Source organism: Microcaecilia unicolor, chromosome 9, assembly GCF_901765095.1.
Source record: "Microcaecilia unicolor chromosome 9, aMicUni1.1, whole genome shotgun sequence".
Classification (NCBI taxonomy): domain Eukaryota; kingdom Metazoa; phylum Chordata; class Amphibia; order Gymnophiona; family Siphonopidae; genus Microcaecilia; species Microcaecilia unicolor.
Genome location: NC_044039.1, coordinates 27,163,482 through 27,307,660, shown reverse-complemented (window position 1 = coordinate 27,307,660; position 144,179 = coordinate 27,163,482). Strand labels below are relative to the sequence as shown.

Here is a 144,179-nt window from a genome sequence, read left to right as displayed (position 1 = left end):
TCAATCACAGAGTCCCTCAGTTCTGTTCCAGGTTCCAAGCCCATGACAGACTAGCATCGGAAACCTTCTGGGGACAAGTCTTCTAGATGTGTATCTTGCCATCCCTCTTGTGGGGAAGACTTTGCTGAAACTCAAGCAAGACCGAAGAACCATGATCCTGATCACTCCATATTGGCCCAGGCAGATCTGGTTCCCTCTTCTTCTGGAGCTGTCCTCCGAAGAACTTTGGAAATAGGAGTGTTTTCCGACCTTCATCATGCAGAACAAGGGATCTCTTCTGCATCCCGACCTCCAGTCTCTTGCCCTTATAGCCTGGATGTTGAGAGCTTAGAATTTGCTTTCTTGCATCTTCCTAAGGGTGTCTCCTGGGTCTTGCTGGCTTCCAGGAAAGATTCCACAAAGAGGTGTTACTCTTCTCAGTGGAGGAGGTTTGCTGTCTGGTGTGAGGTCAACGCCCAAAATCTAATTTCTTGCCCTACACAGACCCTGCTTGAATACTTTCTGTGCCTTTCTGAGTCTGGTCTCAAGACCAACTCTGCAAGGGTTCACCTTACTGCAATTACTACTACTAACTAGCATTTCTAAAGCGCTACTAGGGTTACGCAGCGCTGTACAATTTAGACATAGAAGGACGGTCCCTGCTCAAAGAGCTTACAATCTAAAAGACAAGAGAACAATCTAAAGACAAGTGAACAATCTAGAGGACGAGTGAACAGTTAATCTGATAGAGTGGATAGATAGGGGCATTCTGTCTATCTAGAGCGGTTAGGTGCTGAAGGCAGCATAGAAGAGGTGAGTTTTAAGCAGAGATTTGAAGATGGGTAGGGAGGGGGCATGGCGTATGGGTAAAGGAAGATTGTTCCAGGCATAGGGTGAAGCAAGGCAGAATGAGCGGAGCCTGGAGTTGGCAGTGGTGGAGAAGGGTACTGAGAGAAGGGCTTTGTCCTGTGAGCGGAGGTTACGGGCGGGAACATAGGGGGAGATGAGGGTGGAGAGGTAGTGAGGAGCCGCAGACTGAGTGCACTTGTAGGTAAGGAGGAGGAGCTTGAATTGTATGCGATATCTGATTGGAAGCCAATGAAGTGACTTGAGGAGAGGGGTGATATGAGTATATCGGTTTTGGCGGAATATAAGACGTGCAGCAGCGTACTGAACTGATTGAAGGGGGAATAGATGGCTGAGTGGGAGGCCGGTGAGGAGTAAGTTGCAGTAATCAAGGCGAGAGGTAATGAGAGCGTGGACGAGAGTTCTGGTGGTGTGCTCAGAGAGGAAAGGGCGAATTTTGCTGATGTTGAAGAGGAAGAAGCGACAGGTCTTGGCAGTCTGTTGGATATGCGCAGAGAAGGAGAGGGAGGAGTCAAAGATGACTCCGAGGTTGCGGGCAGATGGGACGGGGAGGATGAGGGTGTTATCAACAGAGATAGAGAGTGGAGGAAGAGGAGAAGTGGGTTTGGGAGGAAAGACGAGGAGCTCGGTCTTGGACATGTTCAGCTTCAGGTGGCGGTTGGACATCCATGCCGCGATGTCGGATAAACAGGCCGATACCTTGGCCTGGGTCACCGCGGTGATGTCAGGTGTGGAGAGGTATAGCTGAGTGTCATCGGCATAAAGATGATACTGGAAACCATGAGACGAGATCAGCGAGCCCAGGGAAGAGGTGTAGATTGAGAAGAGAAGGGGTCCAAGGACAGATCCCTGGGGAACTCCAACACATAATGGGATGGGAGTGGAGGAAGATCCATGGGAGTGTACCCTGAAGGTGCGGTGGGAGAGATAAGAGGAGAACCAGGAGAGGACAGGGCCTTGGAATCCAAAAGAGGATAACGTGGCAAGAAGTAAATCATGGTTGACAGTGTCAAACGCGGCGGAAAGATCGAGGAGGATGAGGATGGAGTAATGACCTCTGGATTTGGCCAGGAGCAGGTCATTGCAAACTTTAGAGAGTGCTGTTTCTGTCGAGTGCAGGGGGCGAAAACCGGATTGAAGTGGATCGAGGATGTCATGAGAGGAGAGAAAATCAAGGCAGCGGCTGTGAACGGCGCGCTCAAGTAATTTGGAAAGGAAGGGTAAAAGAGAGATGGGGCGGTAGTTAGAGGGGCAGGTAGGGTCAAGTGAAGGTTTTTTTAGGAGAGGTGTGACAACAGCGTGTTTGAAGGTGTCAGGGACAGTTGCCGTGGAGAGAGAGAGGTTGAGGATGCGACAGATGGCGGGGGTGACAGTATGGGAGATAGTGTTGAGTAGGTTGGTGGGGATGGGATCAGAGGAACAGGTGGTGCATTTCGAGGAGGAAAGAAGGCGGGAAGTTTCATCCTCGGTGATCTCAGGAAAGGAGGAGAAGGAGACCTGGGTAGGTTGGTTGAGGGAGAGGGTTAAAGGGTGAAGGGGAGGTGGAGGTTTGGTCGTGAACTCAAGGTTGATCTTTTGCACTTTGTCGCGGAAGTAGTCGGCCAGTGATTGAGGAGAGAGAGAAGGGGGAGTAGGAGCGGGGGGCACTTTTAGGAGGGAGTTAAGGGTGGTGAAGAGACGACGAGGGTTGGAGCTGAGAGAATTGGTCAATTGGGTGTAGTAGTCCTGTTTTGCACGGAATAGGGAGGAGTGGAGGGAGGATAGCATGAATTTGTAGTGGAGGAAGTCTGAAAGGGTACGAGATTTCCTCCAGAGGCGCTCAGCGGATCGGGTGCAGGAGCGAAGGTAACGGATGCAAGGAGTCAGCCAGGGCTGGGGATTGGTGCGCTTTGTGGGACGGGAGATGGATGGCGCGAGGGTGTCCAAAGCAGAGGAGAGAGCGGTATTGTAAGCGGAGACCGCTGTGTCGACAGTTACGAGGGACGTGATGGAGGGGAGGAGATTAGAGATAGTAGATGATAGGGTGGAGGGGTCAATAGCCTGGAGGTTCCTGGAGGTGGTGGTTAAAGTTGGACGGGGTGGGGGGGGGGGGGAGTGAAGAAGTGTGAATGTGATCAGGTGATGGTCGGAGAGAGGAAGAGCTGAGACGTGGAAATCGGAGGGTGAGCCGGAGGATGAGAGGACGAGGTCAAGACAATGTCCGTCACGGTGAGTAGGGGTGGTGGAGCACAGCTGGAGGTTGAAGGAGGATGTTAGGGTGAGGAACTTAGAAGTATGGGGGTCGGATAGGTCATCAGCATGTACGTTAAAGTCTCCGAGAATGAGGGACGGAGATGAGGGGTCAAGAAAGACAGAGAGCCAAGCATCAAAGTCGGTAAGGAAGGAAGGGAAGGATTTATCCGGGGGGCGGTAAATGACTGCCACTCTGAGTGGTAGCGGGTAAAATAGCCGGATGGAATGGACTTCGAAGGATGGGAAGCAGTGCGATTGCGGTAGGTGGAGGGGTTGGAAACTACAGGAGGGTGATAGTAGTAGCCCAACGCCTCCGCCGCGGCCGATTGGGCGGGGCGTGTGGGAGAAGAGATAGCCTCCATGGCAGAGGGCTGCAACTGAGGCAGAGTCTTCCGGGGAGATCCAGGTTTCGGTTAGGGCGAGCAATTGAAGGGAGCGAGAGATAAAGAGATCGTGGGTGAGAGGCAGTTTGTTGCAGACTGAGTGGGCATTCCACAAGGCGCATGAGAAGGGGAGGGAGGAGGGGGGAAGGAGGGGAATAGAGACGAGATTGGAAACATCGCGGGACCGTTCACAAGGATAGGATGGGGACAGGTGGGGGGGACCCGGATTAGGGTTAATGTCTCCTGCGGATAGCAGGAGGAGGAGCAAGAGAGTGCGGAGGAGGGTGGGGGAGGTCGGGCGACGAAGGCGACGAAGACGGGGTGTACTTAGGAGGAAAGGGGATGGGTTAATGGCAGGAAGGAAGTGCCGAAGGTTGAGAGCCAGGAAGGAGGAGGGGGACAAGAGGGATGGTGAGGTGAGGGATGGAGGTGAATAGGGTATTGTGGTTGCGGGCAGGGTGGGAGGGCAGCGGGTAGTTCTAATGGTAGACAGTGGGAGTGGGGGGGAAAGAAGATTAGGAAGGGACAGGGCAAGGAAGAGAACATGGACAGGGGCCATAGGTAGTGACTGAGGTGTAGCAGGTGACTATATAGTGACTGAGGTGTTGAGCAGTTAACAAGTGTTAGTGGGTGAGTCTGTAATGACTGAAGTATTAGGCAGATAGATAGGGCTTGAAGCAAGGTTTTGGGTTGGAGATTAGGTAAGTCTATGGCTGAAAATCTGGCAGGCAGGTAGGTAAGTCAATGGCTGAGCAGGCAGGTTGATTGGCTAGCAGGCAGGCGGGAACAGGTGATTGGCTAGCAGACAGGTTGATTGGCTAGTGGCTGGATCAGGCGAGTTGAAACATGGTGGGGCAGATGGACTGGAACAAGCAGGCTGGAGCATGTGGACTGGAACAGGCAGGCTGGAGCCGATGGACTGGAGCAGCCAGGGAGAAGCAGGATCGGGCAGGCTGGAGTAGATGAACAGGCAAGAAGTAGCTGGATCAGATGAACTGGGACAAGCTGGAGCCGATGGAGCAAGCTGGAGCCGAAGGACTGGAGCAGCCAGGGAGAAGCAGGATCAGGCAGGCTGGAGAAGATGAATAAGTAGGAAGAGGCTGGATCAGTTGAACTGGAACAAGCTGGAGCCGATGGGACAAGCTGGAGCCGATGGACTGGAGCAGTCAGGGAGAAGCAGGATCGGGCAGGCTGGAGTAGATGAACAGGCAGGAAGTAGCTGGATCAGTTGAACTGGAACAAGCTGGAGCCGATGGGACAAGTTGGAGCCGATGGACTGGAGCAGCCAGGGAGAAGCAGGATCGGGCAGGCTGGAGTAGATGAACAGGCAGGAATTAGTGCTTACCATCGCTGTGTAGAGGGTAGGCCCATCTCTGGACAGCCTCTAGTTCGCTTCGTGAGAGGTTTGCTTTTGACAAAGCCTCCTGTCAAACTTCCGCCTGTGTCATGAGACCAACACTGTCCTCACCCAGCTGATGAAACCTCCTTTTGAGACACTGGATTCCTGTCATCTGAAATACGTCGTTTTAGGTGGCAGTTACTTTAGCTGACAGGGTCAGAGAGCTATACTAAATGTCATCATAACAGAGTAGTTCTCACACACCCTGTTCCTGCCTAATGGTGTGCTGGTTCCATCTGATCAAGTTGATCGTTCTTCCAACCTTCTTTCCCAAACCTCATGCCCATCCTGGTGAAAGTGCACTGCACAGCTTGAACTGCAAGCAAGCATTAGCCTTTTACTTGGAGCGGACTAGGTGCTACAGACAGTCCACCCAGCTTTTTGTTTTATTTGATCCGAACAGGATGAGGGTTGCCATTGGGAAATGCACAATCTCCAATTGGCTGGCAGACTGCATTTCATTCACTTATGGCCAGGCTGGGCTGACTCTTGAGGGTCATTTCAAGGCTCATAATGTTAGACCCATGGCTGCATCGGTAGCCCACTAGAGGTCAGCTTCCACTGAAGAAATCTGCAAGGCTGCAATGTGTATCTTCAGTCCACACATTCACATCACACTACTGCTTTAAGCAGGATACCCGACGCGATAGTCAGTTTGGACAGACAGTTCTGCAGAACTTGTTTAGAGTCTAGAATGCAACTCCACCCCCCTAGGCCCATTTTGTTCTGTTCCAGACTGCACTCTCACACAGTTGTATATAGTTTCAGGTTAATTACTATTTTACCCTTGCTGTTGACCTATGGTGGTTGTTTTCGGTGAGCCTGGTAGCTAGGGATTTCCACATGTGGGAATGTGGCCTGCTTCTCAGAGATTTACCTGTGGCAGGAATTCGCTGAGGTCAGCAGGCCATTCATTCTCAGATACCCTCCCATCTCCCCTTGGAGTTGTTTTCAATGCTGTGTTATTGTACTGATGGTTCTGCGTTCTCGCGGTGGGCGGGAAGGCACTCGCGCATGCACAGTGGGGATGCTGCGTGTGCTTTTAAAGCTGTATTAGCTTGTTTAAGCTCCGCACCCACTGGGTGAAGTGGATGACATCCCACATGTGAGAATGGAATGACCTGCTGTCCTCGGAGAATACCTGCTACAGGTAAGTATCTTCACTTTCAGGATCCAACTTATTATTATACCACAGCCCCTTATCTTTTTGAGGGACTGAAAAAAAATATTCTCTTGTTTATTTATACAACTGGCAGTAAAAATGAGTCCTTGTGTAATAAACAGCTCAGAACAACTATACCGTGAAGGCAGAATTAAATACACAGCTTGATTCGTATCTTTGCTTTAAGGTGGTGAAATGCAGTATCAGGAGGTAGTGTGCTGTGTTTATACAAACCCAATACCCTTGAAATGTGTGTAGAACAAAACTGCTAAAAAAAACCCCAATAAATCTGAAAGAAAGGCCACGAAGAGCCTCCTGGCTCTGGAGGTGGCCAATCAAATGCTGAGACAACACGCAAGTAAACCATCTGCTGGCAGTCGATCTTGTGGAAGCAGCTGGAATTTACCACAGTGTTTGGAGTGAGAGAACTCTTCAGAACAGAGGGGCTTTTTCACATTTCTGTCGGGTTCATCTCTACATTATGCCATGTAGAAAAAGAACCTGATGCTGGATAATAAGCAGAAGGTCTTCCCATTTTTCCTTCCTGTTACAATACCATAGACCCTTCTTGATCTCCTGCTTTAACTTCCCTTTCTCATAGCTACAGGTAATCACTGCTTTTCTCATATTGTCTTGGATTCGGATACAAAATTGTTTGCAGCTACCCTGGGAGGCGGAGAAATATTTCTCTATAGTACTCCTAAACCTCCCCCTTTCTGGTCCTTACCACCTTCCTTTCCACCAAAGACTCTTTGCCTATAATCACAGCTTCTGGTTGCTTGTGGCACATTGTAATAAATTTGCACGTATGTACATATTAAATAATCAGATTTTGCTTTATATAGAAAGGTTATTTTCTGGCATTTTTAAAAATGTGCTCCAATACTTCATTTGACCTTTTTTTTTTGTACTGTTCACAAGCTGATTCAGGCAGACTCTTTTTTAATAATTGGCTTTGAACTTTGGTACATTTTACCATTTGCGCTGACCGTGCCAACTTTGAAGAGATCCTGCAGGGCGGTTATAGATGCTGGTTAGTTGCAAATCTGGCAGTATTATGTCCAGCACAAGCATAACGCTTGTTTAAAATTTCAAGACCGTATCTTTGGTTGCATGGAAGTTGTTGCGGTCTGAATATTGGTCCAAATATATTCCGATGAGTCGCGACCAATTTTGATGCACACTTTGAGTCAACTTGTTTGACTGGATTTTGCATCCATAATGTTAAAATGTATTTCATTGGAATTAGCATCAAAAACTGTACAGGATTTGAATGTCACATGCTCATGGACTGACAACCTTTCAGAAAAGGGGGTCTAGATCTGCAACTATTGCAGTTAGAGACCTCAAATTTTGGGAAACTTCGTTTAACACCTGACTCGCGCAACAGATAAAATTTGAACAAAATTGGAGAACACGATGGTGGGAACTTTTTTTAATTTTAGACCACTTGGCATGGAATGACCCATTACCCATACGCCATGCCCCCTCCCTACCCATCTTCAAATCTCTGCTTAAAACTCACCTCTTCAATGCTGCCTTCGGCGCCTAACCGCTCAAGATATATAGAATGCCCCAAATCTATCCACCCTATCAGACTAACTGTTCACTCATCCTCTAGATTGTTCACTTGTCTTTAGATTGTTCTCTTGTCTTTTAGATTGTAAGCTCTTTGAGCAGGGACTGTCCTATGTTAAATTGTACAGCGCTGCGTAACCCTAGTAGCGCTTTAGAAATGCTAGTTAGTAGTAGTAGTAACATCATGGCGTTACTTCCCTAGTCTTTGTACTTTTTGAAAGAGTAAATAATCGATTCATGTTTACCTATTGTATTCCACTCAGCATTTTGTACACCCCTATCATATTCCCCCTCAGTCATCTCTTCTCCAAGAAGCCTTACCTCTTCTTAAGCCTTTCCTCACAAGGGAGGAGTTCCATCCCCTTAATCATTTTAATCGCGGTTCTTTTTACCGTTTTTTAAATTCAGCTATATCTTTTTTGAGATGCAGCGACCACAGTTGCTTACATTATTCAAGATGAGGTTGCACCGTTGCGCGATACTGAGGCATTATAATATTCTTAATTTTATTTTCCATTCCTTTCCTAATAATTCCTAACATTTCTATTTGCTTTTTTAGCTGCCACCACACGTTGAGCGAAAGATTTCGACATATTGTTTTATTACATATTGAGTCTCATTTTCAAAGCATATAGACTTACAAAGTTACATACGTTACAATGTAATTCTGTAAGTATACGTGCTTTGGAAATGAGCACCATTGTATATTTTTACTAATGTAATTGTCTATTGCCTATGTTTGACTTATTTTTGCTGAATACAGCTTTGGGTGAATTGCTTCAAAAAGGCGGTAAATAAATCCTAATTAATTATAAATCAGTCAAATAAAATCATCAATCCTGGAAATTAAATTATTATTATTAGGATATATTTACCAGGACATGGGTGGCTGGAGGGGGGGCAGGGGAGAGGGGGTGGGGGTGGAAGGGGGGCCTCAAACCATAAAGGGACGGGGCACTCACTCTCTGTCTCTCACATACACTCTCTATGACACACTCTCTGTCTATCACACTCTCCATCTCTCACACACACTCTCTCTTGCTAGCACCCATTTCATTTCTAACAGAAATGGGCCTCTTTTTACTAGTAAGAAAATAATGGGCGTCTTGGCATTTACCGCCAGTTGATTTGTACCGTGAGCTAAAAACGCTGTCGCAACTTAGTAAAAGCCCCCCCAGATTAGTTAAATTTTAGCTTGCTATGTATGATGGACTTTGTCTTTGTTGTTTATTTATGTGGATATTATGTATGTTTTTTTTATTGTTCTCCACCCTGGATAAGGGCAGATTATAAACAATAAATCTAAAATCTAAACTATGCTCAGAAACTTGTGCCTTCATTTTCTATACATACTTCTGAAAATACAAAAATATGTGCATTGCTGTAATCCCTACCCTAAATCAGCCCCTGGGGAATTACACATGTACTTTTACTCTTGTACAGGATGGCCAGTTTTCAGACAGCTAATAAACATGGATAATATGCTTCTGACCTATGCAAATTTTTGTAAGAATTGCCTTTCCGTTGCATGCACACAAAATACAGAATGTTCAGTAACAGAAGCACATCTATAAAGCAGCTGTCTAGAGCATTTCTTTGCCAACTGTAATGAAAACATACTACTGTTCTTGCTCACACACATTTGCAAGGCGTTGTTGGAGACTATAAGAAAGGGCTAACACTAAGCATTTCTTATAGCCACTGCTAGGCAAGCGCTAATCACCTCTCAGCTGTTTCCAGGTATTCAGCTCTGTTTGACAAAGCACAAGTTAGCAGCAGGTTGAAGTCTACTGATCACTTTTGTTTTTAACCTACTTTCCTAAAGGCTTATGAGATCCTTATGTGCATTTCAGAATATATCAAGAAGGGTACAAAGGGTTTTTTTTTTTTTTCTGGATCCACATGTACGCATTGTCCATGGATGTGGGCATCCTGAAAAGTAAAATTCTTAATTCTAGGTGGAAATTTGTTGTGGAGGGTTGTTTTTTTTGTTTTTTTTTTTTGCCCTGTAGCTTTCTTTTTCCTTTGGCCTTCCAGCCGCAAGGTGCCAAAATGGAGCAGAAACGGCAGATCCACACAAAAGCACACGTATGCGTCCATTTATATAATAATGCTGAGTGTTTCTGTGTGGATCTGCAAAGGGGATGTAATGATGGGAGGGACATGGATGGGTCAGGGGTGTTCCCTTGAAATGCAATCAGTGTTATAGACCAGTGTGGATCCACGCCCAGCTTTCATGCTGGGATTTACACCTGGTTTCAGTTGGTGTAATTCCTTGCGCCCAAAGTGCTACGTGCTATTCCATAAGAGCGTCTATTCCAGAATGCCTGTTATAGAATAACATTCTGCGCCGATTTTGTTTTGCAACGAATTTTGAAAGCCATTTACTGAATCCAGCCGAATATGCTTAGGACATACAGTGGGGGAAATAAGTATTTGATCCCTTGCTGATTTTGTAAGTTTGCCCACTGACAAAGACATGAGCAGCCCATAATTGAAGGGTAGGTTATTGGTAACAGTGAGAGATAGCACATCACAAATTAAATCCGGAAAATCACATTGTGGAAAGTATATGAATTTATTTGCATTCTGCAGAGGGTAATAAGTATTTGATCCCCCACCAACCAGTAAGAGATCTGGCCCCTACAGACCAGGTAGATGCTCCAAATCAACTCGTTACCTGCATGACAGACAGCTGTCGGCAATGGTCACCTGTATGAAAGACACCTGTCCACAGACTCAGTGAATCAGTCAGACTCTAACCTCTACAAAATGGCCAAGAGCAAGGAGCTGTCTAAGGATGTCAGGGACAAGATCATACACCTGCACAAGGCTGGAATGGGCTACAAAACCATCAGTAAGACGCTGGGCGAGAAGGAGACAACTGTTGGTGCCATAGTAAGAAAATGGAAGAAGTACAAAATGACTGTCAATCGACAAAGATCTGGGGCTCCACGCAAAATCTCACCTCGTGGGGTATCCTTGATCATGAGGAAGGTTAGAAATCAGCCTACAACTACAAGGGGGGAACTTGTCAATGATCTCAAGGCAGCTGGGACCACTGTCACCACGAAAACCATTGGTAACACATTACGACATAACGGATTGCAATCCTGCAGTGCCCGCAAGGTCCCCCTGCTCCGGAAGGCACATGTGACGGCCCGTCTGAAGTTTGCCAGTGAACACCTGGATGATGCCGAGAGTGATTGGGAGAAGGTGCTGTGGTCAGATGAGACAAAAATTGAGCTCTTTGGCATGAACTCAACTCGCCGTGTTTGGAGGAAGAGAAATGCTGCCTATGACCCAAAGAACACCGTCCCCACTGTCAAGCATGGAGGTGGAAATGTTATGTTTTGGGGGTGTTTCTCTGCTAAGGGCACAGGACTACTTCACCGCATCAATGGGAGAATGGATGGGGCCATGTACCGTACAATTCTGAGTGACAACCTCCTTCCCTCCGCCAGGGCCTTAAAAATGGGTCGTGGCTGGGTCTTCCAGCACGACAATGACCCAAAACATACAGCCAAGGCAACAAAGGAGTGGCTCAGGAAGAAGCACATTAGGGTCATGGAGTGGCCTAGCCAGTCACCAGACCTTAATCCCATTGAAAACTTATGGAGGGAGCTGAAGCTGCGAGTTGCCAAGCGACAGCCCAGAACTCTTAATGATTTAGAGATGATCTGCAAAGAGGAGTGGACCAAAATTCCTCCTGACATGTGTGCAAACCTCATCATCAACTATAGAAGACGTCTGACCGCTGTGCTTGCCAACAAGGGTTTTGCCACCAAGTATTAGGTCTTGTTTGCCAGAGGGATTAAATACTTATTTCCCTCTGCAGAATGCAAATAAATTCATATACTTTCCACAATGTGATTTTCCGGATTTAATTTGTGATGTGCTATCTCTCACTGTTACCAATAACCTACCCTTCAATTATGGGCTGCTCATGTCTTTGTCAGTGGGCAAACTTACAAAATCAGCAAGGGATCAAATACTTATTTCCCCCACTGTAAGTGCAAGAGAGCATACATATGGACAGAGAATGGGTGGCTCCAACATTTATGCACATATCTTACAGAATACTGCAAATTACACATTATAGTGCTGCATTTATGCCGGCAAATGATACAATGTAAGTGGTATCATTTGCAGATGAGGGTGGTGGATACATGGAATGCCCAGTTTCATTAAAACGAGTGTGCACAGCGACTGAAAACAGGACAGGGCACCAGGCAATGTGAGACCAGCGCGGGGCAAACGCTTTAGCTGGCGGGAGTTGGGGACCCACGCCAGCCAAACCGGGGGCCACAGAGACTATTTGGGGGGCCCAGGCCCCCATGGTCCCCTATAGCTATGCCACTGGGCTGGAGTGTAAATTTTAAGGGGCTTTAACGTTAGCTTCAGAACTTTTAGTACAAGAACCGTGCTGGGCAGACTTCTACGGTCTGTGCCCTGAGAATGGCAAGGACAAATCAAACTCTGGTATAAAGTAACTCATACTATGTAAAATGAGTTTATCTTGTTGGGCAGACTGGATGGACCGTTCAGGTCTTTATCTGCAGTCATTTACTTTGTTACTCTTTGGGGTTCTACATGGAATGTTGCTACTAATTGGGATTCCAGAATCTTGTAACTCTTTAGGATTCCAGAATCTTCAGAACTTTTAGTACAAGAACAGTGCTGGGCAGACTTCTATGGTCTGTGCCCAGAGAATGGCAAGGAAAAATCAAACTCTGGTATACCTATAAAGTATAGTCCAACATGAATCATGTTTCACCTGCTGGTTGTATCAAGGTGTTACTCAATTCAACACTAGTAGTGTCATATTCATTTTATATATATTAAAAGAATTCTCACCAATATTTTCTCCAATCCGATCATGCTGACTGATTACCTTATTGTTGTCGAGCATATAGGGCCCTTGAACAGGATTTTCCTTTTGCTGCTTGTTATATCTGTTTTGCTCCATATGTGCCATTTATGTGCATGCCAATGCTGATGGACAACAGGTAAGAGGAAAGTGCAGAGAGGATGGGTTACCATTACTGTATTGTTCCATGCAGAAAATAAATTCTTCCAACAAGGCTAGGATAATGAACTAGCCATTTCTTCTGACAATTGTTCTCTTTTTTTTTTTACTTTATTTATTAATTTTAAACAATACAGTATTTGTAGAAACATACATCTGCATATATTATTGAAATAAGAGAAAAAACCCCAAAACATAAATGTGACAGTGGGCTGGTAAAAATAAACTAGAACAGCATATACAAACATACTTTTAAGAAGTTAATTCCCTTTTACAGGATATAGCTATCTAGCAGTGACCATGCTTTATAAAAATTGTTCTCTTTTGTCTCTTTCCTTCCCCCCCCCCCCCCCCCCCCCCAGGAGATAGTGATGGAGTGTACAGGAAATTAACGGCTTCCCTTAACAACACTCACAGATCCACATTCAATTCTTCAGTACAGAGCAGAAAGAGCATGCTCAGTCAAGGTTGAGTAGCCAGGGAGGTGTGGTTCAGTCAGCCAGGTAAAACCTTTGAGCACAGGGAGGCCCAGGGAAGACAAGTGCAGCCCTCCAGCTTATCCTTTCACCATAGCTATGCAAGCAGCAGGAGCGTAATGCATGCAGGCCAAGTTGTACTTTGGAACCCTTGTGAAATCCTGTTCCTGGAGGCCAGACGAGAGCCAGGCATGGTTTTGGGTAACCTTGAAGACAAAAGACTAATGCAAACTGAGACTGTGGGGCCCTGTCAGGCACAGGGCTGCAGGAAGATAGGAATGAAAGTCTCTTGGAATGCAGTTACAAAGTTTGACACCTGTGAAGGGAACATGCTTCAATATTCTTTGAATATAAAGTGTTTTGTTTTGCTTCCATCCCTTTGGAGTGGCTGTGTCTGTTAAGGCTCTGTGCCCACACCCTCGCTCATGCTGCTACAGATGGGTCAATCCAACTTTGGTGATTCATGATAAAAAAAAAAGTGTTTTGTGGACTAGTCAACATGATCCTGGTTTCATTCATATCAGTTCTGATTTTATTTTTTAATTTCCACCATTTCCTCTTTCTACCTAATCCTGTCTAAAGATAAATAAATAAATAAAAAGTCAAAATTATTCAGAATTGAATTGTTTATTGTAAATTTCTTGGAACTCTGGCTTGTAAAACACAAATTTTGATTGCCTTTAATTTCTAGTCTTCAACTGCAAATAAGGTGTGTAGAAACTAGAAAGCTGTCACTGCTTCATGCGAAGAGAGTGAAATTAAGTGCTTTTAGCACCCCGACTGTTTTAATGTTATTTGCTGTTGGAAAAAAACACACTGCTGGGAGGTTTTTAAGCAATAATAACCTCTGTAATGATCTTTTATGTGTACAAACCTTTAGTTGCAGTTTTTATCTTGGGCATAGTTTACAGTAGGGTGGCATTAGTTGTAGTCACCACTGCAGAGTGAAAATTCTTGGCAGAGTAGAGTTTTTTTTTGTGTGATTTTAATATAATTTGAGTTCTTGGCACAAGCCAGCAATGGCTTGTTTGCTTCCAAAGCTTTTCTGTGGTTGCCACAACCATCAGAACATCTTAATGATTCCAAGCACGTCAGGCAGCCAGCTTATGCAGTATACTGTTTTCTTTCTCCATTTCTGATTTGTTTTAACATTGTGTGGTGGTCGAGTTGGTTCACATGGATATGCAAAAATAAAAGGACAACAAATGAGTTGTGATAACTTTTTAAAAAAATTGGATTAAAGTAATATTGTAATAGACAGCTGCATGGGAACGGGGTTTGCCGGAATCCCGCAGAACCCGCGGGATTCCCGCAGGGATGGAAGCAGTTCTGCAGGGTTCCCGCGGGAACGGAAGCAGGTCCTGCCGGGTTCCCGCGGGGATGGAAGCAGTTCTGCGGGGTATCAGCCTCTCATCTACCGAGTACATTGAGTGCTGTCTCCTCCTCCTTGCTTTAACAGCACAAATGTGGAAAGTCTTCCGCTAAGGAGGTGGTAGAGACACAAATGATGGAATTCAAAAAGAATTGGGATGAACACAGAGGATCTCTAATTAGAAAATGGAAGTTATAAAAATCCTAACCTTAAATGGCTGCATGTGTGTGTGGATGTGTCAAGTGACGCTTAGATGGCGACTCTGGCTGTGATTAACTAGGGCCGATACCAGGCAGACTTGTATGGTCTGTGTCTAATATATTGAAGTCTGGTTTAGGATGGGCTGGAAAGGGCTTAGACAACAACTTCAGTGGCTGGAATATAAGGACAGTGCTGGTCAGATTTTTACGGTCTGTATCCCACAAATGAGAAGACGAATAGACTGGAGTGGGCTTCAATGAGAACTCCAGCAGTTGGAACATAAGTATAGGGCCAGATAGACTTCTATGGTCTATGTTCCAGAAACATGAAAGAAAGTATATATCACACTCGTTGATTTAATCATGAATTGATAATGAGTGTGAATATTGGGCAGACTGGATGGACCGTTCAGGTCTTTATTTGCCGTCACTTACTATGTTACAATTAATCCTCTTTGCTCCCGGGCTGATGCGCAGACCTCAGGTCTGACACCTGACCTACTGGCATGTGCATGTGGTGACCTCTCAGCACACAGTGCCAGAAATCAGAGGCAAATCTTACACGCGCACACCAGAGTGTTCTAATTTTCAGCTTCCATTCCTTCCTTGCCTACTGTGATGTGGCTCAAATCCAGAGAGAGACTGAGGGAGCTGACCAGAATTTTCTTTTATGTGCCATTAAATTCTTGCGGGGATGGGTTAAATTCTTCCGGGGACGGGTGGGGACGGGTTGTGATGGGTTAAATTTTTGCGGGGATGGGTGGGGATGGGTAAGATTCCCGTGGGGATGGGTGAGATTCTAGCAGGGACGGGCGGGGATGGGTATGATTTCTGTCCCCGTGCAACTCTCTATATTGTAACCTCTTTCTGTCTCACTAGCACATGTGATGACACATTTGGGATAGGTAGGAAAATCAGGCACCCCTTGCTCCCTGGGTTCTTCGTGAATGGGAAGAATAAAAATCTTCCAGAATCCTAGGCATTTGAGGTTGCTTGAAAGTTTGAATTGAGTAAATAAAAAAACATGCAATAGTGCAGTTTGGGGGGGGGGGGTGCTCAATAATAAAACCTCTACTGATAACTTCATGCAAGTGAAACATTTCACAAGCAGTATACTTGGTCCTGGTGCACTCCTACTGCATCCACAATGGAGGGTACACAGCCCAGAGATCAAAAATTCAAATCAACAAACACTGGCCAGATCATGGTTTCAATTTTATTGTTTTTCTTTATAATATATTATATGGTCTTGCTACATCACACCTTATGCACCATTTTGTCCTATTACAAAAACCTAGGGTTGTTAGATCATTGGCTTTGTTTACTTTTCCATCGGTACAATACTCAAAGAAGGGAACTAAACTTTTAGGCACTCTTTTCTCTTAGGCTGCTTCTTTGGATAAGTATGTCCGAAGCATACTATCTTCCACTACTAATTACATGTAGTTTCAGAAACAGATAAAAACTTATTTATTTAAGAAATTTGTGTTGAATCATATCTGATTTACAAAGTGCAATCGGTCTGTTTTAATATTAATTGTTTTTGTAATTCCTGGAAATGACCAGTCTCTTTAATGTGATCCACATTTATTGCATTTGTATCCCACATTTTCCCACCTTTTTGCGGACTCAGTGTGGCTTACAATATGAAATGAATGATGGAAATACAATTTGTTACAAATTGGTTATGGATTACATTGTGCAGAGTTATGCGAGACATTGAACCGAAAGGTAGATAGTGGAATATACATGTTATTGTTATGTTCTGTTATAATCCAGAAGCATATAAATAGGCAGAATCTGCACACAGTAGAAACTAGGGGTTTCTTCTTGGAAACACGGATCGTGTCGGTTCCTCTTGCCCAAGTAGCAAATAAAACATCTTTTAAGCACCATTTCCTGTGTTGGAGTGTCTGTTGGCCAGCCTCTGCTTTTATTTGATTGAGGTATTTCCTGTTTGCTGTGCTTGTATTTTATAAGATACACACATAGCTAGGGCTACCATATTTTGTCCTCTGAAACAGAGGACACATGCCACGCCTCCTGCCCTGCCCCGCCCACACCACACCCCTGCCCCACCCACACCTCGTCCCTTTCGGATCCTTGCCCCGCCCTTTCTCGCTCTCGCCCTGCCCCCTGTAACATATCCCCCTCCCCTCCCCTGGGTCACATAGTCACCTCCCCTCTCCCTTGTCACATATTCCCCTCCCCTCCCTTCCCCTTACTTACTATCTACTGCCCTGGTGGTCTAGTGACCTCTTCGGGGTAGGAAAGAGCCCCCTCTTTCCTGCCCGCAGCGCTGCCTTGCCCTGCATCCTTCTCGGTCTCGGCTCAGGATTCAAAATGGCCGCCAAGAGTTGAAGTCTCGTGAAGCTGCTTCAACTCTCGGCGGCTATTTTGATTCCCGAGCCGAGACTGAGAAGGACGCAGGGCAAGGACAGGCAGCGCTCTGGGCAGGAAAGAGGGGGCTCTTTCCTGCCCCAAAGAGGTCACTAGACCACCAGGGCAGATAGTAAGTAGGGGAGGTGAGACCCACGGCGCCACTCGCCTGCCCGCCCGCCTGTTTGTCCAGAAATCCGGACAAACGGGTGGGCAAAACCCACCAGACGCCCCGGACATGACCGGGGAAATCCGGACATATGGTAACCCTACACATAGCACTAGATTCTATATATCACGCCTAAAAATTTGTCACCGAAATGAAATTTGCCAAAACACATTCTATAAACTGTGTCTTAATTTAGGAGTACTTTTATAGAATAAGCCTAAATTTCCATGCGGTACATTGCCTTGAGTGAATTCCTTCAAAAAGGCGGTAAATAAATCCTAATAAAATAAAAATAAAATTGCATATGGTGAGCTGCCATGACACCACCTAACTCTAGGCGCAGCCATTTACAACAAGTAAAACTTGGCGTAAATACTGGCGTCAAAGTTAGGCACGGAGCAGGTGTATTCTATAACCCTGTGTGTAGTTTTCCTGAATGCCCATGACCCGCCCATTCCATGCCCATAGCCACGCCCCCTTTCTGGCAGCACGCATTAGACTTTATACACACCGCTTTGCAGAATATGCTTGGTGGGTAGTGTGCATAAATTCAAATTAATGCCAATTAGTGCTGATAATGGCTTAACTTTCAATTATCAGCGCTGATCAGCGCCGATTTCTTCAATATCTGTGCAGAAATCTTGGCGCGGTACATAGAATTTGGGGGATAGGGGCAGTGGTGTGCTGGAGCGGGCTCTCACGGGCTCGCGAGAGCCGTTTGTTAAGTTTTTAAGAATTTTGGGAGCCGGTTGTTAAAGTAGGCCTCCCTGTGGCTACTTTAACAACTGACACCCAAAATGTGGGCTTAGGCCCCCTCCTGAATTCTCTTTTACTTTGCTGGTAGTGATGCTGGCCCCACCAGCCAAATAAATAGACTGCTGCTGCTCCCTGCTCCTTGTTTCTGACTCTGAGCATCAGTCTGGGACTTTTCATGCAAGCGCAAGAAGGTTCCATCATGCTGCTCAGAGCCAGAAACAAGCAGCAGAGAATGGTGGCAGTCCATTTATTGGCTGGTGGGGCTCGGCAAAGGTATGCCTAACGTGCCTGCACAAGGGAGAGGAGAGAGAGGCATGTATTCCACCCCCCCCCCCCCCAAATTTCAGGGCCGGCTATGCCCCGAGAGAGAGCCCGTTGTTAAAAATTTACCAGCACACCGCTGGATAGGGGGAACTTAGTGTGGGCTACTGCTAAGACTTGTTAGTTTCTCATTAACCCCAATTATTAGCAACTAGGCCTTACTGAATAAAATGGGGCCTGTGCTAGAACTGCATGAGTTAGTCGTAAAATAATATATCTTAACAGCCATCCAAGCTGAGTACTATGCCCCATAACTACTCCACCCTTTCCCAAGGAACACCTGTGCGTATCACATGAAAATAGGAGCTATATTTTCTGAGCATCTACATTTATGCAGGCTATACTCCCGAGTAATTTTACAACCTCGTACAGTGCGTAAAATGTTGTTCTGCACGCTTAAGTTGGTTATAAAGTTACCCCAAATTTGTTCTTTTGTTTTGGGGTGTGCTTCTGTGAATCTTTGTGAGAAATTAAAAAGCTAGCAATAGGTTGAAAACAGCAATAAAACATTATCATACCTTGGTGGCGAACCTACTGAAGAGGATTCTCAGGGATGAGGGGAACAAGATCCCAGGTAAGTAAAACATTAAATATCTCTACAGAAATGGGAAAAAAAAGACAGCATTTGGAAAGCTGTGCATACTAATGGCCGTAGAATGGGAAACAAAGTACCGGATCTAGAGGCTGTGATGAAAAAGGCTGACTTGGATTTAGTGGTGGTCACTGAGAACCATGACTGCGATATAGTTATACTGGGTTTTACTAGTGCATATAAAATTTGCATCCCATTTGCTCTGGGCATTGGGGGCTAGTTTTCAGCACTGTTCTTGTGCTATGGGATGTGCACTCTTGCTTCTAACCCCGGAGTTTTGAGCATCGGGGCCCTAAGTGAAAGCCACAGGTGAAGGAACAGTGAAAAGCTATTCATATTGTGAATGAAGGAGATGTGATGAATGCTAAGAGATAAGACATTTTGCCTTGGATATTTGAATGCAATGCTGTAGGGTCAGTATAAGGAGCTTTGCATATCTAAAAAGGTTATCAATAGAAATCAAACAAAATAAAACATGGAAAAGAAAATAAGATGATACCTTTTTTATTGGACATAACGTAATACATTTCTTGATTAGCTTTCGAAGGTTGCCCTTCTTCCTCAGATCGGAAATAAGCAAATGTGCTAGCTGACAGTGTATATAAGTGAAAACATTCAAGCATTACTATGACAGTAAAATAGATACTATTGGAGATTCTACATGGAATGTTGCTACTATTGAGATTCTACATGGAATGTTGCTATTCCACTAGCAACATTCCATGTAGAAGGCTGCGCAGGCTTCTGCTTCTGTGAGTCTGACGTCCTGCACGTATGTGCAGGACGTCAGACTCACAGAAGCAGAAGCCTGCGCGGCCACATTGGTGATCTACAAGGGCCGACTTCTACATGGAATGTTGCTAGTGAAATAGCAACATTCCATGTAGAATCTATAGAAATCAAACAAAATAAAACATGGAAAAGAAAATAAGATGATACCTTTTTTATTGGACATAACTTAATACACTTCTTGATTAGCTTTCGAAGGTTGCCCTTCTTCCTCAGATCAAAAATAAGCAAATGTGCTAGCTGACAGTGTATATAAGTGAAAACATTCAAGCATTACTATGACAGTAAAATAGATACTATTGGAGATTCTACATGGAATGTTGCTACTATTGGAGATTCTACATGGAATGTTGCTATTCCACTAGCAACATTCCATGTAGAAGGCTGTGCAGGCTTCTGCTTCTGTGAGTCTGACGTCCTGCACGTACGTGCAGGACGTCAGACTCACAGAAGCAGAAGCCTGCGCGGCCACATTGGTGATCTACAAGGGCCGACTTCTACATGGAATGTTGCTAGTGGAATAGCAACATTCCATGTAGAATCTATAGAAATCAAACAAAATAAAACATGGAAAAGAAAATAAGATGATACCTTTTTTATTGGACATAACTTAATACATTTCTTGATTAGCTTTCGAAGGTTGCCCTTCTTCGTCAGATCGGAAATTATTTTCTTTTCCATGTTTTATTTTGTTTGATTTCTATTGATAACCTTAAGAGTGGACTAACACGGCTACCACACTCCTCTACATATCTAAAAAGAAATATGGAAACACATGCATGGGCAAATGTGACAGCCAATGCATTCTAGGGCCTAAAATGCTTTTTCATTTTGGGGGGGGGGGGGGGATTTAGCACCTTTTTTTGGCCTTTTCGGTCTTTCATGCTGCTTCAGTTTTGAACAGCAAATGTATTTTTTTTTGGCCAGGCTACCCAAGTTTTCCTCAACATCCTTTTCAGCTACAAAGTGGGAGAACTAACCCTTCTGTCTTTATATAGAGAGGTTTCAAGGAACTGTCTGACTTTTAAATAACACTTCATGATTATCATTGACAGTGCTGCTGTCTACTAGCATCTTTGTAAAACAATTCTCAAGCTATAATGACTTTTACCCAAGACATTTCCATGGGAGTTAATATCCAGCTGGGAGTTAACGATCCAAAGCAACACTCTTCCATCTCCTAGATAGAAATTCAGATCCATAACCTTCTGGGTCTCATTTGTACTTCACTGTGATTAACGATGCAAACTAAAAAAAAAAAAATTAAGATCTGATATTGAACTAAAGCCTATTTTCTCTGCATTTCCTGCCATTCATTGCTGATCATTACAGAGTAGCAACATATATCTCTCTCCTCCTTCCTCCTCTTTCTCTTGTGACCCTTTCCACATGTGATGTCACAGTTCAGTGATTGTAATATCACAGTCATTTCCATGGTAATCAATTGTGTTGGTATCAGAGGCACACAGGAGTAGAAGAGATGTGGCACACACACAAAAAAAGAAAGAACTGCAAAGACCACATTGTAAATGAAAGTCCTTAATCAATGAAACAAGATTTAAAAAAAAACACAGGTGGGGAGGTTTAATGAAATAACTTTGGACCCTGCTTACTAAGCCATGCTAAAGGTGCATTAGCATGTTTAGCGCGTGCCAAGGATTAGTGCGTGCTAACCTTGTAGATGCCCATCATATTCCTATGGTCATCTACACGGTTAGCACGCGCTTAAAAACGCTAGCGCACCTTAGTAAACAGGGCCTTTTATGTTTTAAAGATGGGCAGGATGCTGTGATTGTCCTTGCTGTGGGAAAGATGCAGTAATCATGAGATCCATAGTGTGCTGGTTCATTATTATGACATTACTATTTCATGTGGTTTCCTGTTGAGATCAATGGGAATCAATAGGTCCTGATTTGCAAATTCCTGGCAAATGCATTTATGGGAGAACTGCTTTCTGTTAAAGTCTGTGATCATGTCCAGCATAGAAAGAAATACCAGCATAACTATGAAATCATAGTAAAATGGGTTTTTTTTTCAGTTTGTGAAGATCTTATATTAGGCTGCAATACACTCTTTTGTCTGGCCTGGACAGGGCTATAGTGGTTGCATATACTGTACTAAGACCTGGGTTTTCTTTACTTTTGGCTGATAAATTGTTACTAAGAGTTCCTTTGTTCCATCAGATCAGACTTAAAGATTGGTAGATCAGCAATTTTTGGGGTCACTGGTGCAGTTTCATGGAACTCTCTACCTTTGGAGTTGAGAAATATCACTCCTTATTTATGTTGTAGGAAACATTTAGAACATAAGAGTAGCCATACTGGGTCAGACCAATGGTCCATCTAGTCCAGTATTATGTTTTCCACAAGTACCTGGCAGAACACCTGCAGCCATAAGGGCTATTGTAATAGTAAATACAGTTGGATACAGTAGGTTTTTGGGTTTTGGACGGCTTACCATAGGATAACAGGGGCTAACGGTGAGAAGTGTACCTGGCACCTTTTATGTGAAGTCCACTGCAGTGCCCCCTAGGGCGTCCCACTGCTCTGCTGGGATGTCTATGTGGCCTGTCTACTAAGAATGCTGTCCCCCTCCCTCCCACAATACATCCCAATGGCTTGTTTTTGTCCCAGTATGGCAATACTTACATTACCTTGGTAGTCTTGTGTCTACATATCATTAACTCCTGGAGGCTAACTTGACTGCTTACAGTATCCCACCCCAGGGAAACCCTTAGCTCTGGCTACTTCTGTTCTCTGGCACTCCCCTCAGGTACTATAGCCTCAATTGCTTCTTGACCAGGGCCTCTTCCTGGAAACCTCTCCTCTTCACTCAGGGCCGCTCCATTCTGTTCTACCTCAGGGTATTTAACCTCCTCCCTGCCTGAGCCCCACCCCTCTGACTCAGTAGACATCACTCCACCTATTCTTAAGGTGGCTCAGTCTCAGTGAGGGCATGATCCTATGAGTACTCGGCCACGTAACACTCAATGTACATGCAGTGACAAGAATGCAAGTAGTTGTACAGGACATGGGTGAGTGTGTTTGGAGTTGGGATTTGGGTCCCAGAAAACAACAGAACTGATCTGCTGGTTTGTTTTGGAGTTGGGATTTGGTCAGATACACTCAGGGCTCAAGATGCTAGGATTGTCAACTGTGTCAGGGCCCCTTTTACCAAGCTGCAGCAAAAGGGGGCCTGCACTGGCATTGGCATGTGTTTTTCATGCGTGCTGCGGCCCCCTTTTACCACAGCGGGTAAAAGGGAAGTCTCTCTTTCCTGCAGGAAATGGCCGCGCGGCAAGTAAAGCACTTGCAATGTGGCCATTTCGGGGGGGGGGGAAGAAGGGCTCCCACACTAACCCGGCGGTAACCAGGCAGCGTACAGCATTGCCTGATTGCCACTGGATACACTCCAGCACTACAAAAATAAATATAATTTTGTAGCACTGGATATGAGGGTGTGCTGGGGGGTTTAAAGTACCACTGGGCTGTTGTGGTAGCCCAGCGGTACTTCCTGTTTAGCGAGCAGTAAGCCCATGTTGGGCTTACTGCCGGTTAGTAAAACGGGCCCTCAACTTTTGGGACGACTTCCCTATGAGGAAAGGCTAAAGCGGCTAGGGCTCTTCAGCTTGGAGAAAAGGCGGCTGAGGGGAGATATGATAGAGGTCTATAAAATGAGTGGAGTTGGATGGGTAGATGTGAAGCATCTGTTTACGCTTTCCAAAAATACTAGGACTAGGGGGCATGCGATGAAGCTACAATGTAGTAAATTTAAAACGAATCGGAGAAAATGTTTCTTCACTCAAGGTGTAATTAAACTCTGGAATTCGTTGCCAAAGAATGTGGTAAAGGCGGTTAGCTTAGCAGAGTTTAAAAAAGGTTTGGACAGCTTCCTAAAGGAAAAGTCCATAGACCGTTATTGAATGGACTTGGGGAATATCCACTATTTCCGGGATAAGCACTATAAAATGTTTTGTACTTTTGGGGGATCTTGCCAGGTATATTGTGACCTGGATTGGCCACTGTTGGAAACAGGATGCTGGGCTCGATGGACCTTTGGTCTTTCCCAGTACGGCAATACTTATGTACTTTTGTCAGGATTCTACAAATTTGTAAATGAACTGTCTTGAAGCCAGAAAGATAGTTAAAGTATCTGGATATTTTTTCAGCCACTTAAACGTACCTCCATAGCTGTCTATATTTTTTCTGCATATCTTCTCAGAAAACTTTTGTCTTGAATCAAAGCTTAAATGCCACACACTGAGAGAGTCTGGTGAAAATAAAACCCGACTAAAATATTGAGTCCTGCTGCTGCTTATCTTTTATGATTGGTGACACTTCTTCTTAAGCAAATCAATCCAGCCAGATACATAACATAGAGTAAAAGTCAGCCGGGAATCGGGATACCCCGGCTATTACACGCATGCCCAGGTGGTCTCTTCATATTCAAATGGGGAGGCGTGAGACAATGTCAAATCAGGGTCAGAAGATGCATTTTATTTATTTGCATTGACCTATGGCAGGATCTCCGAGATGCTTCCTGAGAGGGGGCGGGATCCTGGGGCTCCCGGTCCTTTATTAGCCGCACGAATGTTTCTTTTAAATTGCCGCCGCTTTGAGTAGCCAATGGGGCGTGGAGAGGGTGCGAGGGGCGGGCCGCTTGTGCTGGTTTCTATGGTAACGAGGGGTAGTGGGTTGGGAGCTTTCCTGGCTCCCGGGCTCGCTGGCTGCACGAGCCTCCGCCTCCTCCCCGTCTCTTTCCCCAGCACGCCGCCGGGGGAGATGGGCTGCGGCTGCTCCACGTCCGCGTCCAGGGGTAAGTGAAGGGATCACTGGCTCACTCTCTCTCTTTCTTTCTTCCCTTTCCCCCTCCCTATATTGTCGGCTCCCGGTTTTCTTTTCCTTCGGCTGTCTCGCTAAACGTGACGGAGCTGCTTCCTGGTCCGATCTTCTGGGGATTGTAGCCGAGTTCTTTTCGGCATTGCCCGTATCGTAGGGAGTTAATTTTTGAACATGATTAAGGGCCACTAAACTGAATCCAGTACCCCTTCTGAATGCAGTGAAGGAGTTTGCTCAATATTGGGAATGACCGAGCACCCGGTGCACCTTGGCATCTCTGCCACGGAGGTTATATTCTGGGATTCCAGCTCTGGCAAATCAACTCTCCGCGATCGTTCCGGCAACCGGGGACCTTTATAGCGGAGGAGAAAGGAAATAGCCGCCTATGCCGAAGCTGATCCCTGGTATCTGTGGATGGGGGGCAGTAGCTGAAGGTTTGAAATCATAAAACTAAACAGGAATTAGGAGCTGTTCAAGTGGGAGGATCAGAAAAGTTAACTTTTTTTTTTTTTAAACCAGTCAACATACTCAATTTATAATTGCAATTTGATAGCCACTGTTAACCTACTTTATCTATCCTCCCAAGGGTATTTATTACTTTTGCCATTGAAGGAATAAATGAATTTTCAGAGCATCTGCAGTCCTTTTAAAACTGTGCTTTGCTTGCCACTTCTTGCTATTATATAGGTGAGATTGAAAAAGCTTGTTTTTCCAAAGAACAGACAAGTCTGAAAGCTTGTCTTGAAGGGTTCAATTAACCTTGGGCTGACACACTTAGCAAAACTGCAAGTGTGGGTCGCCTGGAGCGGTTCTGGGTGGGCTGTGCTTGCATAGGAGATGATGCACTTCCATGGTGGGTCAGGGGATTGGCCTCTTTAAATCTAAACTGTTTTCCCCACTGGACCTTCAGGATTCTATTGGGCAAGTGCTCTTAGGGGATGGGCTGCTGGCTGCTTAATATGCTTAGCTGGTCATGGGCTAGGATCCTGGGAGGTTGAATGGGTATCTGGCGGTGGGTGGCTAGGGTTGTCACAGTGGCGGACATCCGAGCTACAGGGGTTGTGCCTCATGGGGGATGAGTCATAAGTGACAAGATTAGATTATCAGGGTGGGTCGCAAGACCCTGTTAATGGGCATGGAGGCCCATGCCTTCATCAGGGCTCTTGGTGTCAAGGTGGAGCTGTGAGAACTGAGATTGGCGGCAATGGATCGGTGATAGACTTGCTACTTAGCTGACAAGGCAACTAGCTGTGAGGTGGGGTATTTCATAACATTTGAAGTGTAGCTTGGGGTGTTACTGTTCAGATTTAAAGTTACCAATTTAAGCATTGTGAATAAACAAAGCTGCAGCCTACTGTTTACTTCCAGTTTTTGTGTTGAATTATTTTAAGCAGGGTTGGGGCTGTTGGCATGTAAATGTTGGAAGGGGTAAAATATTAAATAAGGAATGGAAAGGGTAAAGAGATAGCAGCACCAGTCCTTATCACTCCCCCTCCTAAGGGAAGGGAAATGGGACTTGATATACCGCCTTTCTGAGGTTTTTGCAACTACATTCAAAGCGGTTTACATATATTCAGGTACTTATTTTGTACTGGGGCAATGGAGGGTTAAGTGACTTGCCCAGAGTCACAAGGAGCTGCAGTGGGAATTAAACTCAATTCCCCAGGATCAAAGTCCACTGCACTAACCACTAGGCTACTCCTCCCATGCCTAAGGTAGTCCCAGCTCCAATGGTTTAATTTCACAGGTGATAGCATTTTTATTTTAGTTTTCCCGTCCTTTTGCTGTGATATTTAGTTAGTTAGCTCCTTGTCAAAGCAGTCTTGCACGTCCTGCGGAAACCTTCTGAAATAACAGTGTGGGCAATTTCTAAAAATCAACTCTATAATAATGCAGTATGCATTCGAACTGATTAGCAAATAAAGTACCGTGGGAGCCATTAACATGCATGGCGGTACATTTGAAGAGCAAAAGGGAGATGAGCTATTAGTGCAGGAGGGTACCATAAAGCATCCAGTTACAGCAGAGGGTTAATGGTAGAGCAGTGAAATCTTGCCAGGTCTTCTCAGCGCCTGAGCACACTCCTAAGGCTGCTGTTTACCATATTTCAGCTCTCTGTTTTGGCACATCATAATGGGCTATAAAAGGCACTGGAAAAAGCAGTATTAACAGTCATCCTGCTCAGTTGTTTGGAAGTCCTATTAACACAGTTTCTGTGTTATTTTTTTTTTTAATGGGAGGGGCAATTCTGTCTTGAAGATCTTGAACTTCCGTTAAAAAGTTGAGGGGGTTTCCTAATTAATGCAATGGTCTGTGCACACAGACTGGCACAAGGCACATTTTATTTTCAGCAGAAGGGAGGTTCCCTGTCAGTTTCAAGACGACGATCGCATATTAAGGGGTCCTCTTTACTAAGGTGTGCTGAAAAATGGCCTGCGGTAGCGTAAGCGCATGTTTTGGGTGTGCGCAGATCCATTTTTCAGCGCACCTGCAAAAAAAATGCCGCCTTAAAATTTTTGCCGAAAATGGACATGTGACAAAATGAAAATGGGCGCACGTCCATTTTGGGTCTGAGACCTTATTGCCAACCATTGACCTAGCGGTAAGGTCTCGTGCGTTAACCGGGAGGTAATGACCTACGCGTGCCTAATGCCACTTGGCGTGTGTAACGGATGTGCTTCTATCTTCGACTAGCCAGAACAAAAATAAAAATTATTTTTCGGATGCATGCCAAAAATGAAGTGACTGCAAGAGCCATGTGGTAGTGTTGGGCTCATGTAGGCACCTACTCGGCTTAGTAAAGGGGCCCCTTAGATTGTAACCTTCTAGGGGAGGGAAATTCTCAATGTATTTTACTGTAACTCACCTTGAACTCTGGCTTGGAAAGGTAAATCAACATTTTTACCTTGTCCTTTTAAAAATATTGAGCTTAAAAGGACTTCAGATTGCATGCTAGGGAATTCATAGTCCCGATCTTAATACCAGTAATAAGGTTTTTCACTGACTTGGCCTTTGACATATTTTAATGACTAGCAGCTGAAAGTACTTTTTGTCAAGCTTTAATGTTTCATTATGTTTGTTCTCATTTTTAGCTTTGGCTGAGTTACTGTATCTGGCTGGATTTAGGTTGTGCTTCCAGTCATAGTTAAGGCTGACTGTTCAATCTGTCGAACATAAGAACATGAAAACTGTCCCATATTGAGTCAGACCAAAGATCCTGTTTCCAGCAGTGGCCAGTCCAGGTCACAAGTACCTGGCAGTGTCTCAAAAGGTAGATAGATTTCATGCTGTTTATCCTCAAGTCCATATTCGGATTTTTCCTCTAGGAACTTGTACAAACCTTTTTTTTTTTTTTAAACCCAGCTACACTAATAGCTTTTACTGCATCCTCTGGCAATTCATTCCAGGGCTTAATTATGTGTTGAGTGATAAAGGTTTAAACACATTAAGGGGGAATTCATCAAGGTGCAGTAAAAGTTCACCCTTTTACTGCACCTTGATACCCCACGGGATTCAGCAACCTATGGGATCCTGGTACTGCAGGTTGAATCCTGGGCCAAGAGAATAAGGCTGCTTGCGAGCCACCTCGCAAGCAGCGTTATTCCTGTGGTCTTGGAACATCGGGCCGCATAATGCTTCCAGCCTGCATCTCTGGATCCCCTCCTGACTTAAGCCCCTCAACATAAGGTCACTCCCAAGACCTCCCCACCCCTCCATAGTGGCTATCTTAAGTGGTCATTGGTGGTCAAGGGAGGGTTGGGGGGGGTTTGTCCAGGGGTCTGGGGGCTCTTTAGGCAGCAATGATGCCAAATTGCTTCTGCCCACTATGAGCATCATCATCCAAATGGCACTCCTAGTGGTAGTCTTGTGCAACAACAGCTAGGGGTCATATTTCCCTTTAAGGAAATCCTTATATGACCCCTAGCGGTAGTCGTGCCATTTGGAGGACGGCAACCAGAGTGGCCAAGAGCTGGGATTATTTTATCGTGCTTTGAAGACCCTAGTGTGACTTGCGGTGTATCTCCCCAAGTCACGTTAGCCTAATTGTATAGTAATGAGGTGCAAAACATACATTTGCATATTTTGCATTTCATTACTCACTAACCAGTGGTGACTTAACACCACAATAATTTTAGAAAAGCAGCATTAGAGTTGTTTAAGTTGCAGTAAGGGTCAATTAACAAAGCCCTAATGCCTCTTTATGAATCCCCTCTAAATATGATTATTCTTTAGAAACCTTGGATATGATTATCTTCTGACATTAGGTAGCACAAGTGGCATTTTATTTTATTTTTTTTGTTACAAAAACATTTTTCTTCCCTTTCTGTCTGTTATAATAATTCTTTTCTCAGAATCAAACCAGCCAGGAGAGCATAAGGACAGTCAGTGGAAGCTGCTAATTAGTTCAGACATGGCTTTCTAATTGTCCTCGTTTTTCCAGAGAGAAGGGGCCCTATATTATGTAGTCAGCTCATACTGTAATTTTTCTGTATTAGGGAGGAATATTTTCTTGCAAAAGGAAATTCTAAGGGCCTGATATTCAAAGGAGTTATGCTCCTAAATTGGCTTCTTTGAAAATTGACTAGGGTTCAGTGTTTAATTTGATACTCAAAATTTCACTGAACACCTAAATTTAGGAGCATAAAAAGTGGGTGGTAACAGGAGCAGGTTCAAGGCAGGGAAAATGTTAGGAACAGCACTGATTTTCAGAATTAGGTTCATAAACCCAGACAGATGAATGCTAGGCCCAGATAAGGGCGGATTATAAATAATTCTATTCTATTTGAGTATAATTTTAAGCTCCTGAATTAAGATGAAAGTTTCGGTTGAACACCTAAGACTTCTATGACTGAAAATAGGGCCACAAATTTAGGGGCCTTTTTATTACAGCTGGTTTGCATGCAGCAAATCGGTTCTACCGCTGGTCTCGCCCAGGAGCCTGTCAGCAGTTCCTGATGTGCTGTGCGCCATTTCCGGGGCTAGAAAATATTTTTTTTATTTTCTGGCGCCAGTGGGTGCGGAGTGGGCCTGCCTGGCGGTAATTAGGCAGTGCTGCCCAATTACTGCTGCAGCCCTCACCGAGGCGGTAAGGGCTCCAGTAGTAAATGGCTGCGGGTCGATTTTTGAATTACCGCACGGCCATTTACTGCTTCCTGCAAAAAAAAAAAAAAAATCCACTTTTACCCATGGTGGTAAAAGGTGGCCTTGTTGCGTGGCAATCCCATGCGCCGATGCCACCGTGGGCTACCTTTTACCTGAATATAATTGGGTCTGCCAGAACGGTTTGGGCAGCGGAAGCACTGGGATTTCTACTACCCTGAAAAGGACTGCATATCCCCATAAAATACTTAATTACTCTGACCTTGTATTTGCTCATGACTGCTTTACACAGTCTGGGCAGTGGCAAGCTCCATAATTAGGAAGAAACCCAGTAGTCAGTAGATATAATAATGTAGTTTATTAGCATCAGTATCTTACCCAAAGGCAGTACAGGCAAATTAGGCATTCATCTCTGGATCATGATGGGACAACGTTTCACACAGCAGGTGCAGTCTGATCTCTCTCTTCAGCCTTCTGCGTCAGTCTTCACCGAGGAAGATTTGGGTGGGATACCGGTGCCAAAAATGGTATTCGAAGCTGACGAGTCGGAGAAACTTAATGAATTCTCTGTAAACCTGGAGGATGTAATGGGGCAGTTCTACAAACTGAAGAGTAGCAAATCTCCTGGACTGGATGGTTTTCATCCCAGAGTATTGATAGAACTGAAAAATGAGCTTGCGGAGCTATTGTTAGAAATATGTAATTTATCCTTAAAATCGAGCGTGGTACAGGAAGATTGGAGGGTGGCCAATGTAACGCTGATTTTTAAAAAAGGTTCCAGAGGAGATCCGGGAAATTATAGACTGGTGAGTCTGACGTCGGTGCAGAGCAAAATTGTAGAGACTATTAAGAACAAAATTACAGAGCATATTCAAAAGCATGGATTAATTAGTCAACATGGATTTAGTGAAGGGAGATCTTGCCTCACCAATCTACTAAATTTCTTTGAAGGGGTGAACAAACGTGGATAAAGGTGAGCCAGTTGATATTGTGTATCTGGATTTTCAGAAGGAATTTGACAAAGTACCTCATCAAACATGTGTGGGATAAACGTAAAGGAATCCTGTGCAGAAGGAAGGGATCCTTCCTGAGCCCCTACGTCTTGCCCCATCCTTGGCCACCTCTAAATCTAGACTGAAAGCCCACCTCTTTAACATTGCTTTTGACTCGTAACCTCTCGCCTCCACCTACCCTCCTCTCTTCCTTCCCGTTCACATTAATTGATTTGATTTGCTTACTTTATTTATTTTTTGTCTATTAGATTGTAAGCTCTTTTAGCAGGGACTGTCTTTCTTCTATGTTTGTGCAGCGCTGCGTACGCCTTGTAGCGCTATAGAAATGCTAAATAGTAGTAGTAGTAGTAGTAGTAGCTTAGCCTAGAATGGGTGGCAGAGCTGGTGGTTGGGAGGCGGGGCTAGTGCTGGGCAGACTTATACAGTCTGTGCCGGGGCTGGTGGTTGGGAGGCGGGACTAGTGCTGGGCAGACTTATATGGTCTGTGCCGGGGCTGGTGGTTGGGCGGCGGGGATAGTGCTGGGCAGACTTATACGGTCTGTGCCCTGAAGAGGACAGTACAAATAAAAAAGTAGCACATATGAATTTATCTTCTTGGGCAGACTGGATGGACCGTGCATGTCTTTTTCTACTGTCATCTACTATGATACCCTTCAGACTCTATTCATTCCAATGGACCCTAGCTTTCTCACCAGAACCCTTTGGTCCTTATCAGTTGATAAGAATGACTTCACATGTTCCCAAGCCTTCCTCCAGCCCCCATTTTGGATGTTCTCATCCTACTTGCACCTGACCTACTCCTATCTTCCACTAGCCAGAACATCTTCGCTCATGACTTCTCGCAGGTGCTGGTCCCCTTATTATTTACAGAGCAGATTCCCCCATCCCTGTCAGCTTTCTGAGAACTCACTTCAGCATTTGCTGCAGTGAAATGTATTTTGTGTCAGAGATGATCTTTGATTTTTTACAGGCCTAGTTCTTAGCCTGAGCCATTGGCCTGTATTGCACTGCATATTTCTACATACCACTGGTTGGTAAAAGGGCCCCTTAGGAGCTGAGCTTTTTTTTTTTTGTTTGTTTGTTTTTTAATATCTATATAAATAATTCTCACCTCCAACGTTCTGAACCTCACTGTGTGGCAGGGAAACACTGAAGCCCTGTAGTCTTCTAGGCTGTCATCACCACTCACTCTCACTCATAGACCCGCCCTCAGCCACGCCCCATCCACACATAATTCACAACCCCAACATTCTAAACATAAATTTGTAGTTGCAAGATCCCATGAGTGTCTGCCCCGTGTCTGTGATGACGTGGAGGGCGGGGCTATGACACTCAGCCAATCGGCAGTTACACCGCCCTCCGACGCTCCCCCCCCCCGACGCACAGCCAGAAACAGCAACCTACGCAGGGCCTCCACCCCTCCCCGACGCACAGCGACAAACACCGCTACGCAGGGGGAGGAATGCCGTCTGAGCACCTGATCTGCAGGGACCCCGAAGCTGCCGCCCTCCACAAAAAAACTACCCACCTGCACCCTCCTGACGCTGCCCTCCAAACACCTCATGACACTGCCGCAGGAAAACCTTGCTAGCGCCCGTTTCATTGCTCACAGAAACGGGCCTTTTTTACTAGTTTACTTATAAAGGGAGTCTTTTACTAAAGTGGGCTAGCGTTTTTAGCTTGCGCTAAACACCGAGGCACCCATAGGAATCGGTGTTTAGCACCAAGCTTGGTAAAATGTCCCCAGAGCATTTACATCCCATTTCAAACCTCTTCTAAATAAGAGGGGAAGCCAATAACTCCTGGTTTAACAAGATTCATGGACACTAATTATCTTTATTATCATCTACATATTGTTAATTAAATGATGGCTATATGTTCACTATCTTAATTTTACATTGTTTAATTGTACTTTTCTGTACTGTACTGTACTCTTTCCTGCAGTTTTGTGTAAGCCACATTGAGCCTGCAACTAGCGGGAAAATGTGGGGTATAAATAAAGTGAATTTAAACACAGCATCAAAATTGTTAGAATTAACTTATTTACTCTCCTTTCTGTTATAATCCATTGGCTACCTAGGAAAATACATTTTGTTATTTTTAGAAATGTAACTACAGTATCTGTTTCCTATTTATAGGGGGCTCCCATGATAATAAGCCTCATTAATTTAACGTGAAGGGGCATAATCGAACGGAAACGTCTATCTCCATGGGCATTTATCTCCGAGAACGGGTCCGTGAAGGGGCGGACCGAACTGTATTTTCGGAAAAAATAGACGTCCATGTTTTATTCGACAATTTGTGAGGTGGGCGTTTTTGTTTTTCAGCGATAACGGAAAATGAAAGCGCCCAGCTCAAAAACGAATAACTCCAAGACATTTATTCGTGGGAGGGGCCAGGATTCGTAGTGCACTGGTCCCCCTCACATGCCAGGACACCAACCGGGCACCCTAGGGGGCACTTCTACAAAAACAAAAAAAAAGGTAAAAGAGCTCCCAGGTGCATAGCACCCTTCCCTTGTGTGTTGAGTCCCCCAAATCCCCCTCAAAACCCACTGCCCACAAGTCTACACCATTACTATAGCCCTAAGGGGTGAAGGGGGGCACCTACATGTGGGTACAGTGGGTTTGGGGGGGCGGTTTGGAGGGCTCCCATTTACCAGCACAAGTGTAACAGGTGGGGGGGGGGGGATGGGCCTGGGTCCACCTGCCTGAAGTCCACTGCACCCCCTAATAACTGCTCCAGTGACCTGCATACTGCTGCCAGGGAGGTGGGTATGACATTTGAGGGTGAAAATAAAAAGTTGTGAAACGGCATATTTTGTGGTGGGAGGGGGTTTGTAACCACTGGGGGAGTCAGGGGAGGTCATCCCCGATTCCCTCCAGTGGTCATCTGGTCATTTAGGGCACTTTTTGGGGCCTTATTCGTGGAAAAACAGGGTCCAGGAAAAGTGCCCTAAATTCTCGCTACAAACGCATATTTTTTTTCCATTATCGGCGAAAGGCGCCCATCTCTGATCGGCCGATAACCACGCCCCAGTTCCGGCTTCACCACGCCTTCGACACACCCCCATCAACTTTGTCCGCATCCGCGACGGGGTGCAGTTGAAAACGTCCAAATTCGGCTTTCGATTATACCGCTTTATTCGTTTTTGTGAGATAAACGTCTATCTCCCGATTTGGGTCACAATATAGGCATTTTTCTATTTCGATTATAAGCAGGATAGTGAGATTCCAACAGAAATCTCTGAACGCTGCTGCTGTTATCTCCGTTTCCAGGAAATGTGACACAGTAGCCTGCTTCTCTCTTTAAATTTTCATAAGAAGTGACTCTTTCTATGTGTGACCATAATGTTGCTTCCAATATGTTTTTTTGTCCTCAGTTTATATCTCTGTAACCAGTTCCCCTGTTCCAAGCCCCTTTCTCTTTCTAATGACTGAAGCCACGAAGCTGAGATGCAGCAAGATTTATGTGCCAGTCTGCAGCACAAGTCTCCTTTCTCACAAGCAATTTGATGTCAAGTACATCTCTAAAGCCTTTGAGGCAGTCATATAGGGCACTGCCAAGATCTTGATGAATCAGACCTACGTGAATACTGCTAGTTGATTCTGGAGAATGAAGCTTTTGTTAAGGAGGAGATCTTGGCTAGACGACTGTGGTATTTTCTTGTTCAGATGTATTCACACAAAACTTTAATTAAGCCAGCGCTGCACATTTCAGACTAGAGAATGACACGGGGACAAAGTTTGTCCCCCGTTCCCGCCCCATGAGCTTTGTCCCCATCCTCATCCCCGCAAGCTCTGCCTCAGACTCCAACTGCACAAGCCTCAACGTTATGTAGTACAACACCAGAGATGTAGATAAAGATGCATTTACTTCTGTCCTGTGCAAAATATAAAGATGGCACATGCCAGGGATAGTGTTAGGGGAGTGCGACTAGGGCAACTGCCCCTGACCAGAGAGAGCCCCATGCTTGCTGGAAGCTGAAGAAAGTGTAGCCTGGTAGTGGGCTTTGGGTTCCCCTCCCAGATTTCTGCTCTGGGTTCTAGCCATGTCTTAACACTAGCTCTGGCAAAATGTACATTTGAAATCTGACATACTCTAATCACAAAATATAAACTAAAATTATTTTTTTCTAACTTTTGTCATACAATCATTTTATTTTTTTAAATCATACCGGTCTCAGGCTCTGGTTTCTGCTTCCCTCTGTCATCTCTTAACTCACTCATCAGGTTCTTCTGTTTATTTAATATATCTCTTCTCTCTCCATGTCTACCATCCATCTTCCATTTCTGTGTCCCTATCGTCCCCCATGGTCAGCATCTCCCTTCTTTGTCCTTGTACTTTCCTGCCCACTTTCACTCCTGTGTTCATATCCCCACATCCTCGTAGCTCTCTTGCTCCGACAACCACTCCACACTTCCTCCTATGCCATACACCCCCCCCCCTCCTCAACCACAGCTATCTCCCAATAACGTTCAAATCACTTGCACACAAAAGTTGAGATCTCAGGTATCCAACACTTCCCTTACTGCTGTGAAGGCTACGGAGCTAAACCACAAAAAGAGAACAGAAAATAAACTCATGCAAAAAGCAGTACCGCAAATGGTATGTAGGTCCTCTGGTGTCCATATGTATAAGTATATATATGTATATGTATATGTATGTGTATATATATATATAAGCCATTTTTCAGGGTGCCTTTGTAAAAGGACCCCGTGGAGGGGCATAATCAAAAGGGACATCGTCGTTTCGATTTGGATGTCCTCGCAGGACGTCCTGATCCAGGGACGGGGAAACCCGTATTATCGAAACAAGATGGATGTCCATCTTTTGTTTTCGATAATACGGTCAAGGACGTACAAATCCTGAAATTTGGTCGTACCTAGATTTGGTCATCCCTAGACTTGGGACTTCCCGTTTGGTCATGGGAAGAGCCAGCATTTGTAGTGCACTGGTCCCCCTGATATGCCAGGACACCAACCGGGCACCCTAGGGGGCACTGCAGTGGACTTCATAAATTGCTGTCAGGTACATAGCTCCCTTACCTTGTGCGCTGAGCACCCCAAAACCCACTACCCACAACTGTACACCACTACCATAGCCCTTACGGGTGAAGGGGGCACCTATGTATGGGTACAATGGGTTTATGGTGGGTTTTGGAGGGCTTGCTGTTTCCTTCACAAATGTAACAGGTAGTGGGGGATGGGCCTGGGTCTGCCTGCCTGAAGTGCACTGCACCCACTAAAACTGCTCCAGGGACCTATATACTACTGCGATGGACCTGAGTATGACATCTGAGGCTGGCAATCAATATTTGTAAAGATGTTTTTTGAGGGTGGGAGGGGGTTAGTGACCACTGGGTGAGTAAGTGGAGGTCATCTCCGATTCTCTCCAGTGGTCATCTGGTCAGTTCGGGCACCTTTTTGTGCCTTGTTCGTAAGAAAAACACGACCAAATAAAGTCGTCCAAGTGTTCATCAGGGACGTCCTTGTTTGTTTTCATTATGGGTCGAGGACATCCTAGTGTTAGGCACACCCAAGTCCCGCCTTCGCTAGGCCTCCGACACGCCCCCTTGAACTTTGGTCGTCCCTTGTGACGGAAAGCAGTTGGGGACGTCCAAAATCAGCTTTCGATTATACCGATTTGGATGACCCTGTGAGAAGGATGTCCATCTTCCGATTTATGTTGAAAGATGGGTGTCCTTCTCTTTCGAAAATGAGCCCAATAGTCATCTGTGTTACAAATGAACCTGAGGTATAGTGTGGTAGCTAAAATAAGATTTAGGGAAACACTAAGGCAACAAAACTTGAATGATTATACAAATGTTGATCTTGATTGCAGTTAGATTATGTCACTGCTGCACAGTAGGTACAAAGTTCATAGGTACTTATGTATTTGTGGTGCAGTCAGCCCTAAAATAAAAGTAAAAAAAAGTAAGTCCAGATTCATATATTTTATTTTTATTTATTTATTTTTGTTACATTTGTACCCTGCGCTTTCCCACTCATGGCAGGCTCAATGCGGCTTACATGGGGCAATGGAGGGTTAAGTGACTTGCCCAGAGTCACAAGGAGCTGCCTGTGCCTGAAGTGGGAATCGAACTCAGTTCCTCAGTTCCCCAGGACCAAAGTCCACCACCCTAACCACTAGGCCACTCCTCCACAGCAGGGTTTCTTTTCTCTCATTATAACTATTTGCTAATTGGAAAGGAAAGTCCATGGAGAACCTTGCAGTTCAACACAGTGGCGTAGCCAAGGGTGAGCCCGGGTGGGCCCAGGCCCACCCAGTAGCAACATACCTATGATGTGGCTGGCAGGGATCCCCAAGCCCCACTAGCCAAAAACTCCCAACAACTATCCTGCCTGCATACCTTTTAAGTAGCAGATCTTAGCCTGCAGTGAGCAGCGACTGATACATACTGTTTGCACTGGCACTACAGCCTTCCCTCTGATGTATTCTCACCTATGCGGAAACAGGACGTTGCATCAGAGGGAAGGCTGTGGGGCCAACATGAGCAGTGTGTATTAGCTGCTGCTCGCTGCCGGTGAAAATCCGCTATTTACAAGGTATACAGGGGAGGGGCAGGCGAGCGAGAGACCAAATCACTTGTTGGACAAGGCAGAGTTCTTCTGCCCACCCATCTTGGGCCCAGGCCCACCCAAAATTGGGTGTCTGGCTATGCCCCTGGTTCAACATGGGATCTTTAGAAGCTACGTAACTGTTCAGTGGTGTTTTTAAATTCATCTCTTACAGTTTGTAAAATCTTCCTGTCTTTTTTTCATTGTAGGTTCTTCAGGGACGGCTAAAGGTGGGTAAGTAATTTACGTAACGCATCTATTTTCAGTTTCTTGTTGTCAAACATAACTGCTGTAGTTGAGTTTGCTGTTACCAATTATTTTATCAGCTTAGAAAACCAACCCCTAAATTCTCTGCTGAAAATTCTTCTAAACTTAGGGGCCCTTAGCTGCGGTAAAAGTGGCGTTAGTGCGACCTTATGCAGGCCTTTCCTGCATGCTAAGGCCATTTTTACTGCAGCTGGAAAATGGCCGATTTTCCTATTCTTAAAATCAATGGCCATGCTCTGATTTCTGTTCAAACTAATCACTATGCAGCAGGAGCATAGCCAGACAACAGATTTTGGGTGGGCCTAGGCAAGAAGTGGGAGGGCACCAAGTGTTCTCTCCCCCCCCCCCCCCCCCCACCATCACTAAAAAATTATCTCAGCTGGCGGAAAATACTTCTTTCCACCATGGCAGTCTGCAGCAGGCATGTACTGAAAACTGAGCACGCGCAGGTGCTAGTATCGTGGAGAGTAGCATTTTCGTTAACATCAGAGAAAACTCATCCGTGTAAATGCATTATAAAATATATGGATATAAAATATGTTTTCTTTGTACCGGATCATTTAAAACAATTTATCGCACAAAAAAACATTACGAAAGCTGTTTGAAGCCAATTAGTATTAATCCTAAGGAAAGCAATGAAGATATACAGTGGTAATATCCGTTAAGCCTTACTTTATTATTTTCTTTAATCTCTTCTCCTGAGTTATTGGCATACTCCCCCCGTTATGGTGGTCTAAGATAAGATGTTTTTTTTTCTTTTAGCTTCTTGTAAGAATTTTCCTCTGTAAACTAAATTAATCTGTTTTTCTTGCTCAAGTATAAATGCTTGTAAAATGTTTAAAAGGATAAATAAAGAACATCAGAGAAAACTCTTCAGCTGGTGGAGCTTGGGATCCCCACCAGCTACCGCTAAATGTGTGCTACTGTCGGCCCACCTGTGGCTACGCCACTGCTATGCAGATGATGTTAGACAAAAATTCAGCAAACAACGAAGCAAATATACTAATACAGAGCTGAATGGGGCTGAACCAACCCAAAGTGTTGAAAGTATGTGGTATCAGTTTGAAGGCTTTTTTCCTTTGTTTATAGTGGAGAAAAAGACCTCAGTAGTCATTGCATGGCGATAGAACAGTAAATGTACTCAATGCCCGCATGTCATTGACTCCGTTATTATCACTGGTCGTAAAAAACTCCACTTGTGTGTAAATGTGGGCTGAGAATGAAATGAACTATAACCCATGAAAAATAAGTCAGAATCGTGATGTTTAACACTTGCTTAAACAAATAATGTTACTTAGCTTTTGCAATTTCTCTCCGTTTCACTTTGCAATATAGCTTCCTCGGGGGGCCAAGTAACTCATGGCAAATCACGATGCCTTAAGCAATGGCGTCCTTTGCTCATGTGACACCAGTAGTGAAAGCTTTCACATATATACTGCACTTTAACTTCTCCAAGTGTCTTCCAGCATTGTGATTTCAGTTATTCATGGAATATTACTTTTCCAGTTATTCGTAAAATATTGTGTCTTCAGGCAAATAAAGCACTTAGTTCTCCATTTCACTATTCGAACAAGCTTGTTCGGGGGACTAAGTGCCAACCGGTCACTGAATGCGTAGCATGTGAACCCTTACTGCTAAGTCAATGGGTGGCGGTAAGGTCTCAAGCCAAAAATGGACGCGTTCTGGTTTTGATTTTAGCGTATATCCATTTTCCGGCCCCTTAAAAAAAAAAAGATGCTTTTTCCTAGACACAGTAAAAAAAAAAAAAATGGCCCAGGCCGTGCCCAAAGACGCGCTTGCACTGCCACAGGCCACTTTTTACTACGGTTAGTAAAAGGACCTCTTGCTTAGGTTTAGAAGCCTGTTGGGTGCCTAGTGTTGAAAATCACTGCTAATTCCCTAGAGTTTTTTTTTTTTTTTTTTTTTACATTTGTACCCCGCACTTTCCCACTCATGGCGGGCTCAATGCGGCTTACATGGGGCAATGGAGGGTTAAGTGACTTGCCCAGAGTCACAAGGAGCTGCCTGTGCCTGAAGTGGGAATCGAACTCAGTTCCCCAGGACCAAAGTCCACCACCCTAACCACTAGGCCACTCCTCCACTATCATTACTATCTTAACTTTTTCTCTGTTGCTACCTACTTCTTAGTCTCAAAGATTTTCAAAGAGGTCGATTATAGTTTTCCAACTCTCAATTGATGCTGTAATCCTTTGAAAATTGGCCCCGAAGCTATTAAAATTAAGAATAGATACATTAGTCTACTCTAACTCACAGTAATTGGAACATTTAGGGGGTCTTTTACTAAGGCACGCTAGTGTTTTTAGCATGTGTTAAATGCTAGAGACGCCCATAAGGATACATAGGCGTGCCTATTTTTAGCACACGCTAAAAACGCTAGCGTGCCTTAGTAAAAGACCCCCTAAATACCCTAATCCTGGTCATATTCAGTCACATTTCTTTATTTTCAATATGGTGATGGCAGTTCTTAAAATTCTGGTTTAACAAAGATCAAAGGCCTTAATATATTTTTGGGATACTTTATTAGGTACTAGTAAAAAGGGCCCCTTTCTGACAGAGATGAAACGGGCGCTAGCAAGGTTTTCCTCGGAGTGTGTATGTTTGACAGAGTGTGTTTGACAGTGACTGTGTGTGAGAGAGTGAGACTGTTTCCTCTGTCCCTTGCCCCCCCCCTCCAGCCACTCAGCGATTCTTCTCTCTCCCCTGCTCCCTCTTCAGTCACCCAGCGAGTCTCCTCTCTCCCCTGCCCCCCTCCTCCAGGCACCCACCGATTCTCCGTCGCTCCTTTGAAAGCCCTGCCCGTCTGTAGCCTTCCCTTCGGGTTCGTTCCCTGTGAGTCCCGCCTTTTGACGTCATTTCCTCTCTCCGCGAGGGCAGGACTCTGAGGGAACGAACTGGAAGGGAAGGATACAGACGGGCAGGGTTTTCAAAGGAGCGACAGAGAATCGGTGGGTGCCTGGAAGGGGGGGGGGCAGGGGAGAGAATAGAATCGCTGGGTGGCTACAGGGGGGGGGGGGACAGGGGACAGAGGAGAATTGTGTGGCAATGACGGTCCGGGCAGGCGGGTTGGGCTTTTTTTTTTTTTTTTCAGACCGTTTATTGGCTCCTCTGTCTTGTGATGTTGCGGGACAGTGAGAGCCAATGAAATGGTGAACTACAGACTTACGAACACTGCCACAGTGCCACGGAGTCAGCTTCAGAACGTTGGAGGTGCTTTTTATTATATAGGATATCACATAGACTCTTACGCCCTAGTCAACCATTATGGAAGGCCCTGTTCACGAAGCACTATAATTCAAATGACTAATAATGTCACATTTTTAAGAGCATAAGATTTGCCATACTGGATAGACTAAAGGTCCATCAAGCCCAGTATCCTCTTTTCAACAATGGCCAATCCAGGTACAAGTGCATGGTAGGATTACAAAAAGTAGATTCCATACTCCTTACTCCCAGGTATAAGCATTGGCTTTCTCCAAGTCTACCTTATTAATGATTTCTAGACTTTTCCTCTCGGAACTTGTCTACACCTCTTTAGCTATGCTAACTACTTTTACTATATCCTCTGGCAATGAATTCCAGAACTTAATTATGTACTGAGTCAAAATATAGTTTATCCTATTTCTTTTAAATGTACTACTTAGTAACCTCATGGCATATACTCTACTTTTTCAAAAAGTACAAAGATTAATCATAGGGGAGTCATTTCAACCCCTTAATCCAGGGTTGCTCAACCCAGTCCTTGGGACACACTAAGACAATCTGGTTTTCAAGGTATTCAAGACGAGTATTGTTTTGCCAGTCTATCTCATGCATCTTCATCATAGGTATCCCTTTAACATATCACATATACTGGGCTGGAACACAGCAATCATTGGCCAAAGAAAAAAAAAACCCCTCCAGTCCAATTATAAATCAAGTTAAAGAAATGTTAGCAATTCCACAATTTCTAATCTAAAAAATGCTTAGGGGCCCTTTTACTAAGCCATGTAAGCGTCTGCATACGCCCGACGCGCACCAAAATGGAGTTACCGCCCGACTACCGCGTGGCTCTTGCAGTAATTTCATTTTTGGCACGTGTCTGAAAAATATTTTTTATTTTTGGGCGTGCTTAACAGACACGCGCCAAGTGGCATTTGGCGCGTGTAGGTCATTACCGCCTGGATTCTTTACCGCTAGGTCAATGGCTGGAGGAAACGTCTCAGACCCAAAATGGATGTGCGGCAGTTTTGATTTTGCCGCACGTCCGTTTTCGGCAAAAAAAAAACAAAAAAAGGCGCTTTTTTTTGTAGGTGCGCTGAAAAATAATTCTGCGCGCGCTCAAAACACGTGTCTACACTACCGCAGGCCATTTTTCAGCGCACCTTAGTAAAAGGACCCCTTAATATGTTAATAGAATGCACTAAACTGGGACCACAGAGAGCCCACTAAAAGGGTGAAACAAAAGTTCTGTCTTGAGGGTACAATTCTATGCCTATGTTTACTAAGGTGCGCTATGGGAGCGCTGGTGTTTTTAATGCGCGTAAATTGTTTACACGTGTTAAACACTAACGTGCCCATAGAAACGTATAGGTGCATTTTTGTTTAATGCGCCTTAAATTTAAAGGTGCGTTAGAAATGCTAACGCACCTTAGTAAACATACCCCCTAGCCTGGTACATGTGAGCATTCTTGACTGAGTTCTTTTTTCCGCTCTTTTTTTTTTTTTAAATAATTTGCTCATCTGTCTTCACTTGGAGCCGCATTTTATAATATCTTCTTGGGATATGAAATACCCATTATTTCTGTGTTACCAGATTTGTTGACTTCCTTTAGGCTCCTTTTACAAAGCTGCGGTGGAAAGTGGACTTTCCCGCACACTAAGACCATTTTTATTTTTTATTATTTGGATTTTCAACAAATCTTTACATCCAAAGAATTAGTTATTAGATAAAATCAGCAAATATAGCAAAAAGAAAATATTACACACATTATGAGGAGAAGAAATTCCACAAGAAAGGAAAAAATATCATTAAACTTAGTCCACAAACAATGGGCCAAGATACAAGGCAATTAGAAATCTAAAGAAAATACCAGAAGCAGCGAGAAGAGGATAAACTATTGCAGCCAGTTTTAACAGTATTCTACTCAAGGTTATTCAAGGAAACATTTCTTTCACCTTTTTTTTATTTATTTATTTATTCACTTATTCAAATTGTTACAAGAAACATCTTGTTTAGGAAGTGTCATACATAAGTATAAATTTATCTCTGGAAAAACTTTAACACCAAAAGTAAAATAGATTCACTCTTCAGGAAATTGGCACTCAAGTCCATAAATGAGGGGTCCAAAATGTAGGAAAAAATACTGGAAATTAACAACAGAAAAAAAATTTTTTTTTAAACAGTTATCGCACTCCAATAAGAGGTGATGCCTAAAATTATTTTAGCGTTTATCTAATTTAGCTGAGGCTATAAGTGCGGAAACATGAGTTGGTTCCATAAATACATTTTCACCTTTTTTTAACAGAAATAAACTCTGACAGCTTTTTGGGATCAAAAAATACTTAGTTATTAAGATTTATAGATATCAAACACCTAAAAGAAAATTTTAACACAAAAGTATATCCTAGAGAGAAAACTGTAGGCCGCAAAGCCAATAAATCTTGTCTCCTTTTCTGAGTATCTCTATCCAAATCAGGAAAAATTTGAACTTTTGAGCCCCAAAAATCTGCATTTATGACAAAAATACAGTAAAAAAATTTTTCTTTCTGGTTCCAGAGCAAATGTCACTAATAATGTGGTGACTTTTTGTAATACCCTCTAAAGAGCTTTTCAAAAATTCAGTGAGATTTAATTCAACTTGAGGCCTCTCGGTAGACCTTCTTGGGATTCCCGTTAGATATTGGGCTCTAACTATGGGTGGACAGCCCTCAGCTGGAAGCCCCAAAATCTCTAGGAAATATTTTTTTTTCAGCATATCCAATGCCGGAATTAATGGAGATTTAGTTAAATTCAGCAATTTCAAGTTGTTCTTCCTAGATTGATTATCCAGATACTGTAGCTTACGGGCAAGAGTATCTCTGTCTCTCACAGTCACTATTGCAAAGTTCTGCAATTTCTTTACCTCTTTCTTCCAAAATGCCCACCTTGGAGAACTGATGGCCTAGATCTGCTGACAGTCTGAAAGTTTTCCTTCAACAACGAAACTTCACCTCTAAAAGTACTTGAAAAAGATTGAAGGGAAGGATTCAAACCTTGATTAGTGTCCCACAAGGACTCCATGGTCACCACATTCGGTCTTTTCATTTCTCCCAGGCTTATGGAAGCAGCTCCCTCAACCAGGGATGACTGCACTCCTTGTCCTCTCACTGATATAACCCTAAATGGGGAAGATGAGGCAACAGGTCCCCCTCTAGTCAGAGTTGGAGACAAATCCCCTTCGGATGCTCCCACCGCTACTATATTGCTTTCGGGTCTCGGAATGTGGCCATTATTAAAAATTAGCGCATGAGCCTTTACGGACACCTATTTTGTAGGCGGGAAGGGCTCACATGCTAATCCTGTGCTAATCAGTTAGCACACATCAGTGCAGTTGCGCTGATTAGCACTCACTCTCCGCACCTAGGTATGCGCCCTTTCTTTTGCATACAGTATGCGTGCGCAGATATTCCCACGGGATGCCTCAACGCATCCCGTATTAAGCCCTTTTTAGCTGCGATAACCATGCGCTATTGCTTACCGTAGCATTGTAAAAGGAGTCCTTAATTTCTGTTAACATTTCATAATCTGTTCGTTTTTTTTTTTACCAGGTGGATAGCAGTATACCCCCACCACTATTCCCTTCCCCTTCACACATGGAATTTCTATCTTAAAGGTTCCACTGTGCATTCTGTTTGACTGAATGCCTTTATTTATTTAATACATTTATACCCCACATTTTCCCACTAGTTGTAGGTTCAATGTGGCTTACGTAGAACCGTAGGGAAGACTACAATACAGAAAAGTACAATTAAACAATGTAAAAGTAAGGTAATAAACAAATAGGTATCATTTAAACAGCAAAGGTAACAAAAGATGAATATATATTACAAGTTAATAAGGTCGGAGAATCTTGCTGAGAACCATAAATGGATAGGTTAGGTTGAGTCTGGGGAGTAGGCCTTCTTGAACAGGATGGGTCTTCATTAATTTTCTAAAATTTAGATAGTTCTGGGTTGATTTTATGGTTTTGGGTAATGCATTCCATAGTTGTGTACTTAGCCAGAAGGAGAAATAGTGGAGGACCAATCAAATACCAACTGAAGGGTGAAAAGGTAGATTTAACTTTTTTTTTTTTTTTTTTAACCTCGAGTTTGTATTTGATCTGTCCTTCCCTGTTTCTCCTTCTGTCTTGAGGCACTTCACAAGGGATCTCTGTTCTGCTTTGTTATAACATATAGCACCAGCCCTCAACTGGTTTGATCCAACGCATATTTTTAGAAAACATGGGGAGAAGGAGGAGCAAATGGTTTTTCAGTCTGCATATTTATATATCTAGGTGATGGGATTTGTTGGTTCCTGTGTTTCCAGGACGTGGCATCTCTGTGATCTAGTTGGTAAATGACTGGAAAAAGTCTTAAGCATTTTCTCTTTTTTTTTTTTTTTTTGTTCCTATGAGAAAATCTGTTTTCTGAGAGAGCGTTGGTGCTACGGTCAACATGATCGAATCCTGTCCCTAATGCAATGAACCCACTTATGATGACTGGAGACTGCAAATAGGGTGTAGGATTTGGGGCATGGAGTAAGAAATGATTCATACAGGACTGTGTTCAAGGCCAGATCTGAGTCATCCAAGTAAGGCATAAGCTGGGGCAAAAGTACCTTTGAACAGAGGAGCCTTGAATAGATGTTTTTTTGCAGAGCTGTTTTGAATGTGAGGTTCATCAAGTTTATTTTCACCTGGAGAAATCTATTTGGTGTAAACAGTTTGATCATATTATCTCTATGCACACTGTCAAAAGCAATTCCATTATAGTAGGAACTCATTAACCAGGAAGAAAAACATTTTCCCATAGTTGTTTTGATAGGAACACGCTGGAATTCTTACGCTTTTGTTAGCCTTGCAATCTGTAAATTGGTTCCTAATGATAATCTTTTCACAGCAGCTTGCGTTTCTCGTAGACTGTTTTTATAACACACACAATGTGGCAATTGTAGGGTTCTGGTGAATAGGAACAATTCATTTTAATGCAGCATTTGAGATGTAGAGGTTGTGCCATTGGGAGCTGAGAGACATTGTAAGGATGCGAGTTCAAAACCTCCCATTTAAGAAACAGTTGAAAACTGTGCTTTATCAAGTGTATGGCGCCCTATAAGACTGTCAGATTTAAAAGTCTTTGACGATTATTTTTATTTATTTATTTTGTTACATTTGTACCCCGGCGCTTTCCCACTCATGGCAGGCTCAATGCGGCAGGCAATGGAGGGTTAAGTGACTTGCCCAGAGTCACAAGGAGTTGCCTGTGCCGGGAATCGAACTCAGTTCCTCAGTTCCCCAGGACCAAAGTCCACCACCCTAACCACTAGGCCACTCCTCCAGTTGCAGGTTCCATGGAGCTAATGTAATATTTTGACTATTTTCTGCTGTACTGTTTTTAGTGTGTTTTTTAAATCTTGAGTACGTATGTTGAGAATTTTCAGATTGAGCGAGTACGAAATTTCATAAATAAAATAAATTACTGGCTGTGGGGGGCAATTCTGTAACAAGGTGCCTAGAAGTAGGGATCTGGAGGGCCTGTAGTAGATGCCTACTTTCCTTTATAGAGTACTAGCGTAACTGGGTATTAATGCGCCTAACATTTAGGTATCAGCACTAAATGTGAGCACCTAAGTGTGGTAGATACATTATTTACAATATTCTGTAAGTTAACCTAACCTATTCAAAAAGGCATAGTCCAATGACCCAACCTAAATGCCTCGATCCTGCAACACAAGGAAACTACTACCCGACCTGGACAAAATTCAACCCTTCCTCTCTATTCCCTAATGTGTCTATCACACATGAACCTTCTACTATATCACTTTGTATCTGTTATACCGGAACTGGCGATCGCCACCACGGTAATATGTAAGCCACATTGAGCCTGCAAATAGGTGGGAAAATGTGGGATGCAATAAATAAATAGGCAGTTCTCACACTTATGTCCTGCCTCATCTTGCAAAAACGTGCTATGTAAGTGAAACGGGTATTTGCAGAATGGCATGCTGGTATATACGTAGCAGAGTGTGCATGCACATACATGCTTATATGATAGCATTATAAACATTTACGCACGTTCTGCGTGCGTAAATGTTAGCGTCTGGGTTATAAAATTCCCCGTCCCCCAGATTCTATAGAGTATGCTTATATTTAGGTGCTGAAGTCGACACGGATTGTATAACACCGCGCATAAATTAATTGGCTTAACAAGCTAATGAGCGCTGATAACAGCACTTAACAAGCAATAATGAGCACTAATTGGTACTGATTAGAATTTAGGTGCACAACTCACTAAGCATATTCTGTAACGAAGTGTGCCGAACTTCTAACGTGCGGAGGCAAAAAGGGGCGTGGTCAGGGCCGCCAAGAGACGGGGCCCGCCACCGGGCCCCCTGCATTGAAATCCAAGCACCTCTCACCTCCGTGTGAAAGGGCTGCAGGCAGCAGGGCAGCAGATTGCCTCCCTTCGGCCCTCCTTCTCTCCTTGTGTTCTGCCCTCGCGGAAGTTGTCAGATGAGGGCGGGACACAAGGAGGGAAGGAGGCCTGAAGGGAGGCGATCTGCTGCCTGCAGTGCTTTCACACGGAGGTGAGAGGTGCTTTGATTTCAATGCAGGGGCAGGGCCGCCGAGAGGGTGGGGGGGGCAGGGTGGACAAAATTCCCTGGGCCTGGGCCTCCAAGGGGGGCCCGGCCACCGGTGCTGCAGTCCCCGGTCTCACCTGCCTGCCTCCTCAGCTCTGGGCCCCCTGCATTTGAAGCGGCAGTCGACCCGCAGATCGCCTCCCTTCGGGCCTTCCTTCCCTGTGTCCCGCCCTCGTCTGATGTAACTTCTGGTTTCTGTGACGGCAAGACACAGGGAGGGAAGGCCCGAAGGGAGGTGATCTGTGAGTCGACTGCCGCTTCGAATGCAAGGGGCCCGGAGCCGAGGAGGCAGGCAGGTGAGACCAAGGATGGCAGCAGCGGTGAGGGGGGGGGGGGAGCCTTGTCCCGGGCCTGGCATAGTCTCTCGATGGCCCTATGCAGGGGGCCCGGCACGGTGGAAGACTGTCTATGACAGAGGGCGGGTGGGACTGCGGCGCCGGTCCCCCCTTGGAGGCCCGGGGAATTTTGTCCCCCCTGCCCCCCCCCTCTCGGCGGCTATGGGCGTGGTTATAGGCGGGGAAATGGGCGTTCCATGAGCATTCCAAAATTTAGGCACCTAGTTACAGATTATGGCCCAGTGCGCCTAAATCTACGCGCTGAGATTTACACCAGGTTTTCGTTGAAGTAAATGGATGCGTGCCGACATCGGAGCTGAAATAGCATAATTCTATAATCGGCACCTAAAATTGGTGCCGATTAAAGATCAGTGCCGACTAAGCATATTCTATAGATTGTAAGCTCCTTTGAGCAGGGACTGTCCTTCTTTGTTTAATTTGTACAGCGCTGCGTAACCCTAGTAGCGCTCTAGAAATGTTTAGTAGTAGTAGTAGTAGTATTTCAGCACCAATTTTTTTTTTTTATTTTTTTTTAGGCGCCATATAATAGAATCTCCTTCTGTGTGTTTAATTTTGGACATCATGTTAGCGTCCTTGTGGTTCAGTTTACCCCGTTTCAGCTGAAGCAATCAAATCACATAGAATTGTTTCTTTGACGGCTTCCATATAAGTCAGATATTAGAAATGTGTTGCCAGGCTATCTGCTGTTGAGGGGTTTTTCATGCTTTTTCATTGGTAGCTCAAGATGAGAAGAGAGGCCAAAAGATACTAAGGGGGTCTTTTAAGTGCTTACCCTCGGATTCTATATATCATGCTTAGTATCCCATGCCAAAATCCAGGCGTATTAATTAACAAGTTAATCAGCGTTGATAATAGGTCTTAACAAGCAATAATGAGCACTAATTGGCAATAAAAATTTACGCACACAACTTGCTAAGCATATTCTGTATCACACTGCGCCTAAATTATAATGCGCACAGTCAAAAAGGGGCTTGGTTAGGGGGTGGGTGGGCGGGGAAATGGGCGTTTCATGGGCATTCCAAAATTTACACACACACAAATGTTCCTTAGCGCACATTAACCCTGGTTGCAATTAGTGCGGACAAACAGAAGGGGCAGTTCTGTAACTGGACACCTATTGAAGAAGTGCTTAATGAAACCGAATTAATCCCCGGATTCTGTAAAGGTTGCCCAAATTTGGGCGTGGATCCCAGGTTGGTGCCCAAAATAATGGGCTCCGTTTTAATTATTGGATTTATAAGCACTTAATTGGCACTGATCATGATTTGGGCACCGTTTTAGCTATGTGCTGTTCTGTAACAATGGACACCTAAATTGGATCACTTGCCACTCAAAAGGGAACGTGGTCTTGGGAGGTGCATGGGTGGGTCAGGGGTATTTAAAAACAGGGCCGCCGATAGACTGAGCTGGGTCCGGTGCAGGACCACTGCTGCCGAGCCCAGGGCTGCTGCCCCCCGATCGCCACCATCCCCCTGGATCATCACCACTCCCGTCCTCTCCCCAGGATCACTGCTGCCGCAACTGAGGTACCTTGGGCTGGTGAGGATCCCGAGGCCCCTCAGCAGAAGAATCCAACGCTGCTCTTCACTATGTGCCTGCCCTGCCCCTGCGGCTGCTTTTTCCTCTCATCGCACAAAGCAGCCACAAGGCAGTAGAAGCGAGCGAAGAGCAGTGCTGGAGGTGGGGCCTGGTGCCAGAATTTTCTCTCTCACTGCGCCTGTCAGGACCCGATCATTCGGGGCCTGTCAGGAGAAGGAGAGAGAGAAAAAGAGACCCCGGTGCTGGTCCCGGGGAATTTTGCTCCTCCTGCCCCCCCCCCCCCCTTGGCGGCCCTGTTTAAAAATGTGCACAGTGTTGCAGAATAGCGAGGATCTGTGCCCAGTCCTGGTGTGCAAATTGGGCACAAGATCAAGTATACAGATGTAGCATCTATCAGACTGATAGAAATACATTTTTCTTTTACTAGATGTCCAACAAGCTCAAAAGAAATAAGCAGTACAAGTAGCCTACTGGCTCCAGCCCACAGAATAGGCCAAGCACGCCCCTGCCATCTCCTGTTCTTTCTCCAACCTCCTTGGCTGATTCACTTAGACGTGTACCTGTGATTACTGTCTTCTCCTTGGCAGCAGGATGGATTTCTGCTGCCCTTCCAGGCTGATATTTTTATACTTTTAAAACTGGCTGTTTGGAAAAACAGCAGATGGGTTCTTCAGCTTGGAACAGTGAAGAGTAAACAACATGGCTCTTCCCTTTCATATAGTGAAAATAATGGTGGTGTTTTCTTCACGTTCTGGTATTATGAACACATTAGTTATGCCTCACCTTGTGCTGAGCAGAGAGATAGAAAGATATTTTTGTGTGTTTGTATGAAGAAAGTGTAAGATCTGATGTGTGGTTAATATTTTTGTTGGTGTGAGTAAAGATCTTCAAAAAAAATGTTTACTAAAATCATTCTTTTGCTGTAAAGATATTAAGTTATCATGAGCTGCAATTAGGATTAATAAAATATGCTGTAAGTTGTGTAGAGTTGGCCATGATAGGATCAGATATTTAGGGATAAAGCTGCTAAGTTGGGTAAAATATCACATTTTACTCCAGCAAAATAACCTACGCAAGTCACCTACCTGCAGTACCTTGGAGTAACTTGCACAGTAGATTTCATTTTGTATTGCTGTAGCTGGGAACATTGTGTGTCCTTGGCCTCAGCAATACAATGACAGCGGGCATTTTACACCCCCTATAGAGGTACTGCCATGAGCCTACCACTAGGGGTTCCATTTTGAAAATGGGAGCCAACTGGGCAGGAGCAACTGGGGATCAGCCCTGTCCACCCACTAGCTACAAACAATGTTGCCAGGGCTGCGGATTTCCCGCCCAATTGGGCTCCTTCCTGCGACCCGCTGTGGCTTTTTCACGCCGGTTGCGGGATTTTGGGCGGCTTCTTCTTGCCCTGCTGGCGTTTTTTTTTTCTGCTGGTTATCCGTGGCTGCGATGATGTCATTTGTATGCAAATGGACGCATTAATATTTATTAGTGATGTCATTCATACGCAAATGACCTCATTAATATTTAGACCATAAAGATAACGCAAGAGGTAACCATCTTTCAAAACTACTGAAAACTGACTTATTCAAGAAGGCATACAATAAACAACCATCCTAATTACCAAACAATAAGAATGAAGATTAAGATTGGCCCGACCCAATCACACGACCAAGCAAATTCAATGACCTTAATGAACAAATAATACCACTTCTAATCTACTATCATTTACTATGCAACCACAAAATGCCGACTAACCTCACCGCCATACACTAATACTCTCACCCTAATGTCCTCACCTGAGCAACTACATAATACCGACACCTACACAAGATCACAATGTATTCTTCTACCATGTATGTACGCACTTGATTGATTGATTGTAAAGCCATGTACTAATATGTACGCAAGATCACAATGCATTCTTTCACCATGTTTGTACGCACTTGATTGCAAAACCATGTGCATATTTGTAGTCCAGAATGGCAATCGCCATTACGGCAAATGTAAGCCACATTGAGCCTGCAAATAGGTGGGAAAATGTGGGATGCAAATGCTACAAATAAATTAATTAATGGTGTCATTCACATGCAAATTAACTTTGCGCGGTTTGGGGCTGGTTTTGGGCATGAACATTTTTTCCCATGTGGCAACACTGGCTACAAAGCAAAGTCCTTGTTAGATGCTGTGGGGTGGAGGTGGGGGCTATAGGAGTGAAGGATTGTGATGGGACTGTCAGGGGGTGGGGGCTAGTGATTTGTTCCTACAACTAACCCTTTTCTATGAAGCTCCCAGGGATCATCAGAAAATGCACTAGCAACCTGTTGCTCCTAAGGAGGAAAGATTAAGTCCAGCTGAAAGCTGGCCTTATCTCTTTTTGAATAATGTTGCCTAAGTAATAATGAGCTGCTTTACATGCATTTGCATCTAATTATTTAATGTGTGTTGCACTTAAGTGTACTCATGGCAAACAGTTTTGACATTTAACAAGCATTATTGGCAGACAAAAAAGTATAATTCCCTTAGGGGGCCATTTTACTACGGTGCGCGAAGTCTAATTTGGGCCTACCACATAGTTAAAATGGTTTTACCGTGGGATGCGTCGAGGTGTCCCACGGTAATTTGGCCAACAGGGCATGCTAGTCCTTCAGTGAAAAACAATTAAAAATTTTTTTTTGCTGTGGGAGGTGCGTCTAGGGGGCAGAGAGTAGGTGTGGTGAAAAATATTTTTAAATGTTTTGGCATGGGAGGAGAGTCTTGGGGTGGGGGGTAGCTGTGCCTGTGCTAATCGGGTTGGGTGGGCACATTACCGTGTGTTACCTGAGGAGCACAGTAGCAGCTCAGGAGCCCTTACTACCTCCTAAATAGGTGGCAATAAGGGCTCTCGGAGGTAATGGCCACATGCCAATGGGGAAATTAGCTATTTTGGCTATTATTAAAAAAAAAAACCCCAAAAAAATGAACACTAAAAATGGCCACAGCAAGTGCGGAAAGCCACGCGCTGACAGCTCCGGCCACTTTTTAGCACAGTTTAGTAAAAGGACCCTTAAATGCACATTATTAAACTAAGGAATCCTTTTACTAAGGTGCAGTAATGGATTTAGCGCACACTAATGATTAGCATACGCTAAATGCTGTGTAGCCCATTTATTTTATTTATTTAGATTTTGCTCACACCTTTTTCAGTAGTAGCTGAAGGTGAGTTACATTCAGGTACACTGGATATTTCTCTGTCCCAGGAGGGCTCACAATCTAAGTTTGTACCTGAGACAATGGAGGGTTAAGCGACTTGCCCAAGATCACAAGGAGCAGCAGTGGGATTTGAACCAGCCACCTCTGGATTGCAAGACCGGTGCTCTAACCACTAGGCCACTCCTCCACTCCATTGTACACTTATAGTCTGCATGGCACTTAATGCACGCTATTTCATTAGCGCATGTGCTAAATCTGCTAGTGCACCTTTAGTAAAAAGACCCCTAACATTGTGAACAAAACTAATCTCCATGACCTTTGCTTGAAATGCTATAAAAAGTGCAAAGCAACTTAATTAACTGAGGTGAACAAGCAAGTGAGGCTGCAGCAAGCAAAGATACTCCTAGGCCAGCGGTTCCCAAACTTTTCCAGTTCATGGCACCCTTTGTGTCCGAGCAATTTTTCACAGCACCCCCTGGCCACACCACGTTTGCCCCCCCCCCCCCCCTTCCTGACCACACAGGTCTCCATCTTTTTCTCTGCACAATTTTAACAGTGCTGGGGTGACACACTGATTACAATTTATAACAAATTACTATTCTACCTATGAAAAGTTATTCCGTTACTATACTTCCTCTTTGTACATCTGTATGCTGCACAAGCCAGCAGGTTTAAAAATATAAGTTAAGATTAAATTTAAAAAATGCTACCAACAATAAAGAATGATAACTTGGATGCAGCAGCTCATAGGTTTGCTTGTTTGCTTTGTTTCGAATTTGGAAGGGAAAGAGAGACTGACCTATTGGCTTCAACTTTTTTTTATTTCATCCTGTCTCCTGTTTTCATCCAACCTCCTTGGCAGTCGCCTCTGCAAGTCCTGAAGGGCATCTGCTCTGTGTCCCTTGTGACAAAAACAAAAAGTAGCAGAGGCCTTCAAAAAAAGGTCAAAAAACGTTTAATCATGTGCTTGGATAAAACAATCCTGAAATGGACCCGACACGGTCCGTGTTTCGGCGCACAGGGCCTGCGTCAGGGGTCACGAAGTCTAGCAGACTAGGTACGGCTGTGCTTTACAATATGAAGCATTTGCTAAGAAAGAATGAATACGTGACCAAAGGAGTTCGTTCACAAGAATCTTTTTGTTTGATCTGATGCGAAGGGATAACACAGCGGCGCAGTATATTGCTCTTAGCAAATGCTTCATATTGTAAAGCACAGACTTTGTGACCCCTGACGCAGGCGCTGTGCGCCGAAACACGGACCGTGTCGGGTTCATTTAAGGATTGTTTTATCCAAGCACATGATTAAAAGTTTTTTGACCTTTATTTGAAGGCCTCTTATTACTTTTTGTTTCTTGGACTTCTGTTTGTACTTTGTTCCCTCTCTTTGCTATACTACTGTGTCCCTAGGGGCCAAGACAAAAAAAAAAAAGCCAAGCGTGGGGCCGCAGCAGCCTTCAGGCATGGTACGTCGGCTCTGCTGGTCCTCTGGCCCCACTGACATCCACTTCAGAGCAGAGGGCCAGCAGAACTGACATCACGTGCTTTAAGGCTGCTGCAGCCCTGCGCTTGCTTTTTTAAATTTTTGTCTGTTTTTCTGCCACCGCTGTCTGCAGTAGCGGTTCAGGCGGGAGGGAGGCCGGGATTTGCCGCGCACCAGGGTGCCGCGGCGCACAGTTTGGGAAACGCTGTCCTAGGCCATTTTTCACAATAATAAACATTTTTTTTTTCTCATCTATGAAGACGATGAAATTGATGAGACTTGGTAGTAATGGGAATTTTCCAGACATCAGCGAATGAAATTGTTTTCCAAGATGTCACGTGCAATTTCATGATAAATTCTGTCGCTGTGGCTGGTTTCCTGACTCAACACGAGAACATGAAGATGATCGAGATATGTGTCCAGCCACTAGCCTTCTGATGACGTCTTCTTGTACTAGTTTCATCAGTCTTCTTCAGAAGCTCATTTAAGCCCTTTCAACGTCCACTTCTTTGTCGGTAATTCAGCAATAAGCCTTTCACACAGTAACGTTTAGTTTGTTGCAAAAACGTAAGATAAACTTTATCTTCTTCACTAAACATCATTTTTCACAGCGCAAACAATGACATCACTCTGCTAAGTGTTGGGCTCTTCACTCACATTTACAAACAGATTCAGAATTTATCCAGAAAAGTGTTTTGTTTTTTTTTTACACTGCATAAGTTGAGAGCAATATGAGCCCTGTTCTAGGAGGGTAGTTTTGCCGGGTTAACACAGCAATTAACCTTAGCTCAGATTATTGCAAAATGCCGTGTACACAAACGTCTTCAATGCCAGACACTTACTGTGCGAAGGCAAAAATAGCACAGCCAGTCTCAAAGCCAAACAAATGCTTAACTGAAGTACATAAATACATAAGTATTGCCATACTGGGAAAGACCAAAGGTCCATCGAGCCCAGCATCCTGTTTCTAACAGTGGCCAATCCAGGTCACATACCCGGCAAGATCCCAAAAATGTACAAAACATTTTATACTGCTTATCCTAGAAATAGTGGATTTTCCCTAAGTCCATTTAATAACGGTCTATGGACTTTTCCTTTAGGAAGCCATCCAAACCTTTTTAAAACTCCGCTAAGCTAACCGCCTTTACCACATTCTCTGGCAACGAATTCCCTCCCAAGTACCCGATGTGTGATCTCCTCTCTCCTCCAGAATTGAGACCTCCCCCCCGCTCCTGCTCTCCTGTCCCCCGAACCTCCCCCCCCCTTCCACAGGCGGCGGCACCGACAGTTAAATCGGCAATCTGCTGCTGATGCCGGAACTTCCCTCTGCTGCGGCCCGCCACTTCTGAGGCCACTTCTTCCTTCCACAAGCGTGGCCTGCAGCAGAAGGAAGTTCCGGCATCAGCAGTGTCGGCAGCAGATGGCCGATTTCAGCTGCAGGACCAAAGGAAAAGGGCAGAGGGAGAGGGAGGCAGCAGGATCTGGGCTGCATTGCCTGGGGGCCCCAGACCACTCTGTCTGCCCCTGGTCCAACTGGATCAGATGCTTTTCTATTTCAACAGTATATTTTCTGGTTAGGCTGCTAAATTTGAGGAAGACACAAGGAAGTCATGCAGATGCACCTGGAATTAAACTTATTGCTTCCATCCCTCAGGCTTTGACCTGTGTTCGCTTCATATTTATATCATATGAATGCAGTAAGAGGACTTGACCGTGTCTAGGTCTGCCATAGAGAGTTCTTGTAATGGCAGCTTTCTGTGGCTGGCTGTGATGATGAAACAGAAACAGCTGAATTCAGTTAAAACAGATATTTTTGCTTGATGCCATCACCGGACACATAATAGTTGTATTTATTAAGAGAGTTCATACTGAAATAACCATGACTCTTGTATTTTTTCCAAACATGGGAAAAAATGCATCCTATTGAGAGAGAGAGAGAGAGAGAATATTGTAAAACATGTCTCTTGGAAGTTTAGGATCCCATAAAAGAGTTTGGCAGGGGTTTTCTACTGCTGTCCCCGAGTGCTTTGCAGGCTATTCCTGTTTTGGATGAAGAAAAGGAGCCACAGTTGTTGATACTAGGGTACTGTTAGTTCAAATTAAGAGAGTCAGTGCTGTATGCTTCTAGTAGTGCTATACAAGTGATAAGTAGAAAAATTAAGAAAGTAGGTAGAGCTTGAAATTTTCTGTTTGGGAATGTTTATTAACATTTGATAGACCTCTTTTCTGGAATGCAAGGAAAGGGAAATGGGACTTGATATACCGCCTTTCTGAGGTTTTTGCAACTACATTCAAAGCGGTTTACATGTATTCAGGTACTTATTTTGTACCAGGGGCAATGGAGGGTTAAGTGACTTGCCCAGAGTCACAAGGAGCTGCAGTGGGAATCGAACCCAGGTCCCCAGGATCAAAGTCCACTGCACTAACCACTAGGCTACTCCTCCACTCATTCCACCAATAAGAGCCAACCTCATCAGTGATGTCACAATGGCTTGATTGCCCAATACTTGGCTCACTTCTGATATTGTGATGTCATAAGAGAAAGGGGGAAAGGGAAATGGGACTTGATATACTGCCTTTCTGAGGTTTTTGCAACTACATTCAAAGCTGTTTACATATATCCAGGTACTTATTTTGTACCAGGGGCAATGGAGGGTTAAGTGACTTGCCCAGAGTCACAAGGAGCTGCAGTGGGAATCAAACCCAGTTCCCCAGGATCAAAGTCCACTGCACTAACCACTAGGCTACTCCTCCAAATTAATAGAGACGGAAAAGATCTTCAAAAAAAATTAGAGGCTGACTGAATTTCAGTTTCAGCGTTGGAATTGAAACCGCCCCAAAATCTGGGTTCGGTAATTCTTCAGTTTCAGGTGAAAATGGCTGAATTCGAACCCTCTGCCTGGCCCCCTCCACTATACCAGAGAGCGGATCCCGCTAGGTCAGGCCAGCCACCCCGACCACAACCCCTTCATCCTCCTGCCACCTAAAGGCCCTCTCCAGGTCTACTTTTTTAAATGCCCTGGTGGTCTAATGGCTTCTTTCTAGTAGGAGGATCCTTAGTCTTTCCTCTCCCCGCTGGTTTCTCAGTCAAAATGGCTGCCGAGACTTCCTGTGACAGCCTTGCGAGACTGCTGCAGGAGGTTCCAGGAGCCATTTTGAGACTGGAACCGGCATGGGCAGGAGTGACTGGGGATTGCTCCTGTCCATGCCAGTTCCAATCTCAAAATGAGTTCCGGGACCTCCTGTAGTAGGGTTACCATATTTTGTCCCCCCAAAAGGAGGACACATGCCCCGCCCACTGTCACATTTTTCCCACCCCCCTCTCCTTATGTACTACTGCCCTGGTGGTCTAGTGACCTCTTCGGGGCATGCCCTGCATGCATCCTTCCTGTTGCTGATCTTGGCGCCGATTCAAAATGGCCACCGCGAGTTGGTCTCACGAGGTCACTTCAACTCTCGGCGGCCATTTTGAATCGGCGCCGAGGATCACCAACAGGAAGGATGCATGCAGGGCAGCGCTCCGGGCAGGAAAGAGGCGGCTCTTTCCTGCCCCGAAGGCAGAAGAGGTCACTAGACCACCAGGGCACTAGTAAGTAAGGGGAGGGGAGGCTAGTAATTGCCCGTTTGTCCAGAAATCCGGACAAACGGGCAGATTGGCAAAACCCGCCCGGTTGCCCGGACATGCCCTCAAAAAGAGGACATGTCTGGGTAAATCCGGACATATGGTAACCCTTATCCTGTAGCAATCTCAGCAGCCATTTTGACTGAGGAACCAGCAAGTGCAGGAACGACTGGGGATCCTCCCGCACGGAACAGGCAATTAGACTAACAGGGCACTTAAAGATGGGCCTGGAGAGGGCCTTCGGGTGGAGAGAAGGTGGGGGTGGTGGTTGGCCTAGCGGGATGAATTGGAGTCGTTTGAGAAGAGCAGATGTAAGACCAGCATAAACAACATAGCAGTAGTCAAGGGGGATGCAACCAGAGCATATAGCAATGTCAGTAAGGCAGAGGCATCAAAATAGCAATAAACAGAATTGGCATAAAGTGAAAAAGCAGGACTTAACAACTGAGGCCTCTTGGACTTCAAAAGTTATTTGATTGTCTTGGAGGACTAAGAATCAACCAGGGTTACAGGCTTCCTGTCCTCTCGTGCTTCCTGCATGTTTGTGTGTTTGTACACGTATGCATGTATGTGCGGGTATATATATGTGAGTGCATATATGCACACATACACACACATGCACAGATGCAGACATACAAACATACATGTGCATGAACATACACCTATACATGCTTGTGCATATTCATATGCACGCACACATGCATATATACATACATGCACATACACACATGCACACATACACATCTGCATACACATGCGCATGCATGCATACAATGCATGCACACATGCATATATACATGCATGCACACATATATACACACGCGCATGCATGCACACATATACACACACACACACATGCATGCACACATGTACATGCACATATATATAAACACGCATGCGCACATACATATATGCACATTCAGTTTTTCCACAAAGGATGATCTCTGCCTGCCTTCACTTTATCTGCCATGTTTGCAGTTAAACTATGATAACTACCTCCTTGTTAACTGTAAGATGCAGGCCTTGCCCCAGTCCACGTTTTTCAGTTAATGTGGGAATTAGCATGTGCTACTTGTCAAGCCTGTTCATTAACGGCATTAACTTCATTTTACACTTTAGTTAATAGAACCCATTCTGTGTTTACATGAAAAGACTTTGATGGATCGTACTTTATGGTAGAATCCAATGTAATAAAAACTAGTGCCTGCAATTCTTTTAAGATGCTTCCTACAGGTCAAATCAAGCTTGACTTTCTGCATAGCTGAGCACGTGCAGTGGGTGCAGGCAGGTAAGCTGCATCGGGCACCTGTTTGGTTGTGGTGGTCCTGAAAACAGTAGCAGCAACATGGCAGAGAAAGCCACAGCTGAGTTCTGTCCTGCTAAAGTGGTGATTGCCAACAATAGGTGTCAGCGCACGATAGTTATAGGCTCCAGCAGCAGCAGAAGCGTTGGCCGTAAGCTACGGGAACAAAGAAAATGTACCGTATAGTGCCGTTTTGGAGGAGTCCTCTCTTTAGCAGCTACTTCTTGCAGTCACTGCTGAGGTGAGGGACGTGGTAACAGCGGTTATTTGGGTTTAAAAAAAGGTTTGGACAAATTCCTGGAGGAAAAGTCCATAGTCTGCTATTGAGACCGATATGGGAAGCAACTGCTTGGCCTGGGATTTGCCACGATTTGGGTTTCTGCCAGGTACTTGTGACCTGGCTTGGCCACTGTTTGGAAAACAGGATTCTGGGCTAGATGGACCATTGGTCTGACCCAGTATGGCTATTCTTATGTTCTTATGAGCTACTGGGGTCAGTTAAACTGGCAGAAGACACAAGAGACATGTTATGTGGGGGGAAGGGCAAGCATGAGTGGCATGCATATCTGCCTGAAGCACCCTCCACTTTGTTTATAAAAACATTTATGTTAGTTTCTTTTGTATTAGTGATGGAAGGGGGTGATTTTCTTTTCTTTCTTTGTTGCAAAACTGTTCCAGGTACTAGAAATTTAAATTGTTTTAAAGGAAATTTATGTGGAAGCACTGAATATTGGCTGGTGCCCGGATAACTTCTGGGTGGTAGCCTGAAGCAGTGTGTACTCTCCCCTGCCAACCCCTCCAAAGAGCATTAGTCCCTCTCCCAGGCTTTCTGTAACTTTCTCTGATGGTTCAGCGGGGTCTTAGGGGTAGGGATAATCTATAATAGCTTTTGCCATGCCGACTGTGGCCTCAAAATAGGTCTCTAGTGGGACAGGCATGTGGGATCTGTTAGGGAAAGGAGAAGATAGTGGATTGTTATGATCCTTCTGGGACAGGCAGGAGAGTGACTGGGACTCGCTCCTGATTGGCCATGTCTGGGATTGGGCTGACGTCTGAGGCAGCAGACATCAGATCTCGGACCCTATTTAAATGTACCTCGCCCTACAGAGGACACTCTAGCATTATCTTTAGCAGCTGTGAGCTTTCATTGCCCTGCTTAGTCTGTGCACGTGGCACAGGGTGTTTTCTCTGTAGTTTGGTTGCCTTTACCTCGGGTCTGTGTTTGTTTAGTGTATTGGTAGTAGCCAGTTTCTTTCCTGATTACTTTGCTTCTGTGCAGCTGTGTCTGCTTTCTGTCTGCCTGCCTTGCCTTTTCCTGCTTGGCTGTGTGTGCTGACTGAGTCCGTTTTCCCTTTAGCCTGCTTTAACCCTTTGCCTGCAGTGTTTGTTATTTGGCACTTGCGAGCACTGCTCCTTTTCTGACTTGTGTGTTTTAGAAGTAGTCCTTTCTCTTTGGCCTGCTTTTCCTTTTGTCTGCAGCGTCTGTTATTTGGCTGTGGTGTTCTCTACCTCTGGTTATTATCTGTATCTGCCTGTTTGGTCAGACGTCTTTCCCCTTGTGTTAGTGCCTAGGGCTGTGTGCGCCACCCGGTGCCAGTCCCTTCTGGGACCTCTCGTTGGTCTTTCCTCTTTCCTAGTGTACGATTGGGTTCCAGTTTGGCCTTGCGGCCTGTACGCTTGGACTCTGTACGAGTGGGTTCCTGTTTGGCCTTGCGGTCCATATGACTGGTCTATCTCCCTTTTCTGGTGGTGCTTGCTGGTTTCCCTGAGTGTGCTGGGCTTCGTGCCCCTTGTTACCGTGTAGCGTCTGTTTGGTCTACCCTAGGCCTTGGCCAAGGTCCTTCCTAGGCCTAAGCACAAGGGCTCACGATCAATCTAACGTGGATGCTGAGAATTGGCAGACTGGATGGGGCCATTTGGCCCTCATCTGCCATCATGTTTCTATGTTTCTTCTATAACCTGTCATTTTCAGTGGCATATAACCAGTTTTTGTTGCTGAAAATAAAGCCGGCGATGTTGGGGGCGCTCCAGGGGTGTGACTGGTTAAATCCCAATATTTGGAACTTAACCGGCCAGTCTTAAAGGCCAAATAAGGCTGCATAAAAAGCAGGCCTACATTTGCCTGCTAAGCCATGGCTGTTTAAGTCTGAATATCGACTTAACTGGTCATTCACTAGCTGTTGTTGAAAACCCTGGATAATCAGTGCCAGTCGCTGGAAATGGCCCAGTACTGATTATCCGGGTTGAATGCCGGCAATCAGTGCTGCCCACCGCTGGCTGAATTTCAGGCGGAAGATATCAGTTTCTTCTTTAAAAATGTTTGAGGACGCTTATTTAGGAGTCTGGTGGGTACCCTGGTTAAGTCAGCCACGGAGCACCTGTCAAATCTTTATTTTTTGGTGGGTATCTCAGGAAACAGAAGCATGTGTTTCTTGAGATAACATTGGAATGGGCAGCCTTTTACTTTCTGTGAAGTTGGCTCTTTTTGAAGGTTATTTATCTTCAGATGTAACAAACTATCTTTGTCCAGCCAGATGTGACTCAGCCTGACTCAGTCACCATTAGGCTGAATGATAGCGTCATAAAAGTTCATCAACAGATAGTCAGACTGAAACAGCAACTTTAGAACTTTTTTTTTTAATCATTTTTGTTTTAAACAAAATACCGTTCATATGTATGACACAGACAGATTACAAAGGAGCAGGTTTACGAGTTTAGATCTTGAGTGTGATAATATTTATTAACCTGATATAACTTGAGGTCCTGCTTACTTGTGAAATGGAGGCTTTTCTATAATTAATTCATGAGATATAGAAACATCTTCCACCAAATTCTATATATTGCGCCTTAATTTCCACGTAGAAATCAGTGTTTTCTACAACAATGTGCGTAACTTGAATTGGTTAACTAGCTAATCAGCGTTGTCAATTGGTTAACAAGCATAAGTACATAAGTAGTGCCATACTGGGAAAGACCAAAGGTCCATCTAGCCCAGCATCCTGTCACCGACAGTGGCCAATCCAGGCCAAGGGCACCTGGCACGCTCCCCAAACGTAAAAACATTCCAGACAAGTTATACCTAAAAATGCGGAATTTTTCCAAGTCCATTTAATAGCGGTCTATGGACTTGTCCTTTAGGAATCTATCTAACCCCTTTTTAAACTCCGTCAAGCTAACCGCCCGTACCACGTTCTCCGGCAACGAATTCCAGAGTCTAATTACACGTTGGGTGAAGAAAAATTTTCTCCGATTCGTTTTAAATTTACCACACTGTAGCTTCAACTCATGCCCTCTAGTCCTAGTATTTTTGGATAGCGTGAACAGTCGCTTCACATCCACCCGATCCATTCCACTCATTATTTTATACACTTCTATCATATCTCCCCTCAGCCGTCTCTTCTCCAAGCTGAAAAGCCCTAGCCTTCTCAGCCTCTCTTCATAGGAAAGTCGTCCCATCCCCACTATCATTTTCGTCCCCCTTCGCTGTACCTTTTCCAATTCTACTATATCTTTTTTGAGATACGGAGACCAGTACTGAACACAATACTCCAGGTGCGGTCGCACCATGGAGCGATACAACGGCATTATAACATCCGCACACCTGGACTCCATACCCTTCCTAATAACACCCAACATTCTATTTGCTTTCCTAGCCGCAGCAGCACACTGAGCAGAAGGTTTCAGCGTATCATCGACGACGACACCCAGATCCCTTTCTTGATCCGTAACTCCTAACGCGGAACCTTGCAAGACGTAGCTATAATTCGGGTTCCTCTTACCCACATGCATCACTTTGCACTTGTCAACATTGAACTTCATCTGCCACTTGCACGCCCATTCTCCCAGTCTCGCAAGGTCCTCCTGTAATCGTTCACATTCCTCCTGCGACTTGACGACCCTGAATAATTTTGTGTCATCGGCGAATTTAATTACCTCACTAGTTATTCCCATCTCTAGGTCATTTATAAATACATTAAAAAGCAACGGACCCAGCACAGACCCCTGCGGGACCCCACTAACTACCCTCCTCCACTGAGAATACTGGCCACGCAATCCTACTCTCTGCTTCCTATCTTTCAACCAGTTCTTAATCCATAATAATACCCTACCTCCGATTCCATGGCTCTGCAATTTCTTCAGGAGTCTTTCGTGCGGCACTTTGTCAAACGCCTTCTGAAAATCCAGATATACAATATCAACCGGCTCCCCATTGTCCACATGTTTGCTTACCCCCTCAAAAAAATGCATTATATTGGTGAGGCAAGACTTCCCTTCACTAAATCCGTGCTGACTTTGTCTCATCAGTCCATGTTTTTGTATATGCTCTGCAATTTTATTCTTAATAATAGCCTCCACCATCTTGCCCGGCACCGACGTCAGACTCACCGGTCTATAATTTCCCGGATCTCCTCTGGAACCCTTCTTAAAAATCGGAGTAACATTGGCTACCCTCCAGTCTTCCGGTACTACACTCGATTTTAGGGACAGATTGCATATTTCTAATTGTAGCTCCGCAAGTTCATTTTTTAGTTCTATTAATACTCTGGGATGAATACCATCAGGTCCCGGTGATTTACTACTCTTCAGCTTGCTGAACTGACCCATTACATCCTCCAAGGTTACAGAGAATTTGTTTAGTTTCTCCGACTCCCCCGCTTCAAATATTCTTTCCGACACCGGTGTCCCCCCCAAATCCTCCTCGGTGAAGACCGAAGCAAAGAATTCATTTAATTTCTCCGCTACGGCTTTGTCCTCCTTGATCGCCCCTTTAACACCATTTTCGTCCAGCGGCCCAACCGACTCTTTGGCCGGTTTCCTGCTTTTAATGTATCTAAAAAAATTTTTACTATGTATTTTTGCTTCCAACGCTAATTTCTTCTCAAAGTCCTTTTTTGCCCTCCTTATCTCCGCTTTGCATTTGGCTTGGCATTCCTTATGATCTATCCTGTTACTTTCAGTTGGTTCTCTTCTCCACTTTCTGAAGGATTGTTTTTTGGCTCTAATGATTTCCTTTATCTTACTGTTTAGCCACGCCGGCTAATTGGCATTAACTTAATTTACGTGCACAACTCACTAAGGGCCAGATGTACAAAACCTAACGAGCCCACAACTTGTGTTTTAAACTGGTTCCAGCCAGTTTAAAATGCAAGTAGTTTACCTGGGGCATGCACTAAGGGCATTTTCCCTGCCACGGTAGCAGGCAACAAAAACGGAATGCAAATGATTGAAAAGCTATTATAATGAGCTGCACTACCGTTGCAGCCCATTATAATGAGATGCACTACCGTTTTTCCGATTCCCTTACCTTAGGAACCCTAACGGGAGGTCTGTACCTCTCGTTATGGCTCCTGTGAGGGAATCGGAAAGGAAAAGGGCCCCCCAAAAAAGGTAAAAAAGAAAAAAAAAGCAGGGAGCGCATGTGAGGGGCATCCTTTAAGGACGTACTCTCCCTGCGCTTGCGAGAGACTTTTGTTTTTTGCTCTGCTGGCGCTCGTGTTTTTTTCCCCCTTCTATTTTGTCTTCGCCGCGCCACTTACCCCTCCACAGCAAAATTTTTCTATTTTCCTGGTTGCCGGAGAATCGGGACGTCCCTTTAGATTAGGCTCCTCATCCTGGCCTCTTCAGCCAATCGGAGCGCGTTTCGCTGACAACAGCCAGCTAAGCCCGCTTTGATTGGCTGAAGAGACCAGGAAGAGGAGCCTAATCAAAAGGGACGTCCCGATTCTCCGACTCAGGTACCGAAGGAATAGAGAATGCAAGTGAGCTACAACGAGTAGCTCATTTGCATTCCCTATCGTTGATGCATTCCCATTCCCTACCGATTCGCTATTTGCAAAATTAGGATCCTACTCAGGACCTCAAAATTATCGAACTTGTTCACAGTTTAAATTCACAGAATGGCGCTCTGTGAATTTAAACTGTGAACAAGTTCGATAATTTTGAGGTCCTGAGTAGGATCCTAATTTTGCAATTTTCCTGAAGCAGCCAGATTTTGGCGAAACAAGGCGCACTTGTCGGATATGTGACTATCAGAAAGACATATAAGGTGTTTCTGACAACTTGAATAGCAATTGTTAAAGAGACACGGAAGGTGTTTCATGTAACTTGACAGTTGAGCACCGGTACCAGCTCCACCTTCGACTTTCTCCAGCCTGAATGTAGTATTCCTAAGAAGTCCTGCGCTAACAGCAAACAGATAAGTGACTGCTGAACGGTTTGAACCAATAAGGAATATTTATACAGTTATAAAAGAGTGCTTAAAGCCAGCAACATTTTGTAGCAGGCAGATAGGTATTGTTCAGGTGGGTTTATAGGTGAAGTAGTGGGGGGTAGATTTGCTAGGGGTGGTGCACCTTTTAACTTTGGTTGATTGTGGAGAGGCGAGGAGTTTTTAGACCATCCAGTTTTCTCAATTATATTTGAGTTTTTTTGGGTGCCTTTTTTTCTCCAATCCTCTCCACTTGAACCAGTGATAGTAATTTTCTCCTCATTTGAATGGCAAACCAAGCTTTAGTAGCAATGGGTGTCCATGAGGTGGTTTGAGGTTCGTTGGTTATAATTTAATTTAGATCCTGTATTTGGATCCCAAAGTTAAGAGTGGTGACACACCTGTTTAGCTTTTGAATTTTCCAATCCTTTAGTTATTTATAATATACTACTTACAATGTCAACACAATACGTAATAGAACATTTTAATTGACAGTATAGGGTATAAGCAAAGATGATCTTTTTACTTTTCATTTCATTTTGCTCCGTTTCTCTGTTCTCATATCTTGCTTCTTTGTTTCTAACAACTACCCCTCACTGATTCTCCAATCATCTCCTTTCATTGCCTTCTCCTTTCAATCCTTTCCTTCTCATTCCTAGCACCATTATTCCTTATCAGGCAGTAAAGCTGTGGTGTTCTTGACCTATTTCACGTAGAGCATATTGGACTTTTTGTAAAAGTCTGAAGACTTACCTTTTTCCAAAAATTCTACAGTTAATCTTGGTATCATTTAACATTTTTATTTTCTGTCCTAATATTGTAATCTATTTTGAAGCAGAATTTTGGGAGTTGGCGGGCTATAAAAATCATATCATATCATATCATATAGGAGTGGAGGAGTGTCCTAGTGGTTAGAGCACCGGTCTTGCAATCCAGAGGGGGCTGGTTCAAATCCCACTGCTGCTCCTCGTGACCTTGGGCAAGTCACTTAACCCGCCATTGCCTCAGGTACAAACTTAGATTGTGAGCCCTCCTGGGACAGAGAAATATCCAGAGTACCTGAATGTAACTCACCTTGAGCTACTACTGAAAAAGGTGTGAGCAAAATCTAAATAAATAAATGTATCATCATATACCATCTATTCACCTGTTTTATCTCTACATATTTTAATCCTCTTCCTTCACCCATTCCCATCTTTAATTTTACTCCTCCATCTCTTCATATCTCACCTCTTTATTTTCCCCTCCCAGCCTGTAATTTTCTTCTTTTTACCCCCTACTGCCTTTCTACTTTCCACTCAACTACCCTTCCTATCCCATCTTCATGTTTTCTGCATGGATTTTCTAGGTACCATATATAGAATCTGGCCCTCTGCACCCAATTTATTTATTTAACACATTTATACCCCCACATTTTCCCACTTAATTGCAGGCTCAATGTGGCTTACATAGTACCATAGGGCAGACTACTGTCCAGTAAAATACAGCTAAACAATGTAATAGTACTACTACTACTACTATTTAGCATTTCTGTAGCGCTACAAGGCGTACGCAGCGCTGCACAAACATAGAAGAAAGACAGTCCCTGCTCAAAGAGCTTACAATCTAATAGACAAAAAATAAAGTAAGTAAATCAAATCAATTAATGTGAACGGGAAGGAAGAGAGGAGGGTAGGTGGAGGCGAGTTGTTACAAGTGGTTATGAGTCAAAAGCAATGTTAAAGAGGAGGGCTTTCAGTCTAGATTTAAAGGTGGCCAAGGATGGGGCAAGACGTAGGGGCTCAGGAAGTTTATTCCAGGCGTAGGGTGCAGCGAGACAGAAGGCGCGAAGTCTGGAGTTGGCAGTAGTGGAGAAGGGAACAGATAAGAAGGATTTATCCATGGAGCGGAGTGCACGGGAAGGGGTGTAGGGAAGGACGAGTGTTGAGAGATACTGGGGAGCAGCAGAGTGAATACATTTATAGGTTAGTAGAAGAAGTTTGAACAGGATGCGAAAACGGATAGGGAGCCAGTGAAGGGTCTTGAGGAGAGGGGTAGTATGAGTAAAGCGACCCTGGCGGAAGATGAGACGGGCAGCAGAGTTTTGAACCGACTGGAGAGGGGAGAGGTGACTAAGTGGGAGGCCAGCAAGAAGCAAATTGCAGTAGTCTAAACGAGAGGTGACAAGGGTGTGGATAAGGGTTTTGGTAGAGTGCTCGGAAAGAAAGGGGCGGATTTTACGGATGTTGTAAAGAAAGAAGCGACAGGTCTTGGCAATCTGCTGGATATGAGCAGAGAAGGAGAGAGAAGAGTCAAAGATGACCCCAAGGTTTCGAGCTGAGGAGACAGGGAGAATGAGAGAGCCATCAACAGAAATAGAAAACGGGGGGAGCGGGGAGGTGGGTTTGGGAGGGAAAATGAGAAGCTCGGTTTTGGTCATATTTAATTTCAGGTGGCGTTGAGACATCCAGACAGCAATGTCAGACAAGCACGCTGAAACTTTGGTTTGGATGCAAGGTGAGATATCAGGGGTAGAAAGGTAGATTTGGGAAATAGTAATCGTATAGGTATCGTATAAAGCAACAAAGATAATAAATGATCAATAGGGTCCATGGATTTTGCTGTAACAAAGAAGTAGTAAATTGAGTTGGGTCTGGAAGGTATGCCTTCTTGAACAGGATGGTCTTCAGTGATTTCCTGAAGTTTAGATGGTTCTGAATTGATTTTAGGCAATGTATTCCATAGCTGTGTGCCTATGAAAGAGAAGCTGGATGTATAAGTAGATTTGTATTTGAGGCCATTGCAATCTGGATAATGTAAGTTTTTAGATAAGATCGGGAAAAACTGGTACTGTTTCTAGGTGGTAGATCTATTAGATTTAACGTGTATCCAGGAACTTCTCCGTAAATGATCTTGTGGGCCAAGGTGCAAACCTTAAAGGCAATACGTTCCTTGATGGGAAGCCAGTGTAATTTTTCACGAAGGGGCTTGGCAGATTCAAATTTTGATTTACCGAAGATCAGTCTCGCAGCTGTATTCTGGGTGGTCTGAAGTTTAATTGTTCTTTACATCCTACATAAATACCGTTGCAATAATCTAAATGTCTTAATACCATTGATTTGTACCAAGTTGCGAAAAACATCTCGAGGAAAGAAAGGTTTTATACGTTTAAGTTTCCACATTGAGTAAAACATTTTCTTTGTGGTGCAATTTACTTGGTTTTTCAGGGTGAGGTTCCGATCAATTGTGACACCAGGTAATTTTAGGCTATCCGAAACAGGGAGAGAGTAGTTAGGAATATTTAAGGTTGTAGGTTTAAATTTATTGTGCTGAGAGGATAGGATGAGGCAGTGTGGCTTCTCAGTGTTCAGTTTCAGTTGAAATGAGTTAGCCCATGCGTCCACTGTACTCAAGCCTATCCTGATTAAATTTAGGCGTCAGGAAGTATGCCAAGTAAAACATGGCCTAAATGGATGCGACCACATTTGTTCAAGTGGAGAGGTGCTCTGTGTTTTCTATATACCGCGTGGAAATTTAAACCTATTCTATAAAATATAGGCGTGCTTTAGAGAATACGCCTAGGTGTATCCTTTACCGCATGGATATTTCAGGCGCCATGTATAGAATCTAGCCTCTTATGCTTGGTAAGCCAGAATAAAAACACTACTCCCTCGCCCCTCCCACCAACCATTGAGGTGGCGATAAGGGCTCTCGCGCTAACCCGGCATCGCCGCACAAGCCCCGGAAATGGCATGTGCTCGTGGTGCTCGTGGTGCAGGCGGCTGCATTGGGCCAGCAGTAGTCCCGGAATAGCGAGCGGCAAGCCTGTATTGGGCTTACCGCTGCTCTGTAAAAGGGTTCCTAGGTTTGTTAGAGAGTAGGTGGGAATGCTCTGGTAATTACAAAAGAAGGCTTATGGTGCCATGATCCCAACTGGGCTGGAGGCCCAAAGAAATGGGTGTGTGTGAGGGGGGAGGGGGGACAGCCTGATTAGAAAAAAAGAAGCTAATTTATAATAATCTGTGTGTTTTTGTGTGTGACAGGGCTGAAGAATCCACAGCTGAAGATGACAGAAGAAGGTATTTTTTCTATATTAAATATGTGTTTTAGTTTGGAAATAGTGTAATAATACATGTAAAAATATGTCAATGATTACTCCCCGTCCCCCCTTGTTTACAAAGCTGCACGGTATTGCTGACACAGCTCATTCAAAGTGAGTCCCTGCCAATTTTGGGGCACAGACGATAGCAGTCTGCCCAGCACTGGTCGTACCCCCCCCCCCCCCCCCCCAATTTATGAAGTTACCATCAAAGCCCGCTCCAGCCTTAATCCTGATCTGTTTTTGTCATTTACAGGACCCAGACCTTAGAAGGCTGCCTAGCATGGGCCTGTCTTCTCAACGAAAATATGTGCTTTCTAATGCATTATGGGCTAGATTCTATATATCACACCTAAAAAAAAAATACACCTAGGCATATTCTATAAAGTATGCCTAAATTTCTGTGTGGTTTATAGAATAGGCCAAGCGCCTGTCCGCGCGACTAAATTTATTTGTGGGCAGTTATGCCAAGTAAAACTTGGTGTAAATGCTGATGACTAAATTAGGTGCACCAGTGGTGTGCTGGAGCGGGCTCGCGGAGCCGTTTGCTAAGTTTTTAAGAATGTTGAGAGCCAGTTGTTAAAGTAAGCTCCCCCCCCCCATGACTACTTCAATAACTGGCTTCCGAAATGTGGGCTCGGGCCCCCTCTTTCACTTTGCTGGCAGGGATGCTGAGCCCCACCAGCCAAGCAAATACACTATGAGGCATATTTTCAAAGCACTTAGCCTTCCAAAGTTCCATAGGTTTGTATGGAACTTTGGAAGGCTAAGTGCTTTGAAAATATGCCTCTATGGCTGCTCCCTGCATACTAGGGGGCATGCGATGAAACTACAGTGTAGTAAATTTAAAACAAATCGGAGAAAATATTTCTTCACCCAACGCATAATTAAACTCTGGAATTCGTTGCCGTAGAACGTGGTGAAGGCGGTTAGCTTGGCAGAGTTTAAAAAGGGGTTAGACGGTTTCCTAAAGGACAAGTCCATAAACCACTACTAAATGGACTTGGGAAAAATCCACAATTCCAGGAATAGCATGTATAGAATATTTGTACGTTTGGGAAGCTTGCCAGGTGCCCTTGGCCTGGATTGGCCGCTGTCGTGGACAGGATGCTGGGCTCGATGGACCCTTGGTCTTTTCCCAGTATGGCATTACTTATGTACTTATGTACCAGGGGAAGAAGGGCTGGGATTCTATTCCAGATACTTCCTTGTGCAAAAGAAAACAGGGGGGATGCGTCCCATCCTAGACCTAAGGGCCCTGAAGAAATTCCTAGTCCGAGAAAGGTTCAGGATGGTTTCCCTGGGCACCCTTCTCCTCATGATTCAGGAAAACGATTGGCTATGCTCTCTGGATTTAAAGGATGCTTATACACACATCCCGATACTTCCAGCTCACAGGAAGTATCTTCGATTCCATCTGGGAGCGCAGCACTTCCAGTATTGTGTGCTGCCCTTTGGTCTGGCGTCTGCGCCCAGGGTCTTCACAAAATGCCTGGCAGTAGTTGCAGCGTCGCTACGCAAACTGGGAGTTTGTGTGTTCCCTTATCTCGACGATTGGCTGGTGAAGAACACCTCAGAGGCAGGGGCTCTACAGTCCATGCAGATGATTATTCAAATGCTGGAGCTACTCGGGTTTGTTATAAATTACCCCGTCCCATCTTTTCCCAGCTCTGCTGGACTCACAGACGGCTTGCGCCTATCTTCCCGAGGAGAGAAGAAAATCTTCTGTCTCTAGTTTCCATGGCCAGAGCGTCTCAGCGGATCACAGCTCGGCAGATGTTGAGACTTCTAGGCCACATGGCCTCCACAGTTCATGTGATTCCCATGGCGCATCTTCACATGAGATCAGCTCAATGGACCCTAGCTTCCCAGTGGTATCAAGCTGCGGGGGATCTAGAGGATGCAATCCAGCTGTCCACCGATTTTTTTTTTGTTTTGTTACATTTGTACCCTGCACTTTCCCACTCATGGCAGGCAATGGAGAGTTAAGTGACTTGCCCAGAGTCACAAGGAGCTGCCTGTGCCGGGAATCGAACTCAGTTCCTCAGTTCCCCAGGACCAAAGTCCACCACCCTAACCACTAACCCTAACACCCTTCAGTGGTGGACAATTTGACCCAATTTGGTCTTGGGACGTCCGTTTCAAATTCCTCAGCCACAAAAAGTGCTGACAACAGATTCATCCCTTCTGGGGTGGGGAGCTCATGTCAATGGGACTAGAGAAAGATTCATCTGCGTGTCACATGGGGTTGTAGAGACGGTTTTCTTTCTTTTGACCAGCCCACATTGATTGCAGTGCACATAGGCACTTTTAGCTTATGTACACTGCTGGTAATATTTTAAGGGAAAATCCATGGTTATCCCTCTGAAAAATAGCAAGTACAACATACGTATGTTCATGCTTTACACCTGCTGGTGCCCGAGTGAGGACAAATTAGGGTGCACACATTCAAAATGTCCTACCCATACTTTTATATCTAATGCAGGTTGTTCAGCTCTACAAACCATCAAGAGCACTGAGATCAGATGGGTCACGAAAAATTGTTGTACCATCATTGGTACATATTCATTATGCAGAAACAAAGGCTGCTGGTTTCTCAATAAAAGGACCGATGTTAAGGAATAATCTACCTGGTTATTTAAGGTTAAATATATCTCTCTGCAGCAGTTTAAAAGAGCAAGGAAATGGCCTTGAGTACCTGAAGAATAGGATGATCCTCTACACACTGCCAAGGACGCTAAGGTCCTCTCAAGGACTATCACTAACCACACCCTCTCCAAAAAGACATTACACGATGTGATACCCGCAAGTGAGCCTTCTCTGGAGTAGCCCCAACACTCTGGAATGTACTCCCTGAAAGGCTCCGCTTAACACAAGACTATCTCCACTTCAGGAAGCAGGTGAAAGCTTGGCTCTTCAACCAAGCCTTTAATGGAAGAAGTAACTAACTTGTTAGTCCCACTCACACACACAAGGAGTGACATGGGAAGCACATACTGCGGCAGGACATGTTTATCCACTCCTACCCTAGCTGAGATAATATATTAACCATCTCTCTGACCTCATGTGCAACTTTCTTTAAATTAGTCACCTTACTTTCTAACTCTTCCTACTCTCTTACCTATCTATATGTTCCATCTTTGCTTATACCCTTCACTTAAAATGTTCTATTACATATTGTGTTGACATTGTAAGTAGTATATATTGTGAACTCAAATTACAAAATCAAGAGCTAAAGAGCAAAAATATTCCAGAAACTGCACATCAAAAATTGCTCTTACTATAAGGTGATGGAACGGGGACGTTATAAACAAATAATTCAATTTAAATAAAAGAAACCTCAAGAATCCAGGCAGGGCCGTGCCTAGGGTCTCCGGCGCCCCCCCCCCCCCCCGAAAACGATCGCTACACTACCCGCCCTCTTCTCCCCAGATCCTTTTCCTTTTTGTTTAAATTTACCTCTCCGGCGCGCGGCAGCGTAGCGTTAGTGAGAAGGAGGCGGCGCTCCCCCGCCCCGACGTGTCTTCTTCCCTTCGCTCAGTGTCCCGCCTTATTCTGACGTCATTTCTGATGTCAGAAGAAGGCGGAACCGAGCGAAGGGAAGAAACTGACACGTCGGGGCGGAGGAGCGCCGCCTCCTCACTAACACTACGCTGCCACGCGCCGGAGAGGTAAATTTAAACAAAAAAAAAAAAGGACAAGGATCTGGGGAGAAGAGGGCGAGGTAAGCATGGTGCGGCTCCTGCCATGCTTACCTCGCTTACCGTGTCGGCACGGCCCTGAATCCAGGGTGCCTACAGAGATGGTCAACCCTTTACTGGACTCATCATCTAGGTTTCATGAAGCCTCCGAAACCAACCACAGTGTAAAAAAAAACTCCCTATTGGAGAAAAAAGACTGTAGCAAAAAAAACGGAGGACCTTTAATGTTCAATAATAAAGTCCCATATTTTTATTTATTTAGACTTTGCTGACACCTTTTTCAGTAGTAGCTCAAGGTGAGTTACATTCAGATACTCTGGATATTTTTCTATCCCAGGAGAGCTCACAATCTAAGTTTGTACCTGAGGCAATGGAGGGTTAAGTGACTTGCCCAAGATCACAAGGAGCAGCAGTGGGATTTGAACCGGCCACCTCTGGATTGGTGCTCTAACCACTAGGCCACTCCTCCACTCCAGAACCTTACAATTCCGTAACTTTTACAATTCCAAAAACTGGAATGGTATAATGACAACAATAAGCATGTGTACCACCTGAATGTATAAAAAACCGTCACTTAGCTTCTTCCTTAATCCAATTGGGAGGGCGCTGACTTTGGAATCCAAACACAGGTAGTGGCCACATGTTGTTACCCCGACAGAGGGATCCCCTGTTTCGTTACTGCCTCATGGGGCGTTTATAATATCCACCAGTCTTTGTTTTCAAGACTTTTGTTTTTCTCTCTCTCTCTCTTTGGTTGAGGTTAGTAGAGAGAGGGTTTTTTTTCCCTTTACTTGCATTTCCTGGCTCTTGTGCAGTGGGCATGGTCTCTGTCTGTCTTCAGTGACTGCATTGAAAATTTATATTCGATACAAAATAAAAAAAAAATGTAATAAATCCTGATGCATTCAGTGTTAAAAGCATAAAGTATTGATGTTCTTTCAATCTGTGTGTTTGCAGTAGGATTTAAAAAAAGAATTTGTTGTTTTAACAGCTGATTTCTGACTATGTGTCCAGTTTGCAGAATAGTAGCTGTATCATGTTCAAATTTATGCAAGAAATGTCCTTATTGGAGTAATTTTGTATGTTTTCTGCTGTTTGTCAGATCGGAACTAGTTTCTACCAGTGCTGAGCATTTATAATTTGAAGAAGGAACTACCCCTTGACCAGGGGCGTAGCCAGACTTCGGCGGGAGGGGGGGGGGGGGGTCCAGAGGTGAGGGGACACATTTTGGCCGCTGCCCCTCCCCCGTCCCTTTCGACCCCCTCCCGCCGCCGCCAACCCTCCCCTGCCACCGCCAGGTACCTTTGCTGGCAGGGGTCCCCAACCCCCGCCAGCCAAAGTCCCCGAGTCTGGCACGTTCGCTGATCTGGATTCTGTTTCTGTGAGCCCTGTCAGGACTCACAGAAACAGAATCTGGCGATGAAGAGGACTTCGGCTGCAGGGGGTTGGGGACCCCCACCAGCAAAGGTACCTGGCAGCGGGGGGGGGGGGGGGGGATGAAAGCAGGGGTGCCAGGGCTAAATCTGCAGAGGCCCATGCCCCCCCTTGCCCCACCTAGCTACGCCCCTGCCCTTGACAGAACGGATAAAACTAAATGCAGCAATTTTGTCCCTCTTGAAGGAACTACGGAGGTGTGTATGTTGGAATACCCGTTGATGCTGCTGCCATAATTTCCAGCCAGACAAAGGCCAGACAGAAAGGTACTTAATTACTTTCGTTGTTTTCTGGATTTTTTTGGGAGGGGGGAGTTGTTAATGTGCATTTTGTGCCCATTAACATATATTAAAGGGCAATAACACATGTTATATTACTGTAACACAAGTTAAAATAAGTTATCACAGGATACACAGTAACCAGATGCAAAATATGTAGATACATAGAAAACACCTATTACAATGTAAATCGAGTAAGATGGCTTGCAGTGTTATTACTGGAAAAATACTGTCAGCAAAAAGCTGGCTGTATTTTTCAATTCCAGGAGCTTCGGGCTGCAAAGCTGCAGCTGAATGCTCCTGGGATATATATATATATATATTTTTATTAATTTTTATTGTCACCAATACAACTTGTAATCACATTCCACAATGTCAATAATGCTGTCAAATACATACATTGTATATCCCATAGAATATCTAGTGTAAACCAAAGAGTCCAACAGCATAATCAGTACAACCCCTTTTTGCATTGGCTTTTTCAAATACCCCCACATCCATTCATCTCATCCATCTCTTTCTTCTCCACACCTTCTCACACCATCCAGTCTTTCCTGCCCGCTGCCTGCGCTGACTCTCCAGCGGCGCTACTGCATCACTCTTCAAAATGGCCACCGAGACTTACAAGGGCGGCCTCCAAGACTTCAGCAGAAGTCTCGGCGGCCATTTTTAAAGAGCGATCTGGCAGCGGGGGAGGGTCAGCGCCGCCAGCGGGCAGTCAAGACTGGGGATCTTTCCTGCCTGCCCCGAAGAATCCACTGGACAACCAGGGTGGTTGCCTTCTTCAGGTATGCACACTGGACTTGGAGCCTGGGACCCTGTAGCTCGGGGGAGGGAGGGAGGCGAGCCGGCTCGCCCTGAAGAACAACCGGCTCGCAAGATGGTAAAAAGTTTAACAACTGGCTCCAGCACACCACTGCCTACAAATCTAAAATGAAAGTAGAAAATAATATTGCAGCATGATTCAGAGGACTGAGTACCATGAGAATAAACAAATTAAATTGGTGTTAGAAAAAACAGTTATTAATTGGAAGACAGCCAAAAGATAGTATTATTGGCATGGCAGTTCTATTGTGTTTTACCTACTATGCAGGGATTCATTCAATCTGTACAGTACAAATGGATTCATATTGGTTTCTGATGTATTTGTTAATAAAGTTATTTATTTAAATTTGCTTTTTATTTTGCAAGATTAATATGGAGTAGCTACATCTGGATTCCATAGACACCAGGTACTGCATGGTTACTGTTTTTATTGTGGGTATAATGAATTTGCAGGTTTAAAAACATAGCAGCTTTGGGGGTAATGTTTTAAGTGATGGTGGGCATTGTTTTGTTACATTTGTACCCCGCACTTTCCCACTCATGGCAGGCTCAATGCGGCTTACATGGGGCAATGGAGGGTTAAGTGACTTGCCCAGAGTCACAAGGAGCTGCCTGTGCCTGAAGTGGGAATCAAACTCAGTTCCTCAGGACCAAAGTCCACCACCCTAACCACTAGGCCACTCCTCCACAGTTGCTACTATTTGAGATTCTACATGGAATGTTGCTATTCCACTAGCAACATTCCATGTAGAAGTCGGCCCTTGCAGATCACCAATGTGGCCGCGCAGGCTTCTGCTTCTGTGAGTCTGACGTCCTGCACGTATGTGCAGGACATCAGACTCACAGAAACAGAAGCCTGCGCAGCCTTCTACATGGAATGTTGCTAGTGGAATAGTAACATTCCATGTAGAATCTCCAATAGTAGCAACATTCCATGTAGAATCTCCAATAGTATCTATTTTATTTTTGTTACATTTGTACCCTGCGCTTTCCCACTCATGGCAGGCTCAATGCGGCTTACATGGGGCAATGGAGGGTTAAGTGACTTGCCAGAGTCACAAGGAGCTGCCTGTGCCTGAAGTGGGAATTGAACTCAGTTCCTCAGTTCCAGACCCTGGGTGGGGTCATGGGGTAGCCCTGTAAATAACTCAACCAGACAAGAGATATAAATGCGAAAATAAATATGTTATTCACCAGAGTCCTGGGACCTGTTGGTTCACGGGCCAAGAACATCAGATGCAACAGTTTCGCTTATTTAGTAGCAGTCTTGAATAGGCCTATGAGTAGCAGGCCAAGCCGTCTGTGGCTGGTGGGGCTGCCCCACCCAAAACACAGCCTGTTAGTTCTCGGGTCTTCTGAGAACTCGGGTCTGGCTCCAGCCAGACCTCAGCACGGCTTGAAAGCCTTAACAAGAAGCAAGGTTGGCTTACCTCAGCCTGGTCACAGCAGCTAAACGTAGGCTGTAAAATCATAGGCTTGGGCTTCAGTTCTTCCTTCCTGGGGCCTCCTTACCTTCTGTCTGGCCCTGACCCTGACATTTAAACTACCAGGTATTAACTCCGCCCCTACCGGCTCACTTCCTGTCGGGGCAAGATCAATGCTCTTAAGGTGGTCCAGGCTAGTTAGAGAGGGACTTTACTTCAGGGTGAGGGACAGTATTCTGTGAACCCTGTTACAAGCATGTACGTGGCTGAAGTAGGTACGTAGGGGTCCTTTTGCTAAGGTGTGCTGAAAAATGGCCTGCACTGGTATAGATGCGTGTATTGGACGTGCGCAGGTCCATTTTTCAGCGCGTCTACAAAAAAAGGCCTTTTTTTGGTTGTTGTTGAAAATGGACGTGCTGCAAAACAAAAATCAGCACGTATCCATTTTGGACCTGAGACCTTACCGCCACCCATCGAATTAGCAGTAAGGTCTCGCACGTTAACCGAGTGGTAATCATCGGTGTGTGTGTACACTGCCGATTACCGCCCAGTTAGCGCCACGCGGTAGAAAATGGAAATTATTTGCTGCCGCGCGTGTAGAAATCAGAATTACCGCCCAGGGCACACGGTAGCCGGGCGGTAGTTCTAATTTGACGCATGTTGTACATGCGTCTTTGTAAAAGAGCCCTTTATATTTTTAAACCCTGCTAAGCTACCTGCTTTTACCATATTCTCTGGCAACAAATTCCAGAGTTTAATTACACATTGAGGGAAGAAATATTTTCTCCAATTTGTTTTAAATTTACTACTTTGTATCTTCATTGCATGTCCCCTAGTGTTTTTGGAAAGAGTAAACAAGCGATTCAAGTCTACCCGTTCCACTCCACTCATTATTTTATAGAACTCTTTCATAACTCCCCTGATTAGAAAAACACTGAAATTCATGTTGGCTAATGGATGTGGCAGATAGCAATGAAAGAGTTAAGGCCATGATAACTAGGGGGAAAGAAAAAACTTTATGGTGCCCCCCCTTCCCTTGGCGCCCTAAGCAGGTGCTTATTTTGTTTAATGGTTAATCCAGGGCTGAATTTGATGGATCGAGTATCTAAAGCATATAAAAGCTAAGAGGCTGGGCTGATATTTCACTGACCTCTTCATGGGACACGGTCTCAAGACCCACACGTCATTGGCTGTGTTGATTGTGCAAAAGCTTGAAAAAGTGGAGGAGTGGCCTAGTGGTTAGGGTGGTGGACTTTGGTCCTGGGGAACTGAAGAACTAAGTTCAATTCCCGCTTAAGGCACAGGCAGCTCCTTGTGACTCTGGGCAAGTCACTTAACCCTCCATTGCACCATGTAAGCCGCATTGAGCCTGCCATGAGTGGGAAAGCGCAGGGTACAAATGTAACAAAAATTAAATAGATACTATTGGAAATTCTACATGGAATGTTGCTACTATTGGAGATTCTACATGGAATGTTGCTATTCTACTAGCAACATTCCATGTAGAAGGCTGCGCAGGCTTCTGTTTCTGTGAGTCTGACGTCCTGCACGTACGTGCAGGACGTCAGACTCACAGAAGCAGAAGCCTGCGCGGCCACATTGGTGATCTCAAATAGTAGCAACAGCGGAGGAGTGGCCTAGTGGTTAGGGTGGTGGACTTTGGTCCTGAGGAACTGAGTTCGATTCCCACTTCAGGCACAGGCAGCTCCTTGTGACTCTGGGCAAGTCACTTAACCCTCCATTGCACCATGTAAGCCGCATTGAGCCTGCCATGAGTGGGAAAAGTGCGGGGTACAAATGTAATTAAAAAAAAAAAAAAAAAAAAAACAAACAATGTTCATATGACTGTGTCATGGACAGCATTTCCTTTTCGTTAAAAACTGTAGCAAAAAGTCCAGGACAACTGGTGTGAATAAATGAAGCCTGAAATCAGTTTCCTGGATACATTTGAAGAATTTGTTACTGTGTTTTTAGACTTGAGTTAGCAGTTGTGTATCAGCTCAAATGAACTGAAATCCTTAAAGAGATCTGTCTGCCAATGCAGGTAATGGATTTTGAAGGTCCATTATGATATGTGACAATATATGGACATTTTCGTTTAACCATTTTTGGAAACATTGCACAAAATATAATCAGGGAATTATAGCTATCATCTTCAAAAAGGAAAGTCATAGAAAATAGAATTTAAAAGGATAATGTTGAGAGCAGGGGCGTAACCAGACTTCGGCGGGAGAGGGGTCCAGAGCCCGAGGCGAGGGGGCACATTTTAGCCCATGCCTTTCGACCCCCCCCCCCTCCCACCGCCGCCAATTCTCCCCCGCCACCGCCAGCCGAAGTCCCCTTCAGCGCCGGTCTCAAAGTCCGGCGCGTTCGCTGATCTGGATTCTGTTTCTGTGAGTCCTGACGTCACGTGCAGGACGTCAGGACTCGCAGAAACAAAATCCAGATCAGGAACTCACCAGAGACCGACACTGAAGAGGACTTCGGCTGGCGGGGGGTTATGGACCCCCGCCAGCAAAGGTACCTGACGGCAGCGGCGGGGGAGGGTCGGTGGCGGGGGGTGAAAGCAGGGGGGCCAGGGCTAAATCTGCGGGGGCCCATCCCCCCGTGGCCCCACCTAGCTATGTCCCTGGTTGAGAGAAAGCTTTTAGCAAGTAAAAAGAAAAATTATATTATAGCGATTAAGCTTCCTACAGCCAGGTGGGGTGAGATTGGAACTCCAAACCTCATGTATTGCTATTTAGCATTTCCTATGACTTGTCCTCACGGATTATATATCTGCCACTAGAATTTCCTTACGGTACCACAAACTCTGCTCTGGTATCTGAGGAGGGCAAGCATTTTCTTCATTCTATAACAGGCAAACAAAATTTAAGTGCCTTTTGCATGATTCTATAGAATACTGTCATCCATGCGGTTGTGTCCACTTTCACAAGTATATGGCAGTAGCACGCCAAAGTGTTATTCTTCAATTACATGCGTAAATGGCATAGCACATAATTGTTAGGGACTCATTCACAGGGCAGGGGTATGGACGGGGCATAGGCAGGGCCAACATATGGGGGGGGGGGAGGGAAGGACCGGGTTTGATTCCCACTGTGTCTCCTTGAGATCTTCAGCAAGTCACTTAGCCCATAGCTTGCAAGGTCGAGCCAGGGTCAAAATTTTCCAGCACTTGAGTTGAAACTGGAAAAAAAGTGACTTAACTATCAAGAGTTTATGGCTCTCACTGGGGTTACTCACACAGCTCTCTAGCCCTTAAATTGCTTGAAACTGTGCAATTCCTAGCAGCCCCTTATGTAATCTCTGAGGACCAGTCTGGATTCTCAGGGATGGGCTTGCAGGTTTGAGGACAGCACTCTAGCTGTCATCCCAGTTTACCACCAGTTCATGATTGGCCAGAGTGTATTTGTATTTTTCTGTATTTTCTTTTTTCATGTTTCTAGAAATGATTTATAGTAGTAGTTTCTGTGGTCTCCTAGTGCTGTTCTGGTTAGTGGATATGGAGACTTTTAGCAAGGTTGTCTATAGGAGTAGTTTGGGATGGGCATGGGCTGGGCAGCACCCCCCAAATGTTGCAGGTGGTAATACTGTAGTACCCCTCCCTCCACCTGTCAATTTGTCTTTCTTACCCTTTGTCCCTCCCCTCCAATGCAGTGGCGTAGCTAAGGGTGGGCCTGGGTGGGCACAGGCCCACCCATTCTTGCCTCAGGCCTATCGTCTAGTGGCCCATATGGCCCCCAAAGCACCTCAGTGTTGGCATCTCATTCTTCTCTCTCCCTCTTCTCTGCTCTTGGCACGGTATCTCTCTCTGAAACTCTCTCTCCCCCCCCCCCCCCCCCCCGGGTCCCTTCAGGTCTACCTCAGAGCTGTCACTGGTGGCGATTCCTATAGGCAGCCTGCGTCGGTCCTGCAGGCTTCTCTCTACTGTGTCCTGCCCTCGATGATGTCACTTCCTGTTTATTCACTGGCGGGGACACAGTAGAGGGAAGCCTGTAAGGTCAGCGCAGATTGCCTATAGGAATTGCCGCCGGCAACAGCTCTGAGATAGACCCCGAGGGGAGGTTCAGAGAGAGAGAGAGAGATGAGCAGAAGCCAATCCAGGGGCGGGGAGTGGGGGGGAGGGGAGGAGCAGATGTACATGGCTGAAGTAGGTACGTAGGAGTCCTTTAATTAAGGTGTGCTGAAAAATGGCCTGCACTGGTGTAGATGTGTGTATTGGACGTGCGCAGGTCCATTTTTCAGCGCGTCTACAAAAAAGGCCTTTTTTTGTTGTTGTTGAAAATGGACGTGTTGCAAAATAAAAATCAGCACGTATCCTTTTTGGGCCTGAGACCTTACCGCCACCCATTGACTTAGCAGTAAGGTCTCGCACGTTAACCGGGTGGTAATCATCCTTGTATGTACACTGCCGATTACCGCCCAGTTATCGCCATGCGGTAGAAAATGGAAATTATATTTTGCTGTGCGTTTAGGTCGCGTGTAGAAATTAGAATTACCACCCGGGGCACGCGGTAGCTCTAATTTGATGCACGTTGTACGCATGTAGGCACCTACGTGTCTTTGTAAAAGAGCCCTTTATATTTTTAAACCCTGCTAAGCTACCTGCTTTTACCATATTTTCTGGCAACAAATTCCTCTGGGGCAGAGGAGAGGGAGAAAGATGAAGATATGTGAGTAGGGGCAGAGAGGATGGAAGGAAAGAGAGAGGGAGAGATGGATGCAAGGGTGGTGGGGAAAGTTTTAAAAAACTGTATTGTATGTGTGCATGGGGGTATGGGTGGGAAGGGCCCACCCAGGTTAACTCTGGGCCCACCCAAAATGGCAGGTCTGGTTACGCCCTTTTTCCAATGTAAGCAGGTAAATTACATCAATGGTTATGACTGTCTTTTTCTCCCCACTGTTGAAATGACTCTGTGTTAATCAACAAATTTTCCCCAAATGAGCTTTGCTTCCATTACACAATTCTAGAATGTATTAATTAAATATATTGCTCTGTTTTTCCAGTGGTCGGCGTGGTTTGCTCACTGAAGCCGAGGAAGAGCTGTGTAATGATTCTACTGAAGATCTATTTAGGAGCACAGAGAACCTCGCTGAGTTTGTTTCAAGGTGCCACATGGGCTGGTTCTTGCTCTGTTTATACTCTGAAGTGTTCTACAAGCCAGCACTGCTGACGGGACAGCAGTAATGGATGGTGCTGTACAAAACATCCAAGGAGCCTACAACATCTCTATCTGTGCCTGCACTTTGGAAAATAATGAACTCGCTTTCTCCCCACCTGCTTCATATTTTGCTGGGTCCTTTGAGATCTCAGATTCTGAGTAACGAAGGAATTCTGTAGTCTGATTCCATATTCTGATTTATAATTTACTTAAAAGCGATACAACATGAGTCTAGTCTGGAGGTTAGCACCGTGTACTGCCGCACGTGGAACGGGTTTGAAAGTTAGACTGACGCACAGGAGACCTAGAATGTTCTATCATGCGTTATGAATTCCACCAAGAGGATGCTTTCAGTGTTGGAGGTGAATGGTGAGGGATCCGTCTGTATAACTTGCAGGGTATTCCTTGGTTAACGTGTAATTAAACTCTGGAATTGGTTGCCAGAGAATGTGGTAAAGGCGGTTAGCTTAGCGGGGTTTAAAAAAAAGGTTTGAACGGCTTCCTAAAGGAAAAGTCCATAGACCATTATTAAAATGGACTTGGAGAAAAGCCACTGCTTATTTCTGGGATAAGCAGTATAAAATGTTTTGTACATTTTTGGAATCTTGCCAGGTATTTGTGACCTGGATTGGCCTCTGTTGGAAACAGGATGCTGGGCTTGATGGACCTTTGGTCTGTCCCAGTATGTGCAATATGGTTTTGGAAGAAGGATCAGAACTTTAGTTCTATAGTTATCAAAATCTGATGGTACTGGAAAGAGACTGGTGTGGGAGAAGCATTGGTAAATGGAATCTGAGGCCGATGCTGGACTTTTCTACCAAGGGTCTCGGTGCAGATGTTCCATGTTTCAGGTCAGAGGATGGTGGTGTGGGGGAAATGGAAAACTAGTAGAAAAGGCAGTGTAAACTTCTTTTCATCTTTTAGAATTTTTATTGCAAATTTTGATGACTTTTCTTTACTGGCTAAACAATTCGAATGAATGATGGCAGTAATCATTTGATTCCCTGATTGAATGCTTTTTTATCATTTTCAGTTATGTACTTACTTACTGCTCTGTGGCAGAGAAACTCATTATTCAAAAGGATCTAAAAAGTTTTCTCAAGCAAAATTCTTGAATTAGGAACACAATGTAGTTCATTGCAATATTTGACAATAAAGAACTACATTTAATATATCATGAATGCTGTCTGTTTTCTGTTAATACCAATGTTTATATTCTTTTTTAGGTAAAGTGGTGTGGTAGCCGCGTTAGTCTGCTTTTAAAGGTAATAAGTAGAAATAAAACAAAGAAAAGAAAATAAGAGGATACCTTTTTTATTGGACTAAATAAAGTTTTTGATGACGTTTTGAAGGTAACCCTTCTTCTTTAGATCAGAATTTCAGAAATGAGCAAATGACGACATATATCAGAATATATCTGTGAAACATAAAAGCATTCCAATGGGCAGTCTCATGGGGAAGGTGTGGGGGGGGGGGGAACAGTGAGAGATGATGAGTGATCAGAGGATGACAAAGCAGCATAATTTTATGGGTTATAATGTGATAGGAAACCCAGATCTTTGTTAAGTCCTGTCTGGTGGATGTCGAAATATTTCATTATTTTAACTTCAAAGATTTTGTGTTCCTGGATGGTTTTGACATTTCCTTTTAGTATTCTCACCATAACGTCATTAGTGCTGTGCTGTGGTCTGGCAAAATGCTGTCCTACAGAAGTGTCACCCTGCTTAGCACTGTAGGTTTTGATGTGGTATCTGTGTATATTCAAGCTCCTTTTAAGCAATTAGCCTGTCTGTCCAGCATTCTCCTTCGTGTTTTTTTGCTGAATGTTTTTCCCATGTGAGTGACTGTGGGTCCTGTGATATGTGTTGACACAGTTTGCAGCTTGCTGTCTTGCAGGGACATGTGCCATACTGTTTTTCAGTTTCTATTGGGAGTTTTGTTTTCACTAATTTTTTTTTGTTTTAGATTTGGTGGTTGTCTGAAGGCCAGCATAGGCGGAGCTGGGAATATAGTAACAACGGGGCTCATTTTCAAAGTACTTAGACTTACAAAGTTCCATAGTAACCTATGGAACTTTGTAAGGCTAAGTGTTTTGAAAATACGCCTCATAGTAACATAGTAGATGACGGCAGAAAAAGACCAGCACGGTCTTTTATTTTATTTTATTATTTATTACGATTTATTTACCGCCTTTTTGAAGGAATTCACTCAAGGCGGTGTACAGTAAGAATAGACCAAACATGAGCAGGAGGCAATTAGAGCAGTAAAAGTATTCGAATAACAATACAAAGTATGGCATGGTATACTTCTTACAATGACAACACAATATGTATATAATGATATGGATTTACAGCCTGTCTCACTAACCTAGACTGCTCAATAACTACCGTGGATTCTTTTGGATTCGTAACGAGTAAATGAAACCTTTTATTAGAGGAGCTAAATTCTACAATGATTAAGGTATATACAATGATTAGCTATATACACACAATAATGAGAAACAACCATAAACAATCATTACATCACTGGTCTCTACATCTAAGCAATGCAAAGAGTTCTTAGACCAGGAAAGAAACTATACATACAACATCACTGGTCTCCATCATCCAGGCTCTTATCATCAGCTGGGGGCCCGGTTCACAGCGAGAGTTAGGAGCTTCAGACCAGGAACAGACCCTCTGCACGGCACGTCTGCCCACAGATGAACCTCCACTCTGCTGTGACAAGCCCTCCCTTTTTATTAGGCTCTGAGCGCATATTCAGAGCTATGGAAAGTTACAGAATGCTTCTGTACTGTGGGAACGTGGTCACATGCTTTCCAAAGTCAGGTGGCCAAGCTAGGCCCGGAAAAACAAGTGCCATCCTCCCCTTCACATAACCAAATTAGTTAGAGCTGTGTCTTATCTTCTGCATTCCAACTTATTTTCACACAATCAAAGTTAAACAACCATTTAAAAACAGAATTACTTCTAATCAACAATACAGACCCTGAGTGCACTGGTCGGTCCAGACAGGGTTGAAAAACAATCTTTAAAATTCACTTCCATTACAATGCACTAGAACATTATCATTGGTAGTGAAGGGCGCCTTTTACTAAGCGGTGCTAAGCCCAACGAGGGCTTACCACTTGCTATAATGGAATTACCACCAGGCTATCGCAGCAGCCCAGCAGTACTTCCCACCCCTACCGCGCTGTCATTACCGGCGCTACAAAAATGTATTTATTTTTTGTAGTGCCGGACTGTACCCAGTGGTAATGGGGCAGCCCTGCGCGCTGCCGGGTTAGGGTGGGAGCCCTTACCGCCACCTCAATGGGTGGTGGTAAGGGCTACCCCCTGAAATGGCTGCACGGCAAGTGCTTTACTTGCCAGCTGGGCCATTTCCTGCAGGAAAGCGAGACCTTCCCTTTTACCAGCTGCAGTAAAAGGGGGCCTTGGTGTGCGTGTAAAACATTCACCGACGCCAGCACCGGCCCCCTTTTCCTGTAGCTTGGTAAAAGGGCTCCTTTGTAATTCATCCTCCTGGAATAGAGGCTGTAGATCTTATGATTCTTCTTAGTTTTTCTAGCTCTGGATTGTATGTCACTTCAAGGGGCACTCTCTCTTTTTGATTTTCTTTTTTTTTTTCTTTATACTGTGTATTCTTTTTAGGAAAAAAGTTAAGGGAAAAAAACCCCTACTGTATCCTCATAAACTGGTCATCTTCCTTGTTAGAAATGTTGAAACAAACTGACCTTCTCTTATGTAATAATGGTAACAGTATTCCATTTTGTACCGTTGATGGGTTGGAAATGCTGACACGGTCTGTAGAAGAGGTATTAATGGAAGAGAGAGTGCATTATCCCTCTTCTAAAACGCCAAACCATTTCTAAGCAGTCATTCCATTTACAATGTACTTAACACAGCTAGAAGTATTTTTTTTATGTTTTGGGCATGTTTAATTTTTTTTTTTAAAACAATCTTTTGGCCAGAGGGTCTAATAAGTATTTTTTTTTTTCTGGTTTATATTTTGCTGTAGATAAAAATTTGAAGACGTTAATTTTCTAAGCTGTTTGCAGAACCTTTGAAAACTGCTATGTTTGCTGTAGGTAACAAGGGGTTGGTTTAAGTGTGTGTGTGTGTGTGTGTGTGTGTGTGTGTGATTGAGCTGGTCACATGGAGGCTTATTAGGGGCAAGCTGAGTGCCTGCCTCACATCCCACCGTATTCAGCCAGGCATCTCTATTTACTTTACTGTTTCTCTTCTTGCTTCACACTAGTGTTTTCAGCCAAGTGAAGGTTGCTTCAGTAGCAGAACAGATGCCTCTTCCAATCCTCCTGCAGCACACATGATTCAGTCGGCAACTGGCAAAATAAGGAAAGGGAAATGGGACTTGGGTAAAAGGGGCGATCAAGGAAGACAAAGACGTAGCAGAGAGACTGAATGAATTCTTTGCTTCGGTCTTCACCGAGGAAGATTTGGGTGGGTTACCGGTGTCGGAAATGGTATTTCAAGCGGACGAGTCGGAGAAACTTACTGACTTCACGGTAAACCTGGAGGACGTAATGGGGCAGTTCGGCAAACTGAAGAGTAGCAAATCTCCTGGACCGGATGGTATTCATCCTAGAGTACTGATAGAACTGAAAAACGAGCTTGCGGAGCTACTGCTAGTGATATGCAACTTATCCTTAAAATCGAGCGTGGTACCGGAAGATTGGAGGGTGGCCAATGTAACGCCCATTTTTAAAAAAGGCTCCAGGGGAGATCCGGGAAATTATAGACCGGTGAGTCTGACGTCGGTGCCTGGGAAAATGGTAGAGGCTATTATTAAAAACAAAATTACAGAGCACATCCAAGGACATGGATTACTGAGACCAAGTCAGCATGGCTTTTGTGTGGGGAAATCTTGCCTGACCAATTTACTTCAATTCTTTGAAGGAGTGAAAAAACATGTGGACAAAGGGGAGTCGGTTGATATTGTGTATCTGGATTTTCAAAAGGCGTTTGACAAGGTACCTCATGAAAGGCTACAGAGGAAATTGGAGGGTCATGGGATAGGAGGAAATGTCCTATTGTGGATTAAAAACTGGTTGAAGGATAGGAAACAGAGAGTGGGGTTAAATGGGCAGTATTCACAATGGAGAAGGGTAGTTAGTGGGGTTCCTCAGGGGTCCGTGCTAGGACCGCTGCTTTTTAATATATTTATAAATGATTTAGAGATGGGAGTAACTAGCGAGGTAATTAAATTTGCTGATGACACAAAGTTATTCAAAGTCGTTAAATCACGACAGGATTGTGAAAAATTACAAGAGGACCTTACGAGACTGGGAGACTGGGCGGCTAAATGGCAGATGATGTTTAATGTGAGCAAGTGCAAGGTGATGCATGTGGGAAAAAAGAACCCGAATTATAGCTACGTCATGCAAGGTTCCACGTTAGGAGTTACGGACCAAGAAAGGGATCTGGGTGTCGTCGTCGATAACACACTGAAACCTTCTGCTCAGTGTGCTGCTGCGGCTAAGAAAGCGAATAGAATGTTGGGTATTATTAGGAAAGGTATGGAAAACAGGTGTGAGGATGTTATAATGCCGTTGTATCGCTCCATGGTGCGACCGCACCTTGAGTATTGTGTTCAATTCTGGTCGCCGCATCTCAAGAAAGATATAGTAGAATTGGAAAAGGTGCAGCGAAGGGCGACTAAAATGATAGCGGGGATGGGACGACTTCCCTATGAAGAAAGACTAAGGAGGCTAGGGCTATACAGCTTGGAGAAGAGACGGCTGAGGGGAGACATGATAGAGGTATATAAAATAATGAGTGGAGTGGAACAGGTGGATGTGAAGCTTCTGTTCACGCTTTCCAAAAATACTAGGACTAGGGGGCATGCGATGAAACTACAGTGTAGTAAATTTAAAACAAATCGGAGAAAATTTTTCTTCACCCAACGTGTAATTAAACTCTGGAATTCGTTGCCGGAGAAAGTGATGAAGGCGGTTAGCTTAGCAGAGTTTAAAAAGGGGTTGGACGGTTTCCTAAAGGACAAGTCCATAAACCGCTACTAAACGGACTTGGAAAGATCCAAGATTCCAGGAATAACATGTGTGGAATGTTTGTACGTTTGGGAAGCTTGCCAGGTGCCCTTGGCCTGGATTGGCCGCTGTCGTGGACAGGATGCTGGGCTCGATGGACCCTTGGTCTTTTCCCAGTGTGGCATTACTTATGTACTTATGTACTTATACTGCCTTTCTGTGGTTTTCGGAACTACATTCAAAGCGGTTTACATAGAGAGGCATTTTCGAACGGGGATGCCCGTCTCTAAGGGCGGTCATCTCCGAGGACGGTGCCGTGAAGGGGCGGGGCCAACCGTATTTTCGAAAAAGATGGCCAGCCATCTTTATTTTTTTGATAATACGGTTGGGGCCGCCCATATGTCAGAGATGGCCGGCCTTGGTTTTGGCCCATAATGGAAACTGAGGCCGGCGATCTGAAACCCGGCCAAATCCAAGGCATTTGGTGGGAGAGGCCATCATTTTTGTAGTGCACTGGTCCCCCTCACATGCCAGGACACAAACCGGGCACCCTAGGGGGCACTTCTAAAAATAAAAAAAAATAGCTGCCAGGAGCATAGCTCCCTTACCTTGGGTGCTGAGCCCCCCCAAATCCCCCCAAAACCCATTCCCCACTACTCTACACCATTACCATAGCCCTTATGGGTGAAGAGGGGCACCTATATGTGGGTACAGTGGGGTTTTGGGGGGGGGGGGTTGGAGGGCTCCCTTTTACCACCACGTGTAACAGGTAGGGGGGATGGGCCTGGGTCTGCCTGCCTGAAGTTCAGTGCACCCACTAAAACTGCTCCAGGGACCTGTATACTGCTGCGATGGACCTGAGTATGACATTTGAGGCTGGCAAAAAATGATTAAAAATTTTTTTTTGGGGGTGGGAGGGGGTTGGTGACCACTGGGGGAGTCAGGGGAGGTGATCCCCGATTCCCTCTGGTGGTCATCTGGTCAGTTCGGGCATGTTTTGGGGACTTGGACCTGAAAAAAAGGGACCAAATGAAGCGGACCAAATTCTCGCCAGGGACGCCCTTCTTTGTTCCATTATCGGGCGAAGCCGGCCATCTCAAAGCATGCCCTCGTTCCGCCCCCATCCCGCCCCATCCTGCTTTCGCTACGCTACTGACACGCCCCTTTGAAGTTTGGCCGCCTCCGTGACGGAAAGCAGTTCAAGCCAGCCAAAATTGGCTTTCGATTATACCGATTTGGCCGGCTTCAGGAGATCGCCGGCCATCTCCCGATTTGTGTCGGAAGATGGCCGGCGATCTCTTTCAAAAATAAGCTGGATAGTATATACAGGTACTTATTTGTACCTGGGGCAATGGAGGGTTAAGGGGCTCTTCTATTAAGGCGTGCCAAAAATGTCCTGTGTTGGTGTAGGTATGTGTATTGGACGTACGCCAGTGGCGTAGCCAGAAGTCAATTTTTGGGTGGGCCAACAGGTTGGATGGGTGGGCACTAGACAGTGGTGTGCTGGTAAATGTTTAACAATAGGCTCTCTCCCTGGTCCACCTCTGCACCCCCCCCCCCCCCATCCACCTGTGCACCTCCCCTCAAAATTGCAGAGCTGGCTATAGCCGGGGAGAGAGCCTGGGGGTGGGGGGCAATGCATTACTGTCTCCAGGAAAAAAAAATGAAATGATCCCAGGTTCCAATTTAATTCTTGTTTAATGTGGGATAAAATGCCATAAATAAGTAAATAAATATAAACTTTTAATGTTGAGCACCTGATTCTCAAAGTGGACATATTCCAAACACTATAATGAAAATAAAATGATTTTTTTTCTACCTTTGTTGTCTGGTGACTGTTTTTCTGATCATGCTGGCCCAGTATCCGATTCTGCTGCTATCTGTCCTCTTAACTCCGTTTCCAGGGCTTCCTTTCCATTTATTTGTTTACTTTCCGCCTTTCTTCTTCATTTCTTGTCCTACATCCGTAAGTAAAAGCTGGGTCCTCCGCAAACTTGACTGTCCAGTGGATCCAGCTTTTGCCTATTTTCTTCATCCAATGTGCAGTTTTTCTACTCTCTTCCTTTTCTGTTATCTCATCTCCTTCCTCACACCTCCCTCCCCCTCCATGTCCAGCAACCCTCCTCTCCCCCCTACCCTCCCCTCCATCCACCCATGTCCAGCAACTCTCCTCCCCCCTTCTTCCACCATGTCCAGCAACCCTCCTCTCCCCTTCTTCCACCATGTCCAGCAACCCTCCTCTCCCCTTCTTCCACCATGTCCAGCAACCCTCCTCTCCCGTCTGCCCTGTTTCCTTACTCCCCCCCCCCCCCGCTGCCGTACCTTTAAATATTAGTTTTGCTGGAGTCGCGGGCAGCCGGCATTGAAGATATTGGCAGGCTTACGCCGGTTCCAGCAGCCTTCCCTCTTCCCTAGTTGCAAGTCGGATGATGGCTCCGCCCTCTTCTGACGTATTTCCTGTATCTACGAGGGCGGACCCATCATCCGACTTGCAACGAGGGAAGAGGGAAGGCTGCTGGAACCGGCGTAAGCCTGCCAATATCTTCAATGCCGGCTGCCCGCGACTCCAGCAAAACTGTAATATTTAAAGGTACGGCGGGGGGCGGGGCAGTGGCGGGCTGGGGAGGCAGATGCGGGATCGGAGCTCAGCCTGCTCCCTCCGCTCCGCTGCCTCCACTGCTAGGTGGGCCTGAACCAAAACTGGGTGGGCCTGGGCCCACCCAGGCCCACCCGTGGCTACGCCCCTGACGCATGCAGGTCCATTTTTCAGTGTGCCTGCAAAAAAGGCCTTTTTTTGTGACTGAAAATGGATGTGCGCCAAAATTAAAATGAACGCACGCCTATTTTGGGCCTGAGACTTTACCGCCACCCATTGACTTATCGGTAAGGTCTCACGCTTTACCCGGGCAGTAATTGTCAGCGAATGTACACTGCTGATTACCGCCCAGTTAGCGCCACGGGGGCAGGACCAGAGCTGAGACTGAGAGAGAACTAAGGGAAGGCTGAAGTGCCGAGCCTGCTTGCCTTTCGCTGTTGCTGCCGCCGGGACCCCCAGGTAAGATGAGTTTTAAATTCTGAGCGGCATGCAGGAAGGTGAGGGGCCAGCGGAGGACTGTTGAGAGAGAAGAGGGCGGGCACCGGGCAGGTCGGGCTGGCTGGGAAGGGAACTTCCAGCGGGTCAAATATTGGGGGTGCTTGAGCACCCACGGAGCTGGCGCCTATGATTAGCACCAATAATTGGATTTTTAACAAGCACTAATTACTTTTCATTGGAATGTACGCGCGTAAATTTAGACACGGGATCCGCACCTAATTTAGGCGTGTTCACTTGCACCACGTTTCAGTTGGTGCAAATGGCTTAAGGTTAGGCTCGATTCCTGGACTTAAGGTTAGGCTCAATTCCTGGGCGTAAGTGCTATTCTATAAACTTATTCCAAACTTTTAAGTGCAGCTTATAGAATAGCACTTAAATCTCATTGGAGGCAATGATAGAAAGAGGGCACTATGTCATTTTCCTTCTTCACCACTAAGGCCCTTCCCTTTCTCTTTCTCACACACAAGTAGCCTTTTAAAGTAATTTTGTTTCTAAGATACCATGAGTCATCTTTTTAATCTATTATTTCAGAGGTACAGCTCTCATTTAGTTGTCATGGATACAAACAATTCTAAGTTGTTTTAAATTGCAACCCTAGTTCCCCTATAGTGTGTGTCCACTTAATTGAGCACTCGTAGGGTGTAACAGGGACCATCTGCTATTTCCTTATTTTTTCTCTTTGAAAGCAACTGAAACACTTTATGAAAGATCCAGCTGAAACCATGTGCTGCGTATTCTGCAGACAGCTTGCCGTGCTTCCCTCTTCCTTTGCAAATTTATTGCAAACAATTCAACAATCTTTATAAAATCCTGTTAATATAGTAACGATAATAAATATATCTGAATTTTATGCTAGCGTAAGTTGGTGCTTATCTTGGGTGACTGAAATCAGACTGGCGTGTGTTCTGAAAGACTGGAAGTCAGCTTGATTGGCAGTGGTTACAAAGGAAAAGTACGACGTGGAAAAATAAGCGTTGATAACGCAGTACGAGAAGCTAAAAAAAACGATGGGTAGGTTGGCTAATTACTGCGTGATGGTAGTTTTCCGTCTTTGCTATATATGTTTAGATTGTAAGCTCCTTGAGCAGGGACTGTCCTTCCATGTTAAATTGTACAGCGCTGCCTAACCCTAGTAGCGCTTTAGAAATGTTAAGTAGTAGTAGTATGTATACTAGCTGTTAAGCCCGTAAAAACGGGCGAGTATTGCAGCCCTCCTCTCTCCCCTGGCCTCACCCCGTCCACCGATCCTCCCCCCATATCCAGCAACCCTCCTCTTTCCCTTGGCCTCCCCCCTACCCCCATGTCCAGCAACCCTCCTCTCTGCCTGCTCTCACCCCATGTTCAGCAACCATGCCCTCTCCCCCTGCCCTCCCCCCATGTCCAGCTACCCTCCTCACCGCTGCACCCTCCCCCCTCCGGGCCGGGCCCCCTGCACTGACCTGACAGCGCCTCTCATCTCCGTGTGAAAGCGCTACAGGCAGCAGCAGATCGCTCTGCTGCCTGCAGCGCTTCCACACGGAGATGAGAGGCACTGTCAGGTCAAGTGCAGGGGGCCCGATACGGAGGGGGGCAGGAGCGGCGGCGGGGATGGGGGGGAGGGTGGAGGTTGGTTCGCGCGATGTTCGTTTCCAGGCGGCAGCGGCGGTGTCCGACAGTCCGACTCCTTTTCCCTCTCTGTTCCGCCCTCTGACGTCTTGACACGAGGGCGGGACAGAGAGGGAAGTCTGTACTGCGCATTTGCAGGTGAGTCGGTCACTTGACATTTATATGTTTGATAAAGTGCCACCAGATGTTTAATCCAAAATTAAGGCTGCAACACCTTGTTTTTAGCATCTCGGGTTTCTGAATTATTACACATGGGTGCCTTTTAGCAGTTCAAGTATTCAACTTCCGAAACTTTTGATGCACAGATCTATTTTAAACAATCCTTCGTGGTCAATGTGTGGTCCTTAAGAATGCATCTTTTCTCTGTGCACAGCAGTGGCGTACCAAGGGGGTGGCAGTGGGGGTGGTCCACCCCGGGTGCATGCCGCTGGGAGGGGGGGGGGGGTGCCGCGCGTCTGCCGGCTCTTCGTTTTCATGCTCCCAGGGCAAAGGGAGCATGAAAACGAAGAGCCGACAGGCGCGCGGCACCCCCCCCCCCAGCGGCGTGCACCCGGGGGGGGTTCTTTCACCGGGGGGGGGGGGGCGTTGCGCTGTTCCAGGGGGGCGCTGCACCCGGGGGCGGGGCGCATCAGCGATCCGCCCCGGATGTCAGCCCCCCTAGGAACACCACTGGTGCATAGATTGAACTTAACATAGTAACATAGTAGATGACGGCAGAAAAAGACCCGCAAGGTCCATCCAGTCTGCCCAACAAGATAAACTTATGTGTATACCTTACCTTGATTTGTACCTGTCTTTTTCAGGGCACAGACCATATAAGTCTGGCCAGCACTATCCCCTCCTCCCAACCACCCGCCCCGCCTCCCACCACCGGCTCTGGCACAGACCGTATAAGTCTGCCCACCACTATCTTCACCTCCCTACCACCAACCCCTCTTCCCCCCACCGGCTCCACCACCCAATTTCGGCTAAGCTTCTGAGGATCCATTCCTTCTGCACAAGATTCCTTTATGTATATCCCACGCATGTTTGAATTCCGTTACCGTTTTCTTCTCCACCACCTCCCGCGGGAGGTGTACCATCTCTGTACTCAGATCGGTGCTCCTCTGACTACACAATTCTTAATTGGAGTCTTTAAGATTTCAACGAGTATAGTTTGTGGATTAATGAAAGTTATTTGCTTTCTAACTCATCATGAGCCTCAAGTACAGCTTTCGAGTGGGATCTGAACAGAGGATCCCTGCTGCAAAGCAGGACCATACTGAGTTTGAATTGCGTCTTGTGTAGAACCTCTACTGGTGCCCCCTCCCAATCTGCCCATTGTGCTGAGGCAAAGAAGAGGACAAAATGGAGGACAACAATTTTGGCGCCCCAGCCTGCCTACTGTCCTGATGCACAGGTAAAAGGAGAGGCTGAGGAAGAGCTGGAGGAATCTATGGGATTTTTCTGGGAGTAAGGTGGGATGGACTGAGTGGACCAAATAGTCCTTTTACGAGGTCATATTCTACTACTGGGGTGGGAAGATGTTTAGAAAATCGAGGGGCCAATTTTCCGAAGTGGTGGTAAGCCCAACGCGGGCTTACCACTTGCTAAAAGGGAAATACCGCCAGGCTACTGCAGCATTCCGCTGGTAGTTCCCTCCCCCGGTGTGTGCCATTTTCAGCGCTGCAAAAATATTTCAATTTTTGTAGTGCTGGAGTGTACCCGGCAGTGATTGGGCAGTGCTGTGGGCTGCCAGGTTACCGCCGGGTTAGCGTGGGCATCGTTACTGCCACCTCAATGCTCCATCTCGAAATGGCAGTACAGCAAGTGCTTCACTTGCCGCATGGCCATTTCTTGATAACCCCCCCCCCCCCCCCCAAAGACCTGCTTTTTACCCGCTGTGGTAAAAGGGGAGCCTTGGTGCACGTCATAAACACCTGCTGGAAATAATGTACAGTGAAAGAACACATATTACTGCTAGTTCCACTTCACTTTAAAATGGCGGCACATCCCTATAAAAATGTAATCCAGCTATCTTTTTTCCGACCTACTTGCAATCCACAATTTTGTCAATTTGCTTTAGTCTTCCATAGATAATAACAGCACAGTTAGTTATTATCTACAGTTCCCTTCTTCAGCACGTTAAGCACCAGGGAGCTTTCTGTGTGGTCCCTGCATGTATCTCTGTCTTCTTAATTCTTGTTTCTTCGGATCAATCCTCATTTCTGTCTTGTTCTGTAGCCTAACGTTTAGATCAGTGGGCTGAGAACCAGGGAATCGTATTTCAACTCCCACTGTGTCTCTTTGTGATGTTGGTCAAGTCAATCCATGGCCTCCCATTGTAAGCCCTCCAGGGACAGGAAAATTCCTACTGTACCTGAATGTTAACTTGCCTTGCGCTACAACTGTAAAAGGTAAGAGCAAAATCTAGTTCCTTCTCGGTGCAGGTCACCTGCTAATAATGAGCATTAAATGTTAAAAACTAAAGTTTCCTTACCCGCATGCATTTGAAACACAATGCACTAACTGTGATATCTTTCTCTGCAAAACCTATGGGTGGCTGTTAACTAAATTGTGGTAAAGGTTTGCAGTTACCAGTGGCGTACCAAGGGGGTGGGGGCGGTCCGCCCCGGGTGCATGCCGCTGGGGGGTGCCGCGGCATGCGCCTGCTCCTCCGAGTTCGCTAAACTTCGCTCGTTCGCTGCAGCTCCCTCTGCCCCGGAACAGGTTACTTCCTGTTCTGGGGCAGAGGGAGCTGCAGTGAACGAACAAAGTTTAGCGAACTCGGAGGAGCAGGCACGCGCTGCGGCACCCCCCCAGCGGCGTTCACCCGGGGGAGTGTCATTTCGCCGGAGGGGGGGAGGTGTCATCTAGCGGGGGGGGGGGGGGGCACATCGGCGCTCCGCCCCAGGTGCCATCCAGGCCACTGGAAGTTACCACTCAATAATTGCCAGTGAAAGGGGGTTCTCAGGAGGGGGGAGGAGGAGGCAGAGTGGTAGCGTTGCTCTGATCTCAGAATTGCTGCCTGAGGTCCCAGTGCAGTGCTTTTGCTGTCCTCCTCGCCCTACTTTTGGCATTCTAGGTCAATGGTAGATAATTCTGGTCCTTGAGAACCCCAGGCAGGTCAGGTTTTCAAGATATCTACAATGAATATGCATGCAATTAAGTAACAACTATGAACAATTCTGATCAAAAAATATACTTATTTTTTTATTACATGTATGTGGCAATCCTTACCATACACAAATTTTTTTTAAATAACCGTTATCATATCCTATTATCCTCTCTTAACACTCAACATTCATACTACTCAATCATACCATACAGTATCTACAATACTCATTTTAATTGATTTCAACTCTTTACATATTCCCACAGAATTTCAAGACCGTTAATGTGACATCAAGTAATAATTTTTTTCTTTTTTCTTCAATATAACCTGATGGTACAACAAAGCACCTATAAAACTGTGCTAAAATTCTTCAATGAATCCACACAAGCAATTGTCCATCAGTCCCAACACGAGTCGTGTTGATTGATTCCAAATACTTGGTATCTTGTTTGCTTTACTTTGCTTTGCTGTATTCAACAATATTCATTCCTCGTTTGTTCAATAATGTGATCCTTGTACCAAATACAGTCACCTCACATAACAGCCTTGTACTGTGTTATTATCCACGTGAGCTATCTGTCTTGTTGGCTCACAATGCTTGCATAGCCTTGTATAGCTTCACAGTAGCTGATTCAATCTCAACTTTCAACACCATCAATATATAATATTAGTAAAAATGGCCCGTTTCTGGCGCCGATGAAACGGGCGCTAGCAGGCACGGGACTCCCCTCCCCTTACGGTACTTGTTCGGTCGGGGCAGGAAAGAAAGAGCTCCCTCTTTCCTGCCCGTAGCAGTGGTGGTAGCTTGCATCGTGTGGGAGTCCTGCTCTCGGTGTTTCAAAATGGCTGCCGAGAGTTGAAGTCTCGGCAGCCATTTTCAAACGCCGAAAGCCGGACTCCCACACGATGCAGCAAGGAAGCCACCACTACGGGAGGAAAGAGGGGGCTCTTTCTTTCCTGGCCCGACCGAACAGGTACCTCTAGACCACCAGGGAGACACGCGTAAGGGGAGGGGAGGTGACAGGGGGGGAGGGAGGTTGGTGAGGTTAAGCGTGTGCTACTGTGGGCGGGGCGGTAAGTTGTAAGGGGCGGGGCTATGTGGCGAAAGGAGCCGGGTTCATCTGCACCTCGGCGGTGGCTGGGATTTGTTGGAAGGGGAGGAGTAGGGAAACACGCGGAGCGTGTTTCCCTACTTCTCGCCATGCGTTAATTTGTTTTGGTGTTCCGCCCTCGATGTCATCACGTGTGACGTGAGGGCGGGGCATGAAGATGTTGTGTGGCTTCACCACCATGAAACCATGAACCGGTGTGTGTGACTTCAGTGACGTCAGTGTCCTCAGAACGTTGAGGCTGTGTTTTATTATAGTAGATATTATATTATATATTGGTAACCTCTAAAATTGAGAGAGCTCAGTAATAGGGCATTATACAATGAATATGCATGAGATAGTTTTGCATGCTTTGTATCAAATCTATCTCATGCATATTCAATGTAGGTATCCTGAAAACCTGACCTGCCTGGGGCTCTCAAGGACCAGAATTACCTACTCCTGCTGTAGGCGATTACCTAGCTTGCCTAATGCAAGAGCTGGCTATCAAAACAGCAGCAGGGAGGCAGAAATCAAAACCAGACAAACCAATGCACAAGCAGATAAGCTAAACACAAAGCAACAGGCTGAAGAGTGTAATATAAATACACTAGTAAAAAAGCCCAGTTTCTGATGCAAATGAAACGGGGGCTAGCAAGGTTTTCTTCTGTGTGCTTGTGGGAGTGTGTGTGTCCCTGCCCTCTGCCCTCTCTCCCCTCCCCCCTCTGAGTCCTTCACTGCTTTGCTGTATTTTCCTTCACTGGCTGTTTGTGTTACAGAGAGGGCGGGGCAGACACTCATGGGGAAACCGGATATCTCTCCCCCTTCACACTTCCGGCTGGAGGCTTCATAGAACGTTGGTGTTGCCTTTTATATAGAGAGATCTGTAGAATAGAAGCTTGTGCTAGTTGCTGTTTCTTTGTCTTCATACCAAAGGTAGAAGCACAGAACCTCAACTTCAAAGATCAGTAGTCACCAGCCAGCTCACTTAAATCAAATGACAAAAAAAAAAATAATTCAAAACCATTTTGATGGCTCTTTCTCCTACTTGATCTCAAGAATGATCTAAGACAGCATCAGCCATAATACTGGTACAGGGCAGAACTGAAAAACCGAAGTAGAAGAAAACAAGTAAAAACTCGGGGTGCAGTTCAAAACCTACTTACTTATTTTGGAATCCATTTTTTTGCATTAGCCATCTAGCACGTTACGACTTCTACGGTCTGTGCCCTGAAAAAAGAAGGCCGGCGAGGAGCATGCCGAGCAGCCGCCAATAACATGGCGGCTGCCACGCAGCAGCTCCCCGAACCGAGTAACCCTTCCCTTCCGGCTTCCCTCTGAATGACGTAGGGGAGAACCTCGCCCGTCATTGGCTGGGGGGCCGACGAGACAAGGGGAGTCTCTCGGTCGGTGGTTAGTGGTGGGACTATGGTCTGGGGCGCAGTCCCAAGTGGGCGGATGCGCGGCCACGCTAAGGGCGGAGTCAAGGCTGGCCGCCATGTGGGCAGGGATGCTGGCTCTCTAGCTGAATAAGCATGGCGGAGGGCTGGAGCATCTGCAATGTCCAACCCAAGGCTCGGGTGCTTCCTAGGGGCAGTTTAATGTGTTGTCAATAAAGCTGTGGCCATTTATTCCCAAAATTCTGTCTCATGCCTGGTTTGTTTGTGCTTGAGGGGAAAAGCGAGGGAGGGGGCGCGAGAGTGTGCAGCCTGCCTATGTTATGGCAGATAACAAATCAAGGTCAGGTATACACTTAAAGTAGCACATATGAGTTTATCTTGTTGGGCAGACTGGAAAACTCTTTTTATTGGAAAAAACTAAAAACAAATAACATACAAATCAAAAACAAGCCCCTAGCTATACACGGTCCTCCTATCTATGTACACCCCCTCCCCCTCCTCAATAGTACAGTGGAAACTGTTTATTAGAAAGACCAAAGAAAAAAACCGGACATGCAAATCAAACCCCAGGCTCCTAGCTAGACATGGTCTGCCTATCTATGTACACCCCCTCCTCAATAATACAATGGATCAACCCCCCCCCGACCCCCCCACAACCCCTTCAGACAACTGGCACACAATCCCCTGGGAAGCATGTCCCCTCATGGCGGCTTAAGCCTCACGTGTCTCCACCACCTCGAAGCCACCCCCACCCCTTTTTCCACCCTTTCCCACTTCGCCGCTTCCTGCACCGCCCTTACCACATCCCAGCTGACTACCTCCGCCGGCCGGACCTCCTGGTACAGGGACACCCTGCAGCGCGCCATCCAGAGGCAGTACCGCAATATCACCGAAATCAGAAAGCGTGTTACCGGATCCCCGCGTCCCTCTCCACCCTCTGGGCCATACACCCAGTCCGCATAGCTGTAGTTGCGGAAACTGGGGATCTGCAGCAACGAGGAAACCCGGTCAGAGACCTGGACTGTAAATGGGCACCTCACCAGGAAATGCTCCATCGTCTCTTCAGTTCCAGCACATTCCTCCCGTGGGCACCCTCTATCCCGCACATTGCGATATTTCAAATTTCCTCGGACGTACAGTCTACCGTGAAAGGACAGCCACGCCAGGTCTTTATACTTCACCGGGATGCGGTTTGAAGCAATCAACCGTAACCCCTGCTGCATCCGTGGGGCCGGCGCGTCCCTCAGCGCCAGAGGAGCTGAGAACACCTGCGCCCGTACTCTGTCCATCCAGACCCCCCGTTGTCCTGCCTTCACCTCCCCCACCGTCAGCCCCCACACCCTCACCAATTTCACTAGGGTCTTGCAATAACTCACCCCCCCCGGAGCCCCCCTTCGCAGTGCCACTACCCTCCCCCCCTCCCGCCATAGGTCCCAATATCTCGGCCACCACTGCAGGACACTCCTAGCCCACCCCGGTGGCTCCCGCCCTACCGCCCTCCCCAGATTGAACTGCAGGAACAAAGCGCTGAAAAACAGGACTGGGTTTATCATGCCCACCCCCCCCTCCCTCCTAGGCAGATAGGTAACATTCCGTTTTACCGGATTCGTCCTGTTGCCCCAGAGCAGCCGGAAGAACACCCCATACAAGGCCGCGTACTGGCTCTCCGGCAGCAGGCAGATGTAACTGACGAACAGAAACAAAGGAACTAAGTGTGCCTTGATGAGCTGTACCCGCTCCCCCATGGTCATTTTCCACCCCTTCCATCTATCCACCCTCCCCTTCACTTCTTGGAGACACCTATCCCAGTTGTAGAGCCTATAATCCCCCTTCTCGAAGTATATTCCCAAGACCCGTATACGTTCCACAGCTGTAGGAAACCTACCTCCCAACTCAAATTGCAGCCCCTGATCCCCAACCCACAGGCTATTGGACTTTTGAAAATTGACCTGCGACGCTGTTGCCTGCGAGTATTCCTGGATCAGGTTCTGCAATCTACCTCCCTCCCTCTGGTCCGCTACCCACACTGTAACGTCATCTGCATACGCCACGACCCTTAACTGGTTATTGTCCCCCACCTCCACCCCTTCCAGCCCCTCCGCCCCCCCCCCTTCTCCAGCCGTCTTATAAAAGGGTCGATGGCGTATGCATACAACAGCGGGCTGAGTGGGCACCCCTGTCGGACCCCTGCCCCTACCTCAAACCCCTGCCCTCTCCACCCGTTAACCAGGGGAAAACACCCCGCATGCCGATAGAGTAGCTGTAATTGCTCTATCCAACCCTTCGGAAACCCATAGCGCTCCAGAATGCTCCATAGGACAACCCACTGCACTCTATCAAACGCTTTTTCCTGGTCGAGTGTTACCAACAGCCTACCATGCCCTCCCACTCTACTGCGTTCTACCCCCTCCCGCACCCATGCTGCAGCTTCCAAGACCCCTCTCCCTTTAACCCCACATGCTTGCGAGGCTGCTAGCAAATCCCCAGACACCTGCCTCATTCTCTGGAATAGCATTCGCGCGAAGATTTTTCGATCCGTATTAAGCAGTGCTATAGGCCGCCAGTTGGCCAGCATCGCCGGGTCCTTCCCCTTACTTAGTAGGATAAGAGCCGCCTCTGTCAAGGAACTAGGCAAGGAACCCTCCAACTGGGCTGCCCCCCATACCCTCACCAGGATCGGCACCAGCTGCTCCTTAAAGGCCTGGTAGAACTCAGTTGTTAGCCCATCCGGCCCCGGCGAGGTCTTCCTGTGGAGCACCCCGATGGCTTCCTCCACCTCCTGTTCTGTCCACGGGTTCAAGAGGGCCTGAAGCTGGGGTCCCCCGTGACCTATCCCCGGGGTTCCTTCCACATAACACTCCATCTGCTCCATATCAATCTGCTGGGCTGAAAGGAACGCCGCACCCCACCCCCAGCTCCACCACTCGCTGAATATTCACCCGGTGGGACTTAAATAAGATCCCCACCCCACCATACCTCTCCCCCGCCAACCCCCACACCGAGGGACCCCACTTCCAGGCCCGCCTTGCCCGCCTGATCACCTCAATGGACCGCAGCCGAGTCTCCTGGAGCAGGAAGCAATCTGCTTGGACCCTCGCGAACCAGTCATACGCTAAACCCTGCTTCTTCGGAGAGGCGATGCTGGCCACATTCAGCGTGGCAAATGTCAACACTAAGCCTGCCATCCTCATTGCGAGTCACGGGTCTGCTCACTCCCAACTTCTTTCCTTATCTCCTGGGATACCCCCTTCTTACCCTGAAGCAGGTCCTCTGCTATGCGGTCTACATCATCCCCTGCCAGATCCCCCTCCCCCCCCCGCAGCCGTCCTGTCTGCACCTTACCCCCCCCTCCCCCTTTCTTCCTTCCTTTCTTCTTTGCTCTATCCGGACCCACCCCCTGATCCCTCCCTCTCCCCTCTTCACCCCCGCCCCCTACCTCCTCCTCCGAGTCCTCCACCTCCCCCAAGTCCTCCAAGTCCTCCAGATCCTCCTCTAGCTCCACTCTGTCCCCCCAAGCCTGCACTTGGGCCTTCACCACCTGCCCGGCCCCCTCAGCTTTCCTCTTACTCCCCTTTCCCCTCCCTCCCTCCCTTCCCTCTTCCTCCTCCCTCACCCCTCCCCCTCCCCCCAAAGCCTTCCCGCCCTTCTTCCTACCACCAGTACCCTCCTCCAGTGCTTCCTCATATTTCCGTTTGCCCTCTCCAATCCCCCCTGCCGCCCCCTCTTCCTCCATTAACTCCACCTCTTCTCCTTCCCCCTGTTCTTCCTCCTCCCTCCCAACCTCCCTATCCTCCTCCTCCTCCTCCAACACCTGAAATCTGTTCCCCCCCCTCTTCTCCTGCAGCGACCCCTCCCTGCCCACCCCTAGTTTCCCCCCCCTCCGAAACTTCCCTTTCCTCTGTGGCACTTGTACCCACTCCCCCTCTCCCCCCTGCTCCACTCCTGACCCAGCCCCCTGCCGCCCCCCCCTCCTGCATCCCCTCCTTCTCCCCCCCTTGCCCCTCCCTGCCTATCACCCCCTGCCCTATCCCCTCCTCCATTACCCCCCCTCCCCGTCCCTTCCCCCACATATCCCACTCGTTATGGGCCGCCCTAGGGCAGTTCCGATATGCATGGCCTAACCCGCCGCAGAGGTTGCACCTGATCGCGGTGCAGTCCTCTGTGGCATGCTGATCCCCGCATCTTCCACACTTTACCACTGGGCATGACATGCTGAAGTGCCTAAACGAACCACATCTGAAGCACTGCCGCGGCTGCCCCTTGTAAAAGCACAGTATCCTGTCACGACCGATAAAGGCAGCCGAAGGAATGTGCTGGACCACATGGCTCTCCTGTCTCAATTTGACCAGGGCTCCCCAACCTCCTGCCCAAACCCTGCTTGGATCCGGTAACTTTGTAAGTGGGGATCTCAGCTCCGCGTACCTCTGTAGCCAGTAGGCTAAATCTGCCCCAGAGATAGACTCATTTCTCACGAGCAGGGTGATCTGCACCAGGTCCGGCTTGCTGACTGGAATGGCCCTGAGGTCCCGCCACTCCCCCTTTCCCCTCACCCCCTCGTACCTTTCCCAGAATATTTCCATCCCCCTCTGGGTCATGAAGCTCAAGTCATATTCTGGGATGTTGATGGGGTGTATACACGCGTAAAAGTCCTCGGGTATAAACCCCATCCCCATCACCAGCCTCAAGACCCGATCCCTGGAGGGCATTGCCCCCTCCCCTATCCATTTGAGCTGTACCACATTTCGCCGCTTAGGCAGCTGTCCACCCCCTGTCCCCGCTCCCCCCCAACCCCTCCCTGGGCCCTCAAAACCACCCGATCTCCCCCCCTCCCTCCTTCCCCCTCCCTGGACTACTGCCGCAAAGGACTTGGACCCCAGCCCCCACCGCCCCCCCTCCACACTTGTTCCAGCCCTTCCCTCTGCCTCCCCCCCCCTTCTGTCCCTCTGCCCCTCCCCTCATCCCTCTCCCTTCCTCAATATCCACCGCCCCCTCCCCCTCCCGTTGTCCCCCGTCCCCTTCCCTCTCAGACAAACATCCAGCAACGTCCATAGTCAGTTCTGCGGCTTGGGCTGCCTCCAACTGATTGTCCTGCCCATCTCCACTTCCTGGAACGTCCCTGCTCGTCCCTGCCACTGCAGGCTCCAGCCTCTGGGCTAATCGCCTCCTCTCCTCTGTCTCCTGGCGATACTCTGGCACCTGCCCAGTCAGGTCTGCAGCTGGCGATACCAGACTCCCTGCTCGCTCTGCCCCCGAACTCCCTCCAACCTCCGGCACCAGGGGCGAAGCCTCCGGAACTCCGCCGCTCCCCTTGGCTCCTCGCTCCCAGCCGTCCTGCTGGCAGGTCTGCTCCACCACCCGCTGCACATCTGTTAGACTTGCCATGTCCACTTCTGTAGTCAACGAAAGTCTCTCAACAATCGGGTTACTTCCCCCTTGCTTCTGGTGCAGTCCCTCCTGCGTTCTCCCAATGGCTGGCGCTTCCCGGGGGCATGGCTTGTCTGTTCCTGATTCCGCCACAGGCTGGCTGTTAGCACCCCCCGATTTCACCTCTTGTAATGGACAGCTGGTCAAATGAGCTCCCAGCTGCTGCCCGCTCCTATTCCTCTCTCTCCGACCCCTCTCCTGTAAACCGCCAGCTACTCCATGCTCAGGGAAGACCTCCCCTGCTCCCGGACTTCGTGGGCGGGGCTTCTCCAGATGCCATGCTGCTTCGGTTTCCACTTCAGTCATTGCAGACCCGGCCAAAAATACCGGAGTCTGCCTCTGCTGACCCTTTTCCAACAGGGCCTCCTTCACGGCAACTGTCTCTGCTGTTTGCACAACTGCAGGTAAGCCCTCTGAGACTTCGACCACCACCTCTGTAGAAAACAGGCTGCTACCTGCGTCTCCCTCTGCTGCCTCCATTATCTGGAGTTTTGAAAAGTTACTGAGTTCTGTCCTCCCCTCCACAGGTAGGATCTCTACTCCAGCCCCCACCTCAGAGCCATGTCCTGCCGCTGCCTCCTTATCCTCTGGCTGCTGGGTAAGTGCTCTGGACTGTGTTGCCAACTGTCTCATGTATTTTAAAGTGGGGTCACCTCTGAACCCAGACAACTCTTTTGAGTCTAATGCTGCTGAAGACACTGAAGCTTGCTGCAACTGTAGTGTTCCTGAACCCCCAGACTGTGGTATTGAAGCCATCCTTTCTCGGTTAACATAGAGCTCCCTCAAAGGATTCACAGAGCCCTTTTTTAAACAGTTCAACAAGTGTTCTTTTTTCCCCAACAACTTTGATATCCGGGCTTCCTCTTTAACATACATTTGTCTGTGCTCCGCTGGGGCAAATTTACACATAGTTCTTGCCATTTTCAGACGTTTTCCTAGCTCCACTACTTCTTTTTCCACCAGCTTAATTCGTCTTACAATATTTACCACACTACTTGCTGGATCATCAGGGTCATAGCTCACTTCAAGGAACTCCTCATCTGACGATCCACTCTCCTCACTCTCACTCTCAGCTGCCCCCAGCAAAGGCTTCTGGCAAACTTCCATCGCCTCTTCCTTCTCCCTTCCTTGGAAGCGCCCTTCTGGGGCCTGTACTATCTTCCTCCCCCCTCCACTGTCTTCTCGCTTACCTTCCGCAAGCTGGGCCATGGAGGGGGAAATGCTCTGGTGGCCTCCACTGGGCTGCTTCTCCCTTCGGTCCACTGGACTCCTTTCCCTTCTCCCGGTAGTCAAACCAGGGAGAGAGCCACTCCTTTCGGCCTTCTGGTCCCGGGCCCCAGGAGGCCCCATAGCCTGGGACTTTCCTGAGGCCTTCTCCCCAGGGACCCTCCTCATCTTTGGGGAGGGAGCTAGGTCTCACTCCCTTTCCACTGGAAGTCAGCAGAGCTCTCTAAAACACCTCCTTCCTCCTCAGCAGACTGGATGGACCGTACAGGTCTTTCTCTGCTGTTACCTACTATGTTAACTTAGGGGAAGAGGAATGGGACTTGATATACCACCTTTCTGTAGTTTTTGCAACTACATTCAAAGCAGTTTACATAGCATATACAGGTATATATTTGTAACTGGGGAAATGGAAGGTTAAGTGACTTGCAGAGAGTCATAGGGAGCCACAGTGGGAATCAAACCCAGTTCCTCAGGATCAAAGTCCGCTGCACTAACCATTTGGCTACTCCTCCACTTCGCTTACTGTGCATTAACTGAAGGACCCAAATTGACTAAGTTTTGACAATAAATCCTTCATCAGGGGTCTATAAAGGTTAAATCAAGCAATCAATCATGGCAAAAAACAACTAATCAGAGAGAAAAACATGAACAGATAAAAAGGTATATGCACAGTTACCATCAGATTCTTCAATAATAGATACAATGGTCACGTGATAAGATAACACAGCATCCTAAAAGAAAAAAAAAAAACAACAACATATCACAGGTGTAAAGCAGGACCACGTACCACTTCCTAAATAGGAAATGCTGAGTGCTTCTGTGTTAACTTGGATCAGGTACCGCCCAAAGGTTAACGCATAACCAGATGAAGCAATATTTTGGGGTTTGCAGCATGTTAAAATTCTGCGTTACAGCAGAAGGGGGCCTCTAAGTGAGTAATGAGAAGGATGTAAGGTAGGGGGGAAACTCCTGGAGAGTTGCAAATAGAAACCGATGGCAATTTATCCCGATAGGAGCCAGTTCCGATTGACCTGGAAGTCCAAAAAAGCAGGAGGAAACTGGCAAGCGTAAGAATGGATTTAACTTGTATGTGTAATAAAGGATAAGTGGCACTGGTCTATTCATATATTATCCTACATTATTTATAATTAAATGCATTAATAGATATTTTTGGTCTATATTTTGGAGATGAGCGTGAGGCAGGGAAGCAAAAGGGAACAGAGTAAAATTGCTCATTTTTAATTTGTTCTCTATACCTGCCTTCTTTCTGGAGTCACTCGTGCAAAATTGGGATGACTGGAAGAGAGAGATTCATTGCATCAATATTAATTTCTAACCTGGAGATAAGAAGGCAGAAAGATTTTAAGACACATTTTTTCAGGTATAGTGAGTTCCGTACCTTCCAACCACGCTGAGCCTATTTAATCGATAAGCAAAATATCCCAGATACACAAAGAGCCATTTCCTCCCTCTCAGAGAGGTATTATTTCTGACAGCTAAAACTGAGGTCATATATTGATCCTGACTGGACTCCCCACTGCCTGGATCATTAGAAGCTTTTGGGTCAGGACAAATGTTCCTTTTCTTATTTATTTTTTTTTTTCAAGCATTCAGTTCCTTTTGCACAATCGATTATTAGTAGCTGGAGGGCTGAGAAGGGAGATACTTCTTAACAAATCCATAGCCACACTAAACAGCTTCTGCCATACTGAAGACTTACAAACATATCTTGCCTAATTGGTGACCTGCTTGTCTGCTCACATTATTACTTCAGGTTTCCTTATCCCAAGTTTTGTTCCAGAACCAGCTGAAAAATGTATAAGTCATTGGTGAGGCCCCACCTGGAGTATTGCGTTCAGTTTTGGAGGCCGTATCTTGCTAAGGATGTTAAAAGAATTGAAGCGGTGCAAAGAAAAGCTACGAGAATGGTATGGGATTTGTGTTAAAAGATGTATGAGGAGAGACTTGCTGACCTGAACATGTATACCCTGGAGGAAAGGAGAAACAGGGGTGATATGATACAGACGTTCAAATATCTGAAAGGTATTAATCCGCAAACGAACCTTTTCCGTAGATGGGAAGGCGGTAGAACTAGAGGACATGAAATGAGGTTGAAAAGGGGGCAGACTCAAGAAAAATGTCAGGAAGTATTTTTTCACGGAGAGAGTGGTGGATAATTGGAATGCCCTCCCGCGGGAGGTGGTGGAGATGAAAATGGTAACGGAATTCAAACATGCGCGGAATAAACAAAAAGGAATCCTGTTCAGAAGGAGTGGATCCTCAGAAGCTTAGCCGAGATTGGGTTGCAGAGCCGGTGGGGGGAGGCGGGGCTGGTGGTTGGGAGGCGGGGCTAATGCTGGGCAGACTTCTACGGTCTGATAGTGGAGTGTCATCTACTCATTCGAAGTATGATGTATTTGAAATCCCGCTTTTTATAGATGATGTTTTGTGGTTCATCAAATACAGCCAGGCATGAACCAGCACACTGACCAGCTTCTCAGGTGGGTAATTCAGCCACCTGCTTTTGGGTGTGTTCCAGTTTGTTCACCGTCTCAGTGGAATCTGTAGCTAATCAGCGCTGTTAATTGTATGTTAATGAGCAATTGTCACCACTAATTGGCATTAATTAAGATTTACACGCACAACTCGCTAAGCGTATTCTGTAACATGGTGCACGTTCAGGTCTTCATCTGCCGTCATTTACTATGTTGTGATTGCTATATATAATCATTACAATTTGGAATGCTTCTTTCCAGTTTCACCTTCTGTACATTGCATTGGGTAAATCTCTTTCATAAAGTGGATAATAAATCATAACAAATAGATACATTTATTTGCACTGACTTCCTTCAATCATAGAGTAAAAATATAGCATGGTTTGAGCTGCCATTCTTTATGACAAGCTTGTGTATTTCTTAGTACCTTATTTTCTCAAAGAGAGACAACTGGCAGTGAAGGAGGTTGGGAGGGTGCAAGAAAGGATCTGAGCTAGCAATGACAGAGGATAAATGATCAACATTGGCTACTGTTAAGATATTATTTTACTCTTAACCCCAGTTATTAGAACTAGGTCTCATTACATAAAATGGTGCCTGTGCTAAAAAAGAGATTTTACCCTTTTAGCACCAGGCCTACGCTGGTGTCTGCACGTGCTTTTGATGCACACCGAGGCCCCCTTTTACCACAGCAAGTAAAAGACAGGTCTTTGTTTTTCTCAAGAAATGGCTATGTGGCAAATGAAGCATTTGCCACATGGCTATTTGGGGGGGGGGGGGGGGAGGAGTACTTACTGGGTACACACCGGCGCTACAAAAATTAAAATATTTTTGAAGCGCCAGAAATGGTGTGCGCCAGGGGGCATAGCCAGACATCAGTGGGAAGGGGGGGTCCAGAGCCCAAGGTGGGGGGGGGGCACATTTTAGCCTGCCTCCCTCAGCCACCGACCCTCCCATGCCACTTTTGTGCATGCAGGACATCAGTCAGGACTCGCAGCACAAATCAGTGAATATGCCGGAGACCGGTGCTGAAGAAGACCAAGGCTGGCGGGGGTTGGGGACCCCGCCAGCAACGGTAACTGGCGGCGGGAGGGGGTTGAAAGTGGCTGAGGGGGTCAAAAGTAGAGGGGGCCAGGTCTAAATATGTGGGGGCCCCCGCCCCCGTGGCCCCACCTACCTGTGCCCCTGGTGTGTGCTGGGGGAGGGTACTACCGCCAGGCTGCTGCAGTAGCTCTGTGGTACTTTCCTTTTAGTGAGTGATAAGCCAGTGTTGGGCTTACTGCCACTTCATAAAAGGGCCCCAGTATGAGTTAGTCGTAAAATAACCTGCCTTAATGGTAGTCCACATTGATAACTCCTTCCCCCCCCCCCCCCCCCTTAGTGTGAAGAATTTCAGTCTCTGGTAAAAAAAAAAAACGATATTTTGATATCAAAACGTCTCATTCCACCAATGCCTAAGAGCCAACTTCACAGTGATGTCACAACAGCTTATTGCCCTGTACTTGGCTCACTCTTATGTAGCAGCAATTTTGATTTCTGGAGTAATTTCTCTTTAATTAAGGGTGAAAGTTATCATCGTGGGCTATTGTTAAGTTGGTTTATTTTAATGATAACCTCAATTATTAGTAACTAGGTTTCATTGCATATAATGGGATCTGTGCTAAAATAGCACAAGTTTGTGGTAAAATAACACATCTTAATGGTAGCCTGAACCTCCACCTTATTTTGCATCTTGTCCCAAGGCAACCATATTACAATTGTAATAGTAGATTTCCAAACACATTTCCACTAGATTTCCACTAGAGGTCAGTAGCTACCCAATAATTTCAAATCGCCCTCAAGTGTAATTCTGTGCTCTGGCTAGAAATGTATGAACGATATAAGGTGAGACCAGAGCCAGGTGGCTTTCAGCTTGGTTCAGGTTTGTTAAGAAACTCAGATTCCCCCTCCTCCTATCTACTGGGAAAAACCACAATTTTTCTTCACCTGTCACAGTAAGTAAAATCTGATGTGGCTTCACAAATATCTGAAAAATTCAATAAAATCTATTTTGAATTTTGCAAGGCACCGAAATTCCTGTAGGTGGGACAGATGTCTGAAAAATCACTTGCTCAGACTCAAAAGCAAATTCCATATCTGTTTGAACCTACTATGCCAATTTGAAAATCTGAATATATTACAGGAAGTTGTCTGTCGTTCCATTATACTTCTTTTTGAAAGATTTTTCACTGCTGCTTCTTGTGACTCTGGGCAAGTTACTAAACCCTCCATTTCTACACGTACAAGAACTTGTGAGCCCCCTAGAGACAAAGAAAGTACCTGCATGTATAATAAATATGAAAGTGCAAAACCCCTAGGAAAGAAATTACACTGGCTCCCACTCAAAGAACGTAAAACATTCAAGATCTGCACAATCGTTCATAAAATCATTTACGCAGATGCCCCGACCTACATGCTAGACCTCGTGGACCTACCACCTAGAAATGCCAAGAGATTTTCCCGCACCTTTCTTAATCTGTACTTCCCCAACTGTAAAGGACTAGAAAACAAACTAACATACGCGACCAGCTTTTCGTATATGGGTACGCAGCTATGGAATTCACTTCCAACTCACCTGAGAATGATCAATGAACTAACTAACTTCCGCAAATCCCTGAAGACGTACCTCTTTAACAAAGCATACCACAAGAACCCTTAACAAAACACATATCCGACTTTATTCAGAATCTATCTTTCTACAACTGCTTGAACAAATCCTCTGTCTTCATTAACTTCTTATAACACCAATTGTATCATCTAACCTGGTATGGTGATACCTTAACAGGTCTATGTAAGCCACATTGAGCCTGCAAATAGGTGGGAAAATGTGGGATACAAATGCAATAAATAAATAAATGTAAACAACTTTGATTGCACCATAGAAAGGTGGTAGTGACATAACTAGGTGGGTTGCCAGGGGAACGGCCACTCCCCCAAATCGATTTCTGAAGGCGTCAGCACCTCTTTTTTTTTATGTGGTCCTGCTGGCACGTCGTGCTTATGCATGCCTGTGTAGTCTGCTCTCCGCCTCCACTGACGTCTCAACCTGGCTACACTTGAAAAGTGGAATATCAAATCCATGACCCTTAGCCTTTTCTGTAATTCTAGAACATAGTAAACATAGTAGATGCCGACAGAAAAAGACCTGCACGGTCCATCCAGTCTGCCCAAAAAGATAAACTCATATGTGCTACTTTTTGTGTATATCTGACCTTGATTTGTATCTGCCATTTTCAGGGCACAGACTGTAGAAGTCTGCCCAGCACTAGCCCCGCCTCCCACCACCGGCTCTGCCACCCAATCTCCGCTAAGCTTCTGAGAATCCATTCCTTCTCAACAGGATTCCTTTATGTTTATCCCATGCATGTTTGAATTCCGTTACCGTTTTCATCTCCACCACCTCCCACAGGAGGGCATTCCAAGTATCTACCATTCTCTCCGTGAAAAAATACTTCCTGACATTTTTCTTGACCAGGACATATACTATAGGTGCTGTTATGGTGCTTATTTTTTGAGCCTATTCTATAAAGAAAAGTAGGCATCTACTTTATTTTACAGAATTCTAGTGCATGTGACAGATAACGCCTGTACGTCTAGGCATGGCCACTTATATCAATCCTATATCTGGTGCTTAGATGTATGCATGAACCTGTGTAAATTATAGTACTTTAATTTATATGTGTAGATGTGCACATCACCCATCCGCACATGCTATGAAAACATGGTATTCTGTAAGAGGTCAGTTACGCATGTAAGTTCCAATTATGCTTGTGAATGACTCTGACTCAGAAGCATAGCCAGACTCCCATTTGTGGGTGAGCCTGAGCCCAGAGTGAGTGGGCATGCCAACCCTGCCCCTTCTCCTTCCCCATAGACGATTGGGTCCCTCAACTCCACTTTCTCAACCCCCCAGTACCTTTTAAAGCCTTAGGAGCCCCTTTTACAAAGCGGCGGTAAGCCCAATATGGGATACCACTTGCTAAAAAGGAAGTTCCACTGGGCTACCACAGCAGCCTGGTGCAGTGCCGCATGCTGCCCAGTTACTTCCGGGTTAGTGTGGGAGCCCTTACCGCCACCTCGATGGGTGACAGTAAGGCTCCCCCCCCAATGAAATGACCTTGCAGCAAGTGCTTCACTTGCCACACAGCCATTTCCTCAAAAAAGAAAGACCCTACCTTTTACCTGCTGCAGTAAAAGGGGGCCTGAACTTTTGTCGCAACTTCAGTAACTTCCTGTTTCTGCATAGGCAGAACCAGGTCAGAGGGAGGCTCGGGGCTGGCACAGGTAGCAGATATGAGTCACTGCTCACTGCTGGCATAAACTGAAGATTTAAAAGGTATTGGGGGGGGGGGTTAGGGGAATGGAGTTGAGAGACCCGATCACTTGTGGGGGAGTTTGTTTTTGTTACATTTGTACCCCGCGCAGCGGTGTAGCGAGGCCGGCTGACACCTGGGGCGGGTCGCCGCTGCACCCCCCCCTGGTGCATGCACCCCCCCCGGAGTGCATCATTACCGCTGGCGCTCCGCCCCGCTGAGTGCACGTTGTCTCTGGGGGCTGCGTCGGCTCCGTTGGTTCCCTGCTCTCTCTGCCCCGGAACAGGAAGTAACCTGTTCCGGGGCAGAGAGAGCAAGTAACCAGCGGCGCCGACACCCCCCCCCCCCCCAGCGCGTGCACCCGGGGCGGACCGCCCCACCGCCCCCCCTTCCTATGCCACTGACCCCGTGCTTTCCCACTCATGGCAGGCTCAATGCAGCTTACATGGGGCAATGGAGGGTTAAGTGACTTGCCCAGAGTCACAAGGAGCTGCCTGTGCCTGAAGTGAGAATTGAACTCAGTTCCTCAGGACCAAAGTCCACCACCCTAACCACTAGGCCACTCCTCCATTTGTGGGGGAAAGGAGGGAGAGATGCTGGGAGTCTTTAGCTGGAGGGGCTTTGGGATCCCTACCAGCCACATCACAGCTATGCTGCTGCGGGGTTGTGCATAGAAATTAACCCAATCCAGCTAATAACTTTCATTCTATAAGCTAGCCTTGAGTGAGTTCTCATTGTAGATAATAGATCAACGCTGCTTAGATCTCTCACCCTAACTTGACAGCTGTGGTTTAGACATAACCTAGTAATAAAAGGAGAATGTCTAGGAGGAAAATTAGTCTCAGGCTGTAGAACCTGGCATTTTTACAGTCTGAAAATCTAGGACATTATCGGTACTTTTCCTGATGTGTAGAATAGACACTGTAGCAAAATCAGAATTCCTAAGCATAGAAAGAAGTGTTTTGCTGTGATTAGTATGTTCACAGATGAGAGATGGATCTAAGAGACCCAATATTTATTTAGTTATTTTTATTTTAAAAACATACCCCATCTAAAACTAAGGAGATTTATTTACTCCCAAGTAGGCGTAAATGTGCATAGCTTCAATTTAGCTGCTATTTCTAATAGTCTAGCATTACTATTTTAGACAGCTATAGGGCTCATTTTCAAAGCACCTAGACTTACAAACTTCCATAGGTTACTATAGAGGTGTATTTTCAAAGACGTTACTATATAACTTTGCAAGTCTAATGCGTTGAAAATATGCCTATCTGTGTCTTTAGGCTACAGATAGGCACTTATGTGGCCTTCACACGTGGAGGGGCATAATCGAAAGGGGCGTCCTCATTTCGATTTGGGCATCCTCACAAAACATCCCCATCCAGGGGCGGGGAAACCTGTATTTTCAAAACAAGATGGACGTCCATCTTTTGTTTTGATAATATGGTCATCCTTAGAGATGGTCGTCCCTAGACTTCGTCATTTCTGATTTTCGGCGATAATGGAAACCAAGGACATCCATCTCAGAAATGACCAAATGCAAGCCATTTGGTTGTGGGAGGAGCCAGCATTTGTACTGCACTGGTCCCCCTGACATGCCAGGACACCAACTGGGCACCCTAGGGGGCACTTCATAAATTGCTCCCAGGTACATAGCTCCCTTACCTTGTGTGCTCCCCACCCCCCCTAAAACCCACTACCCCCAACTGTACACTACTACCTCAGCCCTTATGGGTGAAAGGGGGCACCTAGATGTGGGTACAGTGGGTTTCTGCTGGGTTTTGGAGAGCTCGCTGTTTCCTTCACAAACGTAACAGGTAGGGGGGATGGGCCTGGGTCCGCCTGCCTAAAGTGCACTGCACCCACTAAAACTGCTCCAGGTACCTGCATACTGCTGTGATGGACCTGAGTATTACATCTGAGGTTTATTTGTTGCACTTGTATCCCACATTTTCCCACCTATTTGCAGGCTCAATGTGGCTTACATATTACTGTGAAGGCGATCGCCAATTCCGGTATGACAGATACAGAGTTGATATTATGATAGAGTAAAGTTCATGTGCAACCTTTCAAAACTGACTTCTTCCTGAGTCCTTTTTTCCTAATCATTCCTTTACACAGGGCCAGTGGTTGGCATAGAGGCTGGCAATCAATATTTTTAAAGATGTTTTTTGAGGGTGGGAGGAGGTTAGTGACCACTGGGGGAGTAAGGGGAGGTCATCCCCAATTCTCTCCAGTGGTCATCTGGTCATTTCGGGCACCTTTTTGTGCCTTGGTCATAAGAAAAACATGACCAGGTAGTCGTCCAAGTGTTCATCAGAGACGTCCTTGTTTCTTTCCATTATGGGTCGAGGACGTCCTAGCGTTAGGCACACCCATGTCCCGCCTTCGCTACGCCTCCGATACGCCCCCTTGAACTTTGGCCGTCCCTGTGACAGAAAGCAGTTGGGGACGTCCAAAATCGGCTTTCGATTATACCGATTTGGACGACCCTGTGAGAATGACACCCATCTTCCGATTTATGTCGAAAGATGGGCATCCTTCTCTTTCGAAAATGAGCCCAATAGTCAACCTGTTATATGGGAAAAAGAAGTTGCCAGCCATGGGTCAGTTTGATTGAGTTTTTGGGCTTTTTACAATACTTTTTTACTATTGTTCATGGAAAAGTTGTACAAGTTGCCTTTTGGCTCTATTATTTCCTTTTATTGTACACTAATAAAAATGAATATACCAAAAAAAACCCTTCACATGTTTAGCTATGCAATTTAATTTAGGATAGCTCTTTTAATGACATAAATTAATATGGACAGTGACTGTACGTCACCGCTATCCATATAGCAGGGTGTTCTGCCCTTGTTCCTCCCTAACTCTGTCCCAGCACTATAGTGCCATGACTGAGAGATTTTCAATGGCACTGACCTAGGCAGGGGACTTATACAATTAACACTGTTCCCTCTAAGCTGAGCGGGAGTCCTCCATTTACAGTCCTGCCAGTGGGTGGCGCTGTTTCACTATCCCATATTCAACAGTGAGAGACAGGCAAGTTCTGCAGGACTCCAGGGAACCTACCTGTCCCTAGTTGGAGGACTTCTGCTCAGCTTAGAGGGGAACAGTGATAGTAAGGAGGGAATTCAGTAAATGGTGCTCAAAGTCAGGCACCAAAGTGATAGGTGCTAAGGGGTCCCTTTACTAAGCCGCGGTAAAAACTGACCTGCGGTAGCGCGAGCACGTCTTCTGGGCACACGCTGGGCCATTTTTTTTTTACCGCGTCTAAGAAAAAGGGCCTTTTTTTAAGGGGCCAGAAAATGGATGTGCGCTAAAATTGAAACCGGTGCGTGTCCATTTTTGGCCTGAAACCTTACTGCCACCTATTGACCTAGCGGTAAGGTCTCACACGCTACCCGCGCGGTAAGCATGAAGTGCACGCCAACTGCTGTTTACCACAGGGTAAGTGGCCCGAGGTAGAAAATAGATTTGGTGCATGCTGTACGTGTGTAGGCCCTTACGCAGTTTAGTGAAAGGGCCCCTAAACTAGTGATCTGCAGAGGGTGCTTTGCATGGAGCAACCTTTAGAGAATACTAGCTTAGCTCTTCTGCCTGCCAAAAGCTGGTGTAAATGCTGGTGCCCAATTTAAAGGCAGTTAGGTGTGCATTATATGGTATTCTATAACATTGCACCTAACGTTTGGAAACATCCCCTGACCTGCCCATGCCCCTCCCATGGCCACACCCCTTTGGACTTGCATGCTATGAAATTTAGGTGCACATTTTATAGAACAGGGAGTAAGGCAGATGCACATGTAACTCCAAATTATTGGCAATTAACACCAATTATTGATTGTTGGCGCCTGATTAATTTGCATGTGGATCTGCAATTGTCCCTTGCGTGCCTGACTTTCGGTGACCTATATTGAATCTGGGGTTAGTGGCATCTACTAAACATAAGTCCCTTTTATAATGGTCTATGGACTTTTCCTTTCAGAAGCCGTCCAAACCTTTTTTTAAACTCCGCTAAGCTAACTGCCTTTACCACATTCTCTGGCAACGAATTCCAGAGTTTAATTACACGTTGAGTGAAGAAAGATTTTCTCCGATTCATTTAAAATTGACTACATTGTAGCTACATCGCATGCCCCCTAGTCCTAGTATTTTTGGAAAGCGTGAACAGACGCTTCACATCTACCCGTTCAACTCCACTCATTATTTTATAGACCTCTATCATATCTCCCCTCAGCCGCCTTTTCCCCAAGCTGAAGAGCCCTAGCCGCTTTAGCCTTTCCTCATAGGGAAGTTGTCCCATCCCCTTTAACATTTTTGTCGCCCTTCTCTGTACCTTTTCTAATTCCACTATATGTTTTTTGAGATGCGGCGACCAGAATTGAACACAATATTCGAGGTGCAGTTGCACCATGGAGCGATACAAAGGCATTATAACATCCTCATTTTTGTTTTCCATTCCTTTCCTAACAATATCTAACATTCTATTTGCTTTCTTAGCCGCAGCAGCACACTGAGCAAAGGTTTCAACGTATCATCAACGACGACACCTAGATCCCTTTCTTGGTCCGTGACTCCTAACGTGGAACCTTGCATGTCGCAGCATGACCTTAGTTTTGAAGGACATTTTTATGAGTTTTCAAAGACAAGAGTCCACTTAGCTAGATGCATATCTGCTCAAAAATCCTCAGGTTTGGTTCTTCTCTCATTTTCTTTTCCTTGACCCATAAGAGCAAGTAAAATAGCCATTTTCAAGGTTTTTTTTTTCTCTATTCAAATTTGGCATTTTTCTAGATCATGTATTCTTGTAAACAGGGGTGTACCGACCATTCGAGCAACCGGGCAGTGCTCGAGGGCCCAGAAGCTCTGGGGTGCCCAGAGGCTCTCTCCCCTCCTGCAAACTATAGCCCCACGGTCCCACCTTGAAGGGCCCTTGTGGTCTAGCAACCTCTTCGGGGGCAGAAAAGATCCTCACTCTTTCCTGTCTGCTGCTGCTAGTCTGCCCGGCACCACCGCATTTTCAAAATGGCTGCTGAGACTTCGAGACCCGTGAGATTACTGCAGGAAGTCTCGGCAGCCATTTTGAAAACATGGCGATACAGGGTAGGAAAGAGTAGAGTTCTTTCCTGCCCCCGAAGAGGCCACTAGATCAGCAGGGTCACTAAAGGTAGGACCAGGGAGGGCGAGGGGGGTGGCGGTGTGCAGCTGGGGGGACCCAGAGCCCCTTACTGCCTGGGGCAGCAGAGCACTGTCAGTCCGCCCCTGCTTGTAAACGGGCTTTTAAAAAATGATATTGAATCATAGTAACATATAGTAACATAGTAGATGACGGCAGAGCACGGTCCATCCAGTCTGCCCAAGAAATGTGCCACTTTTTTGTGTCTACCTTACCTTGATTTGTACCTGTCTTTTTCAGGGCACAGACCGTACAAGTCTGCCCAGCACTATCCCCGCCTCCCACCATCGGCTCTGGCACAGACCGTATAAGTCTGCCGAGCACTATACCCGCCTCCCAACCACCAGCCCCGCCTCCCACTGTGCCACTTTTTTGTGTATACCTTACCTTGATTTGTACCTGTCTTTTTTAGGGCACAGACCGTACAAGTCTGCCCAGCACTAGCCCCGCCTACAACTACTACTACTACTACTACTTAACATTTATAAAGCGCTACCAGGGTTATGCAGCGCTGTACAATTTAACACAGAGGACAGTCCCTGCTCGAAGGAGCTTACACTCTAAAGGACAAAAAAGTGCAGTCAATCAAATTGAGGCAGTCTAGATTTCCTGAATAGATGTATAATGGTTAGGTTCCGAAAGCGACATTGAAGAGGTGGGCTTTGAGCAAGGATTTGAAGATGGGCAGGGAGGGGGCTTGGCGAATGGGTTCAGGGAGTTTATTCCAAGCATAGGGTGAGGCGAGGCAGAAAGGGCGGAGCCTGGAGTTGGCGGTGGTAGAGAAGGGTACTGAGAGGAGGGACTAATCAACTAAACAAATATCTTTGAATTTTCTAATACAAAGGTACTCCTATATATGACCTTGTAAATGAATAGGATAAAGAAAGAGTTAAGTGGGGGAAGGGTGAATGTCACTGTCTTGAATAGAAGACGAGGAGGAAGAAAATGATACCCGGCCATACTGCCTCCTTTCTTGTCTGCTGGTTCTTTCTCACCCTCTTTCCCTACCACTTGAGCACCATTCTCTTCACCTCATGTCCCAGGCCATGTTCCCATTTTCAGCACAGAGCATGTTGGGTCCAACATGCCTTGTGCCATGATCATAATCTACAATCTTATGTACACTACATAAGTAATGCCACACTGGGAAAACACCAAGGGTCCATCGAGCCCAGCATCCTGTCCACGACAGCGGCCAATCCAGGTCAAGGGCACCTGGCGAGCTTCCCAAACGTACAAACATTCTATACATGTTATTCCCGGAATTGTGGATTTTTCCCAAGTCCATTTAGTAGTGGTTTATGGACTTGTCCTTTAGGAAACCATCTAACCCCTTTTTAAACTCTGCCAAGCTAACCGCCTTCACCACGTTCTCCGGCAATGAATGCCAGAGTTTAATTACGCGTTGGGTGAAGAAACATTTTCTCCTATTTGTTTTAAATGTACTACACTGTAGTATAATCACATGCCCCCTAGTCCTAGTATTTTTGGAAAGCGTGAACAGACGCTTCACATCCACCTGTTCCACTCCACTCATTATTTTATATACCTCTATCATGTCTCCCCTCAGCCGTCTCTTCTCCAAGCTGAAAAGCCCTAGCCTCCTATATACTACAGGCAAGAGCTCAGTGTGGGTTACATTCAAGCTATTTGGCTATCCTTATCAAGCCGGAGAATAAGGAACAGATTTAGAATACAGTGCTTCAATTATAATATTGTGTGGAACAAATTCCCTTTGACGCTACACATGGATTATTTGAAACTTTTTTTTTAAAGGATAGGATTCCTTTAAGCCTAACTTACTCTGCCTTCTGTTGTTCTTCCAGACATTTTGAGTTAAAACAGTTTGAAGCTATAAAGTCGGATGAACTTTACAGACCACCCTGAATTTTAATAACACATGATACAGCTGTGATGTTTTTTGTGTTTTATAATTCCTTGTCTGCTGTCTAATTTTGTATATTTTTTTTCTTTGAGAAGGGGGAAGAGAATAGTGAAAAGGGGGCAGATTTTCACTGCCATTTAGTTCTAAATGCGAAAAAAATCTTAGAGAGAAACTTTATACTTGAGAGTTTGCTTGATTGGAGTAAAATTGAGGCTACATTAATTAACCTGTGATAACGTTTTACCATGTCATTACATATTTGTGCACATTAATTTGATTTAAGGTGCGATATTTAATGCAAGCCCCATTATTGACAATGGGGTGTGTTTACTAATGATTCATGTTAATCACATTAATGTATTGTTATGTCATTATTTACTGTGATTATAATGTTCATAAGCTTTATATAATTATATATGTTTTTAATAATTTATTACAATGGTGTGAATATGTCTTTATTATATATTCTCAAACCTGCACAGGTGTTTCATAGAATTTGCATACTAATATTTTATTTATATATATATATTTGACCTACATTTTATATTTTGTATATATATTGAGCTTTTATGTACATAATCATGAATATATATGTTTGTGCTGTTTTCTATAGAGACAATTTGTTTGCTTTAGAATTTAGGCGCAGTTCATTATGTGTAAATTCTAATTATTGCCAATTAGTGCTTATTATTGCTTGTTAAGTGCACATGTCTTCAGTGAAATTGCCTGAACCCTGCTCCCTGGCGGCTGGCTGAGTGCTTAGGTGCCTCTTCACTCACCGTTGGGCTGAAGTCTTGCAATAGCACTGGTGAAATCACACAGCTGTTGTTATGAGATTTTGGCCTGGCATTGGAGACAGAAAGATGCGGCAGTCAGCGTGGTCACTTTTTTTCAAATGTGAATAATATTTGTTATGCCCTGGGCCTTTGTCTCCACAGTGCAGGGTCACAGGGCTCACTTGTTGATTTGGCCCCCTGCACTGTGAGGGTGACTGGGGTGGAGTTCACACAACTGAAAAAAATCCAAGCAAATTTCAACTGCTGTAAAGGGAGATATTCGGCAAAAGAAAAAAAAAAATACATTTTATTGCTAAAAAAAAAAAAAAGAAAGAAAGATTTGGAGCAACTTAACAGTCATTCCATTAGCACCGTGCACTTTGCCCACAGACATACCCACAACATTTTATTCACCCAAGGACACACATGCTTTTCATTTGCCTTGGCAAATCTAAGACCCAAATAAATGAATTCCTACTGGAGGCTGGCATAAGTCTGAACCAGAGTGCTGGCACAGTGCTGTATATATATTTTTTTAGATCACGTGAAATCTACATTCCCATACCTTTAATGTCCCTTTCAAACAAGGCCACTTCAACCGCTTACAGGGCCTTGGGCAAACTTTTGTGTATAGCCTTTGTTCTGTGGGTGGCATGTTTCTGCCATACCTCAGAGGTTAGTTTGGGGAAAAGATGGACATCTTGGCGAGTGGTGGTGGTGGAAACAGGCCCCAGGGCCCTCTCTGCTTGATTCTTTCCTCTCTTTTCAAAAAAGAGCAATCCTGTTAGTTGCGTCCTTTACTTAAACATCACTTTTGTTTGGTGAACTGTTCCCCCAAAACAAAACATTACATACAACAACAGAAAAACAGTAGACAGGTAAAATAAGAGAAAAAAAGTTAAAACAGAAAACAAATATATAACAAAACTGATATATAGCAAAACCCGATTCGAAAGTGCCAAACCCCTCTGAGAAAAGCTGCATTGGCTCCCAATCAAAGAAAGGATCATCTTCAAAATCTGCACTTTAGTCCACAAAATTATATATGGCATAGTCCCAGGATACATGATAGACCTTATAGACCTACCATTAAGAACCAGTATCGGATCATCAGGATCCTACCTAAACCTACGTTACCCAAACTGCAAAGGACTTAAATACACAACAACTTACGCATCCGGCTTCTCCTACATAAGCACACAACTATGGAATGGGCTCCCTAAAGCTGTAAAAACAATCCATGACCACCTAAACCTCAGGAAATCACTAAAAACCACCCTCTTCAAAAAGGCCTACCCCAATGATCCAACGTAAACCCTTCACCCAACAACACAGTATGACCAATGATCGTACCGGACAATATACAATCTTCATTACCTTCGACCCTCTATAATTACCTCATTCAAGCACTATGCATCCATGTATTTGTTATCAATAGACCTGGCGATTGCCTTGACGGCACTATGTAAGCCACATTGAGCCTGCAAATAGGTGGGAAAATGTGGGGTACAAATGTAACAAATAAAATAAATAAATAAGACACTAGAGCTATGCATGGAAAAAGCTTTCAGTTTGGTTCATTTTTGTATTCTGAATTATTTGGATCATTCCTTTCATTTGTTTCTATTCAAGTTTATGGACCAAGAAATTTTGCACTATAACAGTACTTGCTTAAAACTTACAGAAGGCATCTGTTAAAGAGGCAATAGGCAAGGCATCAAAAGGGGCTTGAAGACCCCACAGTACACCATAAGATGGGCAGAAGTCACTAAGGGGCCCTTTTACTAAGCTGTTTAGCGTCTACGTGCGCCCAATGCGTGCCAAAATGGAGTTACTGCACAGCTACCGCATGGCCCTTGCAGTAATTTCATTCTTAGTGCATGTCCGCTCTGTGCGCCCAAAAGAACTCTTTATTTTCTGGTGCGCGTCAGCTGCGCGTGCCAAGTGGCATTTGGCATGTGTAGGTCATTACTGCCCGGTTACCGCATGAGACTTTACCACTAGGTCAATGGCTGGCGGTAAGGTCCCAGACCCAAAATGGATGTGCGGCAATTTTGGTTTTGCCGCACGCCCATTTTTGGCAAAAAAGTTTTAAAAAGGGCTTTTTTTTACAGGCGCGCTGAAAAATGGATTGGCACATACCCAAAACCCTTGCCTACATTACCGCAAGTCATTTTTCAACGCACCTTAGTAAAAGGACCCCTAACTCTAGTGTGAAGACTCAAAACTCCTGTGGGGAGACCCCAAATTTTCTCAGCACTGGGCAAAGAAGCACCAACATGCTTTAGTTAGGATTGGCATTTTGGAGGGATATGAACCCATTAGAGCAGGGGTGGGCAACTATGATCCTCGAGGGCCACAAACAAGTTGAGTGTTCATGATTTCCACAATGAATATGTATGAGATCGATTTGCATGCAATAGAAGCAGTCCATGCAAATCAATCTCATACGTATTTATTGTGGTAATCTTGAACACCCGACTGGGTTGTGGCCCTTAAGGGCTATGGTTGCCAACCCTTGCATTAGAGGGATGCATGAGGGAGTACCTGAGTGACTCCATAGACAGGTTTGCAAAGGAAAATTTGATGTTATGTCTCAAACAGCTCAACATCCCTTCAGTTTACATCTGCCAAATGGCTTAAAAGCAGTATTCTATTTGCAAAGTCATAGACTTCAGCGGCGAATGTTTTCACAGGAGCGAGTTCTGTATCATGGTGCACTTAAATTCTAAGTCACTTAGTTGAAAAGGGGGTATGGCCACGGGCGGGGCATGGGCATTTCTAAAATCTATGCACGTTGTTATAGAATAGACCCGCTCTGCACCTAATTTATCGTACAACATGACGTAAATGGCTGCGACTACATTTGGTCGTGTGGAAAAGGCACTTGGCATTATTCTATATCCTGCATGGAATTTAAGCCTCTTCTATAAAATTTAGGCGTACTTTACAGAATACGCCTAGGCATATCTTTTTTTTTTTTTTTTTCTGTGCAGAATTTTCAGGCGCAATATATAGAACTTAGCTCATGGGGCCTAACTTTAGTGCCTTGTTATAGCGTGAGAAGGTGGATGTCCAAACTTCTTCAATTGTCCTCCACTGTAAAGCTTAGCTGATCTAGGACATCTCCTCGTAACCAGCAATGGAGAGAGGAGGCTCCATATCTCTGCCCAGATCTAGTATACTCTATGAGCCCCTTGGTCACTGGACTCGCACCCCCCCCTCCCCCCAGAATTTTATTATTATGTTACATTACATTATATCATGTTATTTATTTATGCATTCTTGTATCCTACTATTATCTGGAAACAAATTTTGTTTCAAAGTGGCTTACAATTTACATTTTGGTGGCGTTACATTAATGCTGTGCAATGTGGAGAGGGCATCTATAGTTCGTGTGGTTATTCATAGAGCTTTTGAAGAGGAGAAGGTAGTGGTAGCTTTTGTGTTCAGTTGTAGAGTTTTGGTGATGTTCATTTTTTTCATGTTTATTCACCTTTTACTAAGGCCACACCTGGAGTATTGTGTTCAGTTTTGGAGGCCGTATCTTGCTAAGGATGTAAAACGAATTGAAGCGGTGCAAAGAAAAGCTACGAGGATGGTATGGGATTTGCGTTACAAGACGTATGAGGAGAGACTTGCTGACCTGAACATGTATACCCTGGAGGAAAGGAGAAACAGGGGTGATATGATACAGACGTTCAAATATTTGAAAGGTATTAATCCGCAAACGAACCTTTTCCGGAGAGGGGAAGGCGGTAGAACTAGAGGACACGAAATGAGATTGAAGGGGGGCAGACTCAAGAAAAATGTCAGGAAGTATTTTTTCACGGAGAGAGTGGTGGATGCTTGGAATGCCCTCCCGCGGGAGGTGGTGGAGATGAAAACGGTAACGGAATTCAAAAATGCGTGGGATAAGCATAAAGGAATCCTGTTCGGAAGGAATGGATCCTCAGAAGCTTAGCCGAGATTGGGGGGAGGCAGGGCTGGTGGTTGGGAGGTGGGCTTAGTGCTGGGCAGACTTCTACGGTCTGTGCCCTGAAAATGGCAGAAACAAATCAAGGTCAGGTATACACATAAAGCAGCACATATGAGTTTATCTTGTTGGGCAGACTGGATGGACCGGGCAGGTCTTTTTCTGCCGTCATCTACTATGTTACTAAGGGGAAAAAGGGCCTAGCGCTGGCAGCAGGGGCCATTTTTCCTGCATGCCAGGTCCCTTTATACCGCAGCGGGTAAAAAGACCCCAGGCACACATGGCCATGTGACGGGAAGCCCTTACCACAACCCACTGAGGTGGCAATAAGGGCTCCTGTGCTACCGTGCGGCATGTGGTGATGCCCAATTACCTCCGGGTTACTGCCGTGGAAGCCATTTCTGGGGGTTTTCTTTTTCCCTTGGAAATGGCGCGTGCTCGGTGCTGGACTACCGCCGCCAGCTACGTTGGGCCGGCAGTAATCCCGAAAGAGCGAGCGGTAAGCCCGCGTTGGTCTTACTGCCACTCTGTAAAAGGACCCCTTAGTTTTTGAAGGGTAGATTTGGAAGGAAGGCGACGATATCTTTGTGATTAGCTGTAGAAGTATTTTTGAAGAGGTTGGTTTTCATTTCTTTTCTGAATTGGAGGAGATTTGTGATGCTTCTTATGGTTTTTGGTATCAAGTTCCATCGTTTGGAACCCTGATAGTTAAATTCTGCTGTGTAGATAGTTTTGTAGATGGTGTTTTTGCAGTTGGGTAGATGTAGGAGTAGGTAGTTTATGTTTTTTGGCTGGCATTTCTTGAGGATAGTTCAATCATATTAAGCATATATTCGGGTGCCATTTCGAATAGTACCTTGAAGATCAGGGTGCTCGCTTTGAAAAATATTCTTGCCTTGACTGGTAGCCAATGTAGTATTTCAAACAGTGGGGTTGCTCTTTCGTATTTTGATTTCTTGAAAATCAGTCTTGCTTGCTGCCATGTTTTGGACTGTTTGCAGTGATTTTAGTGTGTTTTTCTTGCACCCTACGTATGCTGCATTGCAGTAGTCTAGTTGCAATAGTATCATTGATTGGACCAGTATCCAGAAAGATTGTCTAGAAAAATAGTCTCTTATTCATCTCAGTGTCCATAGTGTTCTGAAGCATTTTGATGTTACTGCTGATATTTGATTGTCCCAGTGTTAGATGTTGTTTGAGAATGATTCCTGGAGTTTTAAGTTGTGTTTCGATGTGGTATGTTTGTTGGTTGATTGTGAATTTTTGGTAGGATGTGGGGCTGTGTGGGCTGGATAGTACTAGGAATTTGGTTTTGTCTCTCTTCAGTTTGAGGTTGAAAGTTGTTGCCCATTCTTCCATGAGGTCCAATCCTTTTTAAAAAAAATTTTCCTGATAGTTTCTGGCTGTCCTAACTCTATTGTGTTAAGGTAACAACAAAATTACACAAATATAGGAGAAATTCTATATATGGTGCCCAAAGCTGTGTGCCAACTTCATTGATCAACAAGCCCTTAACTGGCAATAATTGGGTGCTAACTACCAATTATTGCTGTGAATTGGCATCAATTAGAATTTGCACGTGTAACTGACTGTGCACTATTCTATAAGGCTTGGCACCTAATGCTCATAATGCGTATCTGAAAAGGGGGCATAGTCAAGGGGAGGGGGGTTGGGGGGGTGTTTCAAAAAAATTGTATGCGGAATTACAGAATTTGCTCAAAGTGCGCCTAAGCTGGGCACTATAGAGAATCTGGGGATAGTGTATTACAGTAATCTATCTGTGATAATATTAAAGATTGAACTATCAATCTAAATTTATCTGGATCAAAGTAGCATCTAATGCATCTTGATTTCTTTAACGTCCAAAAGGCCTTCTAATGTAGGGATTTTTATAGCTTCCTTCAAAACCCCTAGATATGATCGTCCATCTTCTATTACTCTGTTACTCAGCATATATTAGGACCAGGGGCTACAGAGGTTTCTGCATTCTAAAGATAGAGGGATGTTTTGGGGGTCCTGCTAAATGTGGATGGGTCTTCTCTAACTTCTAGAATTTGAATGTGTTGGTTGCTGAAAGAGTTTGACAGATAGAGAGTTTGCATCTGTTTTTCTTGCATCACGGACCCCTGTTAGGTGGGGAAGTCGGGGCATCAATCCCGTCTTGTCCATAGGAAAAAGCAGCCATGCCTTCAGAAGCTGCAGGTGGTGTGCATTTAAGCAGATGACATATTGATGAGCCAGAGCTTAAAAAATGTGTGCGGATAAAAGAGCATCTGGTTTTTGCGTGAAGTGTGGACCCTGTTTGAGATTTTTTCCTGATGTATCTTTTGCAGTTTTACATGCATTTGGTTGTTTTCTCAGGTTTTGTCAGGCCTGTTGAGAGAAAACAACCAGGAACAGCAGCAGGAAAACTCATCAAGCTACTACTGCGAGCACTCCTGAGAAGGAAAACATTTTATGTCTTATGTTTTATTGACTGGCCCCCCTCAGGTGCAGCAACCATTTGCCTAGTACATATTCTCCTGTGTACTTCTGTTTTTCCTTTCATCCTCTTTAAAATTCTTTTTCTTTTGCACAAGTTTACATAAAGCACCCTCTTCGCATGGAAAAAATTCTACCTTTGCTTTAAGAAAACGAGTCAAGTACTTATTACTTTTTATTTTGCTATGACTGCAAAAGGTATTTTCTGTGCTGGCCTGACAGAAGGTGGTTTCTGTTAAAGCTCTTTGTGGGAGAAACGCAAGCCTATAAGGGGCACTTCCTTTGTCTGTGTTTAACAAAATATGAATGTACTGGTGGGGGCCTGTGGCTGGAAGGCCTCCTTTGATCTTTTGAGGTAGATCTGGAATGAGCCAACCTGGCGTTCTGTGTTGAGTCACTTTTTTTGCAGTGCAAAGCAAGGTCAGATGATCTGGAAAAGCTCCAAGATTGACCTCTGTGGTATAAAACCTTCAGATCGGTTACCTTGACATCAGTCATCTATTCTAAACCAGTATAAGGGACCATAAGGGCTATTTCTTTGCCCAATATTAGGATTAAGTAAGGATTTAAATATATTCTGTACTCTGACATTTCTCCTTGCAGCATCCTGCAGTTTTGTGTTAGGGTATGAGCTCCTTAGTTCCTTTATTGTAATCCATGGTTAACACCACGTTTTCCTTTTGTATTTTAACCTTGGTATTCTTAAGATTTTATTTGTAATTAAAATAGATGATTTTGCCTATAAAAGCTGTCATTGGTACTTTGTATGATATTGGTAATAGAGATATGAATATAGAGGGCAAATAGCCTGAAACGTCTAATTTAGAGGTCCTTTTACTAAGGTGTGGTAAAAAGGTTTCCCCCGCATGCTAAGACCATTTTTACCGCAGCTGTTTGCCACTGACCGAACCTTCCCTCTGCTGTGGGCCCACCCCTTTCTGATGTAACTTCCTGCTTCTGCAAGGGTGGGACGGGGTAAAACGTTTCTGGTCTGCAGCAAACAGATGGGGCTCTGCACAGGGAAAGGACTTTTGAGGTAAATGGGGGGTGGTGGGGGTGCTGAGAGGGGGGCGTGCCAGAACCGGGGATGGGGGGTGACATGGGGGGAGTGCTGGACCTGGGGATGGGAGGGGGTGAGAGAGGGGGGTGCTGAACCCAGGGATGGGTGTGTGTGTGAGAGAGGGGGGTGCTGAACCCAGGGATGGGTGTGTGTGTGAGAGAGATGTGGGACACAGGGGCAGAAGGGGAGAACTATGGGACCCAGTGGTGTGGGGGCCCCAGGAGCCCAGATCCTTGTCAGTCTGCTCCTGCCCATGATACTTCATTTGTTACTGTGATAGGTGTTCATTAACACCTATCACAGCTCAGTAAAAGGTCCTCTTAGACATTTTAAAATCAGACAAACCTGTTTAGATACTGTCACTGAATACCCACGTTTTACTTGAACTGCCCTTTTCTAAAATGCACTAAAAATTTGCAGGTGATGCAGTTTATTGCGAGGTTTTCCCCATGTACTACCTTGAAATGTAGCATGTTTGTTTTGTAGGGCATTTTCTTTTTCTTTCTTTTGCTTTTTGCAGATTGTGCACTAATATTGCCATTAGTGCATGACCTGCAAACTAATTTGTCGCTTGGTTGGTGCCAATTTTTTAGGTGCCATATATAGAATCTAGTCCTAAGCTCTTAACGCACAATAAGGGGGTCTTTTACGATACCGTGACAGTAGAGAAGCCCATAGGAATAGATGAGTGTCTTTAGCGTTTAGTGCCTGATTTATATATATGACGCCTAAAATGAACGCGCATTAGGCAATCACACATAAGCGTATGCTAAATACCGTATGTAAATGTACACATGGTATTTAGCATATACTTAGGCATAGTTTATGCAGCTAAATCTTTGTGTATCTATTTACACCAACGAAAAGCTGGTGTAAATCCCTGCGTGTAGATTTACGAGCCCAGGCCCACATTTTATAACAACATGCGTAGATTTTGGAATGCCCATGAAACGCCCATTTCCATGCCCCTAAGCACAACCCTTTTTGCCTGCGTGAATTAGAATTTATGCACAGTACGTTACAGAATATGCTTAGCAATGCACGCATGTAAATTCTAATTTTTGTCAATTAGTGCTCGTTGTTGCTTGTTAAGAGCTGTTAACAACGCTTAACAGCTTGTTAAAACAATTTGTCTAGGTACGTAGTTATAGAATACACATAGATTTATACGCGAAACCCTGCGGCTGACAGGGGCGTAGCCAGACAACAGATTTTGGGTGGGCCTAGGCAAGAATTATCTCAGCTGGTGGGAAAACGCTTCTTTCCACATTGGCAGCAGGCATGCACTGAAAACTGAGTATGCGCAGGTGCCGGTGTCGTGGAAAGTAGCGTTTTTGTTACCATCAGGGGAAAATCTTCAGCTGGCGGAGCCTGGGATTCCCACCAGTTACCACTAAACATGTGCTACTGTTGGGTGGGCCTGAGCCATAAATGCCCACATGTGGCTACGCCACTGCGGCATGCTATATAGAATCCGGGGGTTAGCGCACACCAATCATTAGCAGCTTAATAAAAGAGCCCCTCACTGCACAAGACCAGGCCACTACACAATCATGTTACAGCACTATGTGGTAATTGCCCTGTTCTCGCACACTATGAAGTTTTTAAAATATATTTTTGGGAGGGGAATGGATGGGTTTGCAATTACTGCATGCTAACTGGTTAACACAAAGCGTTCCTGCATTACCGGGTCCTTTTACTAAACCGCGGTAGCATTTTTAGCTGGAGGTCGAAATCAGCTGGTAGTAAACGGCGAGACGCCCTTTATATTCCTACTACTACTACAAATCATTTTTACAGCGCTACCAGTCGTACGCAGCGCTTCACAATCGAACATGAAGAAAGACAGTCCCTGCCCAAAAGAGCTTACAATCTAAATCAGGACAGACAGACAGGACAAATAAGGGATAAGGGTAGGATAGTCAGATAGGACACATAGCAGTGGCGTACCAAGGGGGGGGGGGCGGTCCGACCGGGGTGCACGCCACTGAGGGGTGCCGCGGCGCGCACCTGTTGGCTCCGAGTTCGCTAACTTCGCTCGTTCGCTGCAGCTCCCTCTGCCCCGGAACAGGTTACTTCCTGTTCCGGGACAGAGGGAGCTGCAGCGAACGAGTGAAGTTAGCAAACTTGGAGCCGATAGGCGCGCGCTGCGGCACCCCCCCTCCAGCGGCGAGCACCCGGGAGGGTGTCATTTCGTTGGGGGGGGGAGGTGTCATTTCTCAGGGGTGGGGGTGCATCGGCGATCCGCCCCGGGTGCCATCCAGGCTAGGAACGCCACTGACACATAGGGAAAGGGGATTATTGAAGAGAGGAAGACAAGATAAAGGTACGAGCAAGTGACAAGTTAGGAATCAAAAGCAGCATCAAACAGGTAGGTCTTTAGCCCAGATTTGAAGGTGGCCAGGGCTGGAGCTTGACGTAACGGCTCAGGAAGTCTATTCCAGGCATAAGGTGCGGCGAGATAAAAGGAACAGAGTCTGGAGTAAGCGATGGAGGAGAAGGGTGCAATTAGGAGAGATTTGCCTAGTGAACGGAGTTCCTATGAAGGAGTGTAGGGAGAGATGAGGATATGGGCATCTCTAGTTTTTAGCGCACTCCAATAATAAGCGTGCATTAAAAGTGCTACTGCAGCTTAGTAAAAGACCCCCTGATTGTGCGTTAAGGGCTTAGGGCTGGATTCTATATATGACACTTAAAAAAATTAGAGTTACTCTATAAGCCATACTTAAAATTAGGTGTGTTTTTATAGAATAGTGCTTATGCCCAGGATGCACATTTAATGTTATTTATTTATTTATTTATTTATTTATTTCCCACATTTTCCCACCTATTTGCAGGCTCAATGTGGCTTACGTTGTTCCGTAATGGTGATCACCAATTCCGGAAAAGAGAAATACATAGTAAAATGGAGGTAAGAGAGCGGATTAGGTAGTCAGATAAAGAAAGTTCATTTTCATAATAAGTAATAAAAGGTATTGGATAGATTAATCGTGATAGATTAACTTAATCTAGTATATAGTTGAAGAGAATATTACTTACAAATGTAGTTGAATTCATCATAAGTGGCACACTTTTACTCCCCTAGAAAAATATTTCCAAGACATTTTGAAAACTGGCATTCCGTACAAAGGGAACCTTGTTCGTTTGTCACCAGTTTTTGTAACGTAGCATTCTAGTGGCTATATTGGTCCTGAAGATACCTGGACTTCGTATAGATTGAACCTTTCTATGACCAACAAAAGGAGTTATTGCAAAACTACACATAACCCTTCAGATGGGATGGCACATCTGAAGAAATGACCTACTGTATGTTTGACCTTTTAAAGATCACAGCTTCCTTAGATGACAGTTGTTTCTCAAGCCTTAAACTCAAGTGTTCTCAGTTAACTATTGTTGGGATAGTAAATTTGGAGGCTCATCATTCAGGGCAAGATTCTCCCAAATGAATGACTTAAAGTCTGTCCTAAAGATATATGCCAGTTTCAGTGAATAAAAATAGTCAAATTCTATGTTTTAAAAAATATGGTCCAGAAAGACTGCATAGCTCGAGAAAACAACGGAAGCCCCATTTACATCAACCCCTTGATCTGAGTTAATGCACTATATTATCTGCTTCCTTATAATATGCGTATGTACTATTATCCCTTTTTCAGACTCTCTTGACGTCACCAGCATCTGGATTTAGTATGTGAAATTTTTCTATATATGTGTATTAGGCACGGCCACTTGCACCGACTGAAACCTGGTTCAAATGTATGTGACTAATTTTGTTTGTTCATAGTGGATGTGAAGGACAGAGAGAAAGAGAGAGAAAATAATTTAAATTTAACTGATTTACCTTGTATTGAGTAGGAATCTTCAATCAGTTCAAAACTCTGCTGCATGACTCATTTTCCGCCAAAGTCGCTATGCTCACATCAGCCCTCTCCTTAAGTCACTTCACTGGCTCCCTATCCGTTTCCGCATTCAATTCAAACTTCTCTTATTGACCTATAAGTGCATTCACTCTGCCGCTCTCCAGTACCTCTCCACTCTTGTCTCTCCCTACGCCCCCCCTCGGGTACTCCGTTCTGTGAATAAATCTCTCTTGTCTGTCCCCTTCTCTTCTACTGCTAATTCCAGACTTTGTTCCTTTTATCTTGCTGCACCTCACGCCTGGAATAGACTTCCCGAGCCCCTACGTCTAGCCCCGTCTCTGGCCATTTTCAAGTACAAACTTAAAGCCCACCTCTTTACCACTGCTTTTGACTCCCAACCACTACTCACTTGCCCTGTCCTTTTATCCTCACCTCTTTATTCCCTTACCCTTATTGTTCTGTCTGTTTACCTGTCTTATCTAGATTGTAAGCTCTTTGATCAGGGACTGTCTTTTTTGTGTAAGGTGTACAGCGCTGTGTATGCCTTGTAGCGCTATAGAAATGATAAGTAGTAGTAGTAGGTGCTTATTCCCATTAGTCCCATAACAACACAGATGCGGTGGCTAAATTTACACATACCAGCAGGGGGAGCCAACTTTTCAAAATGACCTCTCCCTGGACACAGTCAAGGAATTTGATTAATATCGGGGGTGTTCAAGCACCCGCAGAGCCGGCTCCTATGCATAAAAGTTCCAATTAAATCTAAGTAGTGCCAATCATTGCTTGTATAAATGCAAATGATTGGCACTAATTGGCCCATTATTCAACTAAATTGCATGTACAAATGGGGTACTTGCCCCAATTTGCGTACGCAATTTTTGGCGACTTTTATAGAATTATGGGCTTAGCGCCCTTTAGTAAAAGGGCCCCTAAGTTAGATTCAATTACAATAAGTTGTTAGCCACATGGAATCTGATCTATTGGGATAATGTGGGATATAAATGAAATAAATAAATATTTCACATTATATCTGCTATTTGTGTGGGCCACTTATAGGCTTATTTTCGAAAGGGATCGCCGGCAATCTTCCGACACAAATCGGGAGATTGCCGGCAATCTCTCAATTCCGGCCAAATCGGTATTATCGAAAGCCGATTTTGGCCGGCCCCAATTGCTTTTTCGTTGTGGCGCTGGCCAACCTTCAAGGGGGCGCGTTGGTAGGGTAGCAAAGGTGGGAAGGGGGGCGGAGCGGGGCGGGGTTACGAGATGGCTGGCTTCACCTTATTATGAAAAAAAAAAAATGCCGGCTCGAATGAGTGTTTCGCCGGGCGGACTTGGTCCATGTATTTTTAGGACCAAGTCCCAAAAGAGAGCTCCAACTGACCAGATGACCACCTGAGGGAAGCAGGGATCACCAACCCCCTCCCACACACACACAAAAATAATTAAAACATTTTTTGCCAGCCTGTATGCTAGCCTCAAATGTCATACCCAGCTCCCTGACAGCAGTATGCAGGTCCCTGGAGCAGTTTTTAGTGGGTGCACTGCACTTCAGGCAGGTGGACCCAGGCCCATCCCCCCCTACCTGTTATACTTGTGGTGGTTAATGTTGAGCCCTCCAAAAAACCCCAAACCCACTGTACCCACAGGTAGGTGCCCCCCTTCACTCCTTAGGGCTATGGTAATGGTGTAGACTTGTGGGCAGTGGGTTTTGGGGGGATTTGGGGGGCTCAGCACCCAAGGGAAGGGTGCTATGCACCTGGAAGCTAATTTTGTTTTCTTTTAAAGATTTTGTAAGTGCCCGGTTGGTGTCCTGGAATGTGAGGGGGGCCAGTGCACTACAAATGCTGGCTCCTCCCATGGCCAAATGCCTTGCATTTTGCCGAGTTTGAGATGGCTGGGTCCGGTTTCCATTATGGCTGAAAATCGGACCTGGCCATCTCATCTAAACCCGGCAATCCGCTGGCGATCCTATTCTAAACCCAGCGAGCGATTTGGCCGGCGCCAAGCATATTTCGAAAATACGCTTGGCTCCATCCGCTTAGGGCGCTGGGCCCGAAGATGGCCGGCCATCAATTTCGCCGGCGTTGTTCGATTATTCCCCTCTTAGATGCATAATTTATACGTGTGAAGGTCAAATCTCTAAAGGGCCCCTTTTACCAAGCTGTGGTAATGTGGTAAAAGGTGCCCTGCAGTAGTGTCAGCACGTGGATTCGCCACTCACTGAGGCCCCTTTTAGCACAGTGGGTAAAAGGCAAAAAAAAAAGGAAATGGCCTTGCAGTAAATGCACATTTGCCATGCAGCCATTCTGGGGGGATCCCTTACTTAGAAAAGGTTCAAAGAAGAGCGACTAAAATGATAAAGGGGATGGAACTCCTCTCGTATGAGGTTAGGGCTCTTCAGCTTGGAAAGAGACAGATGAGGGGAGACATGATTGAGGTCTACAAAATATGAGTAGAAGTAAATCGATTTTTTACTCGTTCCACAAGTGCCAAGACTAGGGGACAGGAGGTTACATGAAAATACTTCTAAACCAAATAAGAGGAAATATTTTTTCACTCAACGAATAGTTAAGCTCTGGAACTCTTTGCCGGAGGATGTGGTAACAGCGGTTAGCCCATCTGCTTTCAAAAAAAGGTTTGGACAAGTTCCCGGAGGAAATGTCCGTAGTCTGCTATTGAGACAGACATGGGAAGCAACTGCTTGCCCTGGGATTTGTAGTATGGAGTGTTGTCACGATTTGGGTTTCTGCCGGGTATTTGTGACTTGGCTTGGCCACTGTTTGGAAAACAGGATACTGGGCTAGATGGGCCATTGGTCTGACCCAGTATGACTACTCTCATGTTCTTATGTACTGCCACCTGTTTAGGAGGTGGTAAGAGTTAAAAAAAAATCCCCCAAATTTCTGTCACACCAGAAATGGTGCGTGCTGGGGGCAGCACCACTGCTGGCTCCTGTGGAAGGCCGGCGATAGTGCCAGATTGTCACGTGACAGTGCCACAGTAGCTCTACCACGGCGTTGTAAAAAGGCCCCTGACATAGGTGCGCACATATTTTATGTGTGTTACACATGAAAATGTTTATAATAGTAGGAGCAAAAGAGGAGTGGGAACAGAACCAACCAGGCTCTTCCATGAACAAACCGGAGATGTTCAAAGTTGGAAGTATAATTTATTTATTTATTTATTTAACACATTTATACCCCACATTTTCCCACTAGTTGCAGGTTCAATGTGGCTTACACAATATCATGGGTAGGCTACAGTACGGTAAAAATGTCATTAGACAATGTCATAGCAAAATATTAATCGTGAACGTATCGTATAAAACAACAAAGACAATAGAAGATAATAAAACAACATTAGGGTCCATAAATTTTGCTGTAACAAAGAAGAAGTAAACTAAGTTACGTCTGGAAGGGAAGCCTTCTTGAACAGGGTGGTCTTTAATAATTTCCTGGTTTAGATGGTTCTGAGTTGATTTTAAGAATTTAGGCAGTGCATTCCAAAGCTGTGTTCCAATGAAGGAGAAGTTGGATGCATAGGTAGATTTGTATTTGAGGCCATTGCAATCTGGATAATGTAAGATTAAATAGGACCGGGAAAAACTGCCGTTTGACGACTAGAGACTCTACAAGATACCCTGTTTCGGCACTGCAAGTGCCTTCCTCAGGAGTCTAAGTGTTTTATGGAGGAGTAAGCATACAAGGCGTACTGGATACTTGTAAGTAAAGTGCTGGTCTTGAAAAAGACCTTTTTTGGTACAAAAGCAAATGTAAAGCTAGACGCCGCTGATACTTCCAACTTCAAACGTCTGCGATTTTGTTCATTGAAGAGCCAGGTTATTATTATTTATTACATTTATTCCCCGCACTTTCCCACAAAAGCAGGTACAATGTGGCTTACATAGTAAACAGAATTACAATTGTTAGAGTCAGTAAGGAGAATATTACAAACTATAATGTAACATAGTAATAAAGGCTTTGAGAATATGTTAAGTTAACATGGGAAGGAGTAATGAAGATAGGATAAAGAAATAGGGAGGGGTATGGTGTAGGAAGGATGGGGAAGGGAAGACCAGGAGAGTATGGAGTAGTTAGGGTGACATGGTTAAGATATAGTCGTCAGAACAAGAGTAATGTGTATGGGTTAGGTCGGGTCGTTTGGGCAAGGTTGCTTGAAGAGATGGGTTTTCAACATTTTCCTAAAAGGTAGATAGTCATTAATTGCTCTGATGGATCTTGGTAAAGCGTTGCAAAGCTGGCTGCCCAGAAAGGAAAAGCTGGATGCATAGATGGTTCTGTATTTGATTCCTTTGCAGTTGGGAAGGTGTAAATTAAGGTAAGTACGTGAAGACACTGAACTGTTTCTGATAGGTTCTGTTCCCACTCCTCTTTTGCTCCTGAGATTATCCGTGGGACAGCGTTGTTCTTTATCCAATCCGGTGGGTTTGTTTTCCAATGTTTATAATAGTAGCATTTCTAAGTATTATTTATTTATTGAGATTTGCTATACCTAACTTGCAGATCACAGCAGTGTACAATGCTAAAAAATTCACACAAAATCTGAAAAGGAAAGGAACTACAATTTTAATAGGAAAGTTATCATTCAAATCGAAGAATAAACTCCTCACAGTGAAGGAGGGGAGTGACACGAAATAGATAGGATAAAGGTCATAGAGGAGCGAACCAGAACCTCGGTAGAGTCGAAAGTCTGATGGAACAGCCACGTTTTCAAAGCAACTTTAAACTTCTTAAAAGAGAGGTCAGCTTGGATAGAAAGGGGCATTGAATTCCAGTGAAAAAGGGGCAGCAACGATGAAAGCTCTGTGTCTGGTAGACTCTAACTGTGCATTTCAGGGACTTGGAAGGCAAAGGTGATAATCATTAAGAGAACGGAGGAGCCGAGCCGGAGTATAAGGAATGGTAAGGTTATCAAATGTTAATAAACATAATCATAGAGCTACCTGCCACATACGCACATCAAAGATGCTTTTAATTGGAGCTTTTACACATAAGTACAGTAGGTATTTTTCCATAAAGTAACACGTACCTTCAAAGTGGGCATATACATGGGAGGAGCTAGGTGAACTGTGGGCGTGGGACCAAGTTAGGCTCATAGCTTGTATGGCACGGAGGAGTGGCCTAATGATTAGTGCAGTGGCCTGAGATCCTGGGGAACTGGGTTCAATCCCACTGCAGCTTCTTGTGACCCTGGGCAAGTCACTTAACCCTCTAGTACCCCAGGTACAAAAACTTAGATTCAGGGCTGCCGAGAGACAAAGCTGGGCCTGAGACAAAAGATTCACCCCTCTCCCTACCTGCCCGCTGCTGCCACCCCCTCATCTAGTTCAATATCTCTCTCGTCTTTCCCTCCTCTCCACCCTCAGCAGTGTTCCTATTGGCTGCTGGCGGCATAAAAAAAAGAAGCAACTTGCCTCCAATTGGTCCCTCTGCTGTATTCCGCCTGTGCAGACACAGGAAGTTGTATCAGAGGAGGTGGGACAAAGCAGAGGGAACACTTCCAAGACTAGCCAGAGGTAGGCTGCTTTCATTTAGATGCTGCCAGTAGCCTTCAGGAATACTGCTGAGGGGAGGAGGGAAAGACGAGAGAAATACTGAACCGGGTGTGGGCAGGGGAGAAATGCTGGTTTGCATGTATAACTGAGGTGGCAAAGCCATCTGCGCCGCCCTATAGTGACACTTATGGCTGGGCCCCCTTTGCAGGATGGGCCTGGGGGAATCTTGTTCCCTCTGTCGGCGGCCCTGCTTAGATTGTGAGCCCACTAGGGACAGAGAAAGTACCTGTATATAACATGTACAGCACTGCATATGTCTAGTAACACTTTAGAAATGATTAGTGGTAGAATGTAGTAAATTTAAAATGAATTGGAGAAACTTTTTCTACACTGAATGTGTAATTACACTCTGGAATTCATTGCCAGAGAATGTGGTAAAGGCGGTTAGCTTAGCGGAGTTTAAAAAAGGTTTGGCCGGCTTCCTAAAGGAAAAGTCCACAGACCGTTATTAAATGGACTTGGGGAAAATCCACTATTTCTGGGATAAGCAGTATAAAATGTTTTGTACATTTTTGGGATCTTTCCGGGTATTTGTGACCTGGATTGGCCACTGTTGGAAACAGGATGCTGGGCTCGATGGACCTTTGGTCTTTCCCAGTATGGCAATACTTATGTACTTATTAAGTCAATAAGAGGAGTTTGAACTGTATATGGAAATGGATAGTGAGCCAAAAAAGTGACTTGAGGAGAGCTCTTACATGCTGTGGACCACTTTCTAGTGTTCAACCAGAGTACAAATAATGACATGTATCCAGCATACTATAACATTCATACCAACTGTGAGGCAGGTACAAATGGCATGTTTATAAAAGTTTGTGTATCAGGGGCATAGCCAGACAGCCCATTTTGGGTGGGCCTGAGCCCAAAATGGATGGGCATGGAATTGAGCCCCTCCTGGCCCTCTTACGCTCTGCATTCTGCCTCTCTCCCTACCCTCAAACACAAAATATTAAATACGTGAGCTGGTGGGGATTCCCAAACTGCACCAGCTAAAGATTTCCTCCTCCTTCCAAACAGCAGCTGGCGGCACTTAACTTGAGCTGACGCTGCTGCCAGTAATCCGTACATGCTCAGTGCTTCCGCATGGGTGACAACTGAGCATGTGCAGAGGGGCCGGTGTGTGTGGTGCCAGATGCCATTTGGAAGAGCATTGGCTGCCTGAGGAGAAGGATTCCCATCAGCCACAGCAAGAGTGCCACAATTTTGGGTGGGCCTGAGTTCAAATTGGGTGGGCTGTAGCCCACCCAGGCCCACCTGTAGCTACGCCACTGTTGTGTAAATTTTATAATATACCAAAATAGTGACAGTGCTCCTATACAATAAAAAAAAAAAAAAATTAGTTCCAGCATTCTGTTGGAGATTTACATTGCACCAGCACAGATCAAATCTCACCTTCCGTGAGTGGTGACATAAGTACATAAGCAATGCCATACTGGGAAAAGACCAAAGGTCCATCGAGCCCAGCATCCTGTCCTCGACAGCGGCCAATCCAGGTCAAGGACACCTGGCAGCTTCCCAAACGTACAAACATTTTATACATATTATTCCCGAAATTGTGGATTTTTCCCAAGTCCATTTAGCAGCAGTCTATGGACTTGTCCTTTAGGAAACCGTCCAAACTCTTTTTAAACTCTGCCAAGCTAACTGCCTTCACTACGTTCTCCGGCATGAACAGCAACGGATTTTTACTTTGGTCCCGAGGGCCGCAACCCAGTCGGGTTTTCAGGATTTCCCCAATACATATGCATGAGATCTATTTGCATACAATAGAGGCAGTGCATACGAATAGATCCCAAGCATATTCAATTGGGGAAATTCCGGAAACCCGATTGGGTTGTGGCCCTCAAGGAACCAGATTGTCCATCCCTGTTTTCAACATACTTCAAATTAAATAGAATGCTCTGCTTTTTTATTTTGCTGAACCTTTGATGCTGCATCAATGCAACAGCAGAGTTGTCAACTGCTTAACATGAAGGTTCTTGGTGGTTCACCAACAATGATGGATGTCAAACCCTTGTGGGTTGAAATCCAGCGGAGACACAAGAGTCCATTGTTTCTTCCTTTTCTACCACAATAAAATGGGAATATATTATGCTTGTAACAATATAAGAGCAGTGTTGTCATGGTCTTTGTTGGCTCACAGCCCTAGGGGAAATTACTCTTTTGATGATGGATGTCAAGCCATCCTGGGTGTGAATCCAACTGAGACATAAAAGTTGTTGTTTTTTTTCCCTTTTTTTCTACAAAGAAGTGGCCATATATTAAGGAATTAGTTATTGGTGTTGTCACAGTTGAAATCTAGTGTAAACCTTGGCACAGGCTTTTATGCCTCACGATTCAGCATTTCTTTTGCCCAGTGGTATTCGGAGAGGGAAAGGGCTTATTATTTAAATGGAGAAGGGTTTCAGTATTTTGTGTGTCTCTATAGTATGCATCCTAAAAAGAAATTCTCTCTGTAGGAAGCCTATTTTGAACAAAAACTTAGATTCAGGGCTGCCGAGAGACAAAGCTGGGCCTGAGACAAAAGATTCACCCCCTCGTCTAGTTCAATATCTCTCTCTCTCGTCTTTCCCTCCTCCCCACCCTCAGCAGTGTTCCTATTGGCTGCTGACGGCATAAAAAAAGAAGCAGCTTGCCTCCAATTGGTCCCTCTGCTGTATTCCGCCTGTGCAGACACAGCAGTGTTCCTATTGGCTGCTGACGGCATAAAAAAAAGAAGCAGCTTGCCTCCAATTGGTCCCTCTGCTGTATTCCGCCTGTGCAGACACAGGAAGTTGTATCAGAGGAGGTGCGACAAAGCAGAGGGAACACTTCCAAGACCAGCCGGAGGTAGGCTGCTTTCATTATAGATGCTGCCAGTAGCCTTCAGGAATACTGCTGAGGGGAGGAGGGAAAGATGAGAGAGATACTGAACCAGGTGTGGGCAGGGGAGAAATGCTGGTTTGCATGTATAACTGAGGTGGCAAAGCCATCTGCGCCACCCTATAGTGACACTTATGACTGGGCCCCCTTTGCAGGATGGGCCTGGGGGAATCTTGTTCCCTCTGTCGGCGGCCCTGCTTAGATTGTGAGCCCACTAGGGACAGAGAAAGTACCTGTATATAACATGTACAGCACTGCATATGTCTAGTAACACTTTAGAAATGATTAGTGGTAGAATGTAGTAAATTTAAAACGAATCGGAGAAAATGTTTCTTCACTCAACGGGTAATTAAACTCTGGAATTCGTTGCCAGAGAATGTGGTAAAGGCGGTTAGCTTAGCGGAGTTTAAAAAAAGGTTTGGACGGCTTCCTAAAGGAAAAGTCCATAGACCATTATTAAATGGACTTGGGGAACTACTACTACTACTACTACTTGACATTTCTAAAGCGCTACTAGGGTTACGCAGCGCTGTACAATTTAACATAGAAGGACAGTCCCTGCTCAAGGAGCTTACAATCTAAAGGACAAATGTACAGTCAGTCAAGTAGGGGCAGTCAAATTGGGGCAAATCCACTATTTATGGGATAAGCAGTATAAAATGTTTTGTACATTTTTGGGATCTTGCCGGGTATTTGTGACCTGGATTGGCCACTGTTGGAAACAGGATGCTGGGCTTGATGGACCTTTGGTCTGTCCCAGTATGGCAATACTTATGTACTTAGAATACTATCAGTTCTGCACTTCATTTGGTGCACTTAGATGTGGCCATTGACACGGCGGAAAGAGTTGTGACTAAATTTTGCCATGCCAGTGTGGGTTTACGCTAGTTTTCTATAACGACTTAGGCACACCTAAGTGTCATTTGGCAATAAGAATTGCCCTTTGTAACACCTACATTGAGGTGCCAAGTTGCCTCCCAAACTTAAAAAGGATAAAAACCTTGAAATAGAACTTAACTTTTAATTCCAATTTTTTTTTTGTACACATCCTGATAAAATAAGGACTTATTTTGGGCTTCCGCTTGACTCTCTCCTTTTTGCTTTCATTTGAATGCCGCTTTTTCTCAGTTCTTCGGACACATGTTCCAATGTCTGCATTAAAGCGTTCATAAATAGAGGTTAGCCATCGCTGCCCTTGACAGGTGGAATGTACAGGATCAGTCAAATGAGTACTGACTGTATGTTATTTTAGCATCAATAATGAAAACTGGTCGGATTTGGATACATTTTGTAGTGAAGGATATTATATGACTGGCTAGGGTAAGACAGCTGTGCTGTTGGCTTTGTTATTCAGTTGCACTGAGCGATGAGAAATAACAAACTTTGCTTTCCAGGGTAGTTACTGCAGACCACATGGTTGCTGAAGTTGGAAGAGGCAGCTCTTTTTGAACTGTATAGCTGCAAATTACGAAATGTGGTACTAGTGTGATCTATCATAATGTACTAAAAGGAAGCGAGCTGCGGTAACGCTAGGACCATGTTCAACGTGCCAGTGGTTCAGCCGTTTCTCTTGCTAGAGTAATTATTGCATCTATTTTCAATTAGGGACATTTTTAGAGATAATTTACATGTGGTGGAATCAATCTTCTGAAATGCAAGGACCACCCAATGGATCCACTGATTGGTTGAGCTGAGCTATCAGTCATCTTTTCTCAGGCTCCCTGATTCAACTACCATATGTGGAACCCCACAGAATCAATTGAAACCAATGCAAAATACCTAATCAATAGAGTTTATTTTTAAGAAAGCCAGAAAGCAGATAACTGTATACATTTATTAACTTATTGTGATTGTCTTGTATATTGAAGGAGTACATTGAGAGACTCGAGAGAAAATTAAAGAATCATGGGATAGGAGGCAATTTTCTGTTGCAGATTAGCAATTGGTTATTGGACAGAAAACATAGGGTAGGGTTAAATAGCCATTTTCTTAATGGAGGAGGGTGAATAGTGGAGTGCCGCAGGGATCTGCACTGGGACCAGTGCTATTTAACATATTTAGAAATGATCTGGAAATTAGAATGACAAGGGAGGTGATTAACAAAAAAAAATTAGACAGATTGCTAAAAAGTGTACGAGAGGCAGCAATATCAGCCTAAGGGTCCTGTTTACTAAGGCGCATTAGTGTGTTTAACGCGCCTACAATTCGCGCACATGCTAACTGTTTTGGCGCCTATAGGGATATTGTAGGTGCTTACACAGTTAATGCACGTACATGGTTAACCTGCGTTAAAAATGTTAACACGCCTACAATGCAGTTTAGTAAACAGGGCCCTAAATTTGTCTGTTTACATCAGGAGACCTTTTTTTTTGTCTTTTTTTTACAGTACTCCATTAATGCCCAGCTTTTTACTGGAAAGACACACATACCCCCAAGATTCCGTATATGGTGACTAAAGCTGCACGTGCAAATCAGTGTGCATGGCTGGCTTTGGTTGCAATTTAATTGATTATTGAGCCAATCAGTGCCAATAATTGGCTGCTAACGTCCAATTCTTGGCATTAATTGGTCTTAATTGGGAGTTACACACATATCATCCTATATAATAAAAAGCACCTCCAACGTTCTGAAGCTGACTCCGTGGCAGTGAAAGTTTGAAGGGTTCGTGCTGCCTCTAATGCTGTATCCATCTCCTGAATTGACGTCACGCACTTCCGGGTTTGTCACAAACAGCACTGACCAACCACAGGATAGCAGCACGAGGCACAACCTCAATGTCTATAGCCTTCCCTTCCAGTTCGTTCCCTCAGAGTCCTGCCCTCGCGGAAAGAGGAAATGACGTCAGCAGGCGGGACTCAGAGGGAACGAAGTCAAAGGGAATGCTACAGACGGGCAGGGCTTTCAAAGACATGGCCACTTCGACGGAGGTAGACAGGGGAACGAGGAAAAACCAATGGGTGGCTGGAGGGGGAGCAGGGGAGAGGAGAATCGATGGGTGCCTGGAGGGGGGGGGGGGCAGGGGAGAGAGAGGAGAATCACAGGGTGGCTGGAGGGAGGGCAGGGGAGACAGGAGAATCGCTGGGTGGCTGGAGAGGGGGGCAGGGGAGAGGAGAATCGCTGGGTGGCTGGAGGGGGGCAGGGGACAGAGGAGACACACTCGCACCCAGCGGTCTCACTCTCTCTCTGTCACACACACACACTCGCACATTCACTCTCTCTCTCTCACACACAGTCACTCTCACACACACTGTCTCAAACATACACACTCCGAGAAAAACCTTGCTAGTGCCCGTTTCATTTGTGTCAGAAACGGACCTGTTTTACTAGTATTCTTTAACACTGTGTGCAGAATGCCTATAGCTTGTAATTTCAAGGGGGCATAGACAGGGATATTTCAGTGGGGGGGAGGCATTCCAGGAACATTCTCAGAATTTATACGCACTGTTACAGGATAGACTTGATTGGCGCCTAAAGTCAGGCGTCATTTCTGCACGTAGCGCTATTTTATAAAGAACACAGATCCATGATAGAATAGTGCTCAGCGCTTAAATTTTCAGTGCCGATTTTTCAGCACCATTTATAGAATCTAGTCCATACTGTGTTGCCCAGAGAAAGGAGACTAGTCAGGATTGTGGAGGCATAAAAAAAGAATTATTTCAGACAGGCTGTAAATGCCATGAGTTATCAATACAAAGTACTGGAAAGAGAAAAGAGACTGGAGAGGTCTGCTCTTTGCCTTGAGGAATTTCTAGCTGTTTTGTTTTATTTTCTGGAGCGGGAAAGGGATTTTGTTGCTCCGTGAACAATTGCACTGGCTTCCTATCAAAGAACGCATCTCTTTCAAAATCTGCACCTTGGTCCATAAGATTATCTATGGAGTAGTCCCAGATTACATGATTGACCTAATCACTCTCCCAATTAGAAATAGTACCAGTTCATCATGGTCTTACCTGAATCTCCATTACCCAAATTGCAAAGGACTAAAATACAAGACAACCCATACATCCAACTTCTCTTACATAGGCACGTGCCTGTGGAACGCATTGCCACAAGTGGTGAAAACAACTTAAGATTACCTAAAATTCAGAAAGTCATTTTTGGTGCGCGTTTGCTGCGTGCGTCTGACAATATATTTTATTTTCTGACGTGAGGCAGCTACATGCGTCAAGTGGAATTCGATGCGCGTAGACCATTACCGCCCGGTTACCACTAGGTCGATGGCTTGAGGTAAGGTCTCAGACCCAAAATGAACAAGCGGCAATTTTCATTTTGCCGCACATCCATTTTCGTCAAAATTTTTTTTAAAAAGGCATTTTTTTGTAGGTCCGCTAAAAAATAATTCTGTGCGCACCCAAAACACGCGTCTACACTACCGCAGGCCATTTTCAGCGCACCTTAGTAAAAGGACCCCTCAAAAACTAAAGGCCCCTTTTACCAAGATGCACTAAAAATAAGCAAGTGCTAAATGCTAGAGATGCCCAAATATTCCTATGGACGTTTCTAGCATTTAGCACGCACTAATCATTAGGATTCACTAAAAACGCTAGCACGCCTTTGTAAAAGACACCCTTAGTGTTCATTTAGATAAGTCTTTAACATCTTCCTAAAAATGAAATAAGAAGGCAAAGTCTTCCCAACCACTATTCTAGGTCAAGGCTCAGAAAGCTGTCTGTGATTGACCTTTGGAAAGGAAATACTACATCAATGCCAACTGTTTTTGGAGGAGGCTTAATCCTCTTGCCAGGGCTGACTTAATGATTTATTAAAATTTTATATACC

The 144,179-nt window shown here is 45.4% G+C and overlaps 2 long non-coding RNA genes across 2 annotated transcripts; one reads left to right on the top strand and one right to left on the bottom strand.

The window, feature by feature from the left end:
* Nucleotides 1-24,450: 24,450 nt before the first annotated feature.
* On the top strand, nt 24,451-74,509 carry LOC115477698. Its single transcript, XR_003943364.1, has 4 exons — nt 24,451-24,498; nt 37,425-37,445; nt 69,087-69,122; nt 74,464-74,509. It is a non-coding gene; the product is annotated as an uncharacterized LOC115477698 (long non-coding RNA).
* Nucleotides 74,510-82,581: 8,072 nt separating this feature from the next.
* Nucleotides 82,582-105,378, bottom strand: LOC115477927. The gene is made up of 4 exons (XR_003943401.1): nt 105,367-105,378; nt 104,410-104,416; nt 102,066-102,072; nt 82,582-82,770 (listed from the first exon to the last, which is right to left on the bottom strand). It is a non-coding gene; the product is annotated as an uncharacterized LOC115477927 (long non-coding RNA).
* Between the last annotated feature and the right edge of the window lie 38,801 nt (nt 105,379-144,179).